Raw genomic sequence first — 144,179 nt, 5'->3', positions numbered from 1 at the left:
TACCTGGTGACGTATCCCTTTGCGCCTGGTGCCAAAAAGGGGCGCCAAGAGAGAAAATAGGGGATCATCAGAAATCCCCCGAGTATGGCATAATAGATCAATTGAGATGGTGTCCTGCGAGATGGAAATGTACATTTTCTCTCTCTCTCTCTCTCTCTCTCTCTCTCTCTCTCTCTCTCTCATATTATTTAGAATGTTATAAAATATATAGATAATACACACAATAGTATAATTGTATTTGTATAATAAAATTAGCATGACAAAATAATATGATTCAAGTAGAAATGGACTTATATGCTACGTATAAAATAATACGCAATGTTAATAACAAAAGATACAAAACTTACAATGTATTATAAGTTATAAATTATTATATTCATGTATTATAAATTGTATTATATTCATACCAATTATCTATAATCGAATTAATTAAAAGAGGATTGCATTTTATAATCTTCTAGAAGGTATGAAATTAATTAATTGAATCTAACGATTAAGCAGTGTCTGTTAAATTTGCTGGTTAAATTTGTGCACGGTTCTAGTCAATCTCCAATAGCCGAGTATAAAGTTACCGTAACGAGAGATAGCTATTGGCCGTGTCAAATAAATTTAATCTGTTTTGAAGAGCCATGCACCTCCACGCGTACGATACAGAGCGAACGGCTATTTTTAAAATACGTTATTTTCCATTCTTCAGCAAAATTGTCCTATGTTATATTTACGGGCGCATTCACACATTTCTGACATATTTCTGCTTACATAATATAATAATACAGTCGTTTTATTTAATACGGTTATTGAATCTGTTTTCTTTCTAATTCATTATTTTTAATTTATTTTCAATTTTATCGCAACACAATTTCTTTTCCTTGTTGTAAAATTTGTTCTATTACTGTGATCGATAAACAAAGTTAACAAAGTTTAATTTATTCGTGCGACATGCGAGCCAGATTTACAGCGCGAAAGCGAAACATATTCCCGGCCATGAGTGAAAGTTATTTTCCATCAACGTGACCTCTACTAATTCGATAATTGGTTTCTCGTTGTCTTAAAATTAAATCGACAATGATAATTTCTTTCGTTAACAATGTTCGCCCTCGAAGCGGCTTGAATTACGGCAACGCGACTGCATGGTCAGAGCGGATAAATGGTACCTGATCCCACTTGCCGTCATGCAAAGTAGGGTCAAGAAGCAACGGATTTCTAGGTGAAAAGCTCCCGCAAAGCTAATGGTGCGTCGACCTCGCGTTACTGGGAGAAATAACCGTTTATTACCGTCCAAAAATAACGCCCAAAAATAATAGTAAAATTTAATATAAAAGGAAATAAATCTTGAGCTGCTTTTATAAAATTAACATCTTATTTTCAGAATCTTAATCTCTAATATCTCGATAAAGTTTTGGTTTATTAAAAAAAAAAAATACATAAATTTTCCTGGACGCGAAAAGTTCTGACAATTAAATATAAGAAAACAAGAGTTTGGAAATATAAAGTGCTTATTTCACATTTTTTTTAAATTGTAATTTGTTTTTATTTTAATTGAAATCGATATTTGAATTCTCTAATTTTCGATAGAACTCTTGTCACCTTAAAAAGACGCTCTAAAATTTTTTTGTTAATCTCAGAGAAAGTTAAAAACTGTTATTTAAAAAATGATTAATTGCTGTGGTTCTTTTACTTTTTGTAATTTCGCATTTTGAGTATTGAACATTTTTTTCCTGTACGATAATAATAACGATAATTGATAGCGCGCATAACTCGATGGTACTGAACGGAAAATATCCATTTAGAATATATTCAACGTTACAACATGAAAGTTTGCGCGTTTCATGGCAACAATTTACATTTATTCTCTTTTATTCTACAATTTATTGAGATTACAATATTTTATGAAACACGCAGAAAAAATGAAAATGCACATCATCCGTAGAAGATTGCGGCATCTGATTATTTCTTGAAGCAGTATTACTATATTTGCAACGCAATATACATAGTTCGCTAAGCGCAGTCACGAGTTTCAAAGAGAGTTTTTGACGAGCAGAGCTCGAAGAAAGGGGAGGTGAACACGGCGCAAGCTGTTTCGCGAGAAACTTTTGAATTATTTCTTCGCCATTTCTTCGACTGCGCGCGGAAGGCACGTCGCGGCGAGATATTATATTCTATAAGACTCTGTCTTACAGTGGCGGCGAGCGAAAGGGGGAGGGGGAGTGGGGTGAGTTCTCCCCTATCTTTAACATCGTTTCCGGCGACGGGAGAATGCGTCGGCGAGTTCGTTTCGCAATGGAGAAAGTTGCGGTCGTCGGTGCACAGATCGGATAACGACGTTGTTGGTAATACGGTCCGCGACGACACAGAAAATACAAGTCTGTGAAATCCTCTTCTACCATTTCGACGGATAATTATCACTACTGCGCGTTTATCACGCGCTTCCTCCGCCGCATTATAAACAACTAATTGATGTGCATCACGTACAATGAGATTATTGTAGCTCATCTTTGTCCCGGGCAAAATAATATTTGAAACCTTTCACACGCTGTTTTACTTAAAAGAGCAGAGGGAAAACGGAATTTCACGAATTTGTTAATTTCTTTGAATTCCTATTTTTTCCTGTTTTTATATCTTTTCATCCGGTTTGCAATTTCGCAGAGAGAAACGTCATGTAAACACAAAGGGATTGTACGGTGCATTTGCAATGTATCCGAACTCGGAAATTGTTCCGATTCTTTTTCCGGTTACTTTTGTAGAAAAGTGCTTTCCACGTGTGTTTTTACGAATACGTATACATGAAATGGAAGATAACAAGATCGTTTTTATATTGCGAGAGCCTTACACATTTTTTTGGAGTTTTTGGCTGAAATATTTTATATTGCACAAGCATTTATCGTATTACGATATAAAAATAAATTTGAAAATCTTTCTCCGTTATTTCCTAATAACTTGGTTACTTGGGCTAACATATCTTGCGCCGGTGTATTTAAGGGGATAATATAAAATGGATAATGTAAGGGTAACGTGAAAAGAATAATATAAAATGCCCCATTCGGTTAAAACCACACGAGCTTCCGGAGCTGTAGGCAGCGAGTTTCCGGATAAAGTTGGATAATGCCATTAACGCTAGCATAATTTTCATAATCTTGCAGGTACCGACGGCCCCATGAATTAGTTACTCACCGCATTAGGGAAGGACGAGGAAACCATCCGGCGTACGTGGGTCGACGTACGATGCACTAGTGAATCATCGTCCGTCATTATGCAACGGTGAATTTCCCCGTTTCCATCGGTGCGTACGTCAAGTGCAGCCGAAATTGCCTGAGATCGCGCCGACAGAGAGTTCACGGGATTCATGGAATCGTGATCAGGTAAGGGTGATTTTGATGCCGTCGCCGCGCAGAAGGAGCCGCCACGAAATTTATACGTCAGGACCGGAAATACGTGCCAATCTGGCCCGGTATCTAGGACGGCGATGTAACTGTCGTAAGATGGGAAATTTCCGTTGAAAATGAGATCGGATTTCGCGAAATCGAGCGTGCGACGCTTCTCGAGATGTATGTATACGCTCGTGTCAGCTAGAGTGCACAATGACAAGCGATTGAAGGAATTGACGCGTTATCATAACATTATTCGAAGCTCGTTTGATACTGTTCACTTAATCGAAAAGTTGAATAATTTTGTACGTCTGTATAATATAATATATGAAAATGTTATAGCGTTACTTATTAATTAGATAATTACACACAATGTTGCATATAACAATAGTGCAATATTAATAGAGTTCCAGAGAATAATTAAATTTGAAAATTTTTATATAAAATATCAAAAGTACAATAATTTTTAAGTCAATCATAAGCGATCAAAGTTAGACAAGATTATAAAGCTAAGTGCGATAACTGCATTTATACAATTATTGATTCGCTAAATTATAAGACGTCGTACATCGAACGGATCATAGATTCGTGTGATCCATTTTATTCTCCGTTATATTGAAGAATGCTTAATTAACGTAAAACACTACATAAAAAGTGTGATTATAATTAAACGTGTTTTTAGATATTGTGTAAGTATGACGAAGGAAAAGAAAAAAAAAAAGTTTAAGAGATATCAGGCAACAATGAAACAACAATGGAATAATATATTATTTATAATAAATTATTTATACGTAAACATATCAAAACAACGATTACTTTATTGAAGTAGATATTTCGCGCGGTTTACGGGTGGAATAAAAATCAAAATAATAAAAAATTACAAATATACATTATATATAATTTATATTTTCTTTAATAATTTATTTTTCAAAACGACGCTTGCATTTAATAAAATTCGCGGAATATATTCTGCGTGATATTGCGAATTTTTTTAGTTTAATTGTTCATCGTTTTGAAATTTTAATAAATCGCTGGATTGAATCGGTCAGGTAACGAGAAGCTGTATAACATCACATTTATTAATAATTAATTTGGAATTGAAGAAACAGCATATTTACGTATACATGAAAATACATTTAAAATACATATTTTATAATGGGATTGGCCTTGATGTTTGTTATTACCACTTGCCGCATGATTATTCAGGCAATGAAATTCAAGCAAGTGAATATTATTGCATTACAATCCGGAACGCTATTGCGACCGGTTCAGAAAGCATAATTCTTTTAATGACAACGTAATTAACTTTTATGATTGACTATTCGTACGTGAATTAAGCTACTTTTTCGAGACGCATACTTTGCGAGATTTATTCAAATTGAAATAATATAAAATGAGAATTATAAATCATTGTTTTGTCGTGATATACTTACAAAAATTACTAGAATTATTCCAAATATATCCTTGAATTTTTCGTTAAATTAAATATAATTTACTTATTCTTTTATTTTAATAGCGTACTCTCTAAATCGGAATTGGTGTATTGTACATTGAAAAACGAAGAATAGTCTATCTACAGCATTATACTTATAATTATATCAATTAATGATATATGCACTGTCTTTCTGATAATACACTGATTCTGATCAGTGAATATACCTTTCAATTGAAATCACTAAAAGACAATGAATAGTCACTGATAATCACAATTAATAAGTATAGCCTTGCAAATCAATAAAATTTCGCTGATTTAGATTTTGAGAGCAAGAATCATGGCATCGACCCAAGTAATTCAAATCACGCAGACATGACGTATTGATGTAGGATTTTTAATTATTGTATAAATTATCTCACCTATATAAATTACCTTACCTAATTTATGTAAAGATAGAACAATCGGCCCTTAAAAAATTAATTTTAATATAAAATTTGAATGTATTGGTATTTTACAAATTAACGCAACCCCTCCGCTTTACATTGTACGATGTATGAAATCACTTCTTAGCTTAACTTAAAATAATGGGAACTTAAATATATTAGATACATATAAATTTCATGGTTTTAATATTACTAATTCTTTCAATGAAATTTGAAAATTTGAATTTACAGTGTTATATTTATAATTACGATTATCATTAACTATAATTTACACTGTTTAGTGACAATGCATTAGTATCATTTTAGAGAATATACTTTTAAGCAATTGATTTATGAAATCTTTTGTTAATACGCATATCATTTTTTAAGCTTCAAAATATCCATATTCGTTAATAATTTACCTTTATTATTAGTAACAAGTTTATCAGTATACGCTGATTAATACAAAGTGCATATAATATTTGTAATATTACGTAAGCTATGAAAATCCATAACAATTAATATTAAGACATATATTTGTAATTAAGTGCCTAAGGGTCAGTTATTCCAACTTCTTGGTAAATTTACTTATCAGGTAAATATATGTTTGTCTTTATTTATTTAAGAAAAGAAATGAAGATAGACACATGCTTACCTGGTAGATAAGTTTACCAAGAAGTTGGAACAACCGACCCTTAGTGTGCAGAACTATTATCCAATATTTTTTTGTACCTGAAAAATATCAGAATTTTTTGACATTCTCGAATCAGAACTTTTGATTTTAATTAATTTCACTGAAATTCTATTTCTAAAGTTTTACGATTGTAGAATATTCTATGAATTGACATTTCTACAATTCTATCAATGTGTAAATTTTCTCTGCATTGCTGGTGCGTGGGTATACGTGCATTTCTATCCATTTATCCACACGAGCACGTGCGTTTCGTTCAACGTCCCACGATGTACACGCTCTTTATATCACATGTAGGTCAAGTATAAGCTGTCAATATTTCGCTTTTCGCGTTTCAGCTGCAATGTGTTGGCTCTCCACAATGTGGATATTTTTCTTTTTCATTCCAGTGCATTTCGAATATTGACTTTTTGCCATAAATCTTATTTCCACTTTTCTTCCACGTAACCATTTGATGAGTTTTAATTGAATTATATTCTGGAGAGAGAGAGAGAGAGAGAGAGAGAGAGAGAGAGAGAGAGAGAGAGAGAGAGAGAGAGAGAGAGAGAGAGAGAGAGAGAGACGGGGAGAGACGGGGAGAGATCGGGAGAAACGGGGAGAGACGGGGAGAGACGGAAGAGACCGGGAAAGACGGGGAGAGACCGGGAGAGACCGGGAGAGACCGGGAGAGACGGGGAGAGACGGGGAGAGACGGGGAGAGACCGGGAGAGACGGGGAGAGACCGGGAGAGACGGGTAGAGAGAGAGAGAGAAAGAGAGAGAGCGAAAGATTGAAACTAATGAATTAATGTCACAATTTATAATCTGTACCATTAGAAGATATTGCATAAAATAAAATCGTAAATAGACGGGTAGGATTTTATTTGTTTTATTTTACAAGTATGTGTGTGTGTGTGTGTGTGCAATTATTTTTTTAATTATAAATTGCCATTAGAAATAATACTTTTATTTGAATGATTAATTCTGATTATGGCGTTTACCCTCAAAAATTATTATTAAATCCAAAGAGTGGAGCGGTATATCGTATGACAATTGTACGTTTGTGCTGCAAAGAAAGAAATAAAGCTAGGTTTTTATATCTGTAGAATGTGTTGCGTTCACAAGAATACGACGAAATTTGTGAATTCCCGTGGGATTTCTTTGATACTTTTACGAGTATAACACCATGAAAGCGCGATGCAAGAGCGATAATGTCGCGTAAAATCCGTATGCGGCAAAAGAAATGATAACGACAATGTAAGCTTACAACGGGGTTGCGCATCGCGCCCCAATGTCCTTTTACACTTCGTATATTTTGCGATGCACCTATATCCTGTTTATACGTTATGCTTCGGCGGAAACCGAGGCCATATTATCTTCTCGTATACAGATATATCCCGGCGAAGAATTTTTCTACTGCGACTCGCCCCGTAGCGCATCACGCTACCCTACTAAGGCTCGACTGAATTATTTTTTAAACTCACTTTAGACAGATTTCATTATTCTTTCATTTCTTATACGACACAAAAAGCATTTAAAAAATTGAGGCGTAATTCGTATACTACAGTTTATATACGTTACAATGTATATGTAAACATGAAAATATATGATATATAAAATTATAAATAGATTTCTGTCTTGACATTTGATAGGAACTTTGGTCCGTAACGGTTTAACGGTAAATTGTATTTTTGGATGCAGTTTTCAAAAAATTTATTTAAAAAATTTTTATTGTCATTCTCATAGAGAAGGTATTTAAATGTAAATGTATTCATGCCTGAAAGAGAAGAATAAGAAAAATTTTTATTACACATTTTGCTATTTATTTCTTACTACTACTACTTTCATTATTTTATTGTCTTCTTGCGCGAAGATTTTTCGTCGACTAGACTCGCGATAGCGCAATGGATAAGTAAACGCAATTCGAAGACTTGATGATATTTTAACTGTCATATAACGGAAGCAATGAGCATAACGCCCCTTGTGCAAAATATACATATACCAGGTGGGAAAATAACTGTCTCATTGCTTTGCTAGTAAACTAATTTCCCCGTTCCGTCAACAATGAATGTTCGCGCGATGCGCTACGGGGCGAATTTAATAATTGCGCAAATCCTCCATCTTTGTCCGGGCTCCGTGTAGCACGACGAGGCATTAATTACTTCCACCATTACCATTTCAGATTGAATCACGGACTGAATGCGCTAGGACTCATTTCACGCGCGCAATCTTTCTTATGAATAACTTTGCATTTGTTATTATCGGAGTCCAATGAGCTTTTTCGCCATACGACTTTAAGTAGTCAAAGGATAACAATAGAAGTGAGGCCCGGTAATAATTTAAATAATGCAGAAAGAAAAAAAATTGGTGTGAAATAAAAATCTACACTTTAAATCTGACTCGGTGAAATCTTATCGATTTGCAGTGCTATATTTGTAACTTCTCTCTTCAATAACCATTCATTGTCTTTCAATGATTAATATACCAATTCTAATTTAAGAGAGTACGTGTTAATTACATTAATAGACGGTTATTTTTTATTTTATATAAATTACAATATATTAAAAATCTTTTTTTTTATTTAAGAAAATCGAACTATCAAACACTGTGATTATAAGATGTTTCTTCTATATAAATTTACTGACGCCAAGGGCATGAGAGATCCAGCATCCGGATCTTCATCATTCTAATTATGAATGGCGTCATTCGTTCGAATTCAAGTAGGGGAGACGAGCACGAATCGCACGTCTTCTCACTCACTCTTGTTCCCGTTCTCCTTTTCTCGCTAGACGGTCCCCACATATTATGCAGGCGTACACGATACGCTGGCGTTTATAAAATGTGGGCCACTTCAGTACGCGGATCGTCGATGCGCGGATCGCATTACTCGAAGCCGATCGTCGACCTACGTCGTCTCCGCGACGATGATCGAGCTCGTCCTTTTTCACCGTTCAGCTGCCAAGCTGCTTCGATGGTGCCGTTGGCTGCTTTATTATCTTTATGAGAACGTATCGAATCTCGGTGAGTGCGTGTAATTTGTGATCGATTTTTGAAAATTCGGAGAAGAACAGAGTTTCATCTCTATATTGCAAACATTTTTAAGTAAAACGAAGAGTTATCTCGGAATAAACACGAAACGTTTAGTACAGATATAGCTAATAATTGCGGTTGCACTATCGTCGTTTGATAACACAGGTTCACGGTCAATGCCAAGGCTGATAAGAACGGAAATGCGATATAATTTTTATAATTTAACAGATTTACGTAATAATCGTTTTGAAAATGCAATTTGTTATTTTTCTAAATATAGAATTATTGTTTTGAATAAAATTTTTATACATTTCAATATAAATTTATATAGAATAAAAGTTAATAGTATATATATTTACTTTCCGACATAAAAAATGACTATTGTCTGTTTTTACGTTAAGAAGTATTACACGTTGCATACAATTTTTTTCTTGCAAGATAACATTTTCTATCTTTAAAATATCAAAGAAATTTAGCTATTAAAAAGTTAAAGTTTAATCGATGGAACTAATAATACTACAAATATCCTTCTTACCAGCATTTTCAAATCGATATAGATAGCTTTACTAAAAAAAGACAGAAAAATACGACGCGTATCTAACACGTGTTGCCTCGGTTTTATTACTGTCGTTGTCGTTAATGTGAAGAAGACTCGTTATCATTAAACTTATATGAAGCTAGCTATCCGTCTCTGACTATAGACACCCGCGTGCGTATAGAAACTGGGCCGCCACTTCCCTCCGTGTTTAAACGCGCTTCCGCATGCCTCTTGAGGCTGCTTCGTGCTTCAGGAAGGCGTGCGACGTTGGTTGATGCAGTTTACTGAAGACACACGCGGCGCGGAACATTACGGCGTGGACAACATGTCGCGTTGGAATGGAAACGGAAATAGATTCGAAGTGGCGGCTCCGTCAGCGTGGAACCGACCTTATAGCCATCGCATAGCCACAGCAATGTAGACGTGCGGTTTTCACCGCATATTGCTCAGTCTTTAAAAAAAAAATTTACGATTAGTGCTTTATTGCTGCATTAGTCACAGTTAAATCTTCTTTGCCGTTCTATCGCAATTATTGCTACAGTTTGGAGTTATCCGGTTATATCACACAGTTTTCTATCATGTTACGAAATATAAAGAGTAATGTTCTAATTTTTTGCAAGTAAAATGATAATAATTACGTAATTTCAGTCTCATGCAAATAAAAGATAGATTATGAGTTTTAAATACTTAAAATAAGATTAGAATTTTAACGCTTATACAGGAGTTTCCGCTAAACAGCTGACGCTATTTGAAATTCAAAAAGAGCGCTGCTGTCGTATGGCTGCATATTGCAAATGTTATTCCACAGTATGTTTAAAACATATTCAAAAGGGACATTTTTGAATTTATTCTTCTACCCGTGTAACATAAAACCTTACAGAACATTAATATTGCATTAATATTGCAATTTTGAATATTACATTAAATGCTTTCGAAACATTGTTAAAATATACATATGCAATATAGCACATTGTAAAATAAACTATTAAGGTTTCATAAGTATTTGCGTACGCATGTGCATATTTTCTGATCGAATTTATGAGCAAATAAATGTGGCACAAATTGTCTTATATCGCATTTAAGCAAGAATCTATGAGTCACAAGAGCTATTTTTGAAAATGTTTGATGGTAACAATTTCCGCAATTAAAGTAATTTTTTAAATTAAAATACAGTTTAATTTAATAATTTTGTATTTTCAAATTTTTAATATTAAAATTAATATATGTGATTCTAAAGCAATCCAAAAGTGTGTACAGATACCAGAAATTAAGAAAACAATTATATAAATATAAATATAAATATAAATTTGCATTTGTATTAACACGTATAGTACATATTTTACATAATAGTATACATTATATGTAGTATGCGTATTATATAATAATTATAATAATTATTTTCTGAACTTTTAGTTCTTATGTCTCAGACCATCCATAGATTGTTTGTTTGAATTAAAAATATCTATCATATGAGATAGAGAAGCAATATAAAGTATTATTAAATATTAAGTACATATATTGTGTTGTTGGCAATATTGTATTAAAATATTTCTAAAGTCGGACATCTATTGTTGCTATAAATGCAATGTTTTTGCAATGTTGCAATATTGCCATGAAATATTTTTACAATATTTCAACAGACCTTCTGTGTCGTATGGACACGGTTTAGCCGTATTTTTATTACACTATGTAATACAAATGGCATAAATATGTAAATTTTTATCGTGGCACTTCTTTCACGTGTGATATCGTCAGGTTGTGACACTTAAATTACATAGGTTTGCGAGAGTGACGTGTGAAACGAAACAGGTCAGAGTACCGCGCGTGTCGGTAAAAACTCGGTTGAACTCCCAAGGTGTCGAGAATTGAACGACACAAATTAATAACGCTCGCCGTAAATTCGACCTGTCAACGTCGAATTGTCTGAATTGTCCACAATGAAAGATTTCCGGTGTAAGTACGCTGTGTGACCAGCGAGAAACAAGTTTTCACGATTCCGCGTTACACCCTTTCAATGGCGAGCATTAACATAAACAGATGCAAGTACTCCAGTACTTTCTATTTGACATCATTATTCCATCCTTCTATCCTTTTCTTTATTTCCGAGAGAGTTTTAACGCGTTAAATTGTTATAGTTATTTAAGAATTGCTTTTTTATCTCAATTTTTGCATATTGTAGTGTTTTTAAAAATAATATACATATAAGTACATTGAAGGAAAAGAATGGTTACAATTATTATAATATAACTATAATTTACAGTCGTTTTCGATATCAATTATGTACATATACTTATAGTTTTAATGCATTATGGTTATTATTTCTATTTAAATAGTAAGCAAATGTTAAAAAATAGTTATATTCACTATTATTGTGATTGCATTTGTTACATAGAAATGTTTTTTATTTTTATTATTTACATTTTGATATTTTGCTATATTAATATTGCAAATTATATATGATTATTTATATTAATCATAACTTATTGTAAAATTTTGTCATAAATAGTAAAATTATAAGCTCAAGGTTATTATTATTATTATTAACATTATAGGAATAGTATAAAAATGAAATTTATAATTATTTTATCATGTAGTTATATTTACAAATCAAACACTTTTCTCTTAATGTTTTAACCTTGAGTCCTGTTTAAAATATGGAAGATGAGGTATTTTCTGCTTGATAATCTGTAAATATTATAATATTTAAGAAGCAATATTACGCAACAACGATTTGCATGAATAATTTCTCGTTATCATCGCGAATACGCTGATGCACCTGCGAGTGCATCATTGGCGCTCGCTTTGATTAGCGAATCTGCTCCACACCCAATTAATCGTCCCATGAATTGCGTAACGCCGTCGACAGGCGAATCGAAAACAATTGGAAACAATTCGAACTCTGCTCATCCGAGTGACATCAAAAGCTTGTCGATTAACCGTGTCCCATTCTCTGCGCGCGCGCCGCGGCTTCAGGACGACAAGGCCCGGAAAGGCCATTCAATATACTATAGCACGACAGTACGACGGACGATTGAGGGTTGTATCCGAGAGGGGAATGGAGAAAAGTTCAATTCATCGGGATTATTGCCTCACAGATCAAAAACTAAATAAGAATCCGGTGGATAAGCTTTAAGTTTTCTTGATTTCGCGAAATGCCTTGAAGAGATCGTTTTCCTTATAACAAAGATTTCAGAAAACATAACATTAATCCTAGGATGCGGTCCATTTAATGCTTCGAAATATTTTTTTTTGTTAATTCATAAATTTCTTTATTCTGATTGGTCAATCAAATACTTTGAAACGTCAAGTGGATCGCACCCTTAATTGTGATTTAGGCAGACCTTAGCACTTTTGTTTTAAATTTTTGAAATGAGAATAAAGAAATTTTAAACTTTAAATTTATATAACTTTTCTTTATGTACAGAAAGATTTTTAAATAAAAGTACAAAAAATTGAAGGAAATATTCCTTGTCTTATATATTAGAAAAAGAAAGGTCCTATAAACTGTTCCTACAATATGCTTTAAACTGCTTCTTTTTTAAAATGCAGAACGTTGAGAAGAAAATCTAAAAATTTCAAAGAAATGAAAAATGCGTAGAAATGTTTTATTAAAATTTGGTGTACCTATATTTTGAAGAATTACTTTCCAGTACCAATAAAACATATTTAGAATTACTTTGTAGTTTATTAGATGACATCTTGTTGTGAAAACGAAACAGTTTAGGATATATGTTCATAGGATTTTTTTTCTTAAAATAAGCGAAGAAACGTTTCAATTTTGTGTACTTAGTTAGAAATGACCCTATAATTTATACACATTTATATATTTTTAATTATAAATATTAAATAGTTTTATAAAATACTTGATTAAAATATAATATGTTTTATTTAAGTTTAAAAAAATGTTAACTCCTTTTTAAAAAATATTCAAAAAGTCAAAAATATTCATAATACATAAAATAAATATTTCTAATATAATAGGACCATTTCGGGTTAACGAAGGGTCTAAATATTAAGAATCAGCTAATATTTGAGCCAAATGATTCATAAATCTTCTTCTACAAGGATCAAAGTTGTTGTGCGTCATTCCTTTCGTAAGAATCAACACTGCTTTGCGTCAGAACCAACAATATTGCGATATTCGATTTATTAATTAGAGAGGGACCTTCGTCACCCTTCGCAAGGGAAGATTGGGAGGGGGAATCGAGAACACGATTAGGGTCCCCACCCCCCGGCGGCGGGAGAAAACATTTTCCCGGGGTCGGGGCCGGTAAATACGCGGGTTCGCGCCCGGCGAAGATTGACCGGTTGTTTCAGGGGTGGCACGACACCGGGCTTAGGTCGGCACGATCAGGACACCATTCCAACTGCGAATCAATGGCGCCTGATTGGCTGCGCTCTCTCGGCACCGGGGATGCCGATTACACGGGCCGTCGTATATAACCATAGACTACAATGACACCCGTGATTTTCGAGCCGCACCCTTGTGACTCTCCTCTCACATTGTCAACCTTGACGCGATCCCGTCTATGTGGTCCGCTTCGCGGTGAGCTCGTTAGCAACGCCCGGCCCGAACGCGATGAAATTAGCCGCCGGACGAACAATGACCGACGGCCATTTTCACTCGGGGACAATGGCGACTCGGGGAAATTGCGGCGGAAATTTTGCGGAACGCTTATCAATCGTAAAACGTGCTGAAATTACGAGCTGTGCGTGCTTCTAAAGATTCCCCGATTCGCCATTCTCCACCGGTCGCAGAAGTTGGAGCTAATTTATCTTCCACTCTGCCGACTGCGTGCAAATGTGCGAAGTGCATCGACACGGAACGCTTTATTGCATAATTTATCGTTGGAGAGTCTCCGATTTCCTTGCGCAAGCTTCGGACATTAATGAATATCAGCGAGCATTAAATCCACCTGATGATCGCGACGAATGATTCGCAGCCGCCGTACCTCAAATCAATTCAATCTTCCTGTGTGTCTCTTCGACAACAATGGCCGCGCGAACACGCATCGTCGCGCACGGCGATAAATTATTGATATTCTAATTACCTTGGAATAATTAGGAGATACCAGTGCGGTCGTGCGGTTTCTAATGGCGCCGAACGCATTTCGACGTTCTATCGAGATCTCTCGCTAAACCGTATAGTAATCCGCTTCATTTGCGACGAATGCATGTTTCGCGACTATTAGCAGCCGCAAGCGATACGGAGTAACATGATTAATCGCGGGACTAACGTGCAGAAAATAGATTTGACCGGCGCAGACTATTATCGGCGCGCATTTCCCGTCAGCTTTGAAAATACCTGGACGCCTACTCGTTTTACGTAGAAATCGGCGTCATATCAATCTTCATGCTGTTAGCGGAAATAATGAAGTTATATTCTAAAATAGAAATAACAATCTTTATTAATTATATTATGTTTATCGTTGGCTCGGTTTATATTTGTTAACGCAATATTTGGGTTAAATTCGGGATTATTTTACCGAGCAATTAATCGAAGATCCATGTTACGGGGACACTGTAAAGTATCCGCCAGCGGACTTCTCAAGAAACACACAATCTTTTCGATTAATTTCACGTAGACTTTACTAGGTAATTTAAGGAGGAGGGAGACACTAAATCTAAGACCAGGAGAATTAAGAACGACGATAAATCCGACAAATTGCGGAAGTTTTCCAATAGGATTATGCCGATCGCATATACGGACGGACAATTAGGCAAGATCTGCGATTCAATGCGGCATAAAATGAAGGGATTTTAAACAGAAATCACTTTAATTACGTCGTGCTTGCACCTCCAATTCGAGCTCGGAAATTAAACGACGCGTGTTGCAAATATAGATTTTTTCCCCTACGTTATATTTATTCAAAAAATTCTTTTCCACCGTTACTTCAGCGTGCAGTTAGAACGTAAATGTATCGCAAATTTATTTTGCCAACGCACGGTGCCGCATTGATTACATTAAATCGGAAGATTCCTCCGCTCATGGCAGTCTCTGAGTTCCCCCTGTGGCGCGAGGGTGAAACCGATACCCGTGCAATTTTCTCAATTGCACGGCCACACCCTGTCCCTTTTATCAATACGCGTACCGTCGCGTTGGTGCAGGCTATGTTTGATTTGGCGTGAGATGAATGGTTTCCATACGTAATTAACAAAATGATACTGGAAAAGTGTGTACCGCTTCCCAAGACCCGTAATAAAGGCGCCTCGCAAACATCTTCATCGAACGTTGCATTTCTAAGTTCACGTTAATCCGTTAATCCTCGGCTCTCGGCATTTTTATTTATAACTGGAATACACCAATTGGACGGTATAATTGTTTAGCGCACCTAGCGAATCCAGGCCATTTATCCGGCCATTTAGCCCGACAATAATAATAACCGCCAGCGACTCGAAACAACGACGTTGATTTACTGCCGCCTCGTGACCGCGAATTTGCGCTCGCACCCGCTATCGCCAATTATCAAGGTGGTGCTTTATTCAGTTAGCGCGGAACGCTTGTTTAGCTACGCGAGCCGCGATAAATCCGCGTACAATTCGATCGCCTGCTCGCGGTCTCGAACGGGCGAGAAGAGGAGGCGAAGGGGGAGGATCTTCCACGCTCTTATGGCTGGGCGATTCATCAGGCCGCCCTGGCCATTAACTCTCGAAAATGCCGATAAAAGTCGACGCGACGAGCGCTCGCGTGACCCGCGGGATTTAGTTACTCATTTAAGTTTCATTTGCGTTACGTGCGCGATGCGGCCATGCACACGGTATACACGCGCGGTTTCTCTCCTTCTCTCTCGTTCTCAGTTTCCCTACTTTTCCCCCCCCGACGCACGCGAGCCAGGACGAGCCGGTGTCGTGTCGGCTCGATAAATCGGCCGGAAGGATACTACCGGCCATCACGGCAACTGCTTTTACGTAAGAATTCCACGCCAAACGTCGCGTAAGTGAAATTCCTCGTCCTCGAGCGAATCTTCCGAACGAACGATGCGAATCGAACCCCGCACAGTCGCCAGATTCACTCCCGGATTTTTCGACGACGTCCAGAGTTATTAGAAGACATCAGCTGATGGTTTTCAGACTTTTCTATTTCTTTTTTAAATCGCAGAGCTTCTTTCACCGGATGTTTCTTTCGCGCAGATATTCTTGCGGACTTTTCTCGAACGTTTAAAAATGTTTGCTTGTGTCGACCATTTTTTATAATGATTTATTTTCGAATCTGTCCACTCTGACGCGGTCCGCGTTTCTATTAAGAGAAGGATCCATGGAAAAGCATTTGATTGACGGCTGTAAAATGATACGCGGGCATAGTGCAACCGAGCATGGATGTATGGTGCGCTCGACGGCAAAAAAGTAATTAATTTCTTGCCCGCGCGTTTCGGTCGATGGCTATGCCGGACACTATATCTATCCGAGATTCTCTGTGTACGTGATCAAAATAACTGGTAAGCAAAGGGCTCTTGCACCGGGAAATTATTTTAATTTCGCTGGAAATTCTGAGACAGTTTAAAAAAATCTAATTAGATATGTATTTATTCTTATACCCTTCCTCCTCTTCTCTCGGGCATTTTCTGATTCACGCGCGTAAAGTGAAATGCATGCGAGATGTGTAAACTCTAGAAATGCGTGCAAGCGGAGACCTTATTGTAGAATATATTATTTTATTCGTTGTGCTCTGGGTTCTTTTGTTAATCCGACGCTTTATTATCGGCGCCCATTTACGGACGCAGAGAAATTGGCGGTTCGTAGGAAATGCCTCATCCTCTCCATCCCTTCTAGCCGCGCAATATCTGTTATCAGATTGCGTTAATTTTCACCGCACTGCAATTTAAGCGGCGTCACTTCATAATTTATGATTAAAGCTTCATTCGCGCGATACGAGATATATTACGCTGCGCCATGGAAGCGCTAACACGTATTTAGAGATAGCGCATGATGGAATATCCTCGTTGTCGATGTGAGGCCGCTCGATTGTTTCTATGTATCGGAACTTCCGCTCCCTGATCCGCTTTCCTCCGAATTGATGGATTGCTTGTCAAATATTTTCGCGAATCGTACGAAAGAAAGGAACCGTGATCGGCATTTCTCCCGTCGTAATCTCAAGCGCGAAGTGCGAGTCGAATTGTACGCAAATGTAAGGCGAATGTCTTCATCGTGAAAAGAATGTCGAACTACTTTGTGAGATCCGATTTATTAATTGTATCCGGTCTAATTTTGAATGGTATATTATGATGATATATTCCTATAAAAATATTCTATTTTTCGAGGAAATAAAAAAAGAAAGAAGAAAAAGAGTTCACGAGAAAAAGAAAATAATATGTCTATTTGGGACATTGCTATTTTTTAGCCTTTGTTTTAGAAAAAAATAGATTCACAGATATATAACAGGCATTATTTATTTATAACAAGATTACGTTTTAAGATTTTAATTGTATGTGAAATATTAATGTAATAAGTCAACTAACAATATAAGTATCAAGTGTTCTAAATTGCCAATATATGCATTTGGTTTAAACTGGTAATACTAAAATAGTTATTAGTAGTAACAAAATAATTGTAGACTTAAATTTGGTATTGTAACAAATTTGGTATTGCAAAAAAATGCAAAGACTAAAGAATGCGAATGAAGAGTTAAAGATGTCTTTATTCTTCGAGTAGACTGTATAATAATGTTTCAATAATTGTATAACGGTCGGTTCATCTTTACAAATAGTTTCGACCGTGTCACTGCTCAAATACGACTGGCGCGAAAAGCCTTGTCTGTTCGCCTTCGAACGCCTCCCTTTCTCTCGAAATATGTTTACGGTAGCAGCTTACATTTCTAGATCATGCTGATTATGTTCTCCTCGCTTCTATACAAATTTTATCTTTAAATTCTGTTTTTTTTCTTAAGTATATAATTCTTAATGCAATATTTGATATTATAAAATTAATATTTACCTTGAACACAAATTAATTTTAACAAGTGATTAAAAAAAACAAAACTATTGCAATCAGATGTGTAAGTCGGAAAATTCATGACGCGAAGTCATCGTAAGTAGTAGAATATCTACATTATAGTTAAGTTTCTGTTTGTTGGTATCTTTTAATTTGTCGTGTCGATCGTTTATCGGAATTCCGTTTTGTCGCGCAAAAAAAAGGACGCAGCATCTGCACGAATGAAAAATGTTTGGCTAGAGAAAGAATGCCGTCCGACGAAATCGCGTCCTCGGCAGAATCGATAACCGTCCGCTTGGGCACAACATCCAGCCTAAAAAGTATGTCAGCCGGTATACCGGATATAGTATATACAGAACTGGCCTCAAGCCCAAACTTGTACCTACGTTTTAAGTCGCGTCGACTGTGTAATTTCGCGATCGTTAGGCATAAAGCTCACGCGAAATGGCAAACTGCACAGCAGCCGGTACCGTTATATTAAGCAAATACGTCCGGCCACTGCGAACGGATTATGCCCGAGAGAGATTCTTAATACGCATAATTTATAGCGATTCCATGCATTTTGCGTGCCGCGAGTTCGTTGCAACGCTCGCAATTTGTACCGCGATTATACGTCCGCTTATTACATGTATCGTTGCATTCCGGGAGAAATTGCAGGTGAGCTTTTCGCCACATTTCCAAATACGAGGCAAATTTTCATAATCGTCAGAATGATGCTTATTGGAATCTATTTGATCGTAATATTTCATTATGCAATAATTTAATCCGTAATTTTGACGAGGAAAATATACATTAATTATATCATTGCGGGATAATTTATATCAGAGATAGTAGATGTTAAAGCACTGGGAAAAGTATAGCGTCCAGATCTAGCGATAAAATATTTAGCTTATTATATTTTGAAAGGAAAAGAAATTTATTTTACCGTCAATTTCCCTTCTTGTTTCCGCTTTCAATTCTTTTTTCTTCCGCACAACTGACTTAACCGCCTAGTTATGGTAATTGACTTGTAGTGATAGGGTCAGCGATAATTATGGGTCATATCAGAGCCATCTAATGCGTAGCTGATGATATTATGCGCTTATGTCTACAGAACGTCCGTAATCAATATCCGCGACCCGAGTGAGCTATGCTATAATTAATTTCGTGGACCGAAACCTGAGTCGCGCGATTACCGCCGTATATGCTCCCTACTGTCAGTTTATAGCTTTCGGTTTACAGCGTACGTGTTGCAAGGGCTTAGTCCCGGGTCTCGTCGATGAGACGGGAATCACTTTATCAGGCTCTTAAAGTAGGAGACGAGTTGCCTGGATAAGCGCGTACGTCAGATTCGCGACTCTCTAAGGGAGCAGCATTGCTTTTAACGATAAGAGATTTTATTAACGAAAGACATGCGAACAAGCTCGCAGATTAGACGTACTGTATCAACACACTGTTAAAAGTACTCCTCCTCGTTAGCGACTTACACGCGACATCTCGGAGTTTTCAGACTTTAAGAACTGTGCCATGAATAGTTCTCGTTGAGAGCTTAACATCTCACAGTTGTTTCTCCGCTGGTCCATTTTTCTCTACACAGTCTCCTTAAAATATTATCCGCGTAGTGTAATTAAATGAAACTTTTTGCTTGTTTTTCGATTCTCTGAAAGAAGTTTATATTCTCTTTCGCGGTTTTCAAAATTTTTTCCACGAGAAGAGTATAATTATTTTTTTTTTTTTTTATGTAGAGTTATCGTCATGTCGATGTAAATGTTAAACAAGCGCGGCGTGAAAATAATTAAAAGTTTGCTATGTTGATGAGCTTTTCAGACACGGCGCGTCGCGACATTGTTCGCCATTCCGGGAGCGTTCCGACGCGACGACGACGGCGCGAAACTTTATGAAAAAAATCATTACGTCGCAATGCCTGTCACGCAAGAATTTCGTTATAATTAAGCTCCCACAGTGTTATATACGCGTATATATCTTCGCGATACTTTCATAAATTTATTGTCCCTCCCGGAATTTTTGGAAGATGCCTGAAATTATTTATTATGTCGCTTCTGCATAACAGGCAAAATTGTAATTTTATTAAAGATATACTCGAACCACGCCGGCAACGCTGTGTGTGTGTGTGTGTCACACCCGTTAAAAGAATGTATTTAAAATTTCGACGCAAATCGAAAGGTTGGCGGTAAATGTCAGGGGTTATCGAAATACGCCGTACTATCTTCGCGGCCGCAAGTATTATTTCCCGCGATCGTTTTTCATGTCCGATATATAGAAAGGATAGCGCAGCTCCCGCGACTTCTCATCGATCCTCCGTATATCTGCATTCCGCCTCGTGGTGTTTCCCCGAAAATATGGCCACGAAATGCTGGATACTGCGACGACGATACGGTTAGCTTCGAGAATAAAATATCCACCGGCGTATGAAATATTTCAAGACACGTCTGTCGATAGTAATAACGTGCAGTGTATCGAAATGTGCTTTTCGGCAAACTCCCTCGACCGTGGTGGTACGTACCGGCGCGGCGCGGCGTACGTTTCCCCCTTTCTTTCTCGCTCCAACCCCCCCGAGTGGAATCCACGCGGGTCGCGATTATAGACGCGCGGTGTATTCCATAAACACACGCGCTCATGGTATAGAAGTAATTAAAAGTTTCGCCCATTGACGAAGTTCGCGCCGTTGGATACAAGCGGCGTTGCTCGCGACGCTTACAGAAGCGTCTGTTGGACGCGTGCTAAAGGCAAACGATTGGTGTTTCGCGTTGGAATTGTTTACTATGATCACAAGCGTAATGTTGTAGGAATTGCGCGCGGTACATTCTCGCCGGGGCACTGGCCCGGGGTATAGATGCAAGTGAATTTGTAAACTTTCTAAATGCAAATTTATTTTTAAACGTAACGCTTGCTTGCTTTTGAACATGAAGGTATTTTTTGTAGTTGCCCTTAATTCCCATTGGAATGAGAGATTAATGGTTTTCTGCGGTCCACATGTTTCGTTGCGTACAAAACGAGAAAATTATCTATTAGGGATTTCCCCGAATACGCACCCAACGTCGGTTTTCATATCGATGTCATTAAATGAAACGTCAAATCTTATAAGATACATTAAAATGAATCGCGACTGATCGAAAAATGCCTTTTAAATAATTTTGAAGTTATTTTGATACCATTTTAACGTCATGACGTGATGGTTTTTTGCTCTACTTGGACACATACGATATGAAAAAATTACTGGCCGCAACAGGCTGAACGTTTAGAACAATGCTCTGATATGTTTGCAAATCGATGCCATTAAATAAAACATACAGAATCTCGCGAGAAAAGGGATTGAAGGCGTTGTGTTCAACAAATTCCATTTTTCGACATGGAATTATTAAAACTGTTTTTTTTTTTTTTCAAGGAAGAACAACGGGAATGATGGTCTATCGGAATTGCCGGCAAAGTTTTGGAACTCGCTAATATATTACGGTAACGCGAGAGTTCTTCTCCCGTGCCAACGAAAGAAAGTTCGGAGCCACTATCGTGGGCTTATGGATTAGCGCTTTTAATTCTAAACGATTTCAACTTGCAATCGATTCCTTCTTTATACGATCGGACAGGCGCGAATATCTTTCGATAATTGTTTCAACAATTCCTGATACATTTCACCAGAGAAGAAATATCGCTGCGTAGATGCATGGCGCATGGCCGCATAGAATAATTGGAATCGTGAAATCCGTATCTGAAAGATATGAATACCTACAAACTCGTTTGCGAATCAATTCTTCCTTTCTTTGCGGGAGGAAAAATGTATTCCCCAATATATCGCGCGCTCCATTTACGGAGAAAGAATGTGTAATGTGTAATTTTCCTTTTACACATTGATATCTAGAATTAAAAGCATTATTGAAAAGTATTAAAACATTAATTTTTCTGCTGTATAACATGCGTACTAGGATTTTACGAATTGACTTTTAATCAATGGTTATTAATTTTTTAGAGTTCCTTAAATTTGTCACGAGCGTTATTGAAACTCGTTGCATCGGGTGGGGCCGCGTTATCAGTAGTCGAATCTATGATCGATATTCACGATAATGTCGACCGGTATGACGCGTCGCGGAAAAAAAGAGACGAAGCGATGGGAAAGGGGAAAGAAACGCGAAGGAAAAAAAAGAAGCGAAAAAGCATCGAGCGGCAATAGCCGTGTGGAGCCACAGGTATCCCGCAGAATTGCGCGACTTTTGGTCTGCACCGACCTACAGGTTGTTCCAAACCTCGTCGAGCCGCCTCATTTCTATCTGTCAACTTCCTTCCACACTTCGGAAATTTATTGCTTCGCGTCTTCGTCGTACAAGAAATATCACCCGTGGAATAAAAAGAAATGTAATTGGCTTTAACACGCGGTAACGCGCGCGACGGAATGGTATTTGAAAAACATTTTCAAGAAAAAATACTTTGTGCGCTTTATTTATTTTTTTATATTAAATTTTATTTTATATATCTTCAGTTGCGCGTTACTTTTGCAAGATCTTTGCAGTGTAGAATTGCGCTCTTTATCGGATAAATTCTTTCGGAATCTGTGCGTATTGAATGTTTCCAGGATCGCATTATATATAGACCGAAATGCAACAGCCTCGCGTTTAACGAGTAATGATTAAACGCGCCGCGCTGTCTCGCTCGGCAGACGAGCCGCCGTAATTCACGGGCGCCTCGGCAATATTTCACCGCACATCTCCAAATCGGCAAAACTCTTCCTGCACTCGACTACATTTTTAATAAATCAACCGTACTGCTCGCCCGTACTCTCGCCCGACCTTCCATCTCCTTCGCACGCCGCCCTTCTCCGCCACCCTTTTCGCCCTTTCTCGCCCACGCGCAGCGCTGGATTCAGGTACACGTCCGGGCTTTGCCGCGCAAAATTTTTTTCTTTTCATTCTAAGGCGAGACTCTACTTTTAATTCTAAGATTAATAACTTTATAAATCTCTGATCCTTCTTTACAATTTTCAACAAAGGAGTGTAAGTTGAAGTTACTTAATTTCCTACAGAATACAACTAAGAAGTATGTTTGCTATATAATACACTTAATTTACAATTTGCGCAAAACAATAAAAATTGAACAGACAGAGACATCCTTTTCACCAAACGCGCTCCAGTGTAATAGCAGTATTAATCTTCTCTTTCTTCAAATTATTTTCTTTTATAATTTAATCGCTATTCATTATTACAATGTAGTCCAGGGAGGAGAACATCAACATAGTCGTCGACAGAGAGAGAGCGGGAATAAATTGGCGTAGGGAGTTCTCGTCCTTAAATCCACCCCTGCTTGGCGCGGCGTATGCGCGTGCCACGATCGTTCATGCACCCCCTCGACCCGCTGTAGTATTGATCCACGACCATCCCTCACGCCGTACTCCACCGCCACGCCGCGTATGGGGGATGGTAACAGCAGCAGCAGCAGCACCAGCAGCAGCAGCAGCGTGGCGCTGAGAGGGAGAGGAAAGCGGGGTAGAGGGAGGACTGCTGGGAAACCCAAACCGAAACCCCAACCCCGCAAAGTGAACCGAGCCTCTCCCGCTTGGCTCGCTCTTTGCCCTCCTCGGCCACACCGTCCCGTTTCATCCCTCGCACCAACACCCATGCAAACGACAATACGTGAACAACGTGATCACACAGAATTGCACGGGTGTGCATATGGGTGTATACGTATGTGTTTTGTAGGTGCGTGGAGTTCTCTGTATGAAAATCCACATAACTGAGATGCATAGAGAACGTGGTATTTATGAAATTGGGATGACTGAAAAGATAAAAAAAAAAGAAAAAACAACTCGCTGCACCAAACATTGTGCGAGCGATCTATTATGAAAGAGGTGTAAATCGCGCTTGAGCCTAGAAAATATTGTTAAAGTAAATACAGTTTTACAGTGCGAAACAACTTTTGTTTCCGTTTCCACAGCTCTACTCAATTTATGATTTTCACCAACAAGTTTTGACACACAAAGCGAAAAATATTTTTTCACTTTCTAGAATAATAGTTTCAATCTTTGTACTTGCAAAAACATTTTACATAACAAAATTTCTTTCTATTACAAAGTAAAAAATATTTAAGATTGTAATAGGGATTTAGATTGTTTCGCTGTTGCTCTTCTTAATTTAAAAAATCCAATCACTTCGCTCATACTCGTTTGCACCGTGACATTCAACATGGCTGCGTGTCCCACCGACTGACGAGAAAATGAGAAAGGGTGGCCGCCGGTGGTCGGTGGGGGTGACGGCGGCAAAGGGGTGACGGAGCGCGAGCGAAAGGGAAAATCATGGAGAAATGCGAACCGTGTGCGTTTAACCCCCGAAAAAGAAATTTATCGTGAATCCACTTTGAGAGAAAGCGAGTTCTCCGCGAAGCACAAAGGATCCGAGTATTGTTTACTCTAAAATGATGGGAGGGAGGGGAGACGGGGATGTATCGGGGGATGGCTCTGGGGTGGTTGACTGGAAGGAGAGAGGATTGCCGAGAATTCGACCACGCGATAAAGGGATGACATCGGTGGCTCGCTCGAGTTGGCAGACCCAGACTTTCGACCCCCCCCCCTTTTCTCTCTCTCTCTCTCTCTCTCTCTCTCTCTTTCTCTTTCTCTTTCTCCCTTTTTATTCAGTGGCTAAAAAGCGAACGGTCGGATGAAAACGAGAGGACGTCAGTATGCGAATTGAGGTGGCCGATTGTACGTATTCACAGGGCTTTTTGTTTCCCGCGGTCTCTCTCTTGCTACGCTGCGAAATCTCTCTAAGGAAAATGGCTTATTAAATACTACAATATCGATTAGAATTTTTGATCAAACCACTATGAACTTTGTTTTGCTTATCCGAAAGCATGACATTATTTTATGCCATATAAGGCCGTAATTATTTTACTACGATTGTAAAACTATTTGAATTTTCTATGATAAATATGATGATCAAATTGGAAATTGTTAAGACGAATATATAGTAAGTTAAGATACATCAAGAATAAATTAATTAAGAACTTTTTATATTAAAACATTTTTATAAAAGCAATGAGGTAAATTATACCATTATTTATTTATTTATTTATAAGTATTGATATTTTTAAAATAAAAATCTTTAGGCAAATATGGAATATACGTGTGCATTGCACGAGCGAAAAATTGTGTTGATTTTGAGTTTAAAAATGTAACTTTATTGTAAGATATTTCGGTGACAATTCTATTTCTTTTCTACGTTGAAATATTATTTCTGTTAATCGTTTTGCATATTTCTTTTCGCTAAGCTTGTTAGAGTATGACGTTAAGCAATTTGATACAATAACGAGAAGTAGCGAAAAGTGGATGGCGAAATTTCTAAAGAACTGGTCGTCGTATTTATTCATGAACTTCTTGTTTCGTGGTCTTATTCAAGCGACGATAATTAATGTCAAATTGCTCGTAGAGCTCCGTATATTTACTTGTTAAGCAAAAAGTGATATTATATTATTGAAAAATATATTGAAGTTTGTACCTTTTAAGTGTAAACTTAATTTTGTTATTTTTTAAAATTTGTTAAATTTATGTCAAATAGTTTGGTAATTGTTTCGGTAATCAGTTTTTAAAATCAAATTTTTTATAAAATATAAAACTCTTTATATATATATATATATATATATATATATAAAGAGTTTTATATTTCATAAAAAATTTGATTTTAAAAACTGATATATATATATATATATATATATATATATATATATATATATATGAATAAAAACTATAATTGCACATTTATTTTATTAATAACACTTTAGATACCAAATAGAATTTTAATATTAAATACTCATCAGCTTTTTTTAACCAGAAAGTGTTCTTATATTTGAATTCAAATCTAAAGTCTAATATACAATCGCTCTTTGTTTTCTGTTTCTTGCTTTTCGTCTACCGCATTTTTACCTTCGTACTATTTTATGGGCAAATCAGTCTCTTGTCTCTTTTGGAGTTTGTACTCTTTTTATCTTGTTAATTTCAGTAAAACATTATACGAAAAGGTAAAAAAGCAATGTGCAAAAAGCAAAAAAAAAACGGAAAACAAAAGGTATATTGTAGATTAGCTTTTACCTTAGTTCTATTATATTAATTTTTTCTTTTTTTATTTTTAAAGAAATTTTATATCTTTAGTTGAGAGACACTGACTTAGGGAATATCAATTTCAGGTTTTGTTTCGAGAAGCGAAATTTATCTGTCCTCGACACACGTGTCAACAAATGATTGTTCGATCCGTCATATTAATACAATCATTTATTCTGTCTGTCATTATTTCGACGGCTGTACAATCTGTCGTCGAAATTGTAACATTGATACATATAGAAATCGATATATACCACCGAAAAGCTGATTGTTTTTATGTATAAACTGGCAGTTGTGCAGCATGCAACCGTCGCCATCTGCTAAATCGCCGCATACATTAGACCGATGAAACACGTTCGAGAATTTAAGCGCAGCATGCATATTCATAAGCGTCACCTTTCTACCGCAACGAGTGACTAATTTTACTGCCATTTTTGTTGAAGACCGTCAAATTAAGGCAAGGAATCACGCTTTAATTTAATAAGAAACTATATTCCCAACTCACATTGAACGCTAAGTATGATTATTTTGTTTTCGTCTTATGATAAAAAAAAAGATTTCTGAGTTAAACAAATCAAACGACGTTATTAAGTAATGCTTAAAATTAAATAACGTAATGTGAAATTAAGAAACTGAGGAATAAATTTCTAAACGGATTTGATTAAAAACTATTTTTTTTAAAAGGAACGTAAAAATTTTTCCAAACTATACAGTTCTTATTTTATAGTCTTATTTTATATTAATAATATATTATTCATTATTATTATTTAAATATCATAGAATTAATTATAATTCATTGACAACACACGGGATGTTTGTATTATTTTAACATTGTTCGATGAGCTACATTCCACTGTTATTATATTTTAATAACTTTACCAGAAACATCAAATAGATATCGATGCAAATTAACATTAAAAAGGTATACTATAGTGCAGGCGCTACAATCTTCATTACCTGCGTGTAATTATAACTGTAGTTTGTATAATGCAACGGTTAGCGATACACGAAATAAAATAAATTTGCTCGTGCGCAATTTCAATGCAAATACCGCCGGTTGCATCGATGTCCATCAGGAGGTCGGCGGCAGCTCGTCTCGCAGTAAATCGCATCGACGGCTAATACCGTCGACCGCGCAAGGAGGGTGGCGGAGTAAAAAAGTAAAGAGGGAATTAAGATAAAGCGATCGTGTCGGATTGATCGAAGCATGTTGCCCGCGAACGATCGATAGCTCCTGGAAGCTAAATTGGAGCGGCTTGTAACGGACGTTCGCCCTGGTTTCGGCCGCGGACGGAGACTAACGGCTGTCCTGTCGATAATAAATCGCCCACTCGTCTCCGAGCAACTTCGAGAGCCGCCAGAAGCGCGGGAGACTTCTCCGAAGTTCCCTTTATCTCTTACGCTATATAAATTAAAAATATTGCAGAGGCGGACGGGTAAAGGCAATAACTATCGAGATATTTTTATCATGCTCTTAAATTATGATCTGAATTCCTTTCATTACAATAGAATATGTAGGACATCTTGGTTATATATTTTATCCATAACTCGAGAACTCCAAGGATAAATCTTGATTCTTTTCCAGCAATTTTAAAGCTTTCTCTTTCTCTCTCTTGCCTGAAATTGAAGTGATTTGTAAGGATCTGGTTGAATTTCTCGCGTCGCGGACATGCGAAGATGAGACGCAAAAAAAAAGAGCGCGGGTTCATCGAGCGACGCTTTTCTCGGCAAATTGCGCGGAATAAATACGACAGAAACGAATGATTTACCGATTTAATATCCGGCTGACCCTTTCTTTTACTTCTTCGGGGCTGTCGTACTCTCATTGAATTTTTTTTTATCGCTCGAATAACTCCCTTACGCTCTACGCTCATTAACGCGCCGGAGCGATGACAGACATTGCAGATCGTCGCGTTTGCACTCTCGCGTTTGCGACCCTTGCTCGCGAGGCGCAACTCCGTGCTTATCGCCGCAACGAGATCTGTTATTGGATTTCCACCCGGTTGAATCTTTCGCCAAACGCGCCCATCTTCTCTCCGACGATTAGAAGAGGCGATCCTGAAATGTGCACACTCTGACGACGCTCCGATCTGCTGTCGACGATACTCGGGGACATCTTCGCCGTAGGGAAGCGTGTAACGTGATGGGGTGCATAATCAAAGGGTAACGAGACGTAAAAAGACACGTTTATGTAAATATTTATGGCAATTTCTTATCTTAACGTACCATTCGTTACTTCCCGTTCTCGAGTAACCCTTTTATCGAATTATATTTCTGCATACATCCAAAAACAAGCTTGATAATAATAATCAACCTTATCGAAAGAAAAAAATAGTTGTAGTAATCATAATATCACTATAATTTATTGTCATTAGCCCGATCACATTTTATAATTATCTAACAATATAAGTTATAGTTTGTTGAGCTATATTAAAATTCTAATAATCATAATATGAGTCTGTGGAACTTATAATATGGTTGCCAAAATGAAAATGGAGATTTTAATATTTAATATAAATTGTACTATAAAACAATTACTATAAGCATATAGTTATTATTATAACCAATATAACAACAGTATAAAAATGATATTTCCGACTATAATTATTTTACTATACAATTGTAATCGCAAGTATCACACTTTTTTTAGTAAAATTATTTAAATAAAAAATTGATTAATAATTTAAATTTTTTACCTGAGCTTGTTTGTTATTGTTTGTTACAATAACAAACTCTCTCTCTCTCTCTTTCTCTCTGTACATTTTATAAATCCTCTTTGATAAAATTTTATTATGTATGTTGCTTTACGATTACGAAAACTTATTAGTTAATTTATTAGTTACAATAATTATGAAATAGTTTATTAATTTGCGTACATAAAATAAATTTGTGTAGTTTTACTATAATATATAGTCGTCATTACTATATTTTTTCTTTGAGTGCAATTATTACGCAGGAAAAAAATAATTTGTTAGACATCACTTAAGATTAATCTTGAGATTAATTTAGGACATAACTGCGCGGTTCAAGCGTCTCACTCTGCTCACTGCTCACAGCGTTTAACATAAATGCGAACAAATCCCAGAATTGATGTTTATCAGTCCCCATTGCCCGTGCAATATGAGACTATATCTTAAATCGAGATCGTTCGTTCGTTCGTTCCCGCGACGAAAATCCCCCGAAATTTCTCCGCTGGTCGCAGTGTGGATTTACGAGATTGCGGCGAACAGACCGGCTTAAATCGAGAAAATTGGCTCCGGGAATGCTGATTACGGGACTCTTGACCTTACGACAGAGAGAAAGAGAGATAGAAAGGGACATTACGATCGACTCTTCTCTCGCAAAATGAGGACTGTTTTCGGAAACCCTGTCGTCCTCAGATTGGCTTCGTTAATACGAATTGTCGTATCCCACTAAGAACGTAAACATTTTCAATGACAATCATAAGCAACTTGTAAAAGTTTTATAAAAAGATAACATATATAAAATATTAATCTGTTTCTCTCTTTACTATTCTTTATATTAAACGTTTTTCTGTTTATAATCATAGAATTATGTAAAAATACACGTTTTTACATCATTCTTTCTTAATATACGTGAAAGATGTACAGAACTTTCATTACACATATAGTAAAATTTCATGTGGGTGTAAACTTTAGTAATGAAAAAATTTTGCACACCGCGTTAAAAAGATGTTTATATTTTTACACAGTTTTAAAATTATTATTATCTATTAATACCAGAACTTCTGTTGAAGTAATTCTGTAACAATGTTATCTCCGGAAACTCTTGAAGAAGTCTGAACACAGTATTATCAAGATCAATATGGCGGCTAATTGATCAAAGTGCTGCAGCACGGCGTGCTTCATCGTCGATGAGCATTGTGTTAGTATCGATGTTACCGTAAAACGACGGAGCACGCAACATTGACATTACGGAAGTTCTTCATGGTCGTATTACATCACTCTGTCAGTTTTTGCATGCCAATTAGTCAGGTTGGATAAGCCGAGTATCTGGGGCAAACATAAAAATCCCGCCCTTGCGGGCGCTATATGCTTCCCCGAGATCGGTTCGGTATTACGGATCACAGCGAATTAAGATCCCTGTGCACCTCTTCAGGGCCGTATATCAAATAGAACGTCCAGCGATTTATATTCGGGGGCAACGGGACTGGGATTCCTGAGCCGTCGATTAGGATTATCCGCGGATTATCTTCCGACGCCGTCTGTTTCTCCTGCTTTCCGGGAACGACGACTGGGGATGGCGGCGGATAGCATTTCCCTCCTACCCTTTATTTTCCACCGTCCTCTCCCGGCCGTCGCGCAAATTTCTCACCCGCCCCCGGTGGAGCTCGTAAATTTGCGGGGATGATGTCTACTTGCTGCACGCTGGAAGTTGCAGTGTGTTTCTCGCATTATCCGTTACTGACGCCAAGGTGAAATTAACTTTTCTTGCGGAACACTTTTAAATTATCGCCAACCTGAAATTGCGGCCTGTTTGCGGCGGGATTGATTAAAATATCTCCCGGTTATTCTAGGACAAGGATACATAGTCCCGACGTGGATCCTTAGGTTCCTTAAATCTCATTTCAGAGTTTATCGTTCGGAAAACTTTGCTATTCGATTTACTTAATTAAAATGGACTCTTTTCCACTTATCTCTTTTTATAAATCCCATGGAACTTGGTTATGGCAATATCGATACATAATAATGATAATTCATTGCATCGTAAAAATCATTATAAATAACATTTGTAGCAATGGAAAAAGAATTTATTTAGATGCACTTAGCCGTCATTATGAAAACTTACTTTTAATAAGTCAAGTATATATTGTAAATTAATAAGTGACACAATGCTAAGCGCAGTTTCATAATTTTAATTGAATCATTTAATTTCCTGTTCCCTCGGATTCCATTTTTCTTTTACCATAGCCAAGTCTCCGGACTTGCCAAAATTACCGCAGCGACGTTCTAATTTAATTCGCCGGAGAGGAGGATCCATTTCATTTGCGTTTACTTTAGTCGGCTCTGTGCGAGGACGGTCCCACCCTCCCCCTCCTTTCCGCCAGGATAGCTAAATGTTTTCTCCTCGTGAAAGATAGATCGAAATTGCGAGGGAGGCGGCGCGATGAAGATGGAAGCGCAAAGGCTTATCCTCGACCTCGATGTCGTCGTTCCACGATGACGCTCCCTCGAGTATACACTCGCATCTGCTCTCTGTGAATAACACGCGTGAGTATCTGTCGATACGTTCTTCCGTACGAACAGGTTTGATCCCGTGCAATAATCGTCTAGGGAAATAACTCGCGCCGATGCATCAGTGACGGTAACGTCGAACACGTTTCCCGAGATCGAATATTAGAAAGAGAGAAGCGCATTAATAAAATTTGTGCGCTTAATTTTCCACGAAAAAATTTTGGATCTCTCGTCGTTTATTTGAAGGCGCCTCTTCCCCTTTTCTCTTTCTATTGGACAGAATCTGTCCTCATATGTTTACGCTATCGTTTCCCCCTCGTTTATCTTACCGCGTGCACCTCTCCCGCAATGCGAGATTGTAAGATCAGCTCGTACGATAGCAGACTTATATAGTGGACCGATCGCTCTTTCGAACGGACCGTTCGAATCGATTCTGCGACCGAGCGTGCAAAATCGGTGCGGGTGACAATGGCGACCGGTTGGAAATTGCGCGGCTAAAGAGAACATCGAACGTACTCTCGGCCGGTTCTTCTCCTTCGTGGCGAAAGAGAGCAATCACCGACGCTCGAGGCGTTTCCAATTTCCTCCAATGTGGCCTTATATCGAGAGAAATGCCGAGCGCGGCGAACTGATCCCGGCCGGCAAACGGCACACGGTATCCGCGCCGTTGTTGCCGGGGGAGTTCGAGATTAAATTGAAAACAGACGTGTGTACCCGCGGAAAAAGGAGAAAATGCAACGGTTATTCCGCTGGGTCGCACAACGCGGACGACAAGGAGGAGGGTCGGTACGTCGGAAGGTCCCTTTACGAGATTTTACACCGCCGGATCACGAAACCACGCGTAAGTAATCCTTATGTGCGAATGTCCAGTTCTTGAAACAGATTTCGCCTGGAACACTTCTGTGTCTCACTCGGGACTGACTGGCGTACTTCCGAATTCTTTATGCTTCGATGAACCGGCATTCCCTTCGCGTCCGCTATAACATTAGCACAATGGCCAAGTAAATGAGTCGGGTCCAAGCTAAGCAATGTTTATTTCATTTAATTTGTAGAAAATTTGAGGAAGGCATTTTTTCATAATAAAACAATTTCGAGCAAACGTGGAGATTGAAACTTTTTATCCTTTCAAGTAAGTATCTTTAACATTTCGTCGCTGGAAATCACTTTTGTAATACATGCTTTGTTCGGGCAGACAGCAAGATCTAGCCAATATTCGTTTTCCTTCTTTTCTTCTCTCTGGGATGTCTGATCCTGTCATTTGGGTTTGGCGAGCCCACAGACCCAAGCTCAACATGAGAAAGCATATTACGTACACTCATATACACATATTTTTGTGATTGTTGTACCCTTCGTTGTGAGTACGATTTTGGGATCGCTGCCAGAGATCTCGCGAGGAAGGTATTTCGTCACATACACCGTTATTTGTCTTGAACACTTTTATTCTTGTATTCAGTTACAATAGTTAGATCGCGACCCCGCAAGGCAGAGTGTCGCGTCTATGAACTTGTTGTCCACGACCCCGCAACGCAGAGTGTCGTGGTTGTATATTTAGTATAAGTTATCTCGGCGATACACGACCCCGCAAAGCAGAGTGTCGTGTGTAGTCTTAGTTTGTCTACTTCGAATTGACCCGATCCTCACCTTCTTTCGCCGGTTTATATATCCGATAATTCGGTAGTTGGATCGAAAGAAGGGGAGGATTGCGTGAGGGCGCAAATCGGTCAGTATTCCAAATTATTGCTTAGACAGCAAGTGCTGTCTAAGGAGCATTGCGCTAATTGTCGAGCGGATTGCGCGAAACCTCGCGCGATGCGCTCGATGCTGACTGCAGCTGACCGACTTACGTCATCGTGTTACTGACACCTTATCGTTATGAGTGTGTCACTCATAACATGATTGATAGTACAATAAACATTTGGGAAAAGGTCAAAGTAAGACACAATCACCCTTAGAAGTAATGAAAATAATATAAGAATGAGAATGTAAGAATATAAAAATGAAATCTGTGTCTCATACAAAACATTACAGTAGTATACAATAATATTGCAAATATTGCTGCAACAATGTTAGAATATTTTGTAATATTCTATACTGCGTTTAGGTATTTGACGTAGATGGACCAAGAGGCAAAAATTGAAGCGTATTTTTTATTTACATTCTTTAATTAAAAAATTAATTTTTTTCTCAGAGATATCATTGACTTAACAGTGTGCATATATGAGATGTTTTTCGTGCCACAGAATATTGCAATACTTTTTGCTGGTCCAAGAACATTGTTTACGTATCAGTCTGTGCTGCGGTATAATCAAGTATCTACTTTATTAACTTTTTATGAGTGCTGTTTTACTCTCGTTTACTCTAGAAACGTGCAATATTTTCGAAATTGTGGTTTACTCTTCTATTTTTGTCGGAAATTTTTTTATCTTCTTCCAGAAAGCATTTCAAAATGTTCGCAAGAAATTATATTTGTTATATTGATTCTAGATTGAAGGCATTTTATTAGAACACTATTAAATTTATAATATAAAGTTATACGTATAATTTGAGTCATTTTTAATTATTTCTATAGGTTGCTATTGCTTAATACATTGTTAATTTAACTAAAATAATAGACATAATAATTAATTTAACTTAAAAAAAAAAATAATGATAAACTTAAATTTGTATTAAAATAATAAATTTTAACATAAAAATTGAAAATATTAAAATGCCCTTTAACTAAGAAAATTAGTTTAAATTTGATAACTTTAATACTTAACAAAAGAAAATTATAAAGATACGACATAATATTGTGTGCAATTTCGTAGAAATATGATTTATAATTTACAATACTTTGAAAATTTCCCTACGATTCGCAAGTTATCTATCAATGTGTATCGACCTAGCATCTCTTCATTTCAGAAGCTCCTTCAGGGCAATTGCTCCCCTGAAAGGAAACCATCGCGGATGATTCAAGGATACCGGTGACACGGTGTATTCAAGGGGAGAAGTAAAATATTATCGATACCGCTACGTGTTTCGACGTCGCGAAGAAAGTACAAGCAATACGCGCCAGAGATTTTCCCCAGCCAGGAAACACTCGCGGCATAATCGCGGCAATTTCGTCATTTTTCGATCTTAACGCTCGTCGACGGTTTAATCTAGAACTTCTTCGTACTCGAAGGAAGGCTTGTCTTTCTCCACCTGTTTCCTCCTCGCCGCACAAAGCCACATTGTAGGAAATTGGAAAGTCTGCCGCTGACAGTAGAATCATCTTCCTCTCTCATGATCGCGCCGACACGCGTCGACCTACATCTTCATACCTTTATTTTTGTTTTCTTGGGTCGATCTGGATCGTGAGGATACAAGCCGCCTTTCGCGCACGAGATAATACGTTACCATCTTTTCTCTTGCGCTTATGTCCGCCACCCAATTCAATTCCCAGCCCCCTCATGCCGCTCGCGTGCAAAGGCGGTTATGCTTGCTTAACCGCGCACGTCAATTCGCGATCGTATTCTTCTTTCCGGCCTTCCGTCGTTCCGAAAATGGGACGAGAGATCTTTAAATCTTGCTGTCAATATTTCATCTTTATAACGAGATTCGAGCCGGAAAGGCATCGCATTCTTTATGCTTGTTCTGCACCGCTGAACAGTTGTTTTTTTCTTTAGTTTATTTTTTCTTTTGTAGAAATTACATATACTTCATTTAAAAAATTCAAAGATTAAAAATCAGGAATTTTTTTTAATCCGAGAAACCTTTTAAGAACTCGAGAAAATTAATTTTGAAGTTGAGAAATTCGTATTTGTCTTACGAGCCAAATTAAACTAGTCCGACAGCTGTGCTGAAACGGACAAAAAATTTTTTCATCGAATAAAACTTGGTCCAGACCAAGTAAGTACCAGTGCTTGTGACGCCGTTTGCATTTATTATGGTTGTTCACTCGCGTTTATTCACACTCATTTGCTTCATCTACTTCTAATGCATCGTCGAGTCGCGTATTTCTCTTTTAGATTTTTAAAAAAGATCCCGGTAAAAGTGTCGTAAGATCGAAAATTGATTCAGATCGATTGCAGAAATGCAAAATCTGGGAAAGAGTAGGCAAGCAAGGAAAGATATGTATGAGCAAAAATATTTCTTTTATTACCTTGCACAAAACACACACGTATGTACATATGCCGCTGAGATCATGCTAGCGCTTTGTTGAATTTACTTTTTGAGAGATGAGAGAGAGAGAGAGCAGCCGAACGCGTTGGACGAATGTGAGAAATAAGGCCGACGCACACAGAATAGCTCTGTTGTAGACTGGAGGACTCTCGCTCGTAATACTAAATCAATATCTGGCGGTGGGGTAACTCGTGTACAGGGTGTTTCGAAGGTGCCCGCCACCGCGCCAGGGCCGACTATTGATTTTCCATCGATGGTTATTCTCACTCCAGCCGAGTAAATGTAGCTTCTCAGACGTACAATGATCCACCGCATTATCATTCCGTCGTAATTGCGCGCGTATTCCGTCGGATTTACGTACAAATAACGCATTGAAAAAAAAAAGTTTGAGGGTCGTACACATAGTTTGTGTTAGCAGAATGGTATTCTAGGATTAACCATGGCGAGAAGGAGGGGGAGAAAGGGAGATCACAAGCATTGTAATATTTATCCTGGCGATTACTGTAGACGGTACCAAATATACGGATGGCTTATTTGCGGGAAATATATACGGGATCGATCCCTTTCGTTTGCGGGAAATGGCTTCGCGTTTCGGGAAAGGCCGCCAGTATCGGCCGACTGTCCGTATAGGTATCTCGTAATTCTACCTTTTTACAGCTGTTTTTGTCGAGGGAGTTATAGGACCGTAGGGCTTCCGGCCGGACCGTAGCCGATTCGGCTCGATTCCGCATAGCAAGAATAAATGCGCGCGCCCGTCTTTGTCCGCGCTGCCGGCAAAAATCAATTTATAGGATTACCATTAGGGGACTAATGATGTCGACGGGCTCGCGTTAGTTTTCACAAACCGTGGATCGTCGCAAAACTTCTGGATCGAACGAACAATCTCGCCGTTTGTTTTGCAGGGAAATTTACGCATTCGTGATCAGCGCGAGTACTGTAGGTCTGCATTCTGTAATCGGTAGACATTTCGAAACCTCGGCGCGCCCGCCCGCGTCTCGACGCACGCGATATTTATGATTTTAATAATCTTTTATGCTATAAATTGCGCTCGCGTTTCTACGGCTCGGGAATAAGCAAACGCGCATTAGAAAAGTATGTATGTTTTTTTTTTCTGAGTACGTGACACTCGTCCTTTCGCAGTCCAGCATATCCAGCTCCTACGAGCTGCAAATGCACGAGACGGACGCGTCGCGATACGATGACGCGTTAACTGCACTACGGTGAATTTATAGATGATGCATCACGGAAAACCAGGACGCGTACACATCGCCAGCTCAGCGAAAGCGCACGATGCATTTCACGGAGCGAGCTTTCAAAGTTTACGTACTACTGTTTGTTCATAAAATTTAATGGATCGCCATGCAAACAGTATTGTCGGTATTGCATGAGCTCGCTCTTTCTCTCTTTCTCTCTCTTTCTTTCTTTTCCTCTTTTCCGTCCCATCAGCGTTATTAAAGCCGCTATTAAAGTCGTTGCAGCTCGCGGACTAAGGAAAAGAGATACGCCAGTAAAGTTTCAAAGTTGAAGCCCCCCGTCGAGAGTTCCCTTCCTTCTTTTTTCCCTTCTTGCCTGGGCGAGAGGGGAAAGGGCGAGGCGAGGATTAAGGGGACGACGACGGTGGTGGTAGTCGCGTGCGCGGGGTGTTACGTAGCGCGATCCATTCACCGGGACATTACATACGCCCTTTACGGATCCTGCACGAGAAGCATATTGTGCGCCGAATGACGTCCCCGTTATAAATGCCTTGGATTATTGTGAAAATGCGGCATGTAGGAAAATCGTGGGCGGACTCGGCCGTCATCGAAGTTGCAATACTAAGTGTGGATTCTCATTTATATCCGTTGGCCCTATTTTCCCATCTCCTCATGCATCATTCCCTTCGCGATGAGTTAGAAAAAAATACGTACGAAGAAGGAAAAAAGAAGAAAGATTCTTTCTGTACAACGACAGAGATAGAAAAGTAGGTGGTTCTATATTTTGAAAACGTTGGCATAAATCCCATTTGGATGCATTGTTATTTAAACTCCTTAAGCACTTTCTTTGTTACTTTTTAGTAGATTTTTATTACACTTTAGAAAATGATGGTGTGATTTTGATACCAACGGTATGGACTTGGCGATATTTGACGTTTATATGGACACCAACACGGTGAGAATTATATAAATTATTTTATGCTTTATTTATTTAACTGCGAATTGTTGTATATTCTTTCATTTGCAAAAGGCATGTAAAGGATGTCGTAAAAGTTGGAAGCGTTAGTATTCTAATGTCGTCTCGCGTGACAAAAGCGTGAGGTTTCACGTACGACACCCTGTATTATTACAGCTCGTATTCCGTACTCACCCTCCTCATGCTTGTGCAGTTAGTCACCGTGCTCTCCACCCTCGATTTTTTTCGTCTCTCCCTCACCGTCTAATACAGAGTGATCCGAAAGCGCGTGCTCCGTCGCGTCCTATTTTCGCGGAGCGAAACCGCGCCAGCCTGGCGGAAATTTGACAGTGATTGTGACGCGATTGGAAACGAATTGAGCCGACGAACTTTTCCTCTTCTCTGTCCCTCTCCTCCCCCACAAAAAAAAAGATAAAAAGAAAACGTTTTGAGCTGGATTTAAAGCGCAATGGCCGTGGCCATCGAAATCGCCACAGGATTTATTAGACAGATTTCATCGCTTTTTCCTTAATCCTATTGTCTGAAAAGTAATCGCTCGTCAAAATGCAACGGGTATGAAGCTCTCGAGAGGTTCCAGATACAGCGAGCCAATACGACGAAATCGCGAGCGAATTTATAGTCCTCGAAATTCTTTGGGACATTAGATCTCCCGTTTGTTAGACCCTCCCGCCCCATGTAGGGCAGTATTTCCTTAATCCCCGCTCTACGTTTTCTCCTTTCATCGATCATTGAGTGTTTATGTGTGAGTAGACGTACGTATGTATGCGTCAACACCGGGGATATCTCCGCAAGGAGGTTAAACGAGTCTTAGGGAAATTTCAGGAAAGAGCCCGATTTCCACCCCACAGTCGCTCCTCTTCCCGCAACGTGAAGACTCACCCTCCACGGTGCACTTAGTCATCCTCCCCTAACCTCGTTTTCCGCCCCTGTTGATGGTACAGGTCGGTCCAAAGGGGACTGGCCTTCTCTCCGGCCAAGGCATCACGAGAAAATACGATATCCGGGATTTTGGTCCTGCAGCCATTTTCTTTCCTTTTTAACGTTCCTCCGCGTCGTCTCATCTCGGTCGCGATATAACGTCCAGACATTCACTGTATTTCTCTCGCAGGACACGAACTTCTTCTCGGATTACACGGGAACATTCCCTTTTATTTCTTTAGAACGCGCAATTTTTTTGCGCGTTACGTGCAACGTTAATTCCGCGCTCGAACTCGTACGTAGGGACAGTCGTTTCAGTTATTCGGAAATTACAATGCGGTTACGTTACGCCGACGAGAACGATATTATAAATTAATGGGAAAACCGCGGTTGATGTAATCACTGTATTCTAGTTGGTTATCAGGTTCGTTATTTAACTTAGCTGTATGAGTCAATTAGTCGTTTTCCGTTTTCCATGTTAACTAGTTAATTTATTATCAGTTACGAACATCGTTCGTTATATCGTAACGCAGAAGAGAATATACTCTTGGAACAGATACGGTACGATGTAAATGCATGGAATAGTAATGTCTTTGCTGAAGCCATTTTCGCTCTTCCTCTTTCTCACCACATCTAACTTAAACATATTAAAATATTAAATAAAATGTTTGCATACGAAGAGATACATTTACACATCAAGAGAAGGACTACAAAAAAAGGAAATGGGAGCAATAAAAAAAAATCGACTTAATAGGATAAAACAAAGTAATTTTTCCTTATGGTTTCTGAAATTACAGGATATTAATATTACACAGATACAGTGTGTGTGTGTTTGTGTCTATAATTTAAAAATTACACATAGATTGACTTTTACTACATTATTAAGTCATTTTTAGCGCGTGCAGGTGTTCAGAGGTTCAAACGAGGGTCCGGGATAGTTTTTCAGGAGCGAAGAACCCACGCGACTTGAACTCGGCGTTGCCCCGTGGACGGCAGGTGGTGCTCGTTGGAGGTTCACCTGGAACCTTTGAAGATTTAGGGCCTCTTTCGACTTCATATATATAACTATTTCCCCCATGGCTATCGCGGAAGCACCAGTTTTCCTTTTCTTCCAATTTTCTTCCCTATGAGAATTCTGGCTGCTGTATCGATATTAATCGATTTGCCATTCTGACCTCGAATTTATCGGTGTCATTAATCTCTCGAGGAGAAAGAGAGAGAGAGAGAGAGAGAAAGAGGAGCGCACAATGAAAATTAACGACGCGTGAAGCCACATTGAGCTCTATAGCAGGAATCTTTCGTTCTTCCATCGCTTTTTTTACAGTCACACTTTCTTTCACCTGTACTCGTATTAACTATCTCTCTCTACTTCTCGATCGCGTTATCGAATTTACGATGGTGCGCGTTACTTGTAACTTGATTTTCGCGGCAATATATTTTCTTTTTCGCAAAATGTTCACGATCTTTTGATTTAATGTCTTAGTTTGCAGTAGCTAGTTAATAGCTTCACAGCAGTTTCATAGTTTTCTCTTAAATGTTACCGAAGATTTACTACTCGTGATATTTCGTTACGGAATCTACAAATTATCAGAAAGTATTTTATTGAATTTTACACTCAATAGTAAGTTGTTGGTTGTCGATAATTAACAAAAATTATTGTCAGTTGGGATAAAACTTTTTGCTTTGTTAATTACATTTAAACGGTTTACGTTTCTATATAACGCTCGGCATAAAGCTACGTACAAGCCATCCAATATTTTTGCTGAACATTTTTTTAAAACGCTGACGTTCATTTACTCTTCGGTGTAAGCAATACAAACATTTTTGTCGTCGAGTTTTAAAACTCATTCTTGATACGTGATAATATGTATATCGCGCAGAATTACATAACATTATATAAATTTTCAACGATTGCTTATTTCTATTGGCAATTCGCTTTATATTTTGTTAAATTAATAACTTTCAATTTTTATAATCAGAGCTTTTAATTTTTATTAGACGTTTCTTGTTTTATTTATTTCTAAAAATAAGAATATCTGTTTAAAATCTGTTTCGAAACAGAATAGTTTTTGTGGTCGTATCTGATTAAATTCTTCTTTTATTCTATGAAAAATTACTGATAAAAAATCACATGAACTATAATAACCGCAGGATACATTCGTGCACCTCGATGCGCTCTATCGTTTCGCTGTCAGAAGATGTCACGTTGACTGGTGTGTATAGGGAGCACCGGGCTAAACTGGCCAATGTATTCATAGATGTCGAGATTCTAGTCATCCCGTAATATTCTCGTAGCAATATATGCTTTATGCTTGTGCGCATACATAGGCATGAGCTTTTTCGCGTGTATGCATGCGCACGAAGGAGCAAGGAGCCTGTGTGAGTTGAGGCCCGAACTTGAGGCGGCAGCTGCACCTCGAAACCTTCTTACGGCATCTGCCACAAAGGGGCCAGGTTGCCTACCACGCGTTGACGTGTCCTAACGATCCCATCTGGAAATCGCCGGGTTTTTAAAGAGGAAACGAATCGTTAGGCCGATGTTGCACAGCAACTCTGAGATATCTGGCAGGCTGACCGGAGAAGAGAAATTTAATCACTCTCGACATCTTTTTACAACAACATATTGAAGACAAATAAATAAATTATTAAAATTATTTTTTGCTTCCTCATAGAGGAAGTTTTATTTTTATAAAAAATTTCTTGTAGTTGTTTTTGCCAATGTGTTCAGAATGTTCTTAAACATCGTAAAAACGCAATTAAAAAAAAAAGTGTGTGTGTGTGTGTGTGTGTGTGTGTGTGCCAAATTTACTGAAATTTCTATAACTTTAGATCTGATTAACGATTTCTTTACAAAATTTATATGAAATACGAATAGGGAAAAATTGAAAATTTTGATAGATTTAGAAAAATTGCCATTAATTAATTCTTGCCATTAATTGTCAAAAAACATCATTTTTTCCCGGAAAGAGAATATTCCAGCTGGGTGTGCGTAAACACATTTCCCCATACCCTAAAAAAAAGAAGTTTTTAATACAAACGAAATTATATGTAGAATGCAAACAAAATTGGATAAAGAAATGTTTGTTGACAATATATAAAGCTTCCTCCAGGGAGGAAGCCGAAAAAGGGACATTTGCAAATTTCTAAATTGTATGTATACTTAAAAACTATGAGAAAGCAATATGCAAATCTAATTTCACACTTAAAAGCTGTGAGGAAGCTATGTGCAAGTTTCTACTTGCACAATTTTTTTAAATTTAATAGTAAACTTAATTTAATTTAACTTATTCTTATTAATTTCTTGATATTGTAACTTCTCTTTTCTCTCTCTCTTTCTCTCTCTCTTTCTCTCTCTCTTTCTCTCTCTCTCTCTCTCTCTCTCTCTCGGTGCTTGTTTGTTTGCAGCAAAGTTTGTTTGGGTTGAATTTATAATAAAAGCAAATTTTGTAGTACAACTTATGTCGATAATATATTAACTAACACTTAATATGAGATTAGTTTCTAGCCGTTTGCATATGCTATTAACAGAAGATAAACTATGGTTTTAAATACACTCCACGACTCTGCATCGTAGTATACACATACAGCATCAATATATTATCACACTACATTGATGTGCACGTGTGCATTAGTCGGATATAACAATTGCATAATTATTATAAAGCTATAAAATTTGAATATTTTGCTAATTTAAGTTGAACGAATCTCCTTAAGATTGATATTCTTCACTACTGTTATAAAATTTTTAATGAGATGCGTTTCTGTATTTAAGTGTCTATTTAACTGACGTTTGATCGACTAATTTATTTCTAAAATTTTATCTTTCTCATATTTAATTTATTTCTCAAGTCTGATTTCATGATCGAACACTTTACAACAAATTCACGTTCGGCGATATTTCTGCGGATGAAATATTTCCATGCCGACTATGATCGATATCGCAGCGCAAGACGATCGGAGTCGCACTCTTCGAGTTTACTGCTTCAGGGCTGAACGCTGTCACTTCTCGATTTATGAATGAAAGGGCGTAGGGACCTCAGATAATTTGTAGCTACATAAATATCAGGGCACTTAAAGGCCTCGTAGACAACCCCCCGGTACCGCGTCGTACGCCGCTAGTGTATCGATATTTATCGTGCTGTTAAATGCACCTCGTAAACTTTATTACTCAGAATCCCGATGAGAGTAGAAACGCGAGCAGGATGAGCGACGGTGAATGTGTTCGCCTTGAAGTTCCAGTCACGCCTTTGAAAAAGCTCGGGAAAACGTCTGGTAATTCCAAACGGTATCGGTTAACTGTCACGGCGAGCTTGCCAAGTTTTAGCATTACGTTCATTGCGAGCATACGCGAAAAAAAAATTAAGAGATTCACTTGGAGTAAACAAACTACATGCAAATTAATTGCATTTGTCTATGTATTGTGATACAAAAGAGATCTTTGTGTGAAACTAGTGAATTATTGAAATTTATTCAGAAGTTAGTCGGTCAATTTGGCACTTAGGTTCTTAACAAGAGAAATACTTAGAACATCGATACTATGTATTAAGCAATAATGATAAAATAATTCATCTGCAATGCATGTATTACATGTAGTACATTTTATTTTATTTTTAGATGACACAGAAGTGAGAATTTATATTATCTCGTAAATTTCTTTTGAAGAAAAAAATTCTGCAAACCGGTTTATTTTATATGTAAAATATGAATATATAAATTTTCTTTATTAATACATTATGGAAGTTTTATATCAAAAGTTACATGAAAAGTTTGAGAAGCAAGTTTTGCTGGAACAAAAGACAAAGAATTGCGATTCATTAAAAAATATACACAATTCAATTGATTCTCAACTAGAAATTAGGTCACGAAGAGGCTATTCGCGAGTAGATTCATAAAAAAAATGTTATTAACTTCGCATCTCTGTTTAAGTTACGCCTCCCGAGCAAGAGACGAAATAGGCGAAGACTGAAGAATTTACGAAGGTCGATTCAGAACGTCGAAAGTGTCCGAAGACACGCCGTAGTTCGAGGATGTACGCGCCCTGCATTATTCAGCGCAAGTCGCATCGTCGTACCTCTTTCCGATCCTTCAGCCTCCCTCTGGTCACGTCGATCCCGACGTCCTCGATCCTTCCCTGCGCCTTCCGCCCTTTTCTCGCACGAACGGAATTTTCGCGAGCTTATTGGAAAAGCATCGACTCGGAAGGCCCGAAAGTTTGGCAGCGCGCCTCCAACTTTTCCACTCAAGATAAGGGTGAGAGATAGATGTGAATTGACCCCCAATGAGCTTGCGAATTAACGTGGTAACGTAAAGCAAATTACGCGCATTTTCAATAACGACGCTCGATTGCTAGGCAAACTGTGCGTATGTATTCTGCTAAAGAGTTTACTCGAGGCACACAATCAGTAAAGGCAAGACTAACGTCTCTTCGGAAAAATACTTTTTCTTCAATCTTTTTAGAAATTTGTTCATACTCTTTTCTAAATGTTCTAATATTCAATTATTCTTTGATAAATTACCAGTTCAAAAATTGTTTACTCTGGTCAAAACTGTTTTACAAAAATAGAATTTTATTCTCGTGTTCCAAAGTGGTGTTAAGTGATATAGAAATATTGCCGCTTGTGTTCTAACAAGCTTTCCGTCAAGACGAGTGAAAATTCGCATTAGCGCGATCTGTTACCGCAAACGGATTGGACGCTTGAACGTAGTAGGAGATCGTTTAGCGAATAGAGCGTGAAGGAAAGAATCGTGTATACGTGGTGGTGAACAGTAGTTGCGTAAACCGCTTCTAGGTTCTGCACTTTATCTTAAACACGCTATTACGGCTTTCCCACACAGCACCGGGTGTATTTTACGATAATTGTTGCCGCGTATTTGTCTCTGTTAAGATATCCCTGGGATCGTGTAAGACCAAATTTTCTACCGTCTCTTTCTTATTTAAAAGATAAGTCTTATTTTAAAAAGACTCTTCTCATCTATATTCTCTTTTTCCTCTGTGTTAACAGTATAACATAACACTATGTAAATTAACTTTTATCTATATGTATATGAATATATATGAATATATATCAACATAGCACGAAAAATTTATGTATCTTTGTCTTTGTGTTTTTATCTTTGCGTTTCAATTTTCTATATAGGTCAGAGTCGGGCTGATCGTTGGAAATGGTTCTTTTTCCATTGACCAAACTATTTGAGATATCTATTATACCGTGAACATGGCGTGGCGCCAATGCAAACCTGACAAAAGCCCGTCCAACGAATTACGACGTTGTGTTACATTTTCTTTTCAGCCGGCACACAATTCTTCATCGTTCGTTGCGCAAACGCATTTTTGATCGGCAAAATTTTAAAAAATTTCAGCACAACAAGATATTCGCAAATCTCTTCTATCGCATTGCTTCCTTTTTTTTATTTTATCGCCATCATCCCCGTCATGGGACGGCATGATTTACCGAGAACCCTGTTTTTTACCAAGTTTTTTGTCCAACCTTATTTAATAACGGCATCTTGCACGCAACCTTTTTATACGCGGCTCCTGATTTTCTTTATGGTCATATTCGCGGCCCCATTGTTATCGAAGAAATCGTGCGAGTGCTAGCACATGGTGTCGTTCCCCTTAAAGTATATGAACATGAAGGGATGATTATGAAATCACTGTTTCCCGGATATTCGTGCACGATATAAGTCGAATCACTGCAACAAAAAAAGATGCGCAGTATTTTCCCTAATTAGGCGCTGGCAAATTGTCATAATAGGAATATTAATGTGCCTAGCATGATTCTTCAAATCCTTAATTGAAGCAATTAAAATTTTCTGGTTGTATACTTTACAATTATTTAATAATAAAGAACTAAAAAATGTAAATATTTAATTTGAGACTTTTTTAGTGTGAGAAAGTTTTTTTTAAGATTTAGTAGTAGTAGTAATAGTAATAGTATATGGGGCTATATCAATAAACCTCGAAAAGAATGGTTTTGCTAAAGCATCTAAAAACTTAACTTGATACAAACCTGAAAATATTTTGTTAGATCATTGAAACAATTATATAAAACTATCAAGCAAGTTGCTAGTATGCTAAAATTTTTTTTTTTACGTTAATCATCATGTCTTTCATAATTATTAAAATAATCAGACAAAAGTATGTTTAGATCTGTATCTAGCTAAAATCTTAAATATTTGTATAAAATTGTTCTTTCTATGTTCTAGAGAAGTTCCTCTGTAACTCCCGCTAAGTTGTCAGTCCTAGTATTGTATATCAAACCTTATGAAATTACTCAACTTCTTTTTCTTTAGGTTTAAGTCGTTCTAAGTCCTTAAGCTTAATATAGCCTTAAGTCTTTAAGCGTAGCGTTGTCTTAGGAAATATATTTAGGGTGATGGTTAAGATCGTAAATTTGAGATTCGCTAAATTAAATCGGTCATTTTTATAAGAGAGCCATGCATCACCCTTTTGATACATTAATTAAATAATATATTAGTTACAATATTTTTTCGATACAAAAACGTTTACAATTTTTCTTCTTTCTTTTCGTAATTTGCAATTAGGATTGCGAGAATATGTAATGTCTTATGTTGGAAAAAACCGCTTTATATTTATGCTTCTTTCCTAAAGAACTTTAAATATGAAACGTAAACTCTTGAACATTCCGGCTTGTTAAACTTTATTTTATACTATATACGCAGCACTCTTCTTGTTTTCCTTACTGCGCGTGTTTATACGAGAAACCGCGTGATAAGCTGGTGGCAACAAATATCACATTTATGATTACGATGCTACGCCTTATTAGTATGCGACGTCACGCAAATCTCCGTAAGAAACATGTGTAGCTAAAATCTCGATTCTCCAAATATATAATTTTAATACGAAAGACATAGTAATCACGATTATATTAATAATCGCTGCTATCACTCGGTATTTTCGTACTCATCGGTTTATACGCCACTCGGAAATACACATGGAAAAGGTTTGCATCCTGTATGTTGCACGGGATTTTAATTGGAATAAATATATCATGCTCAGGCGCGTTTCAATCGCATATCAATTAAATTTCGCGTTTAGCGCCTGTTTATTTATTTGTCCGGTAAATAAATACTTTTAATCGCGCGCTTGATCCTAAATTAATTCGCAAATAGCAGTGCAAATTCGCAATTTTATTACAGTCACGGTGGCCTTTTTGTTAGGAAAAATAACGTACGCAAATAAATATTGATACGGCGCGTATAGGTCTCGTGCTCAATCGCAAAAATAAAAGCTGATACATATACCGCGCGCTCACAAGCGCTGGAATTTATACATTGCCGCGAACGTATTGTTCGGTGTCAGGTAGTGGATATTGTGCACCAGTCGGCTCAGGTGTTTCGTCGCTTGACGATGCTACACTTTTCCGATTCAGGCTCGACCAGCAGGTCGTTTTAATGCCGAGCATCTGCTCCTAAAAACGGGCAAATGGCTTCGTCCTTTTATTAAAATTTATCATTGCGTATAATAAAGATTCTGTTTGGTCCGCGTTCTTGAAAGCTTTTCGCGATTATTTCTGAAACCCGCGCAAGTTTACCACGTAAATTTCGACACCTTCCCGAACTGTCACTGTGACGCGTTAAATTTTGTAAATTAATGAGCGCTGCCTGTGAAGGAAAGAACTGCAATTAATAAAAAAACAGATTTAAGATTAGGACAAAAAAATATTTTAGCTCTTTATTTTAATACTTGTGTGTGTGTGTGTGTGTCAAGCAGATATACATTTTCAAGATTTTAAAATCTTTCTTTTGAATAGAAAATCGACAAGTAGTTAAAAACTTCTTTGTTTGAACATAAATAACTTATATGTAAGTTTAAACATTAAACATGTGCACGCGAATACATAATAATTTGACGTAGTTCATAAATCGCGCGTTACATTAAACGGAGGAGTCAGAAATTAAGTGGCCATAATGGAACACATACTATACACGTAGATATGGATAAACATGCATAACTCGTGAAAAGATCGGCGCGCAGCTGCCGTAATCGTAGAAAAATTGCTCGCTATTATTCTGCTCTTATTTACTGGCACTTATCTCATTATTCTCTCGTCAAACGATTCTATCTCTCGCTCGAATATTCAGCGTCGTTCCCTCGCGCCGCGTCCGCAAAAGTGAAACGACGGCCTACCCATCCACGGGCGACTCCTCGCCCGTCGCACTCGGTCGACTCGATCAAAACGCCGCGGCGCAGGATGCGCATAATAACAATAATAACGGCAAACAATAATGGGCTCGTGGGCAGAAGTCGTTCTTTCCTGTTCAGACGGCGAACGCTGCTCGGTCGAACCCCAACAACGAGCCGCCGGCGCACTACCTTGAGGGCCCCTGAAACGAGAGGGTTCCGCCCCACCACGGGGCCCCGCCGTCGAGGGCCCGCTTCAGGTCGGCCAGACGTCGTCGGTCTGGTTCGCCTGTTCTTGCATCCTCAGTCGGCTTGCAAACCGGTGTCACGACCACAGGCCTGGGTTGGTAGTTTCTCGATCGCGTCGGCTCGCAAACGCCGCATCCATCTTACCCAAGTACCAATTTCGGGGAACGACGCACCGGCGACCTATTTCGGAGTAAACCGGTATAGCGCGAGATACTTTCGACGGCTGTTGAATCGGCGCGCGTCTCGAAGTCGCTTTCTCGCGGCAAGACTCCGTCATCTTCAGCGTTCGCTTCTTGCTCCTGCCCCGCCTCCCTCCCCTTTCTCATTCTCTTCTCTCCCAACTCCTCCGTCTCGCGGAGCGTACATTGTCGAGAGAAGTTGAACTCAGAAGAGGCTCCGCTGTAACACCAACGCGTACGACTGGCGACGACAGTATCGTCTTCCTTTGATTCGCGACAGTTTCGCTGGAAATTCCGCCGTGATAAGCGCTAAAAACGGAGCGAATGAGTAACGAGAGGCACCGTCTTGCTTGCGCGACATTTGAAGTTCCAGAGAAGTGTACAGTGCTGAAGTGCGAAAGCAATGGTGAATCCGAATACCGGTGCAGTTTGTGCGTCTCGTAGAATCGAGTCACTGCGGGATTGAAGTAAGAAGTATCTGGAAAACTACGGTGTGCCGTTGCCTTTCAATGTGGAGGATGTAAAAGTGCAGTCAGTGGACGACCGTGATAAGTGACGCGCCGACGTTGAGCGAGTAAATTGTTGAGAAAGTTCGCGTTCACACACATTTGCATATTCGGAAAAATTTTGTAATCTACTTTGTGTGTTGATTATTTGGGGTAGGAATTGACAAGTGAAAGTATTCATAAAGAGATAGTCACATTGACAGCTTTTTTTATTGGCTTGCCAATTATGGCTGCGGTTAAAGTAGACGCGTATCCTGACGAATACGTCAGAGCGAACAAACAAGAGCATTAAAGTTCTTCAGATGTCACACCAATCCATCAGAACAAGTTCAAACGAGTTTGTTCCCTCGTCTGAATGCGCGCGACTTACTGAATATTGAAGAACTAATTGTTTTGAAGTTTAAAAGTAGAAGTCTGGAAAAGAGAAAAAAAGCTCATCATATTTAGGATTATACGATATTCTTTTTTTTAGCAAACTTTATTCACATATTCAGTTCTTCTACTCTTAAATAAAATTTCTAAGACTGAAGAAAACGTTTGCAAGATATCATTAAATATTATTTATAATAATTTATAACATATATTAGTACTAAAAATTAGCTCGGTTTAGCTCTCTTTTATTAGCCCTCTTTTATTCTTTTAAATTTTGAATTTTATAAACCTGTTAATTTTTTTTTTATTTCAATAATAGGTTTCTAAAAAATCGAATTATTGATGTATTAGTTGTATTCATATAGTTACGACATTCGGCTTTAAAAATTCCGAACTTTGAAGTTATAACAAAATTGTATTTCATAAGAATGCATTTACTGTAATTTTTGTTCGTTGTTAATTTATGTAACTGTTCATCTATTTCTGATGAACATTTCGAAAAAATTCGTCAAAATACGCATCCACTATAACTGTTTATATATCATCTGATTCATATATACGGATTAAACAAAATAGCAGGACAATTCTTTTGATTTATTTAGTTTTCATTAATTCTAAAGATATAATCGCGACAAGCGTTAATAATGTTACTTTTAACTATTTTGCAAAATTAAAGATTAGAAGAAGAGCATAGATATTATACGGAATACTTCTAACGTAGTGGAATACATTAGACTATACTCGCGGTATTTTTGTACTTACAGTAAGCTTTGAAGAGGATTTATCATAGAGAGAGATTTAAAAGAGACCCGAGCGTAATTTCGTCGCGGCTACGCGAAAAATATCCATTACGAGGAGTAACAAATTTAAAGAGCGGTGAACGAACCCGCGCGGTTAAAAACATCATCGCCGCCGGTGAATTCGTCGATGTAAAAGTAATGCACGGTAATCGGCGGAATGCTGCGGGACGGGATACTCTGTTTTCAAGTAGTGAAACGCAATCATGATAAACGCAATGTCGATATTTTACATCTCCAGGATTAAACGACGAGCTAGCCGATTGATGGAATAAAATAGGAAGTGATCGATGAAGCGTGTACTTTAGGAGCTCAAGAATTCAACCGCGAATTAATTCCCTCGATAAGAAATTATAATTTACTATCGAACGAAGTATTTTTATTTATAGGTTTTTCTCTCTCTTTTTATTTTCAGTTCTTCTCTTCGCTCTCTAACGTGGAAAATTCATGACAATTAAAATTAACGTCGCCTGAATAATTTTCATGAAATGATTGATTGTATTAAAATATTAATAATAGTCTGAAAAGATATTTAACTACGCTAAACATCTTTCGATAAATGTCTGAATTAAATAATTAATATTCTCTTAATTTTTGAAATAAAAGGAATAGAACAATTTTTCAATTTCTGATTTATATGGTGAGAAGAAGATATTATGATTCTTATAAATATTATGGCCACTCGTAACATCTTCTTTGTTAAGATAAGAAATTCTAGTAATTACATGGAATAATTAGTAGCCTGCAGTTATTCAGTGGTGCTAATATGCTAATACAGCTGACATTTATTGTTTTTTGAGGCATTTTTAGCTTTTGAGCTTCTAAGGCTTCTAAGCATTAAAAAATTTTTTCAAGATATATTTTAACGTTAAATCACATATTTTTCTATTTTTTTAAATTTACACATATTATTATACAAATATATGTATTTGAGTGTTTTCTGTTGTTATTTAACATTTTATTCAACTATACACATTTTGAATTATACAAAATTAAATAATAGCAGGAGATTTTGCTGACCTAATCCCTAAGTGTGCTGACATCTCAACAGGCGTCTTTCTCGATGTTTTTATATTGAAACAATTTTATGATAAAACAGTTTACAAATAATATAAAATTAAAAATATTAATTATTAACAAAGTTGTCATTCAAAATGTAAACGGAGGGCCATAATACTGTCTTTTTCTCCATCATATCAACTCTTGAAAAATCGCATTGCGAGCAGCCGAGAGATATGACAGTGAGAGTTCAGTGAGGGAAGTCTACGTGCATCGTACGGCTGCAGTAGTACATAATGCGTTCCTCCTTTCGCATCGTTTCACCTAAATTCGCATCTTTTCGAGACAGCGATCTCCGCGAAACGCAACGGCGTCTACTATCTGATGCATCGCTGCCTGGAGTAGCGGAGCGTTGTTCCCACCAACCGCTTGCCTATCCGTGTTGCATTTCGCCGGTGCAGCGGTGCAGCATCACCGCACACGTCGTCTCGTTGAATCGGTAATGTGGCTGAACAAGCAGTTTTAATCTGGATGTTTCGCCACGCCACTGCTGCATTCTACAGCGAGTTCCGAACTTCTAGAGAAAAAAAGAGAGAACAGAAAACTCTTTTCTCCTATCTTTTCTCACGGTAGAATCGACTAGTTTTCGCGGATACGCGGCGAGAAACTGGCAGGTAAAACAAATTCCCGTCAGAAAACACGCTCTACTCCACTTTGACGCCCGTCTTTCTTCAGCAGCGACTTCTCTCTCCTTTCATTAATTTCTTCGAGCCATATTTCTCACAAAACAAACGACCAAAGACAAAATGAAGAATAATGGAAACGTGTTTCTACATCGCGGAAATTTTCAGGGCACGAAGTGGAACTTATTTTAACTTGTTTCGCTTTATACCCCGAAATATTCGGGGCCTCGGTCGCTGTTGGTAGATTCCGTCCGACGAACGACATAAATTCGAGCTACCTCGTTGGCTCGTGCTTTCGCCACATAGCGGTATCTTTTTAACACGCCGGGCCCGCAATTACCTTTTTCCTCCGCGTATTTGTGACGCCTTTCCCCGTCCCTTCGGTATTTCTTGTTCGCGCGCGGGGTTAGCGTTCGCCATCCCGCAGGAATCCAAGGCGATGCTCCTTGCTTCGTAAATTCGCGCACAACAGTTTATGAACATGTTACGCGCGAACGCGAACGATAGCTCGCAATGGATATTTTTACTCGTAGATCTATGGTGGATCTTTATCTTTTCTCGTTTATCGGAATTTCTTCCTGTCGCTTCTGCCTCGACACTGTCCCCAATAAATTCAAATCGGCGTGTGATTCCGTGCCTATGGCGATATAATGCATATTTCAGCGCTACGTACGGGCGAAATGCGAAAGCGAATAGATCACGTAGACCCTCGACGGTCTATCTAAGTTCGAGTCGAAGGAAAAGAGGGACTATCGCGGTTCGAGATCCGCAAATGATATTGCTCGGTTATCTCTGGACCCGCGCTTTCCTTTTCCTTTCCTTTCTTTTCTATTTCTTTTTGGAAGTTTGTCTTTACTTTTTTCCGTGTACTTCCGCAGCGATTCCGCGGAGAGAGATTTCGTTTTGCGATGGTTGATCCGCAACTTTATCGGCTTTACCTTCGTCTCGCGCGGGTTTCCTTTTTCAACCGTAAGTATAGTGTTTCAGGCTTTATTGCTCATTCGCCGACGTTTCCAGTATCGACATTTAGCTGTCTCATCTTGCCCGTGTACTTCTATCTGTCTTCCTTCCGCCGGGGAGAAAGCTCGGAACAGGATGTATCCGTCATATTGTAATCACACAGCGCTCGCTGCACAAAGTGGCGCAGAAACAAATTGATATGTGGAAAATGCACTTTCAAACGTCCTCGCGAAAACCTGATGTATAATTAACTAGAGAATTATTTGCGCGAAAACTTCTTTATTGAATTTCTGTTTTCCGATAATTTTGTTATTGATTTTTTCTTTACATACATTTCATTTAAATATTTAACGCTAAATTACATGCATTTTTAATATCGCATTAAAAATAAACAAATGTGCTCCAATAAAAGTATAATTGAGAAATAATAATATAAAAGTCTAAATTTTATTGTATACTTTATAAGTTTTATTGCGATGCAAAAATACGTTTTTCTATAAATAAACAAAATTTATTTTCTATTTACTTTTGTAACAACTAAGCTCAGAATTACAATAAAACTTTGCATAAATTATCTTCAAAATTTAAAGTACTTATACAAAAAATTGAATTTGTTGGTATCATTATTTTTAAAATAATTTAATATCAAAGTAAATGAATTACAAAAATGTGTTATATAAGAATATAATGTTATTCACACAACTTTTATATGTATTATATAACTTATTTAAAATATTAATATTAACACGTTTCCAATTTTAATTTATTTTGCAAAGAATGTACACGTAATGGACAAAATAAGTATCAATATTTCCTATATTATATCGATAAATGACAGCTAGATTGCATTTTTAATAAATTTATACACAGATTGATAAAATAACATTATCGTGATTTTCACTAACGAGACTCCTTTACGCTATCGAGTTTCGAGCTTTCACGGATGTCGTAAGCATATTTCCTCTGATAAACGTATTACGATATGTACTACGTTTCCTCGTTGTGTTCCGCGCCCATTCCCACCTGAAAGGGTCGCGGTAACAAGTCGCGATACCAAATCGCGTTGCCGCATCGCCGGTTCCGTTCGAGCGAATAATCAGGCACAAACCAGGCGGATGTCGACAAATAATATTAGCGGATCGAGTCGCACACTGAGTGCAGTGAGGATATCTTTGTGCCGGCTTGATTTGATTTCGCACGTAAATTGATGCGATACGAACCCGTAACTCGAATTCGCGTGTCATCGAACTGTTCGTAGAGAAAGAGAGAGAGAGAGAACGTTTATTCCACCGTATTCTGGAAGTGGATAACAAACGAATTAATAATGTAAACTCTGAAAATAAACTTACGGCTATTTTACTAGAAACTTTTTTTTTACTAGAAAAGATTTTATTGAAATCTTATTGTATTTTGTCTTAACAGAAATACGCGTAACGTTATTATTCACGAGTAAGTAAATCGCTAACTTCGCGAAGAAACACTTTGCGACTGTTGCACTAAATTTTCCAGCTACAGAGGATTACCGGTGAACTTTCCGTTAACGTGCATTCCCTGCATTTTCGAGTGTTATCGGTTTGATCGAAGTAAAGTGAACGACATTAACGGAACTGTGAATTCGAGTGAATTCTGCTGATCTTTACTCCGAATTAACAGACTCAATTATTGCGAGTAATCGACTTACGTCTAAGTGTCATTATTAGAAATGTCAGTATTTATCCTTGCGACTTTGCTGGCCACGATCCGGCGGATTATTACTTAGAAACCGAACAAAAGTAAAGTTTTCCCTTGGTCTTGCCGCACGTGACTTGATTTCTTTTTCTCGCGAGCAAAATATGACGAAAGAAATTAGTTCTAACATACACATCGCCTTTGTTAACGCGAAACGTTGGTAACTGGATGAATGACGTTTAAATGTCATTAATGTTATTAAATGTTACATAAGAATTATCTTCCAGCAGCGAGAGAATTAACTCTGGAGTGCTATGAATAAATTTTGACGAATTTCGAGGATGAATTTTGAAATATTAATTTAAGCTTGGTACAGTTTTTGTTGTTGAAATTTTGATTTAAAGTAACGTTTAATAATATTTTGTTACATATTAAAACAGTATTAGTTCAGTTATTCGAGCCCTACAATTTATAAAAATAGAAATAGTTTAAAAACTATTCTTAATTTTGTGGGTGAATTTTTACCTAGAGTAGTACTCACATAAAAAAAATATGAGTACCATTCTAAGGTTAACAAATATCAAATTTAAATATTAAGAAATATTAATGTACGAACATACAAAAGGTATTTTAACAGCGTCAAGATCATCACGACGCGCGAGTGAAATGATGGACGGTATTAATTAAGCGGGATTGACTCGTCGCTCTCTTGCCGTGGAATAAAGCCGGAGAAAGTGTTGTGATTTTAAATCGCGGCTGCGTCGCCTGCCCATGAATAACTACTGAGCGACGAATAAACGGAAGTGGAAGCGTGATTGAACGGCGGAGCGCGCCCTGCAGTCCGGACCGCATTCGCGAGCGAAGCGTGGGAACATTTCTGCTCCGGATGAGCCGACCTATGGTGGAGTTCAGAACGGAGGAATGCTCACCGGCAAGTTCTTCCCCCAAGTTCATGCTCCTTCTCTTTATTTTCTTTTAAGTTTCCCCGTAACCCGTCATCGTTCAGGTGGACTGTCGCCGCCGGTTATCGTTCTTGAAAGCAACTCTTTTCTTGTGATATGTGTCGATCGTATCGATCAGGCACAAAATATAGGTCTATATATACGTTTGGAATATAATTGGATTATAATTAATACATATTTTATCAGTATCTCAGAGGAAATTCGTTGCTTTATATCAATTTTTTATATCAATCATAAAATTCAAAGTTGAATATTTTTGAAGTTATAGACATTAGTTGTTATTACTGCAATACTGTAAATAGTAAGTGAGAATGTTTAAAAAATAGTTATACTCATTATAATTGCAGCAATTATATTTGTTACATAAAAGCATTTATTCTACTTTATCATATATATCTTAATACATATAATACATTTTACTATATTAATATTTAAAATTATCATAATTTATAGTAACTTTTTTAAGAATTACTAAAATACGTGTGTATAAATTTACTACTACTAATAGTAGTAATAATAACTACAAAAATGGAATTTCCAATCATAATTACTTTTATCATACAATTGTAATCATAAATACAAAACAAATTAATAATTAAATCGAGAAAATAACTGTTAATTTCATCGCGCATCGTCGTATTTGTTGAAAGGACAAATAATCGATTATTCGATTTATGTTTTATAGCTTATCTCGGAAACCCATCCATAAATTATTCAAAGTTTTGATAGCAGAATCTTCTTCTCTCGGGGCTTGTTGCTACGACGTTCCAAGTCACGGGAAATAAATTTTGCAGGTAAATCATCGTAAAAGAGATGACGCGAATTATTGATGAGACTTGTTTCACTCGATGGTCTCATTAAAGTTACATCCGAACGTACATATATCCACCACATACATGTGTCTTTAAAAAAAAAAAGAATAAATGCTTTTGTTTGTCAAAGTTGCAGTTGAAAAAAAAAAGCTATATAAATATAATATTTGAACAAACATAAATCTCGGCGAAAAATAAATATAACCTCGGCATTTCACGGGGATCTTTTTTTTTTATAGCCCCGAGCCTCCCCGAGTATTTGTAGTCGGCGACATAACCCATCCGAGCGTTGACGTTGGACCTGTCCATTCGATTTCGGTGTAACTGCCAATGTACGCAACGGGTGAACTGCGATTGTCGCAGCTTTCGACGTTCGGTCCCAATCTTGCACGTCCGGCGATCGTAAGACGATCCCCCGCGACGTAGCGTATAAAGCGCGCGCGCGCGCGCGCGTCCGCGACCACGAAAGCGAGAACGCTATATTTGCATATTATATTTTGACGGGCAATAAATATTTATGAGAATTCGCAGCTGTGCGCCGAGCGGACTTGACTGCGTTTGTCCGTGCTGCACGCGCGACCGGCGCGGTAAGATTGGCGTAATTTAGACGCGACTCGATCGTCGCTGTGTCACGAGGGTGCGGGGAAACGTTTCGCCACGCGTTCGTAAATCCCGCGGGAGTAAAAGTAACGCGCATATGCGGCCTGCGGATAATTACAGTAATGACGAGAAACGGTGACGACGCTCGGCTACGACGCTCTGGTTCCTACGCTATTTAACGGGCAATAAATATGTATGAGGAACGTCGTTCATGTGTATCGATCATTTCAGCCGCTCGGCTGTGACCCGCAAGACCCTCGCTAAGTGTTACGATCGATCGCCTTCAAATGTGGATTATCTCAGATTACGTGGGCGCAGGCATATGCAATGATGTCTCTTATCCGAAATCAAAAATTCCTTTTCGCCATTTTTTCTTTTTAATACAGAAGGATTAAATAATGAAGAGTGATTAGCAATTAAGGATTGAATTAGAATAGACTTGCTGTATCCCGTAAATTAACGTATATCACGTGAGAGGCTTTAAAAGAATCGAAACCATTAACAACAGTGTATTAAGGGAACCATTACAAACAATTTTACATTCGTTTATTGCAAAATCAGTGCGCTTAGACCTTCGTCTAACGGTTTGATAACGGTTTTACGTTAAATGATCCCGCAGGTGCGAAGAAAACGTGAGCGATTCGTCGAGAGAATTCACGGCGCTGTTCTCTCTCTCTCCATAATTTACACGCTTTCCAGCTTTATCCAGCGCCCGTTCTGTCAGGAACTTAAACGTCTATAAGGGTACTCCGTCGAGTGGTAACGCAATAGACTTAAACCGATCGCGAAAGAGCTGCGAGAAGACTTCTATGGAGAGCCTCGATAACGTCCGTTCTCCTTTCCTCCGCGCGCGCCGTACTTTTATTCGGCCTTGCTCGGGATTTAATCGAATCCGTGACGGAGCACGGAGGTCTTAAACGCGCGCCTCCTCTCCCGTCGTTTATTCACCCGAATACCTTAAGCCAGCTGCAGAAGCGTCTCTCTCTCTCTCTCTCTCTCTCTCTTTACGAGTACGAAACGGGTACGACAAGTGCCTTAAATGGCGCGCGTCGCGCGCTTTTGCCCGTTTCAATGCCGTCCGTCGCGGGAATGCGCGCCGCGCAATTAGCGTGTATCGCTTCTTTCGATCATTCGAGCAAAACGGTTCCAGCAATTCAGACATTATTCGCGCAATTAAATGTTCTCGTATCGACGAGAGCGGAATAAGCGACACGCGTTTCGACAGATTTTTACTTTTAATGAAGAAGTTGCGGAAGACGGCGCGCGTCTTTATTCCCATATAGAAAGATTTCTTTTTAGGTTTAATAAACAGTTTGATAAATTTTATTAAACCTAAAGAAATGTGTGTAGAACTGATTAAAGATGAAGAAATACATTTTGGAATGGTCGAACAAAACTGTTTCTTAAAATTAAAGAAATCTTTCTCTCTGCGTACAACGCTCACGAGGTAATCGCGTACTTTTTGTTTACAAAGAGGTTGCCATTTAGTGCGGACTTTATCGAAAATTTTAACGCAGGTTGCGTTATCATTTAAGATAATTAGTTACCTCAAGTAAAAAAAAGTATTTGACAAATGACATTTTTGTTAAATACGTTAAAGATACTTTTATTTTAGATATTCTAGCTAATAAAATTAATACCATTTCTGCTAAGCAGATTTCCAGCGAGAGCTTCTTTAATTCAGCTTATCTATTAAATTGTATCATAATATTCGTTTATATTTCGTTTCTCGTATCACGCAGAGGTATCCTGCAGAATATTTCTGTGAGATACACGTGAGATACATTTCTTCTGTAGGATATACAGAGAAGATTCTATATTTCACTATGGTAAACACTACATCACGTTGTACTAAATATACGAATAATTTATTACTGCCAACTTTTAATTAGTGTAAAATACGACGCTGCAACACGCGATGGAATTACCTATAGCGCGGGGATACGTCGGCGTCCGAGCTGTGCACAGAGGATTATCCTTCGGCGCGCGATCGCGTTGCATCTCCGCCCGTTGTATCGCGAACGACAACCCGACGCGCGGCGCGGTGCAGCGCAGCGCGCGCGGGACGGTTAGACGGATGTTCCGTTTGAGAGCGATGCACTCTATTCTTGTCCGCCCAATAACCGGCCTTCCTACTATATAAGCCCCGGCAAGATATACAGAGTGCCCGCTAACATATGTCCACACCGCTTACGTCGGAGTAATTCTCGTCCGCATAAATATATCGCTCCCGGCGCGGTGCGAGACTCTTCCTCCTAACACCGTGAAATTCCTCGTAATTTCCACTCTGTTCCGTGTTCGACGGATCGTCCGTCATTATAAGTCGCATCAAGCAGGAGAGACGTCGCGACGTCTCGCATATTTATATTCGGAGCGCAGAGAACGCCGCGCTGAGAAGACGCTTGATCATGTCCGGGTGTTCAGAATTATTCTCCTTGCAATACGTAATTGCTCAGACGCCGCTTTCATCTTTAAATATTTGTATTACACAAACACACTGCATAAATATTTGTAATAATGTATGTATTTACACGGTTTTTCTGAAGTATCTGAAAACTTAACTGCGGATACAAATCTGAAAATAATTCTAATGGACTATCAAAAAATTATGAATCATACTTCGATATTCTAACAACTTGAACATTCCATATAAATTATTATGATAGTTTAACAAAATTATTTTTAGATCTGTGCTACACAGCAAAGTTTTTTAGACACTTCAGCAAAAAACCGTTGTTTCCGTGAATATATTTATGAATTGTATATATTGCAAAATTACGTATTTTTAAATCATTCCTAATTTATTTATAGCCCGCTAATCATTTTATCCGCGTGATGGCCGCGTAAAAAAAGGCATCTCATTACGTCGTGATAGACGCGTTGCTTGCATGCTCGCACGGTAGATAACGAAGCCGCTTTTATGACGGAGACCGTATCAAGCTTTTATCGCGCTTCATGAACATCGCTTCCTGCAATCACGCCGCCGCACTTGACCGCAGTTTGATTGTCACGTGAAAGAGTCGTAGCGTTCAGTTTCGCGATTTACACGAACCGGAAATATCGCCACGTATCGCGCCTCGCGCACGGATCGCACCATGTTCGATTAACCCCTAACTGGTCGCGTCGCATGACCTATCACCGGAAGCGTAATAAGTCGTACATCACAACTCGTTTGTATCTTTTTACATGGTGTGATGATAATGTTATTAATGACACCATAATTACACACGCTAATTTGGAATATTACACATATCTGTATATAATTCTTAAAAGCTGAAAATGCTCGACCAAAAATGCTAACTTGTGTTATTATCAAAACCTTTTTTACAAATATGTTGATGTAAAAATTATACTAATACAATAATATCAGCTTAATGTCAAATTCGCAAATCCTAACTCAGCGATTTAAAATTAAAAGACAAAAAATAAGGTCAAATAAGCAAGGGGTTGATTACAATAATGATGTATTCTTTCACAATATTCGTATCTTTTTAAATAAAAAAAAAGTATTTGAAAGTACTGAGGATATGTCATGTGTCGAGATTTGATTTTTATTTCAATCGACAAAACGGTTTATCACCAACAAATGTCTCTATCTTTTTTGGTCGACACATGATATTTTTAATACTTCCAAAGTTTTTTATTATGGACATTTATCCGACAAGTTACATTGGACAGATGAAAAAGACTTTTTAACATCGGTGATATTATTATGTGGCTTAATAGGCAAATTACACATTAATTTACTGCATTGATGTAGAGTAATTTAAAAGCACTTTACTGGCGATAACGCAATTAGGGATCAAAACATTTAAATCCAGGTTATAATATTGCGAAAGAATACATTGTTATTTTTTAAAAACCAACACCTTGCTTGGTTCATATAAACCTATTTTTGTATCTTTTAATTTTATTAATTTTTTGTTGCCTGTAACATTATTAATCAGTATTTACTCTACTCATGATTTGTTCTTTTAAATATTTCCTCGTCACTGTCACGAATCAGATCGCAGGATGTAACATTATATGTCTAATATTTCAAAATGCATTAACGCGATTCAACACGGCGGACTCGTTTCCGACACGATTTCCTGAAGGCTGCCGTTTTTCGGCGTACGTGCAGGGATAGATTGGATCCGCGCGAACAAAATCGGCGAGGTTGCCCCCGATCGTTTTATCGATCACATACCGTTGTTCGGTCGGAGGGAACGTTGTTTTATGCGCGCATTTTCGATACGCCGAGTATCGATGCGCGCCGTAGACGATAGGATGCATCAGGGTCGATTAGCGTGACTCACTCTCCCCGCGCGTTTGCACGAACGGCTCCATCGCTGGCAATTAAGTAGCAATTTAGCGCACCTCCTCGCGAGCGTATGCACGAGCCGCGATGAAGTGTTGTTCGCTGCGCGAACTATGCCATCAACTTATCCATCGCTTATCCATCGCCCGAGTAAGTGCACGGTGGGTGCATCGTTGCTGCGCTGCTCGCGCTTAGATTCCGTGGCATGCGTGCATCGTCGCGTTGCGTGCCTCGAGGGCAACCAACGGGTTGTTGCTCCAATTCGCGTTTTTCGTTGTCGGGGAAACACACGTCGCGGAAAAAGCGGTGGATAAGCGTTTAATTTCGTAAGAGCGGCAGATATCTAACGACACTGCACGGCAGATGTGTCCCAAAACTGTCGGGTGTATCTTTTTCAGATTTAACTGCACCTGTCGATCATTTTCAGATTTAACTGCACCTGAACAGAGCCCTGATAAAGCTCGTTAGGGGACATTAGGAAACTGATATTGATCGAATTTGTGCCAATTAAAATTGAATTGCCAATATATGCGATCCTTCAGTCTATTCAAACTATTTATTGCATTTGTTTGTGTACCAAGGCATTGTGTCGCGATAAAATTTCTTACTCCGCTTTATGTATTCCGCTATGTGCTTCGCTTCACGGTTTATTTGGTTCGACTATAACATCGCCGCTTTTATGCCAATCGTAATTTAATTCCATTCGCGACTAAGGATAAATATTCCATGCTCTTTTCTTTTCATCGCTTTATTTTTCAATTGAATATCTTTTATAAAAAATTTTACATTGTTATCGCATGAATTGAATTTCAATCGTGCTACACGCAAAATGATGTAACACAGAATATTTTATCATAAATGACGATTTGATCGATAGCTAATGATGAATGTCCTGAATTTTCAATAATCAAATATGATCGTGATTGACATCTCATTCGCATAACATGAGAGACAAGCCGCGAGTGACGAGAAATTCGATGAGAACTACCTCGTAGCTTTCGTTACGCCCTAATCTTGCGGCTCTTGCGTAACGTGGGAACACGCGTAAAGGTGGGTCCGACTAATTCTACGTTGAGCACGATCACGTATATATACGACGAATAACACGATACACAGTTAACGCGTGTCGCGCATATTACCGTGCTGCATAACCCGTACCAAGCATTATGTGCCGTGGTTATTCGTCGCATTCCGTTCGGATAATAGAGAGAGAGAGAGAGAGAGAGAGAGAGAGAGAGAGAGAGAGAGAGAGAGAGAGAGAGAGAGAGAGAGAGAGAGAGAATTCCCGTACCTGCCTCAACGCGTCGCGTTATAGTTCCTTCCTATGTACGTAACGACGATGTCTGTTTTCCTAAGCTCACCGCGATATAATATCGCGCTGTGGTATAAATATTCATAGTTGTAGCTCTCCGTATCTCTCATTGTCCACCTAGTTCTCCCAATTTCTTCTGCTCTCCACGTTCCACGAGGCGCCCCGGAACTTCCAGTTGAGCTTAAGCTTGTCTGATAATAAAATAAACGGTATTAATCTTTAGAAAATTGTGCCTCTCTAAGTAACGGAATTGATCAATGTCTGTGAAATGGGAGCAACTCGCATTTATTTAATCGTATGGATCTGTTTCACTTGGCTCTCGGATCCATTTAGTAAAAGATAGAAATGTTTATTTTATCTTCCTTCTGCATGTTTATGAAATTATATTTTACAACTGTGAAACGTGCTGTATATTTGCTCTTAGTTTTATCTCCGTCTATCATCCTCCTCTATATCGGCCTGCTTTCATTTCACTACAGTGTGACCTATGTACACGGCCGTAGGAAGGATTACAGGGAGAAACAGAGACGGATAACAGAGAGGAGAAATAGAAAGAGGACACGTTATGACGAAAGAAAAGGGAGAAAGAGAGAAAGACGATAATTGGCTGGTCGTCGGCGGACGCAAAATAAATTTCCTCGTCGCTAACTAAATTCGGACATGGTCACCTATCTTCCCGCGTTGCGCGGATCTATGATAAAAGGGACGATTAGCCTTGCTTATGCACCGGGAAGAGCGAAATTTCACCGTCATTCGCGAAATTTCGTTCCTCCGCGCCACTCGGTACGTAACTCGCTGCGGCGGAATGTATTACGGTCATACAGTCACTCCGTGATTTCGCGACCGCTCCGCTTTATCCTCGTTTTATTTATTCGCTGTTTCCGCATCCGTCTGTCCGGAATTACTCCGGCGCGCTTATTTCGAGAAAGGGTCTTGCGACAATATTGCCCTGCGCATCAATTCTTGCTTGCGCTCGTTTATCGCGAAGCACAATGTATGTACACGTGAATGGATGTCCGGTCATTTTTCGTTAATTAGACGATTAATTAAAAAATGGATATAAATCTTTGAGAGATGTTCCGCGAAATGCACGTAAAGAAGAATCTTGCTAAAGTGTCTAAATCTTTTGCAGCATTGCTCATCATACTTGAACATCCCTTGTCAATTATTCTGATGGTCCAGATGATTTAAGATCTGTATCCAATTAAATGTTTAAATATTTTAACAAAAATAATTTTATAAATGTTTTTATAAATCTTCTAACGATGTCAGGATGATGAAAAATATGTTACATAGTTGTGCTTCGTGAATTTATGTGACAGCGGGAGATCACCAAGAGATTATCTATCTGTGCCAATCTCTGTGACAACTGCTAGGAATTGTGCGGCGACATCTCGTCTGGAACTAAAAGGTTTCAGTACCGTTTGCATTGTCGTATTGCCAGTCACGGATCGTTGATTCTTCCGGTCCGACTTTCACCGTTAGGGCTCATCCTGAATGTTCTGTCGTGCGAAACAGATTGCTCTAATGTTCATTGTTCCCGACCAGAAAAAAGAACCGAACAGGTCGATTACGAGCCGCGGCCTGCTCGCAAATTATGCGATCATTATTCTGTAATGACCGCAGGATTGTGCGCGAAACAGTATTTGATTTCTAAATCACATAAAGTCAAGTATTTCAGTTACATCAAGTTACATCAAAGTAATTGAGTTATTATCAAAATTAATGACATTCGGTTTCCAAATAAATCAATATTGGAAGTCAGTAACTGCGTCTAAATGTGGAAATAGAGAAAGAAATCTATCGAGAGTTAAATATAAAAATCTGACATTTCCTGAAATATAATGCCAAACGTCAATTTGATTTTCCATCCCATCGCGTTGATACAGAGATATTATATCTTCTTAGTTGCATTTCTATTAACTCAGCGTGATTATTTTATCTTTGTATAATGAGCTGATTTTAACTTATTCAATTTATTTCACTGCATGATTAAACAGGAAGGACAATTGGACGTGAAAAATACAAAATGCACAGATAATAAAAGCGTATGTCCAATCGATAAACTTTACCGAAAGAATATTTTTGTATGTTAAAGTTTAATATAAGAAATTTTGTCCGATTATTCCGTCTGTGAATCTTCTACTGAAATCTCAAAATAATCCAACGATTCCATCAAACTTTGTTCGACTTGAAACTTAATCACGATCATGTCAACTATCACGTTTGAAACTCAAGTAACTTCAACGTTGTTTACGTGATCTATGATATAGTAAGTAAAGTTTGTGTAAAGTTCATATTCAGAGGTGAGAAAATACATTCAAAACAAAAATACAATTACAAAACGTAAATTTATACAAATCTAATTAATACAGAACTATAAAGTTCTGCACTGTCAAATTCGTCAACACACACACATACACACACACACACACATACACACACACACACACACACAATGTTTAACATATATATTTATATAAATGTCAAATTATACCCAATTTAAATCTTTTAAAATAGGTTGCCGTTATTCCCACTCACTATATCATTAATTTGACTAAAACAATTAAGTTAAAAACATATATTAATTTGATTCTAAAATCTAATTTTTTTCACTGAAAAATATGATATATTAACAAGACATATATGATTAAGTGTGTTTTAGTGAAATCAAGCAAAATTTCTAGTATTTATAATAGAATTCGAGAATTTATAACTAATTTGGTTGACTTTATTATAATTCGGTAATTCTTACAAAATTAATGATTCGTTCGTTTTTGAACAAACATATTATTTTATAAGATTTTCAATTAATATGCTGAAACATTTTTCCCAAGGTGCACCTAATACAAACTCTGCTTAGTTTAAAATCAAACAAGTTTCTATCGCAAAAATAAATTGATTAGATAAGATTTTTTTTAAACAAGTGTTCTGTGTTAAAGTAATAAATTTCGCAACGAGCATAGAAGTTACAAATAAGAAAATATGATTTAACTCGAGGAATCAAGTGTTTAGTAATTGCTTTTTAATATTTAATAGTGTATTGTTTAAGGCTAATACTTCTGTTTAATATTATAAATGTAATATATTTTTCTTCTAATATATTAATGTTGACTACGTTCTGGAATTAAAACGTTACATACATTTGTAATACGCGATGTACATGTTAAACGTACCTAAAGAGGAAATTAAGAGGAGAAAAAAGGAGGCACAACGAAAGGGGAGAGGTAGAATTGTTAGGTATACCGGAGACACTCGCCTTGTTTGTCGCCTAATGCAACCGTAACGCAATAATTATACGGTCGAGAGCGCACTAATTAAGGCAGAAAGCGAAAAAAATAAAGAGCTTTTAGCTTTGGCTTTTAGCGTCACCGTTAACTTTAAGTTTGCCTCGCTCGACGCTCCCTCTTTCTCGAACTTTCGCCGCTCTTCGTGAAACCATTCCGTTTTTTCTGTTGCACCTAGATTAAAATCGCGCATGGCCGCAAGGTGTTCTCAGGTCGACTGCCGATGATATCGAGTTAACGACGCGATTTATGGTAACGTCGGGTTAGACGCGAAATAACGAAGGAAGAGAAAAGGAATGCGGAAAAATTGATAAAGTTGATATAAAGTTTATCAGTTAAAATTGCATTATACTCTCTATTCTATCCATTCCACCAGTAAGAATAGTGAATATTTCATTTTTCATATTTTTAAGAAATGAAAATTATTCTTGCATAGAAAAAATAATTTTGTTGAAATATTTATAAAATTCAGCAAATGCTAGATAGATATAGATCTAAAAATAATTTTATTAGACAATCAAAATAAATATGTTATTTGCTCAAGTACCGTAAAAAATTTAGCAACTACAGTTCAAGTGTTCTATGTAAATATTTGGTGATCTAAAAAAATTATTTTCAGATCTATAGCTAATTTTTTAGATATTTTAACAAAATTATTTTACCTGTGTATTATTCTTTTTAAGTGGATACTAAAAGACTTAAAGTATTGAATTGAAAGGAAATTTGTGAATGAAATTATGACTTTGAACTTTGGAACTTTATTGAATGAAAGAGACGTCCATAGTTGTCCGTATATAAATTTCGTTAAGCGGCCGGATTGCCGACACGACACGTCGCGCACGAGGTGCAACAAAGTTTCGCTGTGGTTCCGCGCGACGACTCGCTACAGCTCAAACTCTCGTGACAACAACAAGGACAAAGAGCCCTTCCCGCATGCATTTACATCTACGTCATAAATCCCGACACGTTAGGCGCCGAATGCGGCAAAGAGGCAATCCGGAAAGCGCGGCGAAATCATTCGACGACGACGGCGTACTGCGTTGCATCTCGCGAGATTTCCTTCCGCGTGAAAGGGCCGAATCTCCCTGCAGGAACTATCATTCGTCTGTGCAGAATTCCTGACAGAGTCAGGGAGGAGGATACACGATGCGCCTGGCATTTCGCAATTTCCTTCCGCGCGAGAGGGAAGAGGATACGGAGAATCGTCGAGAGCGGTTGAGACGCGGGACGCGCGCCGTTTCGGCGGTGTTGGTGGTGAGAAACAAAATTTTGGAATGGGTTTCTCGGTAATTAGTTCCGCGAAACACCTACTTGCTCTTGAGGAGACTCACGCCGACGGGAGTAAATTAGATGGCGATAAAGCTGGCGAATTCCCAAAGGGGCGGCAAAGGAAAACGCTCGCGAGGAATTATAAGTCGGATACGGATGCGGCATGAAGCGGATTAGACGCGGAATAAGATAGGAAGAAGTACTCACCGCTGACAGTAAGAAATTAGGAGGACTGTAGATCCACGGGAATCTTCATGGCTGATGTTATATTTAATTCATGTACCTCGTAGCGCGATACCGCGCGGAGATACTACAACGGGTCTTATCGTAATTCGTATTTACGATGTCGCGCTGGTCGAGAGGAGCGCGATCGATCGGAATGTACGAAGGAGAAAAGCGGGGAATGTCGGTGACTCGGACCCGCCGATATATCGACCGGCCGGTCGTGCCCTTTCCATTTGTTTTACTTTGGCGGACTCGATAGTCGGGATGAATCATTGTAACAATACTCTTAGTAATTAGAATAATTTATTCCCAATGGATCTTTATATCAAATCAGAACCAATATATACGACACCTTTTTCTTTTTTTCGTTATTTCGCACATATAGTTATTCGCCTATTGCATTGAAAGAAAAAAGTGTTTGATATTTGGACTGAATAAAGTCCAAGCAAAATTATAATTGCAATTATCTTTTTTTCATTTGTATTAATAACACTGTATGTTATTATTACTAACATATAATTTATTATTACAGTAATATGTGTAACCCTTAAAATATCTTTTTAATTAAACGCGTCCTCTAATATATTATTACCTAAAGATTGTTTTCGTTCAATTAAATCTAGCAATTGGACTTTCAATGTGGCAGTTGGCAAACTGCTTTATGAAGAAAAGTAGGCGAAACTTTGTCATTTCCCAAATGAGTATGGCTGAAGGGATCGTCAAAGTGGCGGTGGTGTCCATTTTGAAATTGGACACCAGGGGGTCGTATACGATAGCAAACTACCGTAATTGCGAATCTGACAATAACACTCATTTCTGGGGATGCAGTGACACAAATTATTACTCCATCGTGAAACACTGCCGGGTTTGTTACCTATTATCCGTAGCTAGGGCTAAGATGAGATCTATGATAACGTAAATTGTCTTGGGAAATGTATCGGATCCATTTCGTCCATTCAATAGTCATTTCAAGCAATAATTTTGTCTTTACATTTATTTTATACTTTAGATAATTGCATATCAAAAATATAAAAAATATTAAACAATAAAAAATTACTGATACAAGTTTTCAACAAATTAATAAATATTCTTTCTCTATCAATATTATTTAATAATCAATAATTTTCTATTAAACAACATTTTTCTTTTTTTTTTTTTTTTTGAAAAACTTTTTTATGTTGCGTCACTTTTGAAGCAAGAAAATGCAAAATGTTTTCAAATTTTAATTTATTTATCTTTTATTGTATATATCTATTGATTTTATATTTTATTTTATTTTAGTTCATTGATTGTATTGATGTAATTATATCTTAAATTGTTCTAATTTTAGAAGGATGATATTTCTATGGTTGACTTTAGATTTACATGGATTAATTTCCTTCTGTAGGATGTATCTCAACTCATTCGTGACTTCATCGCTTCTATTCAATCTAGGCTGCTTTATTCCCTCTTTCGTCAGCGCGAAAGTGTTTATCCGCGGAAGTTCGTCAATACGAATGAAACTGTAGAGCGAGCGCGAATAATTTCTCTCCGCGGTTCGCGGTTTATTGCGAGTTTCGTTTCTATCGTGTTACGCTTGCTCGGGGTTTATTAACGCAGCTAATGTGGATAGAATTACTCGAGCTTCTCAATTACAAATCTCACGATATGGAAATAAGTTGACAACAAAAAACAATAATCCAAATTATTCAAGTAAAATATGTAAAATTATTAAAGCGAAATGCAGATGTTCTGTAAAAAGGATAGTAATTAATATAAAGCCCACAGTAATTTACATATTAGATACAAAATTCTTTCCAAGTAATCAACACAAGTGTGTCTTTAGATAATAATTCTCATGCATTTTAAAGAGTCTTACTAAGTCACTTATTTTTGAAGTTTACGAGAAATATTAAAAAATAAGTTAATATAGTCCACGACGCAGCAATAGTACCTCAAGCAAGGACAAAAAAGTTTCGCGGATGCTACCGTCTTAAATCTCCACCAAGTTAAAAATCACCGACAAAGATTTCCGCACGTAGTCCTATGGGACGCGAAAAGAAAGAATGAAAAAAACGACTATAGATCTCCCTTATGAGTTCTGCTGTCGCGGTACATAAATCAGAAGCGTCGACTTGCAACTTCCCAAGAATTTATCGAGTCTAAACGTCCACGTAATGTAATCCCTTGTTGCTTTTGTCGTCGAGACATAAATATACTAGAATAATAAAATATTCAGTTATTTAATGCCGCTTGCTATTTGTAATTCGTTAATCCGTCGATTGGATTCATAATGGAAAACGATAATCACGTATCGATTTTTTTGTCGAAGAGATTCGAGAGACAAAGGTTTCTATCGAAGTTTGGGTCACCGTACTGAGTTTCTGAACAATTATTAATAAATAATAAACAAAATATTAAATAATAGGACTTTAAAATAATATAAAATTTTTATATAATTTCAATTAAAATATCATTTTTATTTGGAAATGTAATTATATTAAATTTAAATAATATACCTTATGGGTTGTTAAATAAATCGTATCTGAAAGCGATTCAACAGTAAATAATAATTCAAATTCAAGTATCAACAGATTACAAGTTGTATTTTGGGTAAAACTGTATAATAGGGGTCTGCATAAAATTGGTTGGGTTAGAGTTAGGAAAAATTATGGAGAGGGGTTACAGGGAGAGGGGCTAAACTTCTCCCCCGCCCACGCGTTTTCTGAGAATATATTTTGTGTGTGTGTGTGTGTGCGCGTATTGTACTTCGTTAAACGCAATATTTATCGTTTTTTGTAATTTTCATGACAATATCTTAAAAAATACAAGCAACCCCCTAATTCTAATAACAGTTTTGGATTCAGGGACCAAAAATACATAAGATCTATTACCTTTCAATTGATTCCTCGTATTATAGGTCCCTATTATTGTATATACAGTTTTACCGTATTTTGATATTCATATATTCAAATACTTTAACCTTTTAAATTTTTATTATTAAAAATTTTAATTTATTATATGTATCGTAAATTTTTTATTTGTTCATTGGTTGAGAGAGAGAGAGAGAGAGGATACAATTCTACAATAATTTGTTTTTTACACGTCGAATTAATCTTATTTATTATAATTATTTGTTATTTGTTTTGGATTTTTAACATTTATAAAGTACAATATAAAATACCTGTAGAAAAACAGTTTTTTGTTTTTTATTAAATGTAAAAATCTTGGAATTAGACAACAATGACTAGAGGAGAACGCAACGCTAAATTACAATATTTAGTTTTGACATAACGGTCCAGTGTTATTTATTATTATCAATTTGTTTTCAATTCTTAATTTCCAAAGTACAACATAAAATGTCTGTAGGAAAGTTTTTTCATTTTTTACTAAATATAAATGAAAAATGTCTCGGAATCAGATAGTAGCGCTTATTGTTACAGTAAAATACGACGCTAAATCGAGTGTGAATGCAGAGCAATGAAACAAACGAAATTGTTTAACCGTATCGTTACGTGCTATCGCCGAGCACCGCACTAAATGTGAGAGCGCATTCATTCGAGAGCGCGACGAGCAGAAATTGAAATGGCGAACGTTTGATCGCTCGTTTACAGTGAAGCACGCGAATTTATTCAGATTGGAGCATTGCTATGCAAAAATAGTCTAAATCGCATAATCTAAGTTAAACTCCGCAATAAAATTGCAAACTACTGAATCCTTTAACATGGCTCGTCGTGAAATAGCGAACTTGGACTCGAAATCGACGGAAATAAATTCACAAAAAAAAGGGCATTACATAATTAACAGAATGTACTAAATGTGTCGCTACGTCTGAATAATTAATCGAAACCAGCCCCTCGAATTTCAGACCACCGGCGAGCGTTTTACACGCTCGCCGGATTATTTGTCACTGCACGTTGTTTCATGTATGACGATCGTATCGCGCCGGACATTTCACAACCGGAAGGGTCACGTACGAAATGAAAAGTTGACATTTTTTTTCCATCGGGTCTCCGACGTGCTCGCGCGAGAGGGTTGATTTCTAATGTCGTGACGCGGTAAAGGGCGAGCGATAGATCTCCCTTTACGGCCGCGCCAACGTCACAGTGCATAAATCAATGGTAACGCGGTTGAACACGGCGTGGATTTATCGAGCGCGTCTTTCCCCATGCGTAATGATAAATTATGACGATCGAATGACGGCGGGTCTCAAGGCGACAAGAGGGGTGACGATACGCGTGTGTGTATGTGTGCACAGGGTGACGTGTAATGTTGTGGGGTGCCGCGCCACGGCGTTTTCGGGGTGAGTATCGACGGCGAACGGTGCACGTTATTATTATATGCTCGTCGTTTGCGCGTCAGCCGCCAATACGGACTTTCCGTATAATGGCGTCATCCCCGAGGCGAGTAACGAGGGTCTTTCGTGCTCGCGGCGCTGCGTTATGTAAACAGCACGCTTGCGAGGACAGTTCCTCTATGATAATGCAGCTTCTCGTAGTGAGTGTTGATACGCATTCTAGGTATGAGTGTCCCAAAGTTTAGCGAGTTGAAATGAACTTTGGTGGGGAACTCGTTTTATCCCTGTCCTCTACCTTGCGAAATCGCGTACCGCGCGTCCAAATATTAAATTGTTAATTCTTCTGAATTAAATAGAGATAACGACGTAAAAGAATGTAATTATTCACGACGGTAGTGTCCTTCTCTCCGATCGATAAAAAATCGGCGGCGTCTCTCTATTTATAAGCCCTGCCAACCGGTAATCAGACAATCTACATTTAATTAAAGAGAGAGAGAGAGAGAGAGAGAGAGAGAGAGAGAGAGAGAGATTCTAATTGCAGCACACAAATTAACGTCGTGTGAGCGTGGGTGGCAGCTGCGACGACGGTCTCTCTATAGCGCGCGAGTTGTTCTAGCACGAGTTACTGACTTAGACTGACTTTTACGCGGCATCAGATGCTAGAGAGAGCCGTATAAATTACATTAATTAACACATTGACGGTGCGCCTTACAACTTTACCATTATACTCGCTCGGCGGCGTGAAAACCGCACTTGTATTATGCATTCGACAAGCGCCGCCAGTAAATTGGGGGTCTTACGTTAATGCACTAATCACGAAAGGTTAATGAGATTACACATAAATCCACATCGCACCGCTGTGTAATCCATATATATCTTTCAGAGGAACAAAGGCAGGAAAAGCCGCTTAACCTGACAGTCAACTGTTTCGCGGAAAATTGTTTTGCTCGCGAATACTTTTTTCTCCCGTTATTATTTTTTTTTTTTTTTATTATATCTGTCCTCTATATATATTAAACGCACATTAATCCGCGATATATTTGAGTTTTTCGCCCTGGAATAAAATTCAATATTCGACTGGCGCATGGAATAGTTTTGATTTGGGACCGAATGTCGAAGAGCTTCGATAACCGTTTTCCAATAGTTGTTCATGAGAAACGTTTCGTGTGTAATGTGTCAATTTCAGATACGTCCACGGCAGGCACACGCTCGGTGAAGAACCACTCGCGAAAATGAGCGCGGCCGTCGAAAACGGCGTGGACGCCTCGAAGCCGCGCGGCGGCGTTTTCTCGAGGGCGTTCGCGAAACGTGCGCAGCCCTACGAGGAAGGTGAGTCCGACGACAGCTACTGGTCACTCACTGGGCAGGTTGTGGTGTTACACGCGGGTACCTTGGTGCTTGGGAAGATAAACATCGTGCTAGGTTTCGAGCCTTCGGTGTGTCCGCCGTGCCAAGTTTCCGCCGGAAATTCAAGGCACTTACGGGCTTATCTTGGAAATGGCATCAATCAAACTCGCGGGCAAAACACACACGGTTGTTCCGCGTTCCGACGTATTCGTGCAACCTTACGGTTTATTAATTACAGCTTAATCTATTATTTTATATTTATATTTAACGCGTATAGAGCCTCGTCAAGTATGTCGCTTTTAGCACGAGGCTCCATCCTTCTGGCTTGGATCGCGTGGTCTGATGGTAACGCGTTGCGACACTTCGTATGTATACATATGTGATGCATCCACATCTTGGGTTATGACTTTTATTGCTATGTATATATCGCTCGTGTCTACTCCGGTCAGTGCTACATGCATTTCTCGCGGCGGGTTCGATACGTTTTCCAAAGCGGATAATAAACCATAAAGAATCCCGCTGAATAGACACTGTAACATCGCCGCAAACCGCCATACATCAGATTATTCCTTGTTGCGGCGTGCCTCGACCTCGGTATATCTCCGATTGGGACAGCACAGCGTGTATCGATACGAAGGAAGAAGAAGAAGTATAGAAAATACATTCGAGAGCATTGAGATTTTTTTCAATTTAACTTAAGAATGTACTTAATAATTGATATGAAAATGCTAAAAAATCATACTTTTTCTTGGCATGTACTATTCACATATCGGTCTAATATTAAATTTATCGTTGAATTTAAAGTAACGCGTTCTATTTCATCTGTTTCCTCTCTTTCTTAATATTTAGGCGACAGATTCGCATCTTACGTAACATGAATGATCTACCGTTTTACGAGCGTGCGCGGCGGAGTAGTCTACATTTATAAAGGATCCTCACTCTGACGGGCTCTCGGGGGCTCCTGCAGGTGCGCCGATTCCGCCGTAACTCGAAGCTTCTACCGCGCTACCGTAGAATTCCGCTCTAATTGGAGAGAGAGAATATTTGCCCCGCTTACACTTCGCTTGTAATTCAAAACATCGCTAATCCATTAATCCTGTTTCCAGCGCCCCGTGTACGGAAGTCATACCGGTAAACTGCGCGCTCTGCCGGATATATATATAGTATATATTAAGCACAAGGTAATTCCGGTACCCGTGTCCCGGGGATTTCGGGGAGGGAGGAGGGGTACGTCGTTGCGATACATCGGGCTGCATTAAGATGCGCATCGCGCAATCAGAATACGATTCCGCGCGGTCGTTAAAATTTTCGTTCGCTGTTAAACGAGATAGCGCTCCGGGCGTTAACGCGCGATATATCGTTAAAAAAAAGGGGGAAGTAATAATTTTTTGAATCTCGCAAGAAGAACGACGTGGACTCTCGCCGACATACAAGCTGAATCTTGTCAATTCAAACGATCGTTAATTTTCCGGCGAGATTTATGCTTGCTCCGCGCTCCCGCGGTTCAACTTTCATTGCTTGTCAGACCAGTGTCATTCATTTTCTCCCGACGACGACGAGCGTCGAGAAAGTTGGAATTGCGAGACGTGGATTAGATATAGCGGATCCAAAGGGTCGTGCAACGCACACGCACACGCACGCACGTCTCGGTTGTTCCGCAAGTCGGAATGATACGTGTCGCGGTTATGATCTGCAGCCGCCGCGCTGCATTTTAAACGCGCACGCGAAATCTTAGCTTTATTACCATAATGCATTATGTAAATACAACGCCGGCGTAACCGTCGACGCGCTCCACTGCTGCCCGATAGCCGGGACGTATTCACGGGCGCTCGATTCCTTCGACGTATACATAATTCCAGGCGTTGCCGGGAAATGCCTGAACTGACGTTCCTCCTCATCGTGGAAGCATCCCTTTGCCGTTCCAAAAACGGAGCGTTATCGAGTATCGCTTTATCCGCCCCGAAACGCCATAAAGGGGCTCCTGTTTCGCATTAGCCAGTTGCACGACCCCGATAGTTCCGAGTCGGTGTAAAAGCTCGTAAAGAATCTCGCTTCCGGCACACGGGAGGCGCATAATGTCAGTATACGCGCGCCGTATATCAGTGCGATCCCGTAACCCCCTCCCCCCCGCTGCGCCGAGGAAACGACGGAGGCGTATCTACTTCTCTCCGTGTTTGCAGTAGACCTATATACCTCCGACCTGGATGGTCGTGCACTTTGAGGAGCGCGTACATTGCTACACAGTGAGCTGGAGACCTATATCTTGTATCATAGTTATAAACTTCTGAATTAACCTTTTTACGGATATGGGAACGCCTGTAAAGGGGTTTTTGAAGTCGCTGATGAAATATGACAACAAAATTCAAAATGGCAGTTATGATGGCAGATATGCAAGGATCTGTTATAAACAGATTATTAAATATTGACTGTAAAGAAAAACTACGGTTACGGCAGTTAATAAGTTACAAAAAAGGTTATCTTATCATTAACTTCATAAGCTTAAATGAATTTTAATAATCCACAATTTTCTTTTTTCAATCAAAGAGCACAATATGACAAAAAATTATACATTTTTTTGCAATTTTTCCCGCAGAATTGATTAGCGTAATCAATTTCTCTCTATAACCAATTTAGTAACTTATTAAATATAGTAACTTGTTTATAACAGTTTGTTGCACGAGTGATTTTTGCAATATCCTTTTTATATCATAAATATTTTTGTGTGTTTTAGTTATATTTTTAACTACATACATTTTCGCTAGTCTTACTAATTTAGCTATAAACCTTAATGGATTAAAAATAACATTAAATTTTATTTAATCATAACGTTCTTACATCACGTTCTGACATCAACTTTTTAAATCAAAATATATCTCTCTTGAGAATATGTAATTTGAGAAAAACGAATCTCAATGATTTGTATAGTGCTTGAGATATTTAGATGCATTTATTAACATGAGACGTTCTTTATTTAATAGAAGATTACTTAATAATTGATGAAAAAATCCAAAAAAGTGCAGGTCAACTAAAGGACAGAGAATGCAATAGTATTATCCTTTTTCAAATAATCATGAAGCTTTGCAGAGCCAAAAATAGTAGTACAAGCGTAAAATTAAAATATTACGTGATACCAATTTAATATTAAAATGTTATATTCATATTGTAACCTTTTAGTGCTCACAATTTTGTTTTTCTCATCTAAACAGATGAAAAATATTTTACGGAATTAAGTTAAGGATATTAATTCTACCAATTTTTCACTTTCTATTTTTATTAAATATATAGTATACTAATTATTTTATCCACATATAATTCTAGAAATAAGTGCTTTCACATGTCTCTGTTTTATAAAATTTTAATTTTACATCAATGTTTAAAATTTAGTTTTGGTTACTTTTTGGGGGTATCGTACCTGCACTGCAGCAAACCCGTGAGACTGTAGGCGCAACGAAGCGGGACACGACCCGACGTCGTATCGACATCGCGCGGAATATTTCAACGTAGCTCGCCTACTTTCGAGAGAGCACGTTTTTCGCCTCGCGTCGCACGCGAGATTTATCGTTTCGGTAGCTGGTGTCGACGAGCTGATTCGTTGTGCGCCCACCGAGTTTTGGAAATTTATGCAACGCAAACCGAGTCAGTTTGATGCTACTTTATGATTTAATGATTCGAGATGACGCGTACATTTAAAACTCTAATGAACAAAGTTTTTTTTTCCTTTAGAGATGATTTTTTTTCCAAAATGTCAGTTAAATATTTTACAATTTATTTTGTGTGTGTTTTCTCAATTAAAAAGAAAATAAATAATTTTTTTAATCCGCGCTCGTGAAAATTTCGTGAATACTTTTTGTATAAAGTTACTCTGTGAAAAGCGTGCTACAAACGATTATAGTTAATCTTTAATGCGGAAGTATGCAACTGTTTAATCGAGAATCTCCAGCACGAAGCACTACCGAGCTTCCTTCTTTTGATTAGGGTAGTAACGATCGCGAGATTATTCAGTAAGGATGCTCGACGTTTCTGATGTGAGAGTGCTTCCTGCTGTGTTTGAAGAATCGCTACAATCTCGAGATCAGGCTTCTGCGAAGGAAAGGGAATCTTTACTGATCTACCCGTTCGAGCGTGTTTTTTTTCCTCTCGTCTGTTCGTCAATCGATTTAAAGATAACAGACAGAAATCTGAGCTGACAGTATATTGCAAACCGCTTAATCGAAATCGAAAAGATCGCTAATCCTTTCTTCTTCTAGCATTTTCTTTCTTCTAACTCGTAAATGTATAATGTCAAAATTATGCAATATTTTTGTTTCTATATTTATGGATACATTTTGAATTGTAATTTAACCATTCAGAAGTTGCATCGTCTCATTAACATCAAAAAATTTTTTGATAGATTTTATTTAAAAGTCTTCCGTAGGTAAACATCGATTGATATTTAATTTAAAAAAAATTTTTTAATATTTATTTGATGTCTTTTTGGTAAAAAGATTATTATATTTTAATATTATACACTTATGTGAACACTTCTATTCTCATTTTTATATAAATAAATTATTTTATTACTAAACTTAGAGACTCAATTAAAAAACTTAACAACTAATTATTGCATCCCAAATTTACATTCCGAATTTAAGGATAACTTACATTTAAGTAGGTGTGCAAAGTGAACATTACAAATGTGTAACACTAATGCTTCTATAGAAAAGTTTAAGCATTTTTATTAATCTTTTTGCTACAAACTTGAGTAACTCATGTTCAAGCAATTACTATACATATTAGAAGTTTCTCAAATCTTCCTATCTCTTATTTTTTTTTAACTTATAGTGAAGACGATGCGATAATCTGAGATTCAAGGATTTATCAATCACCCGAGGATCTGCTTGAGAGACGTTTGATAATCTAGGATTCGTATCTTATCGACAAGGGAGACTTCTATTCGACAAACAAGACTTGTCAATAAAACACATTTCTTTGGCGTAGTCCAGAATCTTCCGGCGCTCTGGTACAAACAGTTTAATTGCATTTCAATGCAACTTTGGCACAACAAATAATACTGTAATCGCATCAGACTCGTCTCCGAGTGCCATGCCGTCTCCGTCGCGATTACGTGCTAAAGCAGCAAGCTTGTTTCGTGTTTGAATTAAACTTCAAAACGTCCATTAGCGCGCGTTCGTATGAAAAATCGTACGCGCGATTAAAATTGAATTACCAATAAACATCATTAAATTATCACCAAGTAGCAGTTGCAATGCAAAACGCGCCGTTAATGCAATTATAACGCTCTCACGTAGCCCACGATCGGCTTTAACTGATTTCATATATTTTCCGATAAATTCGTGAGATTTTAAACAGGCGGTTTTTGAACTGCTTAATGTAGCATTAATCGTGCAAATTTGAAAACTGTGTTTCGTCGCGCGCCACCACACAGTTTAGGATTTTAAGATATTTTTGGCCAATATTATGTTTCGTGTTTAAAATAAAAATGTATATTTTACAGAATATTGTAAATACTTGTTTATGATACTTATGACAATTTTTTGATTATTGTAAAAATATTGGATGATACATTTACATCATAATTTATCTGTAAATTACTGATCAATTAAAGAAACATAAGACGTATAAATAATTATTAAGAACATAGAATAAATAAGTAAAATTATCATTAAAAATATTATATAAATTATAAAAGAAATACGAGCGCAAAGCAGTGTAATAAAAAATTTTGATTAAGTATTGTCTATTTTCATAATAAAATCCGTAAGTTTCTGTAGCTTTTCTAAATTACGAACTAAACTACACTAAAAAATATTTATATACAAATTTAAAAGATTTTTAGAAATATTTGAAAATATAGTAAATATTAACATAAACATTTTGATACAATTAAAAAAACCATGATCCATTATAAATAGGCTCAATATATGTATAACGAGCATTATGAAGAAATTTATGTTCGCTTTTTAGTGTTTTATGTTATATGTATAAACAATATTTGTTTGTTGATAATAATATTTAAACAGAAATGAAAAATTATCAAGATATACATACATGTTATGTGTTTCTCGACAAAGCGTCATACTGCGAGAAACTAATGTTTTGTGGACCTAATGGTTCTTGGTTGCCTAGTAACTGAACTACAATAATTATTTGAGATATTACATTTATTATAATAATTTCTCAATTTAGATAGCTAAAGTCAATTAATATAGGCATTTAAAATTTAATGTCTGTCTAGGTTTTCCTGAATTTCCTGCACACTGCGCGTATCTCAATCTCACTTGAAGTTAAAATACATTTTTAATGAGAACTGTTATAATGGTTACCTCCATCGTGCGGTTACGAATCCATCTCGAATTTTGCTTACGCCACATCAAAGCCAACATCGCATCGCCAGCTACATATGCATCTCGCTAAATTTGCGTTTAAGCTTGCACGGAGAGTTTCGGAGTGTATTATAATTCTATTGCTGCTACTCTCTTTCTCTCTCTCTCTCTCTCTCTCTCTCTCTCTCTCCCTCTCTCTCTCTCTCTCTTCTATCTCTGCAGAGAAGGCTTATTTTTTATTAGAATGTGTTTTCCTTTGATGATGGCGGTTTTATAAAAGCAATGGAAACCTTAGAAACACAAAATTATCCTGTCACTTCTGTTAAGCTTGAGTTGCGTAACGCAGACGCGGCATATAAGCTCAAACTTGTATAATTTTATGTAGGTTCGAAAATATATAAAATGGCACAATACATCACGTACCTCTTTTAAAGGCTTTACCAAGGCTGTATCGTAGCTTCTGCGCGTGGGAGCGTTGAAGGCGCGTGTCTATCCCGAGCTTACTTCGGGCCACCTTTGCGAAACGAGCTCCTCTCACGAACTTGTCGATAACAGTTTGGCAACCCCCGGGCCTTTCCACCTTCGCGCCACGACCACCGACTACCACGGGAATTCAATTATCCCACCCGTTCGAACCGCCGGTCGGGTGAAGATAATACGAGACGAACGAGCCGGGAGACCGGCCATCTTGGTGGGTCCGGGTTCGGGAATTCTCCGACTCCTCGCATGTCTCGGATGAAAGGCTTAGCGCGACGCAATGGCGCACATACCCGCCGTGTACCCTTTACGTGCCAACAATTTCCGCAAAGCTCGGCCACTTGCCGCCAAATCGCATGTTACGAGTCTTAAATGAATTGTAAAACACTGTAATGTCGATGCGAAAATTTCTTTTTGTCGAAAGTTTCTAAGAGGAACGTATTAGAAAAAGATCACCAATAGCATAGGTCTCCAAAAGCGGCACCCCTTTATTCTTGGGAAACTAAACATAATGCTATATTAATGTTAATAAAAATATGAGCTGCTTCAATAATTAAAAACTCACAATTTATACATTTTTTTCTATATAAAATTATCTTAGAGAGAGTATATTAATTTATTTTGTTATAGTCGACTTCTCTATTTGAGACCGTATCTGAATTTTGTCATTATTGTCCAATGTCAATTTTGGGCATTTCTCAGATGTGTGTTCTAGTTACAAAAACATTAATTATACATAATTACAAAATATTAATAATGTATTATAAAAGCTGTACTACATCTACGTCTGATAAAAAGCATTTTCTAATTTATATACAATTTATGTTTTCAAAACTTTGAGCTTTTAAGATGTATTATCCAAAAACAAAAAGTGAAATATGTTAGTATTGATGATCTTCCTCTGTTAAAGTTTCTTTCCTATGAACTGTATGCAGATGCGCAATAATAAGTTTTTGCATCTTACAATTAGTGCATTTGCAATTGTTTTTTTTTCTAATTGCAGCTCTGAAGAGTTTGAATCGTTTGAACAAGGAAGGCGAGGCGCTTGCTCTTCAAGATGACCTCACAACGCACCCCACCTTGGCCTTGATGCGGCGCATCCTCGCAGATGCACAGGTAATATCAGAAAATTCTAAATGAGTTTCACAATATATTGAATAAGTCATTATTGGCCCTTTTTGAACAGATATCGTCACTCTATTGTATCAACATTAACAGATACTAACGTGAATTATATATTATTGGAAAGATGGTGTAAAAAATTATTTATAACAAATATAATTCGATTTATTTATAGTTATTTTCTGTTTTTTGTATTAATAAATTAATATTTTTGTGTTGATTTGTGATTATAACGTACGAGTTTTTAAAAAGAACAAAAATAACAAATACTTTAAGAAACATTTGTGATGCATTTCAGAAATTTTTAATGTCTTTTACAGCATCTTTTTAATGTATAATTTATAGTATCTAATATTAACATACTATAAGGACAAAAACTATAGGAAAAGAGGTGAAGATTTTTACACTGATCCAATAAATCTGAACAACATATGGTTTAGACTCTTTAAACTTTCCGAAGATATATTGTCAAGTAACACGTAATCTAGTAATACTAAATCTCTAATATTAGATCTTTAATAAAGATAGAGCTTTGCATAATTAAAACACGCTATTATAAATCGACTTACGTGAAATCCACGCCCGAGATAAACAGCCTCGTATTCCTGAGGTTAATTATCGAACAGATAAGGGGCTGCGTATATGCCTATTGATATCGAAACCCATTGTCCTCATATGAGATAGGATATTATGTATTGGCAAATATATCCGTGATTGCGGATTCTGAGTAAAGCTTATATTCTAAGCTTTTTACAAAAACGTTTCTTCCAGCAGCATGAATGAAATTACGTCAAAAGGTTTTGATGTTATTAAACATAATAATTCATTTTAGTGAACTAAAATTGATCTTCTTTTGCGATAAGATTAGTTTTACCTAAATATTTCTCCCTATATGTTCCTTATATGGAAAGAACGAGTTTGCTTAAATAGTTAAAATTTAAAGTTTAACCGTGAATACAGATCTGAATAAATTACAATAATTTTATTAAGCGATTAATAACTACAAAGGAACAAGTTAAGCATAATGCAATACTACAAAAAGTTTTGACACTGTATCAACCAGCTTGGGCGTCTCATAATTGTATGGTTTAAAAATATTTTTACATTTTTATCCAGCTAAATATTTAAACGCTTTAAGAAAATTGTTCTTCCCGTGTAGGATTAATTGTTTTTCGACGAGAGAAACGAACAAATCAAGAGGCGTAAAAAAAACGATCGTAGGAAACCGACGTGCGCCAGTTTATTCAAACTGGAAACCGGCCAAAAATGTTTCTTTATTGTCGAAGGGCGAGCAGCCCTTTCGAGGTGAGAGGCGCGCATTTTCAAGAAAACGGGGAACTGAGAATTCGATGGGGTTAATTGTCAAACGGACGGAGGGGTCCCTATTGATAGTGAGATTCCTTTGTTCACCGACAACCATTGTTACCTATGCACGCGCGACCCCCGACTGCGATTTGCCATTTCCCTATAGCTGCCGTCCGATGTTTATTACGAAAAGAGAGAGATGTTGGATGTCGCCGGGGAGAGTTGTTCGCGCCTGTTGGAAAGAAAAAAAAAGGGGCCGGGGGCAACTTGCAACGACGGGTTTATCGGTGCGCAAAGAAAGTAAAATAAGTGTTGGAGTGGAAAAAGTGTCCTTCGCGTGATTCGTTGCTCGGCGTTTCGTATAACGCGTGTTAGATCTGAGACTGTTTCGTGTAACAATGTGTTTTATACCCCGTTACGATCAATACACTACTCACGTTAAATTCCTGTGACGGATTTCTTGAATCTAAAAATCTTATGTTTAAACGAAATAAAAATGAGCCAATCTAACTTGCATGCGATAAGATATTTAAATATAGGGCTGCTTAACAATTTCTTTTACTTTAATGAATTATTAATTTCAGTTGATAATTAATATATATCGACTTTACTTGTGAAACTAATTAAATGAATACGTCTCCCGGCGATTTGAGCTTCTCCGGATAAACGTGACAAGGGATGATTAAGTCAAAAACTGTTTCCTACGTCTAAAACTGAAAGGTCGCGCGTCAGGAACACGTAAATTAATCTGGTAACATAGGGGAGGTTGTCTACGCATACTTAAGTACGCTTAAAGACGGATGTAAGGGACAAAATCCTTTTGGTGAGGGCTTCGCCGAGAGCGAAAAAGATATTATTGTTGTTACAGGGTTCTATTTTAGAGAAACATCTCTGTAATAAAACACATAAATATGTAAGATCCGTGCGAATTGAAGATTTGAGAACAAAAACATGTTTGCAAATATTTAAATATTTATTTAGCTTCCTAAAATTAAAAAATTTTATGAAGGAATTTTTTTATTATATTTATCGCAAAATTGTACACATTTTAATTTAAAAATAATTAATAATAAACCAATAGATTGTTTTATTATTATGTTTGAGTATCTGTACAAAATTTTAGTATAATTTTCTTAATTATTTAAAAGTTATTCAATATAAAATCGCGTTTTCTATAATTTAATAAATTAATAAGATTTTACTAGTATATAGTTTACATTACGGATTAAATCAAGTTTACATATACATATATATAAAATAAATATTCGTGCAAAAATTTATTTAAATTTATTTACTTGTTTAAAAATTTAATTTATTACGAGTCAAATTTTTCTTTGCAGCTAATTTTAGTGCCAAATTGAGGTATTTGCAACCAAAATTCTTTCTCGTTGATTAGGAAAAAAGAGAATAAAGAAGCAATTTTTTAATTATAACTTTTAGCTAATATTGTGGAGCCAAAACATTCTTAAAACAAAAGTTTTACATGATATTGAAAAATAACCTATTTTTTATTAAAACATCCTGTTTATTGGTATCTTATAATTAAAGTTAACACATAAGTTGTGAAAGTTGATACAGCATTCAATTACTGCAAATGATCCAATTGAACTGATTCACGAATTAATTAACGTAAACCATACGCGCCAAAATTTGTGCCTTGCGTTAATTAAATTTGAGCGAATTACGCTTCTACAAACAAATGGCATTATTGTCATTAGTATTTTGCTTTCTCACAATAATCTCACAATATCGCTTTAACACAAAAGTTCGCGCGCTACGGAAAATGTATTACCCGATATTGATCACGCTGCACGCGCGAATAAAAGGCAAACGGGAATGACCGAACTTTCATTTTAGCGTGTCATTCATTTGGAGCGTAACGCGCGTCGAAAGCACTCGCTGTTAAAAGAGCCGTCAGACTTGTTAATGTTTGATATCATGATTTTCACAGGGCAGATAGATTAATGTTGGCGTTCCGCTAATTTCCGTGGCGTATTGCCGGCGATACGACAATGAATTGCAGAACGTTTTACGCAGCATAATGCAAGGGATGCAATTACGTCACGCATACAGAATTGTGCGTAATGTCCCGTCGAGGGCTCCAATTGTTATCGTATTATTATTGAATTTGTGTTATTTTGCGGTACATGTGCGACAGCTTGTATGTTAATTCAATATTGTAAATCTGAATGCGCGGGAAGGTATTTCATTGTAGAGGGGCGCGGGTCAGGAAAGGAGATATCGCGCGTTTCGAAATTGTGCTGGACGACATTTTTGGAACATCCCGGAATCTCCGTAAGCACGAATACGCGGTAATGATATATTTCAGGCGGAAGGACTCTCGCGAAGGAGATGTGGATTTGGATATCAGCTAAATCACGCGCGACACGTCGTGCATAAACACGCCATCCGACAAATGGCATTCGGACGTGGTGAACGTGGCAATTTCGAGATTAATGCAATCAAACTGATGGCCCGCAGTTTGCTGACAATGGACACGCGCGCGATGAAAATTAAAGTCGGGCTTGCGCTTGCGTTTCCGTAATTATAACGTCGTAAAAATCGCGGTAGTAATTTGTACTCCGGTGGGGTAACGTAATGTGAGGTGAGAACATTATCGTGTGACGGATTACCGTAGGAATTTCCTGTAATATAATCATCACGAATATCACGTATCAATTATCTTACGTTAATTACGAATCATATAGCGCTCGGATATATGCAAATATAATAATTATCATTAATTTAGATGTATGTTATTATTAAATATGTAATTGGAAAACGACATGAAACGCACATACATGATAAATAGAAATAAACACTTCGAATTACAAAACACATATCTCTCGAACTACAAAATATATCTATTATTTATTTAATTTATAATTTTTCATTCTTATATTACAATAAGAAAAAAATTATATTATTATTCCATTCATGGGTATCGGATTACTTTAAGAATTCGTCAACATACATTAAAGTTCTTAAAACAATAAATATCTCCTTTTTTGGGAACAAAAACAAAATGTTTAATTACCTTTGAAATTTCGAAAAACTTTTATACGGATAGATGTCGATCGGACACGAAATATTCATGATTGGACCTTAAGGGTTAATCTCATAGTAACATAATATTATTCAAAAAATCCAGATTTTTACTCAACTATCGTCACCATTGAACGATCAAACGTCAACAATTGCGTCTACCCATTTCATGCATTGAAATATGTATAAAATGCATAGACTTTCTTTGCTGCCTTGACGCAAACAGCCTTTAAAGCAGCCGCGTTACAGACGCTTTTGAGCCAAGGCATCGGGAAAAGTCGTGCTTTCAATCGCGTCCCCGTTTCCAAAAGATGATCAATCGACCGCCGAGCAATATCCGGCGGAAAGGGAATTTCCACTCGACGTTTCAAGGTGAAATCGCCCTATTATACCCGCGTTTGAATTTCGATCTCCTACGCGTATCCACAGAATACGACAGAAAACGGGGACTACGTACAGAGAGAGAAAGAGAGAAAAAGAAAGAGAAAGAGAGAGAGAAACGTGGAGTACTATGAGGCCGAAGGTATACTCGAGGGAGAAAGAGGAAGCTGTCGTGCGCGCCGGTCGCAGGACATATAGAAAAGGAGAAACGTGACGAGGCATATGAATCGGGCATAATGTCGCCTTAGCGTACGCCGCGGAACGGATACGCGCTGACAGAGCCGGTAACAAAGTTTCCCAGCTGCTGGATACGATCGATACGAGCGATATCACAAAGTTCAAATGCGGCCTCGCTCGCTAGCGACAAGAAACGTTGCCTAGAATCTCACGGGGGTAGTAGTGATGACAAGCAGAACTTTATGAAAACGATATGGTTTCTCGAGCCACCTGGAGATTCTCCAAAGTAACAAATATCTTGAAATAATGCCCTCATTTTTTATCGATGTATCGCCATTTTTCAGCAAATTAGTCGATATGACACAACTGATTTCAGATTTCAAATAAATGGACAGATTAACAGACTGTACGGGAAACCTCTTTTTTGCAATGAGCTCCGAGAATCTTTCTTTAATGTTACAATTAAAAAATTAAAAAAGCTACGTTTTGTGGTTATTTCCGATTTTTGCTAAAATATGCCGATCATTTTTTCATGTCACTTTTTGACTTTTATTACAGCAGTGTTCTGCGACAAATTTATTTTTTCTTTCGTTTTCAATATATCGATCAAATTCACGCCCAAATGGTACGCCCAATTTTTTTTTTATTTATAAATGATTTTGGATGCCATACAATGTTTCGGGAGTCTCGCAAAAGTCGTCGAAGTTACTTCCGTTGCTCGGTGATAGGTAAAGTGGTCGATCGCATCGCGTCGCATCGATTGGAGAAAAATTGAAAAAAAAAGAGGCAAACGCGAAAGAGACAGGGACGGGTAGGGAAAAGAAGGGTGAGAAAGAGAGAGAAAGTGTGCGCTCGGCGACGTCGAGAGTAATAAGGACATTCCCGAGAGACGACCTTGCGTACGTGGCGTGGCTGTCCTCGGTAATACAAAAAAAAAAGCTCGTGTATAATAAAAGCATGTCTACGCAAATTATGTGGAGAAATACGGCTTATATGGCTATCAGCGAACGGAATATATAATAAAATCTTTGACGACAAAGATTTCACGTGAGGTACACGAAGGGACTCATAAAAGTTTAAGTTTCTTTATTCGTGATTTGATTTGTATGGAAATGCGTGAAATTTTATTACAGGGAGCAGCCTCATTAACCCTCTTTGCGCCCTATCCTTTTTCGTTCTTAAGTTCTCTCTCCTCCTGATAATTAATTAAGTAAGGCTGATGGAAAGATACTCGTATATTTCATTAGACAGTATTATACGCGCGCGTACATTAATTTTTTGATGTTATACGAAAAATTGAAATAACTCTTTGCGTATAAATTTTACATTACGTATATGCGATATGAAAATAAATAATGTTTTTATTTTACAATTTGAAAAGGTCGAATTGCTGAAAATTCGATTTTTATTACAATTCTATCACAATTAGTTACAAAAAGGTGTACAGGCACATATTAAATATTTTACAAAAATAGAATATAAAATGTTTTTGAAGCATTGTTGTCAAGAAAAATTAACGTTTTTGAAATACTTAAATATTTAGCGAAATGTATGACAGTATTCATCTTCGTTATGAATATTATTATATCCGGCAATTAATGCTGAACGTTTTGCTGAAAGCTAAAACGCGTGCATTAAAAGCCGTCACATGATCATAGATATCGCGCACACAGATAACATCCACAAATGAGAGCGCGCTGCCGCAGCAAACGAAAAGCAACGGGGGCGGAGAAAGCAAAGAGGATTCAAGAGAGAAGGTGGATGCCATTTAGCGGCTAAACAAACACCACCACGAAATGACGAAGAGGGATGAAATGACGACAAGACGATAAGAGAGCCACTGATTTCGCATGTTTTTCAACCGTTCTCACGGTGGTTTTACCTCGTACATGAAAAATGCGGAAACACGCAATTTTTTTTTTTCATTTTTAAACAGAATATTTCCTCTTCGTCTGAGTCTGTAAAATAAAAAAAGTATATATATACGCCCATTAAAATATACAATTTTATGTTGGATTTAAAGAATTACGTTGGATTAATGAATAAAATATTTTTCACTCTTTGCCACACAAATTATTTTTCGTCACAGCGATATAACATGTGTTGAAATATTTTCTTTTCAATAATTGAAATGCATATTATTTAAAATTAAAGCTTTTTTCTTTAAATATTTATTTTAAGCATTTCCCTTCCCTGTTGAATTTAAATATGAAACATAAACGTATAATTAAATAAACGATAAATTACATATCATTTATTAGAGATAAATAATATAATTATTTATGTCTAATAATGATATATAATTATTTATAGTATAATTATTTACGTCTAATAATGATATATAATTATTAATAAATTTTTTAAATAAATTATGTAATTATAATTATATTATTATAATTTCAAAGGCTGTAATATATATCTGTGAAGTAAGATTAAAATGTGATAATGATTATTACAAAAAAGACTTTGTTAATCTAGAAAGGCAGTGAACAATTTGTATTGATAATGTATTTAGAAAAAGTCTTTCTATAATTTAAATTGTCAATTTTACAAAATTGTATTACTTAACCCAATAATTTTTGTATTCAAGAATGAAATTTTGAACAAGAATGATTAATATATCAAGAAGTGTAGCAGAATTAATAATTGACAATAAATACATTTGTTCTACTATGGCTATGGTAACAAAAATTCTTAAATTATAATTATTATATGACTTACATAAACGAGAGTTGAGAGAAAGAGAGAGAGAGAATTTTCGAAGATGCTTTTTGTATGTACGTGTTAACACAATTAGGCATACAGTATATATCATGTTGAAGGGTTTGTTTAATGTCTCTAAAATTCTGAACACGAGAAATTGTATACGTGTAGGGAGTAAGTATACTCCTGTCGTAACTTAAACGAACTTTAACTGTTTGGTTAGGCGAAAATCGAGTTCGTATGCGAAAGCAAACATCAGAGTAGAATCAGGCGATTTGTGAACGGCAGTGACACTCTGTAAAACAAAATTTTCAAATTACACAAAACAAGCTTTATATGCAGATGTAAAAGAATTTTCGGGGAATTTTACTTTTTTCATTATTAGACACTTTCTTGTTAGGTTGAAGCATACTTTTTGCAACTTCCATCATTAACATATTTTTTTGTCCAACGAAGTTATTATACATAGTTATTACTAAATGCATACAAAGTACATTTTTCGTGTACTCATAGTTTGCAAAGGACTCTCTGCATTTTTATGAGAAAAATATTTACGAAGTGTTTGGATTAGTATGAAATGTCCGTCCAAAAGTCGAGTGATGTAAAAATTCCGTTTACCTGACAGTCGTGAATGCAAGGGTAGAAAAACCAAAAAATGCGCTTGAGGAGTAAAATCTGTGTAAAATCAACGTTATGAATTCGCCTGTGTGAATGAACAGAGTTGTATGCGCAGAAATTATGTAATCCATTATTAATTTATACTTTAATGAATTCACCAAACATTGTTTAAAGAGCCGCCGTGCGTGAATTACATAACGAATTTTTCAGCGTGAACGGTAGAGTTTAATTTTCAAAATATTTTTCTTCTAATTATAATATTAATTTTGCCTTCGTTGATACACGAAAATTTATATAACACATATGATTATTGGTTTGAAATAATATAATAGAGAATATGCACACACGTTGTCATTTTAGCAATTAATTTTTATATTTGGTAAACGTTTTACATTTATTCACGGCGTTTTGTTTAAATGAATTAAATATTCAGACTTTGAATACGGTTACATATCATTGTATCAAAATTCTGCGTACGTAGTGGATGCGAATAAAAAACTCGAGTGAGCAGAAAACACATCGCGATCACGCTTGTAAAAGTCAAATGATTCTCTACGCGATGTGCATAGGCGCATCCTTCGTTACGTTTTTATGCAAGCGTGCGAGCGTGCATTACGTGCCTTAACAGTAACCGTAATGGATTAACCCTCTTTAACTCGGCTATTTCATTTCCACTCCAATTCTCTTTGGTCGTCGGGGGATGAAGGAAAATGTCGCCCGTCATCCCTACTTTCGGAGCGGCTTGTCATACGTTTATTTTTTCGTTTTGCAATTTTTTTTCCCTCGTGATGGAAAATACGAATACTAGATACGTGTAGTACACGCGGAGCCGTGTAAGCCGATTTGACAGCAACACGTTATTCCTATCTAGAGGTATTTCGTCCACAGTTGCTACGCAATACATTGCAATGGATCATTTCGATCGAACCGTATAATACAACACGATAGATCAAACGGATCTGGTAGTGGTTTTGCGATAATGTAATCGAATGCATCGAAAATAATTTTGTATTGCATTTTGGCATCAGGTAGTACTTGAACAATGATTCAGAGTTTTCCCGACAAGCTATATGCGCCGCTGACTGCAATTAATTTTGCAACAGAATGCGAAATCGGAAAATTTTAACGTTTTTACGCAGAAAGTATATGACAAATATTGATGAAAAAAATGTTTAAATGCTTTGAAAAGAGTTTATCCATGGCAAATAAATGTTAAATGTTCTTTCTTTTTCATAAAATATTCAACAAAATAAAATTGATGCTATAAATTGAAAAGGTTATAATTAAAGATTTTGTAATCTATAATACATAAAAAGATGGATGTATTTAAAACTAATAAATATAACACAGTGAATCGCAGACCTCAAATGGCATTGATAGTAATTTGCATTTCTTTAATTTCAACTCATTACAGAAGTGGATCAAAATCAAATTAGCAAAAATTAATTTGACTTATTGTTAGTCTTTTTTTTCAAATAGAATGTGAAATTTAGTAATGTAGAAAATAAAAAATTGAAAGCGATGGTAAAATTGATCGTACATACAACCAATTAATTTTTAATTACGTTCCTTTAATTCGCTTACAATATTTACTGTGCGATATTACAAAATTATTTTTAAAAGAGAGAACTCTCCATGTCATAAATTGACTATGAAATAATATTTAAAAAACGCAAATGCACCGTGTTTTCACATATCTCGTATGTTGAAAACTGCACGTTTTAATTTGCTCGCTTGTTTATTATTTCCTCGTATACAATATATGCTGTTTACATATTTTTTTATGATCTAAATTTATTCAACGAGCATTTTAACATGCAGAGTAGAAAATTTTTTCATAATAATAATAATAATTAAAAATTAATTAGTGTTAGTATAAGAACGCAATTAAAAATTCGAAAATTTATTGTTCAACAATATTATAATAAAACATTGTTTATGTACAAAAATTGTTATTTAACTATAACATAAAAATTGATTTGATAAACAAAACAGATTTATTGTCTCAAAATGTCTTTACTCTGAAGTAAATTTTTGCTATTTAATAAATAATTATACAATTTATACTTGCAGTCTGCATTAAGTGCAAAGAAAAAGTACGCAAATATATGAATACATTCGAATTTCCTTTCACTTATCACGACGCGAAATAATTCATGTAGGAAAAGTTTAGCTTGTCTCTGCGTGCAAACACGAGATACGAATGATATGAATATTTTTCCGTTAATATGACAACGCCAAAGTTAGAAACTATTGAACAAACAAATATATCATCTATTCAAATCAATATCGAATCGCAATTTCTGAGAATGAAAAATTGTGTGCACTGACCTTCTATAAAATGGATACGTAAGGTTCCATATGCATAACTCCATGTTACTTATTTTTGGAGAAATTTGATGTTTAAAAGATTTAAGTTTCAAGATTTAAGATTATTTTGGAATAACTGAATTCACTCAATTTGTGTTTTAAATGCAAAGTATTAAAAAATAATACATCATTAAAATTTTGCATTTTCTGTGATTTAATAATTATTTTAATTACAAAAAGTTATAACAATAATCTTTAAAATAATAATGTAAGTCGAGAATTGCAACTCGTTACAGATCTATTATACGTAGTAATCTTTTTACTTTTTTTCATCAATCTTTTTTGCCTTCTTTTGGTTATATCATTCGATCATTATTCTCAAAATTTCTTCAAAATTTGTCACGCAGGGGAACTCGACTTTTTGTCAAATATCAATTTTCATCATACGGGCTCGTGTACAACTACCCGTTTATACACATCCTTCATTTTTTCCTCCATGTTTATGAAATTCCGCTTCCGTGAACTCCACGCGAGGCGAGTAGGAAATTGCCTTTCCTCTTTTTATTGGGCTCAAACTTTACTGCCACCGACGGAGCAGTTAAGCCGGTCGGTTTGTGCGCGCGGCAGTCCCTGTATTTGCATTTGAAACGCGCCTTGTGGCATGGGTCTCGTCCACGACAAAGCGGTGAATTGGCTATTTAGCTGCGCTCGCGATCTTCAAAAAGCCAAGCGCTTCCGGCACACGCATTCTGCTCGCGGAAACACTACTCGCGTTGCGTCCTGATAGTCCGCGATCTCGAACCAATTTGCAAATGAGTATTATGACATATTATGCGATATAGAAACTATTCCTTAGCCATTCATTGTGGGTTCAAAAATTGCGAAAAATTTTTACCAATGATATCCTTTAAGAAAAATAAGTTATTAAGTTACGACATTTAGAGATTTAGACATTCTTTAAATAATATAACACGTTCAAATATATATGTGACTTGTAAAAGAAATTAAATATTAAAAATAAATTATTCTAAAGAATTAATTAAGTACAAAATTTTATAAACAATTTAACAGCTTTTTAGTTTATAAACGATAAACGTAACTTATATTTCTTAAATGTTTCTGAGATTTCTCGTAATAATAAAGGATAAATCTTATAAATTATAAGAATTATAGGTATATGGTAGAAAGGTAGGAACGTGTCTCTTTACGTTAACCACGTTAGAACGCGACGTAGCATCAGTCGATGCCACAGTAGATCCGAGTGCAGTGAACCTTTTCGGAGCATGACAGATGAACATAAGCTTAACGCGCGCGCGGAATTATGCATCCTATAATTATCCCAACTCCCGGCGAAAGACGCTGGGACATTCTATATCGCGCGCCCTGTCGCTTATGCGAACGTAGATGCACCGGCGATGTCGTTAATAGTGAGACCTAAGTGGTTCCTTAATCGTCCTTAAAATTTGCATCGACCATCGCGAGCCGGAGAGCGAGCAGTTCGCAAAGATTATTCGGCCACCGGTTTTACTGAGGCACACTTAAAAAATGCCCTACAAAAATTGTACGGCACATTTAGAAAATTATTTCTGCGTATTGTATGAACAACTGTTTGTATAAATTTCGGGATAAGCAAAGTTTGCGACACTTACAGAAGGAGGCTAAAGACCGCTATAACTATTTCGAACTTGACTTTCTGGAAGGAAGCTAACAAGTTGTCGGGATAATCTAAGTTCTCGATAATTACAACGGGGTCTTTCGCCGAGGGCGTTACTCGAATGTAAACGCGATAGAATGAGACTGGAACTTCGAGCATATAAGCAGTTACGTAAGTCGCATAAGTACCGTGTAACGTAAGCTCGCGCGACGCGCCCTCGTCGTTGTTATACGTACATACAATTAGTCGCGCAAACTCAATGCAGCAGTAACTGATGAGACGCCGCCTCGAAACCGCGACTGCAGCGACAATTTGTTCCATCCGTTTATTACCCCCGCGGTGATTACGCGTAACTGATTGCGAGTACGACATAACGTAATAACGTTATGTTGGGCTCGGAGCGCGAAGTGGCGCGGATTGCTATATTTACGCGTCTCGGAATATTTCCTATTTATAACGCAGATTTCAGGCGGCAAGTACTAGATTAAATTACTGGATGGTATAATTTTATTTTCTCAATTAAACGCCGTAACGTTCAAACAGCAAATTCTTTTTACCATTTTCAGAAATAAGGTACAGTGGAATTACTGGATAACTTTTTATATATTGAAACTATTATAAATCTTCACACAATAATGGTAGAGGACGAACTATTTTAACAGGACACATCAGGTTTATCGGGTTTATTTAATTAAACATTCATAAATCCTTAATATATTTAATAAGTAAGAAAAAAGTTGAAGTTAAATGCAAAATGTCAAAGTAATTTAATGTACTCCAACCATGAAATATCCTTCCTAAGTCAACTCAAGTAAATTAAGTCATAAACATAATTACCTAATATATAACCGTTACTATACTTTCAGTAAATTGTACTAAAAACATAGTAAATTTCACTATACTTTTAGTAAATTTTACTAAAAAGTATAGTAAAATTCCTCGAGGTTACACATTATCTCTCAATTATCAGATTTTGAGGGTAAATTTTAAGAAAAAATTCTCTCCGTGTATGTGTTTTGTTTATTAAGATATTTTTTTATCTTTTAACCTCTCTTTATGTTTAACTAGCCCCGCTCTACCCTACTACTATTAAAACCAATCGAAAAAATATTTCTTTTACATTGCACGTGGTACTCTCAGAATTAGTGTACTGGTGTATTATTCATTAAAAGACAGTCTGATAATCTGATTTCAGTAGTACACTTATAACTATATATCAATCAATGTATGCGTTCAGTGATAGTACACTTATTCCGATTAATAATCTTGATATAATTTTTTTTATTCTTTATATATGTATAAATTTCAAAATATTTTAAGACTTGTATAAAAACTTTCACAAATAATAATAATAATAATTTTATTTAAAAATTCTCAGGTTTATTATAAATTTGTTGATATTTTATTTGATTTAATATTAATAGCATTATGTAACTCACTTTCTACAAAAAGGAAAGAAGCAGAAAAAGAATGCAAGATATTTTTTGCATTTATTAAATATAATTTTTTAATTCAAATAATAAAATTTTACATTACTTCAATACAATAGTCAGTAGAAACCAATAAGCTAATGCTTGCGTCTTTGTTCGGTATCTATTTGTTTATTTTTAATAAAATTTATATCCATACTTAGTAGAACAAAGTTATTAAATGAAAATCGTCTCTGCAGCACTTCTCTATTTTTGTGCAAGAAGCGAAAAGTATAAGTTTCAAAGTTACATCAGCTTCTGATCTCTTTGATCTCTTTCAATTATTTATTCAAATTTACATCGTGTTTCTAGCCAAAAAATATACACGAGACGAATTATTTTCTCATAATTCTAATATACAATTTTTATAGCACAGATAAAGAAACATTAAGAAGCAGATTAGAATACTCTCGCCCATCTTAAACCGATTATTCTTCCCTCGCGGTCCTCGTACCGTTACTCGATTTCCATTTTTGGATAGGGAAACACTTTAATGTCCAACTTACATAAAGAGAAGCCACGAGCGAAGACCAGTTTGCCTTGATGTTTCAAGTTTGGCCCACATTAGAAACCTGAAACGGCGTGACGGGAACACCCGCGACGCGTTATTTAAATAGCAAGCACGTGCCGCGTGTCCTCTCGCTTAAGTGGCTAGCAGTCTTTAGTGCATCTCCCTTCGGGAATGCATTTTATTCTGCATCGTTGCTCGACCTGATAAAAAATAAACAAACGCGCGCGTGGAATTACTGATTTTTATCATTTTACCGCGATTCGTACGCAAAGCGTTATCATCTGATTATGCAGCCAACATAGTTATCCACATCACTGACATTTACTTTTACCCTCTTGGCGTTACATTGTAATTTTATACGAAATCCCGGGATTTGTGAAATACACAGCACCATAAATGCTTCATGTCGCTCGTGGATTCGCCGATTTAATATTCATCCCCCTTAACATTTATTCCATTCTGTGGCTCATTAATAATGAAACATCATTACATGCGTCGTATATATTACGATTATTTATGTGAAGCTGACATGTGTTTGGCAGTATCCGATATCTATCGATGTACACATATCGCGTAATGGAGGAAAAACTTGTAATAAGTATGCAGCTTAAGTTATACAATTAGAATAATTATGTCTGAAAATATAAAAATGACCATAATTAGGATAATGAGATAGATATTTCAAATATTCAGCATTAACAGATAGCGATCATGATTTCTTAAATTAAATCAGTAAAAATGTTACTAAAAACAGAATTTAAAAAATTACACTGAGAATCAATGAGTAATTTTACTAGTCTTTAATATGCAAATATTCATACTTTGTATCTCTATTTTATATCTCAATGATATTACTAATTCTTTCAGTGAAATTTTATTGATTAAAAATGCTATACTTATAACTCAATTATCAGTGACTATTTAATGTTTTATGATATGATGATTGATTGGTTGATTCCGTTGTATTCATTTAGCCAAATTTATTTCATGTTTGACTAACATCTCTTTGCGCTTACAAAATTATTGGAACTTGGAAATTATTTTTCTTGGCACAAAAACGTCGAAATATTAATAAATTTATATTTGTTCAACATTTTTTAAGGGAATTTAATTTTGTTAAACATTCTCTTTACGAAATATACCTTCACCAAACTTATTCTCTATTTCAAAAAATAGATGTAAGTAAAAAAAGTTTATGATTTCTCCAAAGATTCTCTGAAATAACTGTGTGTATTGTTTTTAATATTACATTCTTCAATTAAATTCAATATCCCGCAACACGCATGTTAATAATTCGCGCCCAGTGGAAATCGCTGTTGTCTTCGCGGATTAACACTGTTCGGGGTGAAAATCGATACCGCTCTACGTGACTAGAGTCGCGGCAATTACAACGGACGATTCCGCATCGCGCAACGCGAGGAAAATGCCCGGAAAAAGAGAGAGAGAGAAAGAGAGAGAGAGAGAGAGAGAAAGGTGGGATTGGATTATTTTTACCGCCGTACGTTTCGAGACAAATTGCTCCGACGCGGTGCAACGAAGCGGCCGGAATTGCAATTTCATAAATTCGAGTGGCGGCTGCCGCTTCCGGTAATGCGCAGCTACTGCATCATTTCGTAGTCTTCTTACGACATTCCATCTACCATCTAACCATTCTCACTTTATCTCTCCCTCGCATCTCTTTTCTTCCGTCGCCGTTCTCTCTCGTTTTTATCCCTTTCCTTCAAGCTGTTCTTCTTCTCGTCCTTTTTCCACTCCCGTTCCATTTTACTGTCATCGTTCGAGTGAGGACAAACTTGATAATTACTACATCGTCCTTGCTCGAACAAGTCAAGAAAATCCTCCAAGCGCGTCAAGCTTTTTTATTTTTCTATGTCACTTTTATTCTTTCACAGCCTCTCCCTCGAGTCCTGGCTGGGATAGTCCCTGTCTCTCTCTTTCTCAACGTGTCCCTCTCGACGCGTTCGAAGCACGTAGGTGTGAGGAGAACACTTAGAGGGTATTAAACTTCCCCTCTTCCATTCCGTGAGTTCACGCCCGATGCAAAAATTATGAAAATTTTTGCGGAAAGCGAAAAATTGTTTTTCTTTTTTTCAACATCAACGAATAGCGCTCCTCAAAATTTTACATCCGATGGCAGTAGAATTAATAATCGCAAAGATGTAGCAAAGCGCTCCTCGTTCGTTGAAATTCCATCTCTCTCCGGCGCACAAATTCTCGTCGGTGTCCGCTTTAATTTCTCCGTCCTTTTCCTTTCTCCGGCATCTGCATACCTCCAGAGAGCGAGAGAAAAAGGGTCACTCGGCGGCCTCTCTCGACCCGCCTTTCTCGCCTTTCCTTTGCCTTCGCCATTTACTTTTCCACGATAAATTCATTCCGCGACGCCCCTTGCGAATGACAGCCTTCATCTTGTCACTTGCATATCATATTTTTCATATATATATGTAAGTCACCTGCGACCGTGAAACGCTCTCGACAGTTTGTGTGAAAATTGTACAAAAATCTTTAAACGAAACAAAAACAATTGGAAATATAAAACAAAATTATTATAAAAGTAAATAAATAAGTGGAATTAAACAATACATAAAATATACAAGGGAAAATAACACATCAAATGTAAAACTGCCTGAACAGGATTTTCTACATGAATATAGGATTTTCTATGTGAATATTTTTATATACTTGTGCATATATAATTGTGAATGAACCGCACATACAGTCTAAGAAAAATCAAATTGGAAACATAATATTTATACCTTAATATTCATATCCTAAATAAGCTGTATACATGTAAAAATTACTTGTGAATAATATTATATTTTTATATAATAATGTATTTATTATTTATTTGTTTGTTTTTATTTATTTATTATATATTTATTTGTTTTTAAAAACTAAATTATTTTAAAAAATAATAACAGAAATTTCTATTATGTGTGTTCTATAAATATTCGAAATGAATTATGCAAAGTTTTATTACAATTCTGAGCTTAGTTGTTTTTTATAAGTTAATAACCACATAAATTTTGAAACAATGTATGAAGGAACAAGAAATTCATATTTTTGTCATTATAATTACATTTACTTTAGGGCACATTTTTGCTTTTCTTCTTACTAAAATTATTTTTAATTCACCTAGAAAATTGCCGTCCAATTTTTCATATTACTTTCAAATGCAATATAAAATTATCTGTAATTTTTTCATAATTTTTTTATTGGTTTATGTATATATATGTTATGTATATTGCAACGAAAATTTTAACAAAGTTATTTAATCCAAATATATGTATAAATATAAGTGCATATGCACATGAATGTTACTTTCGGAAAATATGTTTGAGAAGCGTGTTTTATAAATATCCCGATATCCTAGAGTTATTCGCCTCACTGATGTGGCATCAGGAAGCAGCAACCGCGCGGGAAATCCGTAGGGAAATAAGCCGTATTGGAACCGTATGAGAGTACAAATTGTCATTTCACTTTTGCACGAGTAAATTTGATTTATTCCACTCGTTAAAAAAGGCATTGATTGATGGCCAATATAATGTTATTTCGTAACAAGTGTTTGCACAAATAATCAACAAGAAATATCTTGAACTATAAAATCTGGTTTTAAATTTAAAATACATCAGTTAAAGATAAACAAAATTAACTTATTATCAAAAATAACGACATAACAGTTGTCGTTTTATTATTTCCTAATTATATTCTCCATTATCTTGTAGTCATGTCTCAATTCAATATTTCTATATCTTAATATAACGATTATTTTGAATATATTTTTTTAATTTTTGTCGGAAGATTTTCATAGCCTTTGTTCTCACGCGATTCTAGAGAACGCAACCGCGATTCTTCTTTCCGTCGATTTAATCTCCTGCTTTTATATCCGGAGTATCAATGCAGCACGACAACCGTTAATTGAACATCTTCGGAACAAAGTATAGCGTCGATTCCCGATGGGGTAAAGGAGATAGAAAAACCGTATTGGACCAATGGTCTGCTGGTAATAACATCGATAGCGACCACTTCGTATCGTCCTCTCATCGATTGTCGTCTCACCGAAGAGCGAAGATGCGATCTCTCAAACGAGGGTCCCATATGCTGGACCGCGCCGCAAATACCCGGCTAACTTAGTTGGATAGTATATGGCGTATGCTCATGTGTGATATGGGTAAAACGTTTAAGTACATATATGCACCTATGCTAGGGTGAACGAGCTACGGTTGACAGCTATCTATATCGGGGGCATTGAATCCATCATCTTTCCTTCATAAACGCTTTGAGCCTCGGCTACATTTTATGTAAAAAAATTGAATAGACAAAAAATGTCATTGGCGATCTTTTAATTTTCAATATTAATTATCTTAAAGATATAGGAAAAGACATAAATCTTAGGGACGTGTGTGCTAGAGATGTACCAGGTTCAATATCCGAATTATAAAAAGTCGTTTTTTATAATTGAATAGATTGTTAATAGTATAATTCTGTTTAAAATTTGCATTTGTCAAAGATAATGAGTTTAAAATTAATTAAATTGAGGACTGATTGTTCCAACTTCTTGGTAAATTAATCTATTAAATATGTATCTGTCTTTATTTATTTATAAAAAATATGAAGATAGATACATGCTTACCTATAATAGATTAATTTACCAAGAAGTTGGAACAACCGGCCCAATTAATAAATTATTATATAAAGTACTAATAAAGTATTTAATTAGTTAAACTTCTAATGAAATACAGATTCTTAAGATATTATATATATATATTGCATTACAGTACTTTATAATAAATCCATATTAAAATGCGCTACAGTATCTTCTATAAGAATCTCATATTGAAAATTAATAATATTAATCATTATATTTTTATTAAATGTAAGGGAAAAATAATTCTTTCTTCTCTACTTTTCCTTTTCTCTTTTCTTTATATTTTTTTTCTTTTTTTTTTCTTTTTCTTTCTTTATATATAATTTACTTTATATTTCGATTAATCTAAGTTTATTATTTAATCGAAAGTGGAAACATTTTATTCGATGTAACTTCTCTCTAAAGTATAATTAGTGAAAAAGCAGTGAAATTAGACTGAAAACACACTGCTTTTCAGTGGTATACTTAAAACTTGTCAATCAGTGAAATAAATACACTGATCTTTCATACACTAATTCTGAAGTAAAAACTACTAAAAAATTGTAAATTCACTAATTATTATAGCTATAAGTATACCACTAATCAATGATAATACATTGATTGCAATTTAGAGAATAGAATTTGTAGAATTGAATTTTGATAAATTTGATTTCAGTAACAATTGTATTAAAAATTACTAATAAAATTAATATTAGAAAATTACTTATTAATTATTAAAAATTGTTATAAAATGTTTATTATAAGCATATTTCTAGTAGATTATATAAAACATCGAATATTTATATATTTTAAGTCTGTATCAAAATATTCATTGGAAATTAATAATTGTAAATTGGAAATTACAGTTTGGTTAATTAGATTTTAATCATAATCCATTTTAAATTAATTAAATTCAAATCCCTAATTCTCTTTTCTCTCTCTTTCTGTAAAAAAAGTTAAATTTTTACTTTTTCAACTTTTTGTGTAATTGTCGAATAATATCCAGTTATCTGTTTATCCAGTAACAATAAATCCCAAATTATCCTATATTCTGCGGTTATTCTGCAGAATAATTCTCTAACACTATCTTTAGTATGTGTCACATTTTAAAGCATTATCAAAAATATAAGAAATAGATGATTTTATTATTATATTTGAATGCCTGTGTAAAATTGAAATAAGTATAACTTTCTTATTAGTTTAAAAAAGTTATTAAACTTTTTATTTGCTCTTGATTTTTATGTAAAATTACATTTTGCAATACTTATTTGCAAATTTAATAAGAAAGGGAACATTACAAATTAAATTAATTTTTTAAAATATACTGTTAAAACTCTTATAAAATGTTCTTACAAAAGTTTATTTGGAGCTATTTATCTGTTTGTAAATTTTATTATCTAAAATTACAGCAAGTATAACCATTTATTCTGCATTAGCTATTATAAGCCAAATTATTCATTATTTTGTTTTTCGTAACTGGTTCGTTTTAAAGCCAAAATTCTGAACTGAACCTTTCATTTGTGACCAAAATGTTTTTTATTATTAGACAAAAAAAATAAACCCAAAAAATCTATAGTTTTTAATTTTAATAACTTATTTTAACTGATATTATGTAGTCAAAACGTTTTTAAAGGACTTTTTTTTAGAAATAAAGTTCGTCTATGTATTGAAGAGACACCCGGCCGCTCACTGAAGAATTTCTTGCCAACTACGACGGTTTTCTATTCTTTGTTTTATTACAGTTTCGTTTTTAAAAGTTGATTTCTTCGTTATATCGCTCAAGCACGGAGTTCGCTCTGACGAAGAACTTAAAACAAAATGTAGAAAGAACCCGAAGTCTATATACTTTTGATAAGAAAGCAAAATACAAAACGCGAAACGAGTTTCGTACAAAGTCGACAAATAGTTTGTAAAAGAAACGTAATTTGTTCAGAAAACGAAAGAAAATTTTAATTAACGAACAATGAAGACTTTCAGAAATGGAATCTCTCAATAGAATTATTACAAAAGACTCTGAAGTTTGGCTTTGGCCGGAAATTGCTTCACTAAGGAAGAATATGTAAAGGCAGTTCCATATGCAAACTACGTAGCAAAGCTATTTCAAAGTGATAACCAACCTTACGTCACACATCCACAGAAAAGTATATTTGAGAGAAACTTTTATTCCTCCGTGGGATGAAATAAATCTTGGAGCAAGCTATGCATCTATGTCTCTTATATGCATTTGGATCAACATGTACATAGTTAAAACTGGCACTATTGCTGTTCCAATTTAGCAAACAGCGTAATTTAATGTGCGATTTAACAATATAGCAAAATAATGTGAAAATATAAGAAATATTGCTGCAGAATTTATCATAGGTTTATTACCTCTTTTACAAATAAAGAATAATTAGACTAAAATAAAAACAAAATATTTTAACGTATCTATCATAAATTATAGATTGCGATATCACCAAATTAATTTTACAGTAATAAATGAAAATCAATTCTCATTATTCAACGCATAAAAAGAATCTCGTTTTCATATTATTTTAATGTATTTTGCTGTTGCTAAAATTCTATCGTAAAATCTGGTAAAGATAACAAAGAAATATTTTAACAACAACAGATTGTTATTAAAATATTGTAATGAGATGAAATTATTAAGATGGAATTTTTAAATTCGAATGTAAAAATCACATGGTTCGATTCTTTATTCATTATGCATCGTAAATTTATGTAGCATACGAAATGCACGTGCATAAGCCGAGAACGAGCAGGAGCCATCAGCACAGGCGGGAGAGTTTTCCGGTGAAAAATCGCAGATGCATCGAGCAATGCATATTTCATGCGCTACTTCACGATGAAATGAAAACCTCGCTTTTCTTTCTTCGTCGCACTTGCCACGTTAACATCCGCGGACAAGTGGCCGAAACTAAGTTTTGCGCTTGTAATCAGACAGCAAACTCGGCATTTCCCTTGGTTAAGCAAAATTCTTAAATTAGATGAAGTTTGCAGAAATATATTATTGAGCGGGTTATATACCGGTATAAATAAAATAAAAGTGTGATTATACGCGGAGGGAGTTAATATAGTCACCTAAACTTGATTTCAGTTGCCGTGATAAATTCACTTTTGGAACTTGCTTTAATCAGTTTTAGGATAAAGTCAGGTCTTCGTGTTAGAGTAACGCGTGTGACAAAATTAATTTTCCCTTTCTTTTAATTTCTAGTATATTGTATTTAGATTAACTGCTACATCGAAATATTGTCATTAGCATTTGTAATGAATACGTTCTAGACAATTTTAAATATTAAAGATTCGATTTTAAATACTTTTGTTAATTAGAAGATTTAAAATTATTCTTCCAATGAAATATTTTATATCTTTACAACGTTTTTAATATTTTTTTATTATAAAACACTGTTGCTTAAAATATTATTGGACAAAAATTAACAGAAAATTATTTTTAAGTAAACTTTTTAAGCTTTAAAATGCTTCCTTTAAAAAATGGTGGTACATTTATTTTTTGCAATGTTATAATCATAATATATTTGTTTTATAAATTTTTTAGTTTTTTTAAATAATATTTAATGTAGTCAACTTTTCGTGCAATGTGAAAAAATGTCAAGTGTGCTAAAATTTTTTAACGATAATGTAATTAGAAATTTTGCACCAAAAGATTCAATTTAAACATTTATTAAAGAATATCCTGTGTTTTGTAAAGGCAGAAGGGAACAATTCGAGGGCTGTAAGATCGTTTGTATTCTTACCGAGTCGCTAGATTTTTCGATTAAGAAGGAACTGCTACTGGCAATTCTCAAGATTCTTTTCCTCCTTTATTTCCCAGCGGTCACTGTAATAGGTATCGCCATCGCGTCTCATTGGCTCTTTCGTTCGTTAATTCTTACCGCGTGCGAAAACTTATATGTTCTTCTACCAAAGAAAATCACTTATTAAACCTATTGTTTATACATGAATCTCTTTAATAAAACGTTCTTTTATAAATTATTAAGAACTATATTAATATAAATAAAATACAATTTATTTTATTATTATTTGATTTAAATATAAAATATAAAGAAATTTATTATATAATATAAAAGATTGAAATATAAAAAAAGAACTATCTTTATTGTAAAATATCCCCTTTCTCCACACAGAAAAGAAAATTGCCTCATCAAGAGACTTTCCAACAACATCGTGGTTCAGACGACACACTTTTAAGCAGGACAAGTTGCCGTGAAAATACTGTTAATGCCGGGTCGTGACCTCGCAAGGCCATCCAATGGTGGCCGCTAATCCTGATTTGATGCGAAAAGATCTGCCCGATCAATTACGGTATTCTCCGGACGAGCAGGCAGAGGGTCGCGCGGGGAGTTTCGTGTACGACAAATTGTTCGACTAATGACCCAATCGTTCATTTAATTGTTACGGGTTGGTACACCCGCAGCGATTGTAAACGAAATTGTTTCTCTTGTGCGTCCGCAATTGAACAATCCACCGCGAAACATAGGAGAAACATAATATCGGGGATCTCCCGACAAACGACCAACACGCGATAGTCCGCGGTTAGCATTTACACCGGCGTTTGTGACTCTGGTCGAATAATCCTGGAAACCGTTGTAGTCAGACATAGTCCGAAATAGTCAGATAACGGGCTAAACTAAACCCGTAACTGTCGGCCGATATCCGACTAACTCAAGTGCAATATCGATTGCGCCAGTTAAATAATTCACATTCCGCATTTGAAAATTTACTCCTTCTAGTGTTGAATAATTCAGTTATCAGAATCAATTAGCAATTAACGAATTTATCAATCAAGCTTTATTTTAACAGAATTTTGGTGAAACGTCTAATTTTTAATTAAATTAAAGATCTCCAGAAAGAATTTTAACTGAGAATAATACTGAATAATATGAAAATGACATATTCAGCCGATTTTCTTATAAAAGAGTGTAAAAGTGAGAGAAAAGTTGATATTGTTATTTCCAGTGATATTGATTTTTCCTCCAGAAATGCTTTATGCAGATATATTGTACAGAGTAGTTTTTACGCCACTGCAAAGTGTACATTTTACAAAAAAGTAAGGAGAGAAAAGAAGAAAAAGAGAAAGAGATAGAGAGAGAGAGAAAGAGAGAGAGAAAGAACATTTAAACGCCGAGTACTAAAGGCAAAACTACTCTTCAATAGCAAAGTGTCTAGTTTTCGCTCACTGCTCACTGCTCGTTTCCATTCGACAGAAATTTATCGTCGCGATTTCGACGGCTCACGACCGTGGAAAGAGCGTGAACGCGATCCTTGTCGAAGCGTTCGTCCCGAAGGGAAAGGGATGAGACGCTTCTGGGAATGCAACAAGTCTGCGAGATGTCTTCTTCTTCTTGCTCTCGTTATCCTTTTGTGTCGTTGGAACTTGGCCAATGATGACCCCCTCGACGACCACTCTCGTTTCGTTTTTCCCCCCCATCGTTTTCAGTTTCTCAATGTATTCTTGTCTCTGAGGTTTTCTTCATAGCGCTTGATTATCAGTTTGATAATTGATTGCGTCTCTCTTGACATCTATTAAACTGATGTCTTGAACCAACAGCTATTAATAAGAGCCGAAGATGAAGATGTAGAACTTTTATCTACACATATACGTCTATATATAATGTATATATATATATATATATATATATATATATATAAAGAAAAAGATATGAATAAAAATAAAGCATTCTTGAACATTTTATGGAATGATTTTGACAATCTAACAAAATTATTTTCTGATAAGTATCTTTGTAAGTTAAGTTCTTAGATACTTCAATAAAAAATCTTTTTGTACATGTTAGATTATAATGTTGAATATTGTTTTATATTTTATGCGCAAATCTAACTTTCGCAAACGTACGCAAACTTTCAAAATTTATTATTTCACATTTTTTGTCGAATAACTAAATTTTTTACTAAAGAATCGGATTCTTTCCTACTTTCTATGGGTTTTCTTTTACAACTTGTGGATCATTCTTAATTGTTCTACATAATGTCAATTAGAAATTCTCACGTTTGACAACGCGTCATTAAGTGACACGGCTTACCGTAAGCCGCTTACATACGTAGAGCGGCTTTGAAAAAGTGTTTGCGTCATTACTTTCAGTCACATTGAGATTACAGATTTCAAAGGGCTTCGTTTGCGCTTTTGACGTACCGTAATAATTAATTATCTAAATTCGTGAAACGTCCGATTGCATTCTGTAAATTGCCTCGATGTTTTCACGATGCAACTTGCTTTCATGAGAAAATGGACTCGTAAAATTCTGTTTTTATTGTTATTGATATTAAAATCGGTTTAAATTTAACTTGTATCAGTTGATATGTCACTCAATCTTTTCTTATTTTTACACACATATACACACGCACACACATTGTCATCAAATTTATTTATCGTTTGTAATAGTAATATTAATAGTAAATTTCAAATTATACGTTACAATCTGATAGCGATTTGATTAATGTCATATTAATATAACATTAATGCACGTCAATTATGGACGGAAGTGTTATTAACAATTATCTATCTATAAATGTATGTTCATAGTTACGAATAGTTTGAGAACTCCATTAAAATTTCTGCTTCTTTCTGCATCTCTTGTGACAATCCAAAACACTGCCTAGAGATATCTGCTAACACGTACTATTTTATTTAAACTTTAGTTAACGCACTTAGTTAACATAATATTTCATTCGAGTTCAAATTACTCGAATCTTGTACCAAGTACAGTACGTCTGAAGTTACATCGAGTTCCCTATCGAACTTGACGAAGAAGTTGTTAACAACTCGCGACTAAGCACTATCGACTCCACTCCCGTTTGAGGGTTAAGAGTCACGCTTGACCCGGGTTCGATTACTACAGCTGCTTTCGCTGGGTGCACCATCGACATTCGCGAGTCATGTTATATCATCGACCTATCCCAACGTACGGAACGTACGTGTCAGTCCAAGCACGAGGGAGTCATCTATTATTCCGCACGAAAGATTCCGTTTATGTGAATTGGCGTTCACGGGAATTACATGAACATAGTGGAATCTTATTGATCGCCATTAGAGAACGCCATTTTAATTTTGTAAGCGACGCGACCGTAATTTCAACTTAAGGGGATGCTGAACCTGTCCTGTCTTATCGATTATTCTGATTATTTCTAATTCATTAATCTTTTAATTGTATTTGCAGAATTAAAAATCTTTCTCCACAATTAAAGTACAGACGATAACATAATGCGCACGTAAGAATTTTATACAAAAAACAAAAAAATTTTTATTCATAAATTAAATTAAAAATTTTTTTTTGTTTTTTGTATAAAATTTTGACGTGCACATTATGTTACTGTTTGTACTTTAATTGTGGAGAAAGATTTTTAATTCTGTAAATACAATTAAAAGATTAGTGAATTGGAAATAATCAAAATAATCGGTAAAACAAAACAGATTCAGCATCTCCTTAATGTTCATACTTAGCATGTAGCTAGCTACATGTGAACGTGATAAAATTATCTCTTCACGAAAATCAAAGGCACTACAGAAATACGTTCTTAAAATCCCAAACTCCGCATAAAAATCTCTCTCTAAAGTATTCTTTCCTATTTTGCCGAAGGAGATACTTTTCGAACAAAACTTTAAAAAGTATAAAAGAAATCTGAAATGTAACAATAAAAATATCGCCTGAACTTTTCAACCTCTAAATATAAAATGCCTCGATTGAAAATGTCGTAAGAAAATCTGCAAGGACGTAGCGCTGAGATTTCATAAAAGTGTCATCTCTCGCTTTTGCCCACCTTCCTGATTTCGTAGTCCGGAGAAATAGCATTTTACTTATCCCGGAGGTTACTTCTAATGCGATGCTGCGAAAGAAATACGACCCTACGTGTCTCAGGCATTTCTCTGTTTCACAATTTCAGTGACTCGTGCCGCGACTCCGAAGGCGACGTCGCGCAAAGTCGCACTCGCAAAACTTCTGAATGGCAAAAAAACGACAGTCGATATCACCATATGGTGTAAAAAACTTTCACCCCTCTGCATAATGGTAAACGCGCAATGAGATTGCGAGCCAACTGTCGCAAGCTTATTAATATTGCGCACCTTACGTCATACTTTTATCTCGCCGTGATTTATTTCTCGTTGGCGCGCATTACTTTCACTGAAAGAAAAGATACAGCTTGTAAAAATTGTCTGTGTGTAAAAATTAACTGAGTTAGATAAATGATTAGTAAATATTGTGATATGTATATATTTTGCACTTAATCAATTTAACTGACGAAAGCAAAATTTACAAATTTTTTATGTGACAGTCACAATTCTAGCAGATACAAAACTCAGCGATAAGTGACATTGAGAAATCGTCAACAAAACATTTTCTTGGGTTTTAGTCGACAACTTCATAAAAATTATTAACAAACAGGTCGGAACCTTTTCTGCAGCCAAAGAAAAAAATCTTTAAAAAACTTCCAAGTATTTTTAATTATACCTTAAATATAAATTTAAACTAAATAGATAAAAACTAATTCAAAACTAATACTTTAAATACATACACACTAAAATAAAAGGATGTTAAATTTTAATGATTTTAAAATGGGTCGAATAGTTTATGATTTTTTTATTGTTTTAAATAAAATAAATATCAAGTAACGATAAATATGTATAAATAAAATATGTTATATAAATTTTACAATGCAACGTGATATTTTTAATTTGGTTTAATAATTATACTATGTAGCATGGTAAATTCGTCAGTGCCCTGTTGATATCTTAAATAGACAATATATAATACATTTATTGCACAATAAAAGAAATAACATAAGTGAGAAACTCATGATTCATAAATCACGGATATGAGTTCTACTGGGATAGTAGCATGTTTTTTTTTTAACCGATACATAAAATACATAGCCATATCATAACAACAAATTTCACGCAATTCGTATTAAGTATATATACTTTACATACTTACAAATCTTGATGCTTAAAAATATTTTTTATGCGAATTTTATATGGCGAGAATTTTTTTTACCACAAAATTTGTTACAATTTTTATCAGGTGCGATGACAACCTCGGGACAATTACTGTCTGACAATGTCTTGCACATTTCAGAAATTCCTGTAACTAATAGTACACTTATAGCACTTGGTAATTGTCCCGAGATTATCATCGCATCTAATAAAAATTGTAACAAATTTTGTGGAAAAAAAATTCTCGCCATATAAAATTCGCACAAGAAATATTTTTAAGCATCAAGATTTGCTTAAATTTAGATGAGGTCTTTTTTATTTATTAATTTGTTATTCACCTATTGCCCGATTTTTTAAAAATATTATTCAATTTACTATAGTTTGATACTTTTATTAACATAAAAGTATCAAACTTTCTCATAATAGAATGTTATATGTTCAAATTTTAATATGATTTAAAATTATAAAATATAACTGAGATAGCGAGCAAATAAGTACCCACAAATTCGTAATTTTAATTATTGACTCTTGCACAATTATCTCTTACCGTACTTCTCCTAGTTTTTGTTATCTCATATCTCTATGATTTGTTTGCAGGCAAAATTTCGCGTGATGGTGGAGGAGAACGCAGCGACCGGCGCCCGGCTGGACGGCGAGCTGGAACGCGCTAGGGGCGAATGCGCTACACTCCGGGGCGAATTACGCGACGTCCGTGGCGCCTTGCCGATTGTGTTGAACAACAACAACGCGGGCAATGGCAGCGCCAACAGCAACAACAATTCCGGTGCAGCAACCGGTGTTTCCGGCGGCAACACGAACCCTGGCCAGGAAGCAGCCGAGGCTCAGCAACAGGCGCAACAAGAAGACGGCAAACGGCTTAGTGCTGGCAGCAGCCCAATCGAGAAGAGAAGCTCGGCCAGCGATAAATCCGCCAGTCCTATCGAGAAGCGGACCAGCCCGGTGGACAGGAAAGATAGAACCAGCCCCGTCGATCGGCGAGCCAGTCCCGTAGGTCTGTGACAAAACCCTTTTTAGTATTTACAACTTCCTTTAATTATTACGTAGAGGAAGGTTGTCGAAATTACCTCTTATCTAGAGAAGTTTAACCGCTATTAATAGATTTTGTGGGATTATCTAAGAATTATTTAATACGTTGATTCTTTATTACACTCGGGACATTAAATGTAGTAGAAATTTTCTTGTTTACGTTCGTGTAAAAGAAATCGTGATATTATAATTGTTTTTGATCCATTTTGCAGTTGAATTGGAAAAAAAGATAATAGCCTAAGCTTTGATAGTTCAATGATTATGATATCGATTTACATTTCTATAAAAGAATAATTTTTTGTAACATTATTGAAGTGCTATTTTGTATGGAATATAATGAGTTAGCACAGACTGCATGGTAGACAATCAATGCAATTTGTAATGCGATCTAGAAAACAGGTGTCCTAAATTACAGACTTCTCACAATTATTTACCTATTTATAAAAGTTAGAATAATACAAAAAATATGAAAAAATTATATAAAAGAAAGAAAATATTGTGAAGATATTTTATATAATTTCTGAGTTATGAAAATTTTTATGTGAAAAGTAATGCGATTTCGGCTACCTTCCTCTATATGTCACTCAGAATATTTGAACACGTAAATTTACCGAGAACGAGCAGCTGCAGCTCGAAGCCACGATTAGTAGCGTAAGAAGCTGTTTGCTTTAAATAAAAATATATTCTCGTGCAAAACTGCCGTCGAAGGATGGAACAAGATCTCTTGGGAGCTTCACGGGTTGAATGTTGAAAGTTTATTTCGCGAAAGTATTTTCATAAAGACAGCTACGGCAACGGAAATGCGTTCTTAAGCTGGGCAGAAAGTTATCGACTTCGCGCGAGCGCGCTTCGGCGGATAAGACTTTTTAAGAAGTTTGCGAGAATGAAATTTTAAGACGGCGCGGCACGAATGTTTTTCGCATTTCCACGTTTATCTTAACTTCCCTGGCGAGTTATCCTGTATATTTCACAGTTATGTGCTGTTACTTTTACGACCGACCATGATTCATAGCTTTCTCCGCGGCTTGAAGCCAGGATTGCCGCCTTTAAACTGCTTATTGCAACTCATAAGAGCTGAGTTCTTTACTACGAATAGTGCAGTCATTATTTGATGAAATACAAGAGTTTACGCCATTTCATCTGTTTCTACTTATTCGCGAGTTTCGTCTTCCTTAACTCTTACTACGGGTCTAAAGTAATTTTGTACGGATGTCGATTTGTTACGATGTCCATATTTTCAAAAATTCTATCAAGATTGAATAAAAATTTGAAATAATATATCAAACTTCTCGGAAATAAATAACATTCTAGCACAAGAAACGTGATTAACAGCTTCATAAAAGACCTATTTACACAAGATCAAAGACACATTATGTAACTCCCGTCCACTGGCTCTCCTTCTCTCTCTCTCTTTCTCTCTCCCTTTTCCTTATCGAAGAGAGATACCAACAAACTCGTTCAAGGGAGAGTGGACCGTGTGTATGCAAATTCGGGGCGAATGCATTCGGGGCACCCGTCGCATCAGATCGATCGATCATGCGCTTCACGTAGAGGTATTCATCGTCGAGATCACCGGGCGAATCCGCCTTATCGAGAACTGCATCCGACTCGAGTTGAACGCACATTCCAATAAAGGCCTGGCTTCATTCCAGCGATTTCTCCGTGCGCCAATATAAGTCGTTCTCCGTTCTCCATTGGTGCTACTTCTCTCTTCATTCTAGCTCACTGCATTCGAGACCTCGGCGATCGTTCCCGAGACCGAGTTTCGTATGTACGTGTCCATCGATAATCGTTTCATTTATGAGCGAACGATGTGGCTCGTAAATAGTTGCGATTAAATTATGACGTGTTAAATTTGTTGTTCACTGATTCGTTTAATTAGCTTGCGATTTAAATTACATGCTGATTGCAAATAGAACATCTACGCTGCCATAAATCGGCTAGTTAATTAAGTGAAGCACGCATAATCGAACATAGCGATATGGATTCAAATGATTACAGTGTGGTTCGCGTATTATTGAGATAAATTTGATGTGTTCTAACTAAAGATTAAATTTTCCAGTTACAATTATTTTAATTTTTAAAGGTCTTAAATACAGATATCCATTAATTTTTATGATTATTTTAATTTATAAATTTTCGGATTTGTGACTGACGTATTATTAACTAAAAAATTAATTAACAGATTACAATGAAAGGTATTAAACATTCTAATTATATTAATTTACTAATATAATATTGAATATATTATATTAAGAGTTATATTTTTAAGAAAAATTGTTTTTTAAATTGAATTTAAATTGTTTAAGCTAAATATTAATTTTATAATAGTAAATATTATATTATATTAAGAACGGATCTTAAAAGGATTTGTTTCGCTATTTCTTATATAAATAGAGATCTATAATTGTTTTAGTAATAAAATTATTTTGAAGAAATAATGTTTTATTTATATGAAATATAAATGCTATTCGAGTTTTGATCCATTCGATTTACAGCTGTAGTTTCGAAATGTAATGAGTGAAAGGATATTTTGTGCATACCCACAATTTAAAATACATACATACAATTAAAAAAAAACATTTCTCTAATATAAATACATTGAATATTTAATTTAAGGTAATACATATATTTATACATATTTTAGCTTGAGAGCTTGAAAAAATTGTTATATTTTATTATTAGAACGAAGAAATGGCTCGCCCTGCCGGAGTCCAAGCGAGAAAGCTCGCCGACCGTACGCCCCCGCTCTGGAGAAGACGCGACTGGGCGGATCGGGGGGCAGTGTGGACTCTCGATCGGGTAGCGCTAGCCCGGATCGAGGATCGACGAACCGGAGCGGCTTCCTGCATCGTGGCGGTAGCGACCGTTCCAGCGTGGAACGGCTCCGGATATCGACTAACCGCGATTCCCTGCGATCCAGCAAAGAGATGAACGACCACGACCAGAAGGACGCTGATAAGGATCTAGTAGACGGCGATGCGCGCGGCGACGAGGACAATGAACCCCCTGGACCGGCACCCGGCAGCAGGCCATCATCCCCGGCTAACTCCCTCGGTGTGTTAACAGTTCCGGCATTTAATTACGAGTGTGATCGATCGGTTTCATCTCTTTTCCCCAATCTGATCTTCTGAGCAGAAACAGGTCCGAATTGTCTCGATGACGCGAACCGTTCATTGTACTGAGAATCCGACGGATCTTGGAGTGTTCTAAATGTGGAATAATCCAAAACATATTATCCGTTATTACAACGTTGTGCAAATTCACGTTAAAAATAATACAAGAATAATAAAAATTTATTTACTTAATTGCAAAAATACAAGATATTCTCTCGTATTATGTTAGATTTATATTTATTCGCATTTTATGTGTATTTATGTAAATTTATATAACAGAATTTTATTTAATTTAAACTAAAATATTAAAAAAACATTTACAAATAACATATAAAGTAAATAAAATAATAGGAAAATATAGACCGATGATAACATAACTGTTTAAAAATTCGCTTTATTTTACAGCTAGATTCTTCGTATTGATATTTCTTGTAACTTTATATATACTTTCCGAGTTTACAAAAACAAATTCATTTGTTTCGTTTAAAATAAATTTATGGATTTTATTTTTAATAGTAATTTTCCCTTTTCTTTGATGTAGGAATAGGCGATCCAGTGGTGGCATCTAGACTGTCCAATATCCATGGCGGTGCGCACGCGGAATTGGCCAGCGCCAGAAGATTGCGACTGGAGAATGAACGACTGGTGGCCGAGGTCGCGAGGTTGAGGAGGTTGCTGCTGAGCGGCGCGGCGCGTGGCGAGGTCGGCTCTGAGGACGCCGCGATGGAGGAAGAGGCGCGTTTCGTCGCTCTAGAAATGGAATTGCAGCACGCGAAGGAGGCACTGCAGGCGCTGAAAGCCGACCGGAAGCGGCTCAAAGCCGAGAAGTTTGATCTTCTCAATCAGATGAAAGCGCTCTACGGCACTCTCGAGGACAAGGAGCGCGAACTCCGCGATTTTATCCGGAATTACGAACAGGTGAGTTAACGATTAACAAAACGTTAGCGGTATCTTTTACATGCTTCTAGATCCTTTTTTTTATTATTAAAGTGGTTATATTCGCGCTTTTGGAAAGTATTATAAAGAAGTACGGCGATCAAGCGGCACTTATTACGACAAAGGCGATCAAGTAATCCTTTCGTTTGAATAAAAGATTTTTTAATGTCTAAATAAAAAGATTTAATACTACTTCTTTGGAATTTGTGGAGATACATTATATATAAAAGTTTTATAAGAATTTTATTGATAAAGGAAAAGGAACGTCTATTTTCAAAGAGCGAAAAGTATCTCTTTTGTGTGTGACAGTTATGACCAGATTTATACGAGAAAATCCCGAAGGAATTATTAGAACTGAAGATATTGGAAAATTTCCGCAATTCTTCCTCTGACAAGAATACGACAGTTTCTTTTTTATCGTTCATAATGACCAACGTCATATGAAAATGATATTTTCACCAATTTATAATGATGAAAAGGAAAAGACTTTTGCTCGAGCTTTATTCGCGTCTCTCATTTGCGTTCGTGAAGACACATCGCGGAAACTCATACCGGAGGAGTCGCAGTCGGGAAATTCAATCCTTGCGTATTTTCACGTTCCACGAACAGGCGCAATAAACAGTCGGGAAGCAGCTTTAATGCCGGCCCGATCGTAGTTTGCATGTCTCATATAGAACGATCGATTTTCGATAGGCGCCACGGCGGTGAATTAAGAAAGGTGATGCGGCTGGAAGTGTTCGGTATTTATATGAACGTTCAACTTTCGAAATTGCCATGCACCGCCTCGCTATAACTCTTTTCCCTCCTCGTTTTCTTTATTACCGACGTAAAAATATCCGCGGTGGAAAGAAATCCGCGGTATATTTGCTAATAGCGGGTCCGTTACGAGGCGATCAGTCGAGCGGCATGTGGGAAGCGAACGATGAACGAAACAAGAGTTTATTTAGTAGAATTCCTGGGTCATTCGCTTTTTATAACGCTCCGCGTTATAAATTTTATGATTACGCCGGTGCTCGAAATACTTTGGTAAAGAGCAGCTACTTTTCTTCAGGACGATGTATTAACTGCCGCTGGCATAAAGAAGATCGGTCCCTTCGCGAAGGAAAAGCGTGCCCGTTAGGTTTTATAAATGTCTATAATATCTCACCAAATTATTTTACGTCAGTGGCACATCTTATAAACTTTTGTTTTTAGAATGTGGCAGTATTCATTAACGATACCGTCAATAGTTCCCAACTTTGGAACAAAATCTCATAAATCTCGGCGAAGGGTAAAATCAAACTGACAGCATACTAAAAGAAAGAATAACGCTAAGATTTAAAATCTTCGTAAGAGAGAAGCACTTGATCTTGCGCACAACTGCGTTCGAAATGCGATACGACTTGTTGATCCGACGGTGTGAGTGCAGGTTTAACTATTGAAGCGTAACAAAGTTTTCCGCTCGCTAAAGCGGCCGGCTTAACGAAAATTGAGAACAACGCGAGCGAAACGAGCGGGTAACGAAACCGCGCTACGCGGCGGGTTTTAATTTCGCCTCTAATGCGTCTTTATGAAGCGACGGGGGAAATGTCGGGGGAGAGAAAAAGCCCGGGAGGGTCGCCGTTCGCGCGACGGCGATTCCCAGGGCCGCCATTGTACGGGTGTAGTTAAAAAACTTTTATATACGCAATCGGTACCGCTGCGGGCAGTTAATCTGTAATTGGTTCGTTCCTGAAACTTCATTAACCCGCGCAGCAGCGCGTAGAAAACATTGTTCGGTGACGTTCACTCCCCCTCCCCCCCCCCCGCGGTACAAAAAAGCGTATTAAACGTTAAAAAAATATTATGAGAAAAGTTAAGGTGATTTATCGCGTATCGCCGACGAAAAGTTATCGGTGATCTAAAGGCACTTCTAACTGTCGTGCGACTAAGCTTCAATTTTCCTCGGGGGGGGGGGGGAAGGGACTGCCGCACGTTGCGCCGGCGGATGCAAGCGACACCACATCAGCGGTACACGCAATTTTGCCTCTGTTAAATACTTTCATTAAGCTTGCCGGAATTTCTCATTTTGTCGAGACCGTTACGACCGTGCCGCAGTTATTTCAATTTCGTTGAACGAGCAACGGCACCCGCAAATGTGTTGCACCGCGGCTGCACCCGAGGCGTGATCTCTCAACTACGTCGCTCTTTAAAAATGCGCGATCGTCATTGGCAACCCGTGCGTATTCTGTCACGCGACAGAAATGTACATTCTAATTGAAATCTGATTGCCGATAATCGTGTCACGTATCGTCGAACTAATCTAGCCTCGAGCAAGTTTCTCCCACGATGAGACACAACGATGAAAGTCGTGTAGACTGTAGGTGAAGGTGTTACCGTTGAAGAAGGCTTTAAGAACCGACTCCGAGAGCGCATCGCGCATCAAGATTGCCCCCCGGTGTAACGGGGCCGTTTGCTTCTTAAGCCAATGTGTAACGATGCGCCGAGACAAAGAGCGAGAATCTGACGAGCTTTCGTCGCTACCGATTGTTATCAGCTCCGGAACAAAGACTCGACTCAGCCTCGATTCTCGAAAGACCAGGAGAGCGGTATTCCCGTGTCTCGAAAGGCCTACGTATAGTAAAACGGTGCGTACACAGACGCGGGATCACTCAGGAAGCACGCCAGATCTTCCTTCGTCTTTGGTAATTAGTTACGAATCGGAAAACGAAAATTAAAATGCAAATTTGAGAAACAGCATAAGAAACGTTCGCGACATTTGCGCAATTTCGCGCGGGAAATAATAATTTAGTAAAATAAAAAATGACTCGAACGTATAATTTATCAGAGTTTAGATTTTCACAAATAAAATATGTAATATAAGAGTTTTAGATATCCATCCAAGAAATTATTGAATAGTGGAATAACACAATGCAAAAAACGCGATTATTCGTAAAGATTTAAGGCGATTGGTGGAACTGTAAATTTTTGACAGCAGCAATTCCGCTTTTTCGATGTGGACGACATAGCGTAATTTGCGCGTAAAGGGCACTAAGAATAATTGGCAGTATTATTTCAGACGAACGAAATTACCGGGTGAAGATCAAAAGCAGCGTCGTTAGTTGTGGTGATGTTGGTATTTTAATAAAAATGTTATTACGCATGGATATCGGGAACAAAAGAACTTGCGATTAATTAACAAGATTCTGCGTTTTTACAACGCTCAGTGCCCTTTTGCGTGAATATCAAGAAGATAGAATTTTACAACGCACCGCGGAATGGAAACCTAACAGCGTTACGTTCAGCGAAAAAGAGAACGCAAACGTATTACAAAGAAAATTAATGCGCAAGAAAACTTAATCTAATTGCTACACACAAAAATTTACATAAAGCTTTCAACCAACTTTTATCACGTCCATGCGCTTTCCATACTTACGCAAACACCAAGAATTTATTGAACTCGTATATCTGGATAGAAATTAAGTTTTACAATACTTTTTAAATTATGTTTTTATATTAATCACTTTTATCTCATTCATGCAACTTGTACGAATTTCTTTAAAAATATAATCGAAGAACAACCGTCACATACAGTGTCCGTTTTTACCAAGCCAAGAAACGACGTTCCATTTGTTACACTGTTGATCTCGCGAAAGTTGAAATTTCGCTACTCATTTATCTGAGAAATGACTTCGTTACTCCGAGGAAAGTTCCTGATGAAAATATCAGACTAAGTGTCACCGACAGCAGCGGTACATGCATCGTCGCAGGCACCTTCGTGTTACCCTTATCATCCCGAAAGAATACACGTGTTTTACGGCGGTTCCCTCTCTCCCGCGCCCGTAAAGCGCGCCATCAATTTTCCTTCACTTTTATTTCTCTCTTCCTTCTTTCTGCATTTATCTATTCTCTTTCTCCTTCTGCATAATCCACTTCGTCTCTCGGCAAGTGCAGACATATTACCACGCCTGCTACACCGTCTTATGATTTTCTACCTTACGTTGTCTTCAATTTTCTTCTGCTTGACGAGACTGTGACTGTATACACGAATGAGCAGAAGAAAAATACTTTAAAATAACATATATTATATCTTCGATTCTTATTTTATTTTTATCTTTCTTTAAACTTCTGTATTTTTTAAATTCTTTTTATGACGAAGAGTGAGATTAATTTTTATTTTTAAATAAAGTGTTTTTTTTTTCAAGTTCTATAGTTGTCTCAGCACTATCATTTAATTTAAATGAACCGAATGATAAATGATAAATATGTGCATGCATATACATATACGTGTTCTTATGCTGTCTCTTAGCTCTCGCTTTTGTTCGATTTTGCGAGACTTGACGTGCTTCCCGGCTTTTCCTGTTTATTATCCGACGGCAATGCGCTTATGAAATGCTGATGGAATTACCTGTCTTCCCCTTTGCCAAAGCTTTCAAACTGCTTAGGTTTTTTCTTTTGCATCGCGCTGCCTTGGAAAATTGTAAGCATTATCTGCACATTTATATACCAGTCCAGGGGCACTTCCAAGGAATTTAATATACTTGAATGTTTATGAAATCGTAACAGAGGAAGACGTAATGAACGTACATACGAGGCAGTAATTTAAAAACATTATTCCCTCAAATTCTACTCTTGATTCCAAAACAAAAGCTTATAAAGTGCTCACTATTATCTCTTAAAATTGCTAATTAGCAATACTTTGTATAATTTATCTGTCAAAAATTCTATTCAATTAACATTTTTTTAACGAACATAAGTTTAAAAAAGTATTAAAATGTGTGAAAATTTTATAATTGGATTTTTGCTGCTTCTCATTACAAGTCCCAAACTTTTACACAGAAAAAAATTTTATATAAAAAATTATTATGTATGATAGTAACCGCGGACCATAAAAAGAAATTTCAGAGCATTGTACCATAAAAGCAGTATGATATGCTACAATTGATAATAATTTAATAAAAAACAATTAAAATAATTTTGTAATTTCTTCTTCTTAGTTCACGCTTACTACTTACCAAAGTATAGAAAATTTTTATAACATTTTTAGTAGAGTTGCAATTGTATGTATGACAAAGAATTTGCGCCTTTTCCGAAACAACAATTTTTGAGATGTAACTATGTGCTAATAACCGACACTCGGATGACCTGCAACGCCCGCAATAACCGTATTGCCGCAGAGTTTAGCCGATAAACTTTGTTGCAACATCTGTTATACGTACGACAGAGTTACTTGCGCTTCGAGGCACAGATAAGTGGATTAACTTTGCCTATCTCGTCGACGGTTAATAGTTGACGGTAAACGTCACGTCTGTTCGCACACTAAAATACAATCGCGGCTCTTCGCGAAGAAGAGATCAAATTATCTCTTTGTTTATGATGTTTTCCATCTTATTTAGAGGAGAAAATGATATTATGGCCTACTATTTACATTTTGTACAATAATAATCCAAATTGATTATTTTGAAAATTTAAAATTTCTATTTATCAATATATTATTCAATTAATTCTAGATTTCAAATTATAAAATATCTAATGCTTAGGTTATTTATAAAAAATATGATGACATTGCAGATTGAATTAAAAAGAAACAAACTTGATAATGTGCCCCATCTATTAAAATAGATTTTGACAATTGTTTTTGTTTAAAAAAATACAATTTTGTTATAAAATTATATATTTAGTCAAAATAAAAAAAATGTTTATTGCAGATTATATGCAAATGTACACATACTCTTTTTTAATTGCAAAATGTATAATATGTATAATGTAAACTATACATTAGCAGGAAAATTACAATTAACTTATAAAATAATTAATAACATATCAGTTTTTATGTATTAGCATTATATAACTGCGAACTACTAAACAAATAATTTTATAAGTAATCACAAAAATTTGTAATTTAATAACAAAGACATTATGAATAATTATAATATCTACAAAACCATAATTACTTTTCTTTCTATTAAATTTTAATTTTATAAAATGTATGAATTTCCTCTATATTACTTTTCTTTTAGAATATAAAAAAAAATTTAATTATATTAAGTTTATTTTTTAATATTTTTTTTATTAAAAACCAAATCTTGTTTTAAATTTAACATTTTTTTTACATTTTATATTATTTATTGAATTGTTATATTAAAGTATAATACGACATTAACATAATTGTATTGAAAAATGTATAAATCATATATTTATTCCATATATTTTATATTTAAAACATTTAAAACATTAAAAATATGTTTTAAACAAAGAAGCACAATATTTTATTTAAAAAACATGATTTTTACTAATCTTGATAAAAATTATTATTAGTTTTATTTTAACAGAAAACGTAAATTTAGCAAGAATATTAATATAATTTCACCGTTTTAAAATGATTTTATTATATATATTTATATAAAATTTTATTATTGAAAATTGTTAATTATCTTACTGTTTGTTCGATATTCTCAATTATTTTATTTAATTGTACGAGTATAAGTTGCATTCGTCCAGTATTAATTACGTTTGTAACGCGACATAAAATTATCGATGGAGAATATCAATCATGAAAGTTTGTGTCACGCATTTCGAAGATCCGAACCGCTTCTCGAGTGTCCTCTTGTCTATTTTCCAATCCGTTTGATGCTCTCGAAATAACTCGTGCCACACAAAACAGTTTCGTGAATATCGATTGTCATTTTCACGAATATGAACTAGATATTTGTTTTAGAATTCGATTTGATTCCCAATGGCTATTTGCACTCACCGCCATTATTAGTTCGTCGACTGTTTCGACGAAATCATCGCTCACTGGCGCGGTGTGGCTAAAGTTATTTCGTCGAATATCGATCATTACTTCGTGCCTCTGCGCAATCCGTCAGGCTTCCAATTAATTATTAACTCATTCTATATTCCGCAAACGGATTTTGCAATGTTGATTTTATAGGGTTGATTGACAATGCTACAATGTTGAAACAATTATTTCTCGATCGTGAGAATAAATTTTTTTCAACGCGTTTTATTTATTATTTGTAAAACAACTCGCGACAAAGAAGTTTGTAACAAAATCGTGTTTTGCCAAATGCAGTAATTCGTCATAATCTAAGTAAAATATGCATGATTTTTTTCAAGTAACATATTATCTTGATTCGCGTTTTAATTATATTTCTATAAATAAATCAAGAATCTCATAAGTCAATTTTGTTCAAAATTGAGGTATTAGAAAACTAAAATTCACGAGAGGTAGATGTATAATACAATTTTCTTCAATACTTACATTAATTAATCATTTCTTTCCTAGACATCTAGTCTACGAAACCGTCTATGAAAAATATTATAAGTTAATTACTCTATTTTTCTTATATATTTATATATTATTTTAAGATACTAAATGATCAATCACTGTAGCATAATGAAATTTTTAGATTACAAGTTTGCTTTTTTAGAATTGTATATTTTCCTACAATAAAATTAAATACTTTTTTTAGAAATTAGCTTGTAATTTTCTAATATTTTTTTAAAAAGTCTGTTACATTATATTTACAGAATTTTCTAATTTAAAAAACTAATTTTATACAAAAATACTTATTTCTTTGATAAATAACATATAAGTCAACATGTTTTTAATTAATTTTTTTTGTAATAAGCTTTGTATATGTATATAAAAATGATATAATGTTTCACACTTTTAATATATGAAACAATGAGATTTTTTTACATATTTTTAATTACTTTTAATACTATATAGTCGTAAAAACTAAACAGTTGATTTTCAGTTCTCCGAAAAAGATTTTTCAACTTAAAACTTTTCAAATAATTCTCTATGAAATTCAAGTTCTAGAAATTCGATCTCTCTTTCAATTTTTGCGTAAATCGAAGCTTTAATAGAAAGAAGAAGTAAAAGTAGTTTGCCACTTGATCGCTATGACAGTAGACGATGAAGGTTTTGGGGGGCGGAGTTACTGCCCGGACTTGGTCTTTTTGACCGTTGATTGCAGCGGATGCGGGAGAACGAGGCGACCCTGGGACGTCTTCAGCAGCAAGGAGCCGGCATGTCTTCGGAGGAACGTGAACGGGAGAGGGAGAGGGAACGCTGGAGTCTTCTAAGGGCGGCGAGGGACGAGGCCGATCGAAGCCTGAGTCTCGCGGCTAGTTTAGCTGACAAAGAAGCCGCCCTTTCGCACGCACACGCGACCATAAAAGAGGTGAGGCTCCTTGTCGAACGCGTTATTCTGGATTTAAATTAACGAGTTTAAAATCGAAGTAACGTTTGTTTCCAAAAAATTCGATAAAACTGACTCGGTCTCGCACGTATGGTTAAAGATTATAATGAGAAAAATTGATTTCTTGTAATCTAAAAGACATATAAATTCGGATAACTATTTCATTTCAATATGTAACCAAAGTATAATTCAATTTCTCTCCACAGAGGAAAAAAAACGATTTTGCCGAAATGTTCAAAAATTTAGCTAGATACCAAGCCGAAAGTATTATAATTTTATTAACTTATTGAAATAATTATATATATAGCAATATTTCAAAAAGTTTTGATCTAAGCAAAATTACTTTTAGACCTGTATTCAGCTATAAATTTTTAGATACCTTAGCAAAATTGTTCTTTCCGCACAGCGCGATATATCCGGGATTCTCGCAGACCTTTATAATGGTCCGTTTCTCAAAGTATATCTTTGTATCGTTGCAGCTGCAACGTCAGCTGGCAGAACGCGGTGGCGGCGGCGGCGGCGGGATCTGCCTGAGCGACCAGGAGTCCCTGGTGTCGTTTCCACGTGGCAGCGTGAACGGTGCTGCGACACCCGGGGCCGGCAGCAGCAGCGGCGGTGGCGGCGGTGGCGGCGGCGGTGGCGGCAGCAGTGGCTGCGGCCTCATCCCCCACGTGAATTCGCAGCCGCCCTTGGGTACGACCGAGCTCGGTATGTCCATGGGTAACGTGGGTGGCGGCCCGGGTGTAGGAGGGTCCTCCGGCGGTCAGGCCGGCGATCGCGGCAGCTGCAGCGCGGACAGTGGCGTCCGCGGGTCCAGCGATCGCGAGAGCGGCGGGGCGACCAGCGTCGGCGGGAATCTCTCGGATTCCACGACGGACGGTAAGAATTATCTCGAATTAGACCCGCTCTTTTTCTTGGTTCATCCGCGAAGTATAAAATACACTTAGACAACAGGACGAAAGACAGAGGAAAAGGGTTTTATGGAGAAAGAAAAAAAGATAGGAAATGTATCTTGCAAAGAGGATTTTGCAAGAGGCAAAATCCTCTTTCTCTTTTATCGCGATATAAAGTTGCCTTAGCTAATCTTCTCGCAAGCGTCTTTACACGTTTCCACGAACAAAGTTGATATTGAGTATACCAAACCGTGCATCGTGCAGCCCTGGATTTGATTGTGGGACCAAGATAAAAATTAACGTCACGCCAATGTATATCAGTTAATGTCAATTTTCGTAATATTGTTCTATTCTAGTCTTAGCCTTAAGTATGTGGGTTGTGACCACATCTTTAAATTAAAACATGTACGCCTGAATTTATCTGGCGCAGACAAGCTTCTCAATTCAAATTAACAGCCGGGTCATTAACTTATTGTTTCGTTTGAATCCATTTAATCCAAAACACACGCATACTTTGTTTACTAATTGATATTTTATTTAAAAAAAGTTTTTTCCTTTAATGATTCAGTTAAGATGGAATCGCTTTCCTTAAACATATTTTACTTTTAGAGCTTTTTTATCGTATCGATCCAAACGATAGAGGAAATTTGATAATAGGACAGAAGAGTTAAGAAATAAAACGCTTGTGTTCTTATATAAAAAGTATCGTAATAAATAGCAATGACACTGATTCTGTACAACTCGTCGTTAACGAAACGACAACGGAAGAATTTTTGAGGAGCATCGGCTTACGTGAAGTCACTATTAATCACAATCGAAGTGACACCCGCTTAGGAGATAATGACTCCGGCATTTAGTTGCAACGAGCACCAAGATTAATCGTCTAGTCAGAAGGGATTGTGCCAGTGCGCATCCGGCTAAGTACCAGTTTGAAAAATAGCCTAACGGCATCCGTCAATCGCGAATGTTAATCAAACGTAGGTGGTGGCGGTCTAATCGAGCACACACTTCCTTCATGTATTATTCAGCCAATCGCCGTGCCGTTGCATGAAAACGGTTTGATCGATTGGATTTCCGGCAAACATTCGCGGTCACCGGGGAGGGTACGGGATTCGATGCGCGTGCATGATTTTCAGGGCGAAAGATGCACCTTAGAATGCGCAGAAACGCACAGGATTATCTGAACTCTTGCTAAGTTACATTATCAAGTTAAACATTTACCCAGGATATTACCGCGCCTCACTGCCTTTCAACACTTCATTTCTCTACGAGAGAAACTGTCTCGGAATAACAAGAGAGATTTTAATAATGCAATCACAAATATATTTACATATTTGTTAATTTATACAATTATTATTAATTGGTTTATGAATATGGCCGATTAAATCAGGCACGGTACAGTTAATGAAGGATTAATTAGTAAACCTCACGATAATCTTACGTAAACCGACCGCAAGCCCTTTCGAATTTGTCATGCGGCTAATAATGTCAAATTGAAAGTTAATTAATTAGCCAGTTGAACATTATCCCCGAAAGTTATCAATTTTAAACTTTCCCTATTAGTCAGATAGAAATTTTCGCTACTGGCCGCGTCCGTTATCTCCGTGCAAAAAGTCAAGCGTCAAGTTACTTTGCACCTTCCGACGTCGCGACGTGTCTCTCCTCGTTCGCCGGCGGCGAACGATGGACGCATTATCTTCCGTCATCACGTCGCAGGGGCGCCGCGATGTAAAGAACACAAGCTCGGTAGCCGATAGGCGGCGACCTCGAGGGAAGCTCGTTCTTGACAGCCCCTCCTCCCCCCCCCCGCCCCCCCCCCCAGCACAATGTGACACGAGGCCCGTGCCGGGCTCGACACCCACCCCGCACTTCCTTCCCTTTACTGTAAAATTGATGTCCCTTTTATATATTTCCGCGCAGGCACGCCGACAATTACGGTCGAGGGCAGCGGTCTCGACATGGACAGCATCTCCGTGGTATCCTCCGTAGCACCACCCCACATATACCAATGTAAGTGTCCAAGAGCATAAATCACTGATCGTCGTCACCTCCCTTGTCTCACTCGACGCTCTCTCCCGCCTCTCTTTCTTTTTCTCTCTTTCTTTCTGTTTTTTTTCTCCTGTCCTGTTGACCCGAAGCGCCTTTACCGCTTCTCAATGTATACGCGTCTTTCTCTTTTTCCTCTGATCCGATACTCGTTTTTTTTCATCGTCAGCGAAGGGTGGCTGGATCTCGATCGCGAGCGCGTCAAAGTATTAATTGTAACACATTTTCGACAATTGCTCAATTAACGAGTTGCGTTAAAATGTTCGTAAAATATTCGACGACCTGTCGATTCTTTTTTTGCAAAGCAAGCATCTCTAAAGCTCTCTAGAGTCAGAACGGCGCGAAAAATCGAACGACACGGTTGCTATCGTATTCTGGTCACCCTATGAGTCATTTATCTCTTGGTATGCGCGCGCGCGCGCGCGTGTGTATGTGTGTGTGTGTGTTGTATCGTACGTGTGAACGCGCGTCTTAATATGGTGAACGGTAGTCCCGAAAGGGATCGAGGGCGCTCGCCAAATAAATCATCGTTTTTCTCGGTACGTGAAAGCCTAACTGATACCGAGGGCCCCCAAGGATGTCCTCGATACAAGTCCTGCCTGCTACATGGCCTGAATGCATGCGCATGCACATATATACCGTAAACCTGACAAGAACGAGCTATGCCCACGAAAAGGACTTTTTGCACGCGAGCAGGATCGCTGCACGACGTACGCGCTGTGTGTTCTTTATGTGAATACTTGCATCGATCGCCATTTCGCTGTGTTATGGGTTACAGGGTAACGCTTGGCGAGAAAGCCACGTGAAACGCTATTTTTATGTGTATAAAAAAAAAAGTGATATCCAAAGATACGCGAATAAATAATTAACAGCTTGTCGGCGGCCCAATTTTATTTCGCTCATAATCCCGCTGTGTCCAATCATTAACAAATTACCATTCATGTTCTTTCCTTTCGTTTGTATTAACACGACAGAAATACCTTTGTAGTCAATCGTTGAGTGACTCATCATAAGTAATTACTTATCGACTGGGTTTTTCCAACTTGACACGTAGGGTTCTACGTTTCCCCGCTCTCATCTCATTACATTGCATCTCTACGAACTATTTCTATCGCCCTTCCTATTCTCGCTTCGAGCCCTCGCTCGAGATCCTCGACGGAAACCGACGCACGCGTGTCTTCTACTTACAGCCGCGACCACACCGAAGGACTGCAGCCCCACGCTGTCGCCGCTGAACGCGTTTTCAAGGTCTATGGACAATTCGTCGCTATCGCGCTCGGTCGAGCAGCTATCCAGCCCGCTGGAATCCGAGCCGAGGAGGAACAAGCAGCCACCACCTGTCGTCGCACCTGCCGCGCATTCGCGATCGTCCGCCACTCGCGGCGGCACATGGGGATCCATTTCAAGGTGAGGAGCTCGCCCCGTTACGGGAAACGCTCGAACGTTTCATCACGCAACACGAATCGCAAATTGTCCGCCATACAAATGACACAAATTCAATTTCGAAGGGACAATTTATTTCTTACGTAATTATTTCTGTTCTCCCCGCGCATTGTCTACCGGTGATACCAATTACGCATTAATTGAGTGAAATATCGATTATTTATAGTCTTCGTTTACACAAACATTTAGCGCGGCAATTACTGCCGGGGCAACAAGCGATACATTTTACTCGTAAATATGAGGTAAATTGTTTTGCCGCGGCGAATAATTTAAGCGCGATGTGTAGTACAAAGCGGGACGGCGCGCGGCAAATAATAGCTTCGGTATAATAAAAAGCATTGAAAAGACGAGAGATGACGGGAAACCACTCCATGGAGGTACAGCCATACGGCTCGTGTGCCGAGTGATTTATTCGCACGAGCGAAAGTTGAATGGTTTTACAAAGTGTACGGGTTGTTCACATTGATTTTATAATACAATCTCGCGCGCTCGCACGAGAAGTACAATATACCGACGCGCACAGCCAACATTTTTGTACTTCGTGATGACTCTTGGCGTTACTTCGGTGAAGTGTGTGATTACCGCGCGAAAGTCTTACTCTCTAACGACGTACAAACGAGCGAAATGAGTTCATAACACGATACAAGGGAAATTGCAACTTTGCGACAACGGTTACCGAGTCAGAGGGTGATGCGGATCTCTGCGTCGCGTAGAAATGAACTTGTAAAAGAGGCTGTCATGTTAAATAATAGTTTTCTCAAGTAAGACGATCCCTTTGATCCGGATACAGGTGATGCGCGTCGATTTTTTTTTATCACTTTTACTTGGATATTACAGCCGGTATGAGACTTACTGATGAGACTTACATCCGCGATGTGATTTTATCCTAAATGATGGATGGTACCGAAATGGCAGCTTAGCTATAGAATATTGTGTAGAGAGCTGGTGATCCTCCATTGTCTCACCGAAGTGGCAATGTGTGGCATGGAAAGTAGCATTAGTTCTACCCTCGAAGAATTAAATTTCCCCTTTCTAATTGTATTTATGTGATCAATCAGGATTTATGTTTTAATGACATTTCTTCACACACACACACACACACACACACACACACACACACACACACACACTCACACATTCACACATTCACATTCACACACACACATTAATTGTATTTTCTAAATTAATTATACCATTTTGCATAATTGGCATTTTCAACATAATATGTTATATGATTAAAAAAATTATTATAAAAATTCTTATAAAAAAACAAAAAATGAAATTTGTTACATATACTCTGTTAATATTACACTGTTAATATTAAAAATTAAACTTAAATCTATTCCTTGAGTTAAATAATATTTTATTATTTTTTACTTCTGTGTGTGTGTGTGTGTGTGTGTGTGTGTGTGTGTCAAAATTTATTATTTTAACATAGCATAAAACATGTATTGCAATTACATGTGATCACTCCATTTCTGTGGAATTGCTTAGTTTCAAAATAGCAATTACACATATTAATGTAATATGCATTTAATAAATAATGAATTAAATTTGAATTAAATTTGACACATTTCTTAAGTTAATTAATAATATAATGTATTATGTAGATAATGACATAAAAATGATTGAGATACGACTTAAATTAGATACAATTTGACAAATTAACAATGTATATGTATAATGTCAATATGTATAATATTTTTAATTATATTATTAATTGCAAAGAAAACGCACAAAAATAAAATAAAATGAGATAAAATAAAACCATGTTTCTCCGCGTTTGGATATCAGTGCATTAATGTGACCGGATCAATGTTCTCCCTTCTGAGTAGAGTGTTCGCCCGTTCGCGACATCGGAAGACGGCAAACAGCTCCAGCGGTGGCAGCGGCGGTAACGAGGGCTCAGACGGCTTTGATCCATATCGATCGTGGTCGCCGCTCACTGAAGAGGGTTACGCCGAGAAACTTCGTTTGCTCCGAGAAGCAGCCTCCGTGCCCATGGAGCGATGGCGAGCCCCGACCGTTTTAGCCTGGTTAGAGGTGGCTCTCGGGATGCCGCAGTATGGTCCACGATGTGCTGAGAATGTCAAATCGGGCAAGGTAAGGGATTTATCACCTATTCCCATCACCAGCGAGCTTTAAACCAGTTTAACCTGTTGATATAATAGTGTACATACGCAAGTGCGGAAATTGGTCTATTTGTTTAAGTTGCGATTAATCTTATCAAACCGTGTCAAAGACTCGATTACAAATGCAAAGTCTCCTTTTTAAATCTTTATATCTTAGCAACATTTTACAGAAACATTTTTTCCGATTAAAATGCTTGTTGATTAATTGAATTTTTATTATTGCGATAACATTTTCAGGTTCTACTTGAACTAAGCGACGCCGAACTGGAGGCCGGTTTAGGCGTAACTCACCCGCTTCATCGAAAGAAACTGCGTCTGGCTATCGAGGAACATCGACATCCGAGTCACGTTCGATATCCCTGTATCGCTCAGCTCGGTCACACCTGGGTGAGCTCCGAATGGCTGCCAGATCTTGGCCTGGCCCAGTACTCGGAGAGTTTCGCCACTAATATGGTGGACGCCCGTATGCTGGACCATCTGAGCAAGAAAGAGCTTGAGAAACTACTCGGTGTCACGAGGAAATTTCATCAGGCCAGCATAGTTCATGGAATTCATCTGCTGCGGATGCTGAACTATGATCGACAGGTAAGAGAATTTGCACATTCGATCGAAATAATATTACAATACCTTGCTAAGTTCATGAGGAACATATGAAGACAAAGGCTTAATCAATTCTCCATGAAGATTAATCGAACGATATAATTGCAATTGAACAATCAAAGAGATGACGTCATGCCTTTGTGATAGGCTCTCGCTGTCAGGAGACATCAATGCGAACAGGTTGACACGGATCCTTTGGTCTGGACGAATCAAAGGTTCATTCGGTGGGCGAGGAATATCGATCTCACGGAATATGCTGAGAATTTGAAAGGTGAATTGTATTACCACGTGAAAGAGATTAATTATATAACTTTAGAATTAAAAATTTTACAAGTTATCTGTTGCGATATATTATATATAACAATTTATTAGAATTTGCAAAATTTAAATACATAAATTTGCTAAAAGATTATGTAATTAGATATATATATAATTCTTTACATCTTTAACAGATTTTATCGCAGTGATTATTGCAGCGTAGCATACCCTTTTTCTAAAAATAACAATTTAGAAGCTGAATTGTATTGTCACGTGAGATTAATTATATACTTTAAAAATAAAAAAAATTTATAAGTTATAATTTGTTGCAATATATTATATATGACAATTTATTATATAGTTTGCAAAATTTAAATACATAAATTTGCTAAAAAATTATGTAAATATATATGTATATATATATATATATATATATATATATATATAATACTTTTGTTTTTACACCTTTAACAAATTTTATCCCAGTGATTGCAGCGTAACATATCTTTCTTTTATTTAAAATAAGAATATGGCCTACTAAAAAAAAGACCTTTAAACACGGGTAACATTTACACAAACTATTGATATCATTCGTCTTTAACGCAGAAAAACTATTTTCCACAGACTCGGGTGTACACGGTGCTCTGGTTGTATTGGAGCCGTCGTTCACCGGCGACACCATGGCCACCGCCTTGGGTATACCGCCAGCGAAGCACATGATTAGACGACACCTTACCGCCGAATTAGAAGCGCTCGTTCTGCCAGCAAGGTATTCAGTCTACTGTCATCCAGAGGCGACACTGGACAACGCTCACTAATCGGAATGACGTCGTCGTTGCTCTCATCGTCAACGAGACGGGACGACGTCTCCGGAACACTAATTGGCACCTACGAAACCGCGTTCGGACATTCCTCGCCTCGAGGGCATCTCCTTAGAGCTCCTCGGGAATTCGATCGTCAATTTCGAGACGCCTCTCGAAGTCACTCGAACTCACGTTACCTGCTTTCCCCGTGCTTTGTACGTCAAAGAGGACGCGCGCTTTAAATCCTTTTTGTCGAGTCATGCAATAGAACGAACATTTCTTTTAAATCTCAATAAAATATGAGATATTTTTATCACATGGGATATCCTCGTTTACGAAATCAAAGGGACTTATTAGCAACTTAGCGTCGCTTTAATGCTAAACTTTTTTGTGTCTAGAATTTATTTTTTCGGACGCTAAAAAGGAAGATAAAAAGAAGACGCTCGATTCTTCTATTCAAAACGATGATCGCGATAGATGAAAGACAATAAGATAGAATTGAGTTTTTCTTTTTACGTTCGCCGCGAAAAGATGCTCTTAGAAGGTTCCTTCTCGAGGCAAGAATGTAACGTAACGAGGGATGAAATCGTGCACGATTCGTTTTCTTTCTTATCTCCTCCGATCGACTCGGGCCATATGTCGACCGAAGTCGACGTATTCTCGAAACGGAAGCAGCAGGTGCAAGTTATAAAGCAACGAACGACACGTCACGCCGGACTCCGCGTCCAATCCACGTGCGACCGACGGCCAAAGTTAAAATCGTCGTAGATCGTATACATTCGATCGCGATCTCTAGTCTTGATCGCGACAGTTAAGACTTTCGCTAGAGCATCAAAGAGCATCAGTCAATTACTTATTTAATGTTCCGCGCGCACGGGCAAGTGGTCGGGAATACTTTTTCCACTTTCTCTCGGTAGGAGAAGCGTTTTTGGAGAAATGAGTTTCGCGCGGAGAAATCTCGACAAACCCTTGTTTGGCAAAGCGTGTGCCTCGCTTCTTCATCGCGAGCGATCGATAACTCGCGTTTCGCGTCGTAGAATAGCGTTAGCTCGTGAAAAAAAAATGAAAGGGAGAGAGAAAAAAAATTGTTACTGTATAGTCGCCATTAATCGATAGGCAGTTACTTTTCCAGAATTTCTACGAGTAAAGTTAGTTACATCGTGTAAGGAACGTATCCCTGAACTTCCGCAGAAAGCTTTCGTAACCGACAAAACGTAATTTAACATATCGCTAAGGAATCTCGAGAGGAAGTTGTAAATATTTCGGGAACCAACCCGGAAATGATGATGGAGAGTATGAAGGGAGTGCACGACTTTCATTCGAATTTTATGATGCTTCTATGAAATACACAGATAATCGCGAATTTAACTCGAGCAGACTCGTTGAAACTTTTACAGTTCCACTAAAAGTTTTCGATGTTAAATAGACATCAAGCAGCATTAAAAAGTATTAATAGCCTCGATGAATTGCCTTTATCAGCGTACCGGTAATTAAAATTGCGCTAAAATGTGGACTCCCTTAATATATCTAGAGCTATAGAACAAAAGCGCGCTCATCGCAAAAAAAAAGGTACTCGTAGTCTTAATACACATGCCATACCTGAATATATCGGGCATACACACACGTAAATACAGTATACAGTTACAATCGACATAAATATATATATGAAATGTACATATACAAACATACGCGATTACCGCCCAGTGGAACGCGCCGGAGTACTTCGTCGGAGGTACTCGGCACAGTTGCAGCGTGCGATTCGCTGGGTCTGCAGTCCACTCGATCGCGGATCCACCGGTAATGTTTCTCATAGCTGAGCCGTAGCCCACAGCTGCCGCCTGCACTGCACTGCGCTATGTACAGCACATGTTAATCTTAGTGATATCGTGGTGTAATCCTTGGTCAGATACCTCGCTCTTGCACTCTACCCCCTTCTGCACTATCCGAGAGATTCTCCGAATGGGGAAGGCGCCTTCCATTATTTAAGCAGTCCTCAAGTGATACTTTTAACATACTTCTGACTATTAAAATGAATTGTATTACCAATTAACTCCTTCTTATTAAAAATGTAATTATCATTTCGTTTTTCTCTCCCTTAGCCGTCTCGTGGACGAGGCTCCCCGAATGTTTCTCTGGCCAGGAATCACACCACAGTTGCATTATGATTCCTTTTATCTTTTTCTGATTTGCCAACTTTGATATTTACATATATCTTTGACTGTTCGATGTTTACTCTCGCTGACTGGTTAGTGTGGCTGGAAATACGTCTCGGTTGGTTCTACCTTAGGAGACCATCCTCGGCGCATTAGCAGCCTAGTAAACATTATACATTACTCTATATCGGTGGTGCACAAAATGCTTGTGTATGTATATTTATGTTGTAACTAGATATTCAATATAAGATAGATCTTATTCTATCGTCATACACCTGCAGCGAGCCACTGTCAATATTTATCTACCAAACCAATTATCAGATTACAGGAAAATTTACAAAACTTAAATAAAAACACGATTAAAAATTCTGATTGATTAATCCTGCATGGTCACAACTCCGAAAAATTCCGTACTGATTACATTGGGATATAAGCTAGCGGGTTTTAGCTCACGTTCTTACTTGCCGTATTGACCACTTGCATTATTTCGACAAAAAGAAAATACCGTATAAATTTAAAATATTGTTCCGAAATACTAGTAGCGAATGTGAAAATTTGATTTTAACATGAGAAAAAATTTGTCTAATTTTCAAATAATGACTCATAATCAAATACAGAGCGTCAAACTTTTTTGGGGCTGTACTAGACCCCAGGTGACCATGAAGGGTTAAAAATATGTCATTATCAAATACGTATATTGTCAAGTATATTTCCAATGAAACAAAGAGTGAATAGAAACCTTGCAAAAAAGGAAGTATATTCACCCGTAAAGTGGTTCGCTGCAGTACGTGTTACACGTGTGCGTGTGTCCGAGGTATGTGCATATTAGGCGGACGCCAAGGACGCCAAGGTGTACGCAAGAAGGCGTGCATGAAAAAAAGGATGGTGTGCGTGTGTGCGTAGAAGTCAACTGGAAGTGGTCCCGAGGAACAGCACCGGCGGGGGTGGCCGTCCGATGAGCACCGCGAGCGCGGGCGGTAGTCTTGGTCGTGGGAGCAGAGCGCTACACCTACAGCATCACCAGAGCTCGCTGTCGGCCCTCCACATGACGGCGAACCACACCGGCACCGTCGACAGACGCAGATCCAGCCTCAGGGTAACGTATTGTTTAGATTCAGTGAGGAACTGGTCCGCGTACAAGCGTGCCAGGAACTCGATGCCGCTCCCCGCCTTGCCTCTGCACTTTCCTTAACTCTTTCGAACGAGGGGTCGTTGACTCAGTTAATCGTTGCCAAAGTAATTATTTTTTAATACAAATTCTTTTCCTTGTGGAAAAATACTATTGGATTAGTGAAAAAATTGTTGGAACGAAGAGTGTATAATAAATTGGATTTGAATGGTTTTCTAATTATTCCTAATCGCAAGCAATATTATTTTTCCATAAGGATTTATTTAAATTTCTGATAATGAGCTCGACAAGTCAATTATAAAAATACATAAATTATATACATATATACATATGTATATATACAATGTGTGTATGTGTGTGTGTTCTCTTATAATTTATTCTTATAGTATAATTTTTTCAAATTGGCCTGAAAAGAGATAAGGATAGTGCAAGATACGTCTTTTAGACGATTTATCTCTTGGCAAGTTGCTTCTTTAAGCCTATGCTTGTTTTTATCATGATCATTGCATCGTAGAAAATTTGATATTTAGAGAAATGATATTTATGTGATATTCTTAATATTTATCTCATTAAGATTACATAAATGAATAGATTTCTTCTTCCTTTTATTCAATCTTTAAAAGAAGATTTGGGAATGATATAAAAATCTAAATCTTTTATTCGCGCGTTATGATAAAATTATTCAGCTATTCTGATACTAAGCTGTATGTATTATAATCAAGAAATATCCATTATTATTTTCTACGGTATTATTTCCTTTATATATTAACAAATAATTAGGCAAATTGTAATCAGGTTTATCGATAATCGCTTTCATAGCACAAACACGCTAAAAAATACACAAACTCATCAGAACATTCATTATTCCATTTTAAATCATTTATGCAGTCATTTACTCCCGTTTCCACACACTCACTTTCATGCATCTCATCTGTCCAATCATTGGCTCTTTATTTTTATTAATTATTGGCACGATTGCATGGCATCGCTTAGTTAAAGACGCTCGCATAACATTCTGCAGCAAAATATTTTCCCTTGATAATTGTTATTGATTCTCGTAAAAGAAAAGAATCATTATTTCAAATTGTTTAAGCGAAAATACATTTAAAATTGCCTTAAATTTCTTCAATTTATCAGAAAATCAGAATAATATATACATTATAAAAAAATGTATGCATGGCAATTAAAATTATTATATATATAACATTCTTTCTTAATGTACTAATTGTAAGTATAAAATATAATATTTTGTGATCAGACTATCATTTCTTAAATACTTTTTATGTGGCAATTAAAGAAAATATTACAATACTATTTACAATGTACACTATTTATAAAAGTTAATAATTTTAATTTGTTATATAAAAAGTTTATAATTATATAAAATCCGCTATATGAAATAAATTTTAATTTCGTCCAGATAGTTTTCTCAACGTTTTATGACGAGAGTCAATAACAAAATTACACGCTGTGAGCTATGAGCTCGACCTAACGTTAATCATTGTCCCTGCATCCTGTGGATCATCGCAGACCTGCAGTCTTCTTTACTTGAAAAAGGTTCGGTATTTATTACATATATATCCATTGAGTCTTTTGTTAAAGTTTTTTGTACATTATTCTATATCATATCAAAGTTTACCGATTCGCTGCATTATTGCCGATTGACTAATTGCAGCGCGTTTTTGCAAAGTCTCCGATAATCGGCAATCTATGAAGATTAATTTCAATATAAGTATCAACATTTGGATAATATATATAAAAACATACTAACTTTTTAAATAATGCTTTTTAACTAATTTTTTTCTTGAATTTGTAGGAGACTTTGTAAAAAATGTCTTTGCGAGGATACGTGAGTAAGCAATTGATCGTGACCAATGTTAGCAGTTGTTACAATCAATTTTTTAGGAAAAATGATTATGATGCGTTATGATCGAACTTTAAAACAATTCATTATTATCATTAATTTCGTACATATGTATCCAATCGCGACAATCAAATTAATGTCTCGATCGGTCGCAAACTCGTGTCTATAAACCACATCCTTTCCTAGGAAAGTAAAATAGGAAACCATCAGTATGGCAAATGTATTGGCATCGTGGAACGATTAGGCGTTCTTCTCATGTGAACAACGCTTTCTCGTTCAAGGAGGAAAATCCTCGATCTCGGCGAAGCAGCAAAAATTTCCAATTAACGCGATTAATTGACTTTGTTCGAAGCAACGCTTCGTCGAGATCCAAACGATACCTACTGGATCTCGACCTCGATCGCACAGACCCTGAAAATGCGAGCAAAGGAGTAATCATACAAAAGGAACTGATTGTACAACAGACTTAATAATCGAGTAATTATCTTTGCGCCCGGTCTGTCGAGCGCGGGACACCTGAACGCGCGACTATCGATCCATTGAATCAGCGTCAGAAAAACGTTCGCAAGGTAAAAGAGAAAAAGACTGATGGATTACAAGCCTGAGCCTTGCAGCCGTATTATCCATAATTATAGAAAATGGTGCAGATCGCGAAAACACATCCTCCTTATATTTAATCATCTACTTGTACACCCTTCCGTCTTTATAGTCCAATCAGATTGCCAGACAATCTGCCGCGCTGAGAAAAGGATACACTTGCGCGAAGGAGAATAGATTTATTCGCTTTTACTCTCATCGTAAAAAAAAATCTAAATTTTTTGTTCATGCTAAGAAATATTTATATATTTTATTTCTATATCGAAAACATTTCGCAATATTTATAAAGTGTTCTTAATAGAAGATTCTTTAAACTAATAATTATTTCAATAATTATATCGTAATTTATCTATCGTTACTATAGAAACCAGGTTACAATTATATATGTTTCTAAATTCCGCATAATAAATAATTTGAAGAGGAGAGAAGCAATTGATAAAATATTTAGCAGACTATCAAGTATTATTCAATGCAGACGCGGTGAAATTGCGCATCTCCTAATCGCGATTGTTACCCTATTCTCAGCCCCAAAGGTACACCGACGTACGCCACACTGTAAACACTGTATATAACGAGCATATACCGTTAGCCAAACACGTGTCCTCCTCATGTATGTAAGCAGAGTGTCTTCAGGTACACTTTTATAGCGGAGTAGCAATTAAAATTATGCATTTATGCAGCTCGAATTACGTAGAAGACGTTCGTATTTATAACGGGCCATTATTTATGACTGCAAATGGGCGGCGCCGCGGCGAGTCGCGGCCCCCCGTCATAATCGATTGTGTAAATATAAACTGACGATTATCAATGTGGAAAATTCAGCGTTTGGATTCTTAATCGACCTTATTTCGTCCTTTTGCTAGTTGTCGTGGAGGAGCTCACAGGTATGCGCCATTAATATATACATTCCAGTACGTTATCTTATGTTCGTGTAATGTGTCCCCCAACACGTTTCCCACTAATCCCGCTGTGACACACCGCACACCACTTGTGAATTATTGTGAGTGACGATCAGGATGGGCGTCGCAAGATATTGCCGCTGCAAAGTGACAAAATAACAGAAACGACGAGCCCTCGATCCTCTTTGTCATAGCACGTGCATCCTATCTACGTTCACCGCTTCTAATCATTCTGCAAGAATCACTCTGCCACTCAGCGAATCCTAATTCTCTGTCATATTCGTTCATCCTCTCACTCTAGAAAATAGCGAGTGTCAGAGAAATTTAGATAGCGACGTTTTATTTTTCAAAACCAACATGACAGCGAGAAATTTTGTCATTATATGTGAATTAAACAACAATGCTCAAAACTGAAAATATTAATTTTCGTTGTAATATACACAGAATAAATAAACGTAGAATTCACTTCTTAACAACTCACAAGTTGCTATCTAAATTTCGACTAGCACCCCTTAGTTTCTTCCACTCAATTTACGTAACTTCTCCAGTAGCAAAATTTTTAATGATTTGAAAAGAAAATTTTTATAAGAGATCTCAATTTTTCGCCTTTTAGAAACTTTCTTTAAAGCGTCATTTACTCTATCGTATTATCCGAATCGATTCTACTGGTACTTGGAGATCTTCCGGTCGCTCGTTTGCTCGTACATAGCTTCGACCTCTTCAAAAAGTCGAGATCCATCTAAGCCTAAGTAGACACCCAAGTCGTAGTCCCGCTAATCGTGACACATTTCTTCGTAGGGATCCCTGAGCAGGGCGTTCGGCCTACGGCCTAGAAGCGAGAAGGCGTCACCGTCATCGTCCTCGGACACCGGAAGCCTCGCCAGCCAATGCCAGTACATGAGCAGCAGCGTCCGCAGCAACTCGCCGCCGCCGCCGCAGCTTCCGCCGCGACCGATGTCGACCGGAAGCGGTAAACGGCATCGGCGCGTGAAAAGCATCGGCGACATCGAGTACATAAGCTCGGCCGCGGTGAGCACCCCGGTCTGACAGGAGGGTAGGCCCCAACATTCGGGGCCTTACCGCAGTCTGAGCGAACGCGGTTATTCCTCCTCCTCGTACTCCTCATCTCAGTACGGCTCTTACTCGGGCTACAGCAACGTTCTGACGGGCGGCGATCAGTACCAGCAATATCAGCAGCAGTCCAGCGGCAATTATTATCATCAGCTGCAGGGCGGCTACTACTCGCCGCAGAGCTCCGGGCCTCCTTTCCCGGGTGTGCAGAGATACGGCAGCCTGGCCGAGGAGGCATGGTCATCGTGCTCCACCAAGGGAGACGGCCCGGCGGGTGTGTCGAAGTCTAATCCCAGGACTTACTTAGCTTAGCTTCTCGCCGCAATGGGGGCTTGTTGAGCGGACGTTATTCGTCCGAGAGTAACACCACCGCGTCTACCACGATGGTGCGCTGATGTAGTATCCTCGAAAAAAATGCGCGTCCTTGTTTTAGGTCTACTTTATTTTTTGTTCCCCCCTCGTTGGATTCTCGATAATTCAGTGAACAGCTTATGGCTAGAGAAAATCGCAAGGATTATCATATCGCGCTCTTCTCAGTGATGTTAATCAGCGCGCGATTTCGCATATTTCAAATATGACTTGCTTGTATCATCCCGTACCTACACGGCTCAAATTATCAACAAGCTACTAAGAATATATCGCTAAATTTAAGATCCTGAGCTTCTGATATTTCATGTAAGAATTTTGGTGTAAGAATGTTATCGAGGTGACCTGATTGAATTTATAATTAATTTGGTAAGAGAATTATTGACGCGATAATCCCGATAATCGTTGGATAATCGCTATCGTCACAGTAAATCGAAATGATCACACAAACTTGTTAATAACAGTAATAGACAATACGTTAGCTGGACAATGGACTACGAAAATACAAACAAGTTTTACGCACTTTACGATACGATTATCCCTATAGTCCTATTGGATGAGTAAATGTTGATGTCAGTTATCTCAGAGTTATTCTCAATTACAAAGTAATTATACGTCGTACAAATACTAGGCAGCATATCGTGATGTTAAGAGGCATAAAAGAGTCTGACCAAATTTTATGAACACATCGAGCTACCGACCGACATATACATATATACATATATCTGATGAAAATAAATAAGATATAAAAGAGTATAACTATGATTGAATTACGAATTATTACAGATAAGATTATAAATAAGCGAAGTAATAATAAAAATTTTTCAGTTTAATCAATACGTATACTACGCGTGACAATATCTCACACAAACCGTTTGCCAGTATAATTTTTTATTGCTATCATTGTGCGAATGATCTTCTTTCAACAATTAAAGGATTTTTTTATTAAAAAAACAAGTCTAAGAAATTGAATTTTTAGAAACTGAAAAACTTATCTTTAAACATTTATTCTATAAATGTGATAATTTTTCTTTAGATATATAATAGATACAAAAATAAAATTTTAGCCTTTGATTAATACTTTGAGGAATCATTAAAAAACGAATAAAGAACTTTTAGGCCTATTTAGTTCTTGTAGAAATTTTATGTTTTACTTCACTTATATTATACTATTATAATATTAATTTATATATATTTATATCTCTCGTTTTCTATTTGATTCTTCCTGGAACAAAATTGTTCTTGATGTTGCCCTACTAATAGAGAATGATTTGACGCTATAATCCAGATTAAAAAAAATAAACTTGTTTTGTTTTTGTAAAAAATCCTTCAATTATGATTTAGATCGTAAATTCATTCCGGTATGTAAGCTAGCACGAAAGAATTGTATCGTGAGTATCGTTAAAGAATATTTTCGCTTATAAACCGATCTCTATGAACGAATGACAAACTTTATGTGCTCAGCTGGCTGAAAAGTGAACAGCAACAGCGAATTTTCAATATCTCTCGTGTACATATATGAATTTAATACGTTTATCTGTAATTTTACATTATTTTCTATCGATGTGTACGTATATGAGTTTCCTATATACGAGTACACTTAACTAGAAACTATCGGATAGGCTTGAAACATCATCATAGATTTGTTTTTTTATTGCTGCATTGGACTGCACTATGACTTCCCTTCTCATTTTCCCTAAATTTCAAACAAATATTTATTTTATTTTTAATTCTAGAAACTGTATATCAGTTTAGTTATAAAAAGACAAATCTATTGATTCAAGCTGAATACCGTGAAATTATAATAAATAATGAACGGAATCGCCTCACGAAGACGCCCAAGTCTTCCACTATATTCCATTATATTTTACAGCGTGGTGAGATTGAATATATCCCGTTTTTCATTAATCTTAAACCAAAAGAAAGTATCGGGAGATTCAATTACTGCTGCGAATTTTTTATTTATCGCATTGGCACACGAGAATTTTCTAAGTACCTAACTTTATCCTGCAATCTATTATACTTATGAAAAGTTTAAAAAGAACTGTTCCCAAACGATTACAATTACAAATAATTTTTTATTACATATCTTGTACAATTAATTAATTGCACGGCCATCGCAACATACGCTCCGATAGACAGGAAACATAAATGAAGCGAATCGCCACACAATTTAATCTAAGTGCCAGAAGGATCGAGTGCACCGTAATTTGGCGCACTGCCGCGAAGCGTACCGTACGTTCGGCCCGTTGTATTATTATACTAATACGTACAATCTTCCCCAGTGTTCGTATATTACGGTTGCGTGGTCGCAAAAAAAAGAAAGACGATATTTTGCAAATAATGCACATATTTATAACGTGATATTTATTCGTAGATTATAATCATTTCTTGATATTTACGTGGTACCCGCGTGTTCTGTCGTCAAACTATTTTACTTCTGCAATCGGGAAACGATCAGGACCATATAATATATATATATAATATATATTTTATTGCCGGACTAGTATTACCGTCGTTTTGCGAGGCGGAAACGACGAATTAATACGCTAGCTATCGTGACATTCGTGTACCTAAGTGATTTATTTATATAAATTAATTTAGGTCTCTAATTTATTTGTATACAATATTAATTATTGCGCAACGCGGCCAATACCTCGCTTTAAAGCGACATATCGATAAGTACATGTTCGCTTATTGTATATTGGTCGCAGCGCGCGATCACACATTTCAATACAAACCGTTGTAAATGTGCTCAGTAACGTCTGTATATATTTGTGTGAACTGTATCTAAATACGGAAAAAAATTAAATAAACGATTGCCTTTACTTTTGCGCAACGAATTCTTTCGTAATCTCGATACTTCTTAATATACATCGTTATTATTTTTTTATTTATATAAAACATTATGCGCGTAACATTGTAAGTAATGCGGAAGAAACATATTATTCTTTGATAGATTCTAGTGTCTTATCATTTACAATGTAATATATTAACATAGTAAAATAACTTAATGTTGAATACATAGCAAAATTAGTCTGTCACTTAAACAAAATTTTATAATTTTGTTACATATAAAAATATTAATTGATTATGCTATGATTATCATATTAATTTATATTATTATTCATTTATATTATTTTTATATTCGAGAGCGAACATAGTGTAGCAGATAGCGCATTGCATAAAGATTTCGGAGTCAAAATGGACAGGGCAGAAATGAAAAAAATTTTAACGCTTGTTTTTCCTCTTTAAATAAAATGACAAACCATCAAGAGTATTCTATATCTATTATAGTATTCTATCTCTCTATCTCTAGCTATTTTTGAAACCGATTATAACTATGGCTCTCGTATATCTAAGCACTATCTACATGCACATCACAGGTATATGTAGAAAGTATCAGATAACGCCGCACAGCGTTCAAAACTGATTACTTTGTGTAAAAAAAAGTTCATATTTTTATTTTATACAAAGTTCTAAGGAAATTTTCTCTATATATAGTTGCTAATATTGTTTAAAGCTGACTTCTTTACTAAGCTCATGTTGCGAGAGGTTTTTCTTAGATTTTTCTTGCAACATGAGCAAACTTAGCGAACTCAGCTTTCAACAACAGCAACGAGAAGACTTCTTTATAATTTTTTCACATAGAATAAAAACATAAATCAGTTACCGAGAAATTAGCTTGTTGAAATTTGTATTCTATAGATAAAAAAAAATCTGAAGTTTTCTACTGTTTGATACTTTTAACGATAACATATACAGAAGTATTTATATTTAAGAAGTTACTTTCTATAAATTCTTCTTTAAATAAAATTACCTTAGGCAATTCAAGGGGCGGATGAAACTTATAATTAAATGAGAGAAATATTTCTTGTCTCCTGATACCTAAATAAATTTTATTATTTGTAGCAGATTTTTTTCTGACAGCTTTTTTGTTGACTTACACTTTAAATCTTATTTTATCCTTAGCTAGCAACTGCTTCTCCATTATTTTTGTAACTTTTTTGTAATTTTTGTAATTCCCTATTATTTGAATTTTTGTCTGCTTATGCAACTTTTTTTTTCTTTTACAGGTGAACAGCGGTTTCTTATATTGTTTCTTTAAGTCTAGTATTTTCTATTTTCCTTGAATACATATAATTCGGAGATTCCTAAATTAGATTGCATTCAAATGTTCTTGTACAGCACTGAGAAATTATATCTACATTGCAACTATCTTTCACCGCAATGGTGCAATAATGCAATTACACTGCAAAATCTTGATGCATTATAGATGTTGGATTGCAGCAACGCTAAAATATTTGCTTCTTGAAAGATTGCAACAAAACATATCATAGCAATATTGCAATGCAATAAATATGCAGTAATATATTGCTGTAATCAACTAATATTGCATTTTCCTTTTTTAAAAATAAATATATCACTATTTTAATTAAATATTTTTATCTGCAATTATTGTGTACATTTAACTATCTCGTTAATACGACCTAAATAAAAATTAATTATTGTCAACATCTTTTATGTTTAAATATTACAACAAATTATTTTATTATAGTATTTTATTGTTAAAATACATTAAAATATATTACATTAAATTATAAAATCAAATTTGCAACGTTTCCGAAACGTTAATGCCATATATGTTCCTACAAGTGTACTAGTATAGTGCTAGTATATTATAGATTTATATTTTCGTAATATCTTTGTAACGTTGCACTGCAACTTGCAACATTACAACATTCATACAATGTAACTGCAATAATTTATACTGTATGGATTTACACAATAAATATTTAACTTACGCAAACGGCGTGGTTGAATTGTAATCATTTGAAATTGATGATCAAAGACTAGATGGCAGTGTTGCCAACCAGCGTATAGTGAAATGAATTCCAAACAAAATGGACGTTTGTCCCGAGAGAATCCAATCTCATTTTCTTCCCAATGTTTAAGTACACGTTTACTACATTTGCAGCAAGTAATACGATGTAAACGAAGAAATGCGAATAATAAAAATAAATAAGATAGAAAATAACTTTTTCCTATCTCCATTCAAATCTTTTTAAATACTGCAGTCGAACAGCAATCGAAAGTGATTGGTTCAACTCTGCAGATTCAACCATCGGTTCCGAACACTATCCAAAAGTCGCTCAATCATTGGCTTACAAACATGTCAAATTCAATGTAAACGTGTATCCACATAATCGAAGTATAATAATGCAAATATGATTTTTAAACATTTCAGAGGAAAAATAAAAAAACAAATTTATCCTCTAATTGATCATTACGACACATGGAAAAGCAAACTCTCTTTATATCTTTCTTCTCTTCTATGGGTGCGTTCCGTTTCACGCATAATACGCATGCATTGTTCATCCTTGTTGTTTGTCAAACGTTAAACAAGGATGAACAATGCATTATGCGCATCATGCGTTGAAACGGAACGCAGCCTATCAGAGAGGAACCTGAGAGCGATCATCGCGTCGTATTATCGCCTCTATGTGCACAAAATGTGCACATTGAACTACGTAATCAAATATCTATAAATCCCGTAGGTAATATGCATGACTTTTTGGGTCTCTTCTATGCTATGTCCACATTTATTTGGTTCTGTTTCATGCTATACCCGTAAATATTACAATTATATGCAATTTTAAATCTGTTTTATGCAAATGTGCATAATCGTGTTCTATAAATGTGCAATACCACATATACATGATATAAATTCAATTAATTAATTTGAAAAAAATTCACTCACCGATTGCTGTCGCTGCTCTTGCTGCTGCTACTGCTACATTCCTTTTCCGGAATACTGAGTCGCTCCATGGATGCTGCTTTCTGCTGACATCATCCTGCTATTTCGAATCAAACCGCACATTAATAAAATTTACTTATTTAGTTTTCAAATTTAATAATTAAAATTAATACGAGTAATAAAATAATGTTTATTTTGGAAAATATATTATAAACTACATATACATACGAGCCGTTTGCAAATGGTCCAAATAAATTGGTCCAAAATATAAGAATAAAATTAATTGATAAATTAACTGATAAATTTAGATTCTACGGACAATAATAAAAATGTGCCTATTAATACAAATACATCTGAAGGTATTTAAATTTATTGATTTAAA

At 36.6% G+C, this 144,179-nt stretch overlaps 2 protein-coding genes and 1 pseudogene across 10 annotated transcripts in view; all 3 read left to right on the top strand.

Annotated features, from left to right (window-relative positions):
- The window catches only part of LOC105829403 (glutamyl-tRNA(Gln) amidotransferase subunit A, mitochondrial), a 16,557-nt gene extending 12,471 nt beyond the window's left edge, over positions 1-4,086 (top strand). Inside the window, exon 3 of the mRNA XM_012668187.3 lies at positions 3,141-4,086. The gene's annotated coding sequence lies outside the window, so the exon portion shown is untranslated. The remainder of the gene's footprint in view (positions 1-3,140) is intronic.
- The window catches only part of LOC114255469, a 25,427-nt pseudogene extending 5,642 nt beyond the window's left edge, over positions 1-19,785 (top strand).
- A 27,837-nt stretch (positions 19,786-47,622) lies between these two features.
- LOC105837405 (kazrin) lies at positions 47,623-140,882 on the top strand. 9 transcript variants are annotated; one of them, XM_036283155.1, is made up of 19 exons: positions 47,623-49,118; positions 55,070-55,375; positions 72,674-72,816; positions 80,638-80,750; positions 109,116-109,530; positions 112,251-112,622; positions 113,223-113,599; positions 121,561-121,767; positions 122,265-122,664; positions 124,599-124,688; positions 125,915-126,131; positions 128,003-128,270; positions 128,537-128,884; positions 129,047-129,170; positions 129,782-129,926; positions 133,017-133,209; positions 134,773-134,799; positions 136,567-136,587; positions 137,401-140,882. In XM_036283155.1, the coding sequence occupies exons 3-19, from the start codon at positions 72,720-72,722 to the stop codon at positions 137,647-137,649; spliced, it is 3,663 nt and encodes a 1,220-aa protein (XP_036139048.1). In that variant the 5' UTR covers positions 47,623-49,118; positions 55,070-55,375; positions 72,674-72,719; the 3' UTR covers positions 137,650-140,882. The 9 variants fall into 9 exon arrangements, with proteins under 9 accessions (XP_036139048.1, XP_036139049.1, XP_036139053.1 ...); XM_036283156.1 differs by lacking the exon at positions 47,623-49,118 and having other exon boundaries at positions 53,475-55,375; positions 121,564-121,767; XM_036283160.1 differs by lacking the exons at positions 47,623-49,118; positions 124,599-124,688 and having other exon boundaries at positions 53,475-55,375.
- Positions 140,883-144,179: the final 3,297 nt, after the last annotated feature.

The sequence above is a fragment of the Monomorium pharaonis genome, chromosome 2 (assembly GCF_013373865.1).
Source record: "Monomorium pharaonis isolate MP-MQ-018 chromosome 2, ASM1337386v2, whole genome shotgun sequence".
NCBI lineage: Eukaryota > Metazoa > Arthropoda > Insecta > Hymenoptera > Formicidae > Monomorium > Monomorium pharaonis.
This window is presented reverse-complemented; position numbering and strand designations above follow the sequence as displayed.

What these genes read in the sequence shown, in the direction of transcription:
- LOC105837405 (XM_036283155.1), top strand. Translation starts at nt 72,720, where the DNA reads ATGAGCGCGGCCGTCGAAAACGGCGTGGACGCCTCGAAGCCGCGCGGC. An exon ending in ACCACCCCACATATACCAAT is followed by an intron (nt 124,689 to 125,914) that starts GTAAGTGTCCAA and finishes TTCTACTTACAG; the next exon opens with CCGCGACCACACCGAAGGAC. An exon ending in ATATGCTGAGAATTTGAAAG is followed by an intron (nt 129,171 to 129,781) that starts GTGAATTGTATT and finishes TATTTTCCACAG; the next exon opens with ACTCGGGTGTACACGGTGCT.